At 51.9% G+C, this 142,294-nt stretch overlaps 2 protein-coding genes across 2 annotated transcripts; one reads left to right on the top strand and one right to left on the bottom strand.

Moving 5' to 3' along the window:
* The first annotated feature begins 26,941 nt into the window (after positions 1-26,941).
* CCN4 (cellular communication network factor 4) lies at positions 26,942-62,923 on the top strand. Its single transcript, XM_045992881.1, has 5 exons — positions 26,942-27,204; positions 47,070-47,349; positions 53,612-53,872; positions 56,994-57,187; positions 58,819-62,923. The coding sequence occupies exons 1-5, from the start codon at positions 27,136-27,138 to the stop codon at positions 59,116-59,118; spliced, it is 1,104 nt and encodes a 367-aa protein (XP_045848837.1). The 5' UTR covers positions 26,942-27,135; the 3' UTR covers positions 59,119-62,923.
* A 5,260-nt stretch (positions 62,924-68,183) lies between these two features.
* On the bottom strand, positions 68,184-121,584 carry NDRG1 (N-myc downstream regulated 1). The gene is made up of 16 exons (XM_045979334.1): positions 121,451-121,584; positions 109,046-109,126; positions 106,276-106,311; positions 95,712-95,817; positions 93,609-93,729; positions 89,701-89,763; positions 88,915-88,975; positions 87,831-87,917; positions 85,477-85,533; positions 83,318-83,421; positions 81,905-81,961; positions 81,053-81,104; positions 79,925-79,972; positions 77,589-77,624; positions 73,495-73,546; positions 68,184-70,082 (listed from the first exon to the last, which is right to left on the bottom strand). Exons 2-16 carry the CDS (start codon positions 109,106-109,108, stop codon positions 69,871-69,873), a joined length of 1,155 nt encoding a protein of 384 aa, XP_045835290.1. The 5' UTR covers positions 109,109-109,126; positions 121,451-121,584; the 3' UTR covers positions 68,184-69,870.
* Between the last annotated feature and the right edge of the window lie 20,710 nt (positions 121,585-142,294).

Below are 142,294 nucleotides of genomic sequence, written 5' to 3'. Positions count from 1 at the left end.
CTGCTCTGCGGAGGAGCCTGCTTCTCCCTCTCCTTCTGCCTGCTGTTCCCCCTTGTGCGTGTGCTCTCTCTCTCTGTCAAATAAATAAAATCTTAAAATTAAAAAAAAAAAAAAACAACCAAAGGCAGTGTGATAAGGGTAGAATGAAAGAAGGGAAAGATGAGACAGGAGGAGATGATACAGATGTTTTAACATTTATAAAAATGGAATACAGGCACTTTATTTAATGTTATGGGATTATTTACCATAAGGACTGTGAACAAAGAAGTCAAGATAGTAATTTCCAATGTACAGGCTTCGTATGCTCTATGAATTTTTGTTTCCCTGTGAACTCATGGCCCTCATGACTTTTTTTTTAAATGAAAGTGTTAAGTGGACAGAGCAACACACCAGGGAGAGAATAAGTGAAAAATGAAGACTCTCGTTGATAGCCAAGTAAGTACGTAGGTTATCTTCTACAACTGATTCCAAAAGCTTCATCCAGGTTAGCTCACTCCTCCACCACCTACCACCATAGTCAAGGAACAGCCAGGCAAATCCACGTTCAGAAGCATCATCCTGAAATCCTTACGGAACAGTATGCCCCAGGGTATGTGAATGCTCAGTCTATTCTATGATTTTATAAAATAATTTTAAATTGTTTTATTTTGTGACTACAAAAGAAATAGAAGTTTATTATAGAAATTTTTGAAATAAAAAATTAAATGAGAATACTGAGCCATGATGTCGTCGACTATCTGGTCTCTGTTAACTAGGATATGTTTCTCTTTCTAGGCTTTTCTCTGTAGTAGAGATCATGTGACATAAATAAACTATCGTCCACTTTTTTCTTTTCTTTCTTTCTTTCTTTCTTTTTATGCTTAAAGTTATAGCATTGATTTTCTAGTTTCTTAAAGAGAACGAGTGAGAGAGATCATCTAAGGGATGATGAATGCCATACCTCTTAATTAACCAGAATTTTAAAATGACTAGAATATGCCATTTTCCCAATATTCTGGAACTGTAAAGTTCATCACTCAAACTGTGTACATTTAGAGATTCACTTAAAATCTTACTTCACTTGAAATTCACTTAACAGATATACAATTCCGTAAATCAAATGTATCTCCGGTCAAAATAAACTTCAAAGGAGCTTTCTATCGTTCTAACCAAGTCCCAGCAAATTCTCAAGTGCTAATTCTACTCTGTCCTTCTTTCAGACAATCAGTTAGCAGGTTGCTCCCACCATCCAGGGACATGTGCAGAAGCTTGGACAAGAGCAATGGCAATGAGGAAGGCAGGAGTCCCTAGATTTGAGATCCACTTAAGAGGTGAAGTCGGGGGGCGCCTGGGTGGCTCAGTGGGTTAAAGCCTCTGCCTTCGGCTCAGGTCATGATCCCAGGGCCCTGGGATGGAGCCCCGCATCGGGCTCTCTGCTCAGCAGGGAGCCTTCTTCCTCCTCTCTCTCTGCCTGCCCCTCTTCCTACGTGTGATCTCTGTCTGTCAAATCAATAAATAAATAAAATATTTAAAAAAAAAGAGGTGAAGTCAAGAGGATTTATTAGGAGGCTAGTCAAGGAAACATCCCCATTTTTCTGACATTAACAAATGAATGGATGTGGTGACTTTGACCAATACGGAAAGAGTGTGGGAGGAAAATTTTGGAGGTCCCACAAAAGCTTGGTTCAGGATGTGCTGTCCTTGGGATGTCTATGACATAGCCGTCGGACATTTGAGTCTGGGTTCTGAGGAGAAGACATTGCTGGGGGTGTACATCTGGGGGTTCTTGGGATGTGGTTGGCACTTCAAGGCACTGGAACAGATGACGTCACCAATGAAACAGAGAAGAGGTCCTTAAAAAATTCAAAAACCAACTCAGTTATTTCCAAACAAAACACCCATATCCTTGAAGATTTTTAGAATAAATGATACTTGGAAGGATTTCCTCCATGGAGCTGGGTTCCACTAGTCATCTTTGGCTGCAGGTTTGATGTTGCTGGCCCCAGTCCTTGGCTGATCCACACAGTGCAAAGCCGGCTTGGAGAGCATGTGTCCTCCGGTACTCCTGGTGCCAGGTCCTGTGATCCCACTTCCTCCCTCTCCCCCTTCTTCCACTCTCTCTCTGCTCCAAAGTAATGAGACTTTGGTCTCAGAGTTCTGGAAAAGTTATAAGGATTTTACAACAAGGTTTTGCCTTCTTTCTCATATGCTACAGCTTCAGTTTGGATTAGTCATACATGTCTAGAACGGATATGAGAAAGCCAGGTCTGTAGGATTCAGTCTGGGGAAAGCCTCAGCACCAGAATAAATGGGTCCAGTGAGGTGGACCTAGAATTTGGGGTGGCTCTGGTATCAGGGCAGACAGAGGTCATTGCAGAGGGAGGAAAGCAGTGTGAGCCTCCTTCTCACGGGCTTCTCACTTACTATAGCCAAAACAAAATCCCTGATGCTTTCTTCTCCAAAGCAAACCCTCATTCAGTCTTGCTAATTTCTTTTAATGATGTCGTTATTCAACAAATCATTTGACCTAAAAGGTAAAGATAAACAACAAAGATTCTTTCCCTTTCCACATTGCCCAGTCAACGAGTCTCCCAATTTAGTGGACTCTGCCTCCTTGAGGTGTTGCTCACGAGTCTTCTGTCCTCTCCACATCCACTCCAGCAATCCTTGCTTGGGAATACTATCTGGGAGACTCACCACCTAATTCTCCCCCAACCACCACCATCTCTCTTCTGAATGCTGCCCGATATAATCCACAAATCTCATTCTGGTTCCATAACATAAAACCCTGCCAGGGTTCTCCTAGTCCCTCAGGATGAGTTCCGAGGTCCTTAGCTATCATGGCCACTGCCTACCTTCCCATCTACCTCCCCAGTTTCCTCTCATATTTTTCACCTCAATCTTAGTGAAGTACATGCACCTAATGCTCACTGCCTTCCTGTACCTCCATTTCCACCTGCATGTCGATCCTCTTGCTTTATGCCCATCCCCCCAGCTATATCCTTCTCATCCTTCCCTGGCTTCCCCCTGAAACTGCACCTCATCTGACTGAGATGCCACTTCCTCTGTGGTCCCGTTATTATGCTGTTTTGACACCCGACACTGTGCTGTGTTCTTGACATTCATTAGCTTCCTTCCTGGCAGGTCTGCATGTTCTGTGAAGATGGAAGCCAGACCTTAGCAGATTTTATGTTTCCAGTGATGGCCACAGGACCTGCCACAGTGCCTGCCACAGAGGAGGCATCAACAAATGCTTATTAACCTAGAGAATCGATGATCAAGATACACCCTCAATCAGTCTAACTCCCTGTAGGACATACTAAACACATCCATGGGGGACTTGAAGCTGGAGGGACACTTGGTTGAGTTGTAAAGAAGGGATGTCGAACTACAGGGACCAAGCAATAGCAGACATCATTACCACACCTATGATAGAGGAGCCAGTAGAGGACCGTTTTACTGGGATGGAGTGAGAGCCAAGTCCAGGAAGATGGGCCACCTGGAGAGAGCTTTAGGACAAGCTGATAGAAACAAGGAGTTTCTGTTGGTTTCAGTCATTTCTATTGGTTTCCTTGTCTGTCCTCCTCACGAAATTGTAGGCTCCTTAATAAGTCACATATTATTCATCACCAGGTCTCCAGAATTAAAAACCAGGCCTGTCATTGAGGAAGCATAAGTTAAATTAATTTATTAATTAACAAGCCCTCTTATTTCCTAAGACCGCTAATGCCAGAAGGTGACCTCCATAACCTACCATGCACTTCTCCCAAAAAAAAACAGCAGACCAGCTGTGCCAGAAAATGGTCTCAAAAAGCAGCATTCAGTTTCCCCTATATGTGCACCTCTCCACTTGTGGTACCAGCTTCTGGATCCTGCCTGATAAACCCAAAGAACATATTATACTGACTGTACACTTGGCCAAGCCAGCTAAGCTACATCCGAAGATCCCAAGCTTCCAGTATAAAAGTCAGAGAATTCCAGAGAATCTGAAATGACTGGGGCAGTCAGAGAAAATCTCCTGCAAAGCCCAATCTGTTCCTTCTGGTGTTAATGTGAAAAATGGGGAGCGAAGACTCAGGTTCTAGAATCTTCAGGTCAGTTGCTAAAGAGGAAGGTTATGCCAGTTCTCTTTATTTTGTTCCTAACCAACTTTGAATCTTCTCCTCTATGATTTTCCCTTCCCATAATCACAGTTATGTTCACTTATTCATTCATTCATTCATTCATTCATTCAGTTACTCATTCAATATGTACTAAACACCCACTCTATGTCAGGTACAGTTCTGAGTGCTTAGGTTCCTTTTTTAGAAACAAAAAAGCCATATTCCAGCCTAATGGGAGGGAGACAATGATGAATAATCAAATTAATAAATAAGATAATTATAGGAAATTTTACAATGTGAGAGGTTTTATGATAAAAAAAAATAAGTTGAGCAAGAAAAAGAAGATTGGGAGTGAGCAGGGAGAAGGGGCAACTAGAATAAGCAGCAAGAGCAACAAAGTCCCCATCAGCAATTTTTAAAATTATTTTAGTCATCATAGAGTACATCATTAGTATTTGATGCAGTGTTCCATGATTTGTTATTTTCGATAACACCCAGTGCCCTCCTTAATACTGACCACCAGGTTACCCCATTGGCATTTAAACTTTTACTCTCTTCCTTAACTTTGGGTTACTCTTTTCTATTGCCCTATTTTTCTCCTCTCCGTGACAGCAAAATTCCAAAAGAGGATTACATTGTCCCTCCATTCTCTCCTCCAATAGGGCGCCTATCCCCATTGTCTCATGAGTTGGCTCTGAACAAGGCCACCAGTGATGCCTGCTATTCTCATCTCAATCAGCCTCTCGACACTTCTGTTTCTTCTTGAAGCTTCTGCAGTACTTCTCACCTTGTTCTCCTCCTACCTCACTGGTGTCTCCTTCTCAGTTATCTTGCTGCTGCTTCTCCTTCCACGTATACCTATAAATGTTGAGGTAAATACCTTGGTTATCTATTACTATATAAAAGACACCCCAAAAACTTGGGGGTCCCAAAACAACTAATTATTATACTGCAATTCTCTAGTAGATCAAGATATTCTTCTGCTTCCTGTGGTGTCTCCTGGGAGTGCTGGGACACTTGAAAGATCCAGAATGGCCTCAGTTACATGGCTGGCAGTTGGTGCTGACTGCCAGCTGGGGGCCTTTCCTTGTGGCTCCTTGGGTTTCCTCACAGCATGGCAGCTAGTTTCCAAGGCTGAAGGTTCCAAAAGAGTAAACACCAAGGGCAAACACTTAAAAAGCCTTTACTTGCACCCTGCTTGGTAATATCCCATTAGCCAAAGCTAGTCACATGGATCAGCCCAGAGTCAACATGATAGAGAGGTACAAAGGAATGAGGAACAGGGACCATGGTTGACCAAGAGCCACCATTGTAATAGTTGTTCACAGAGTGTCCATAGGTTTTGGACCTCGCCTATCTTCTACCCTCTACCAACACTGTCTCCTCATGATCTCACCCAGTTTCATGGCTTCAAATACCTTCCAAAAGCTGAGGACATCCCATTTATTGGTAAACCAGGCATACTTTCTTACTCAGTATCTTTTTTTTTAAAGATTTTATTTATTTATTTGACAGACAGAGATCACAAGTAGGCAGAGGGGCAGGCAGAGAGAGAGGAGGAAGCAGACTCCCTGTTGAGCAAAACCTGATACGGGGCTCAATCCAAGGACCCTGGGATCATGACCTGAGCTGAAGGCAGAGGCTTAACCCACTGAGCCACCCAGGCGCCCCTCAACATCTTTTCTTTAGTATCCAAAACTGTCTCAAACGTAGCATACCCTTGACCCCTAGTCTCCTCTTCCCCCAACAATTGATCAAGCCCAAATCCAAGGACTCATCTATTATTTTCTCATTCTCTCTTACCCACACACAGACAACTCTGCCTTGAAAATATATCCCAAGTTCACCATGTCTCACCACCAGTGCCAATTTGCCCTGCACCAAGCCAATAACTGATTTGCCTGATTTCAATGTGTCCCTTTCCATAGCCCATCCTCCATCCAGCAGCCAAAATCTTCTTGCCACAGAGGAAGTTGGTCATGCTGTCCCTCATAGGGACCTTATGGGACCTAACCTTACACCCAAGCCCTAGGGTCAGAAAGACACTCTGTGGTCAGCTTCCAGCTACCTTTATATTATCCTCTCCCTCCATGCTCCCTCCCTTCGTTGTGCTTCTCCACACCCACCTCCCTTCCATCTTCAAACATCCCATGGTCCTCTTGAGGTCTTTGCATTCTCTGTTCCCTCTTCCCAGAGCACTCTTCCCCTAGACTGTCACATCTCTACCTCTTTCTTATCATTCAGGTCAAAACTTAAGTGACAGCTGCTCTCTTGTCTTCCCAGAACTTGGCAAAGGAATTTGATGCTTCTAAACCCTCTTTTCCAGATTCCCTGATTTCTTCTCCAACCAGCACTTAGTTTCTGACATTTTCTTATATTTACTTAGGTAGATATTCGTTACCTGCCTTTCCTTTCTGAAGGGTAGGACTCTGTCTGCCTCTGATACTTCTGCATCCTCAGTGTGAAGAGGAGAGCCTGGCACATAGGATGTGCTTAATAAATCTTTGTTGAATGTTTACTAATAGCAAAATGAGAGCTATGATTTAATAACTACTCACACATATGGAGATAGATAGCATTTTTGTAAGAATTAAAATTTTTGCAAGAATTTCAGTCCATGCTAGCTCTGTGGTTTGCCCATGCTGCTTAACCTCTCTAAGCACCATAAGATAATATCATCCCTTCTTTCCAGGAGGAGAGGATGGAAAGGTCACTGATGTTAAGAAAGTCAACAGCTTTTTGAAAGCTGCCTGTTCTCTCATTTCATCTTTCCAACAGTTACTAACTATGCAGTAAGTGTTTTTGTTCCATTTTACAGAAGGCTGAACCTCAGAGCTGCCGACTGACTGATTGGAGGTCACACATAAGAAGTAGCAGAGCAGGACATAGACTGTACCCAATTAGTGCTAACAACAGCACTCGGGCCTCGACTTCACCTTGGCTCAGTATTACATTCAGCCTGAGGGTCTGAGGACCTAAGACAGCTTTCTGAGTTAGTTTGATTTTACCTTCTCTTGGCCTTAGTTTTCCCATCTTTGAAACAAGTCGATGGTCTAGACGCTGCCCATGACCTGTGAGGATGCACAGGGTTGACACTCATTCTCCATTCCTGGAATGACTGGTTGTTCTTCCAGAGTTACTCATGGCAGGGAAACAAAATCAACAACTCTAGTACATGAGATTGTTGGGGGATTTGTCTGAGGTCAAACGCTGGCTTTGGGTGCCAGCAACCAACCACAAATCTACCCCAAGCTCAAGGCAGCCTTGTCTCAACCAACTCTCATGGCACTGGCATGGCTCACAAGTGAGCTCATGGCAGCTGAGCAATGGGGGGAAACCACGGGATTGGCTCAGATTGCTCCAGTACATTGTTCAACCATGAGAGAGAACTTCCATCTTCCAGAGCTGTGGAATGGCCTTAGACCACGGGTTTGCTGTAAAGATGCCAAAGCCTGGAGAATGTTAGCTGTGAAGCATTATCAGCCAAACCTCAGGCCTGGCCATGGTTGGGTTGAAAACAGTGAAGGCAGCAAGAGGGGAGAAAAGGGAGTCTCATCACAGAGCCGGGGTAGCAGTGGGAAAGGGTTAAGGGAAGAGTGGGTGCCATGGGCTACCCTGTTCCTCATTCGAGTTCCTTGCCCAGGCCAGATCTTGCCAATTCTGGTTGATTTTTCAGACCCAACCTGTGGGCACCCAGTTTCTAACAATGTTAGCCTCCAGATCATTAATTATGTAGCAGAATGCATTTTTTTAAAAAGATACCAATAGTGGAGTGGGTGGCACCTGGGTGGCTCAGTCAGTTAAGTGTCTGACTCTTGATCTCAACTCAGTTTTTGATCTCAAGATTGTGTGTTCAAGTCCCATGTTAGGGTCCATACTAGGCATGAGCCTACTTAATTTTTTTTTAAATAGTAAAAATAAAAAACCAAAGATACTAACAGTTGGCACCAGAGTCCCTTCAATTCATTCATTTACTTATACTCATACCTGCAAAAATATTTATGGAACCCTAGTGCTGTGCTTACATTCTTTAGGACTGAGAGAACAGGCAGCTTTCAAAGAGCTATTGACTTTCTTAACATCAGTGACCTTTCCATTCTCTCCTCCTGGAAGGAAGGGCTGATATTGTCTTATGTTACTCAGAGAGATTAAGCAACATGAGCAAACCACAGAGCTAGCATAGACTGAAATTCTTGCAAAATTTATCCCAACAGTAAAGATAACCAAGCCTCTAGTCTCTTTGAATTTATACTCTTATGGGAGAGAGACAACACAAATGCAAAATATGTAGAGTATTGGGTGGATGTTTGAATAAAATCAAGATGGGTAAAGTGGTAGAGGAGGGACCTTGGCCATTTCCAACAAGATGCTCCCAGAAGTCTGTCTCAGAAGGTGGCATTTTAGCACGGATGTTTGTTCAGGGAGTGACTTTAATCAGCAACTTGAGATTGGTTTGGGGGCCTTGTGGGCATAAATAAGTAGAGACAAGGAACCAGGAAGTATTAGATATAAAGATGAATTCAGGGTTAAGGAGAAAAGAGAAGAGAGAGGCCAAGCCATACAGCAGAGAAGCTCGTGACCCGGTAAGATGAAGGATGCGTGTCGTTTGAGGTTATTTTCTTAGTACTAAGGTGAATGAACTTCCTTGCCTGTCCTGTAAGATTTCTGATAAGTCTGTTACAGACAGATGCCCTGTGTGTTTGGGTGCATATATGTGTGTGCGTGCATGTGTTTCTGTGTGTGTGTGTGTGTGAGAGAGAGAGAGAGAGAGAGAGAAGACAAGGGCTGAGTCTGAGTTAGTCCATCCCAAGACTAGATACAGAATGGAGAGCAACCCTACAGAGGTGGCAGAAGGCAGTGGCAGCTGGAGGTTGCGCTCCCTGGCAGAAGAGCAGTCTTTCTGAGCTCCTGACTGCCTCCCAGGCAGAGGACGTTCTGCCAGCGTATTGCACCTCGTTCTCTCCGCCCCTTTGCACAACCTGCCCAGGTGAGGAGAATCAGTGGGGTCTTGCTCTCTTCCTCTGGGAGCATGGACCTTTCTCTGCTCATCGGAGTCTCCATCTCTCTGTATGAATTCCACGGATAATTCCACTCCCAGAGTCATGTAGAGCAACCCACTCAGATAGTGCCAGTAATTGTTAACACAGGTGCAAAGCATGTAGACCGAGTCTTGCGGGTGTGCACGGACCCAGCACGCAGAAGACCCACACATCCAAACCTTGAAAATTCAAGGAAGCTTCCTAGAGAAATATTTCAGTTATCTATTACTACATAACAAAGTACCCCAAACTCAGTGTCTTAAGACAACCATTTTATTTTGTTCACCATTTTATGATTCAGGAACACAAGAAGGACTCGGCTAGGTGGTTCATCTCTGACCCACACGCTGTCCACTGGGGCTGGGAACATCCACATCCAAGATGGCTGCTTGGTAGGGATGGCGGAAGGCTGGGCTTGGGTGGGAACCTCTGCTTCACATGTAGTCTCAGGCCCTCTCTGGTAGGCTGCAAGAGACCGCAAGAGAGGGTCTGTCCCTTTAAAGTTCAGGCCCCAGACTGAGTGAAAATATTGATGGAACCGAACCAGTCCAATCTCAAGGGGAGTAGGGATCGACTCTACCTTCCACTAAAAGATTGCCAAAGAATCCCAGCCATCTGTAATCTTCCAAAAGAGGGGATGCCTGAGCTTAAGGATACACTAACATTTCTTGAACCCATAGTTCAGGGCAGGCCCTTTGCTGAGCACATAACAACCCCCTAAATCTTCATCCCGACCCTCTGAGGAGGTAGAATTATCGGCCACATTTTAATTTGAAAAAAGTGGGACTCAGAGAGGTTCAGTCACTTGCCAAATACCACACAGGGCAGAACTAGGTTTAAAACCCAGACTGACTGACCTGGAGCTTACCCCACTGAGACCTCCCCTTAGGGGCTGGCCAGGTGAAGAGCTTTATGAAAACTTTATGAAAAGCTTTATGATCTTACTTTAAGATCAAAGTTGGGTCTTCTTAGCCAAGAGAGCAGAATGAGCAAGGTCCAGAACAAAAGAGAAAGACTGTGAGAGACTCTAGGTGCTTGCTTGGGTCAGATTCAGGAGGTGGGAAGGCATGGGGGTAGGTGGTCAGGAGAGGACCCATCCCAGAAGAGTCTGGGCCCCAGGTTTTTGAAGCTTGGTCTTACCTTGAGAGCAAAAACACCACTTGATGGATTTAAGGAAAGACAGGGCAATGGTCAGGTTTCTATTTTAGGCCAGTAGCTCTGGCACGTAGGACAGGAGGAAGTGGGGGAGGACAGCTGCAAGGAGATCTGAGGGGTGTTTGCTGCAAAGTGGGAGGTAGGATGTTCTGATGTCTTTGGGCCATCTCTCCTCCTGAGCTATGTTTTAGGAACGCGTGCATGCACAGGAGAAGTCAGGGGCCATGTCCAGCACGGACTGCTGTCTAGACCTTCCTCTCTTCCCAGCCCCTTGCAATGTGGTATTAACAAAGAGTAAACAGGCCCAGAAACACATGGTGCTGTGTTTCTTGCACTTAGGAAAACAAAAACAGATTTACAAGAGAAACTTCTGAAGTTGGGCTTTGAAGCTTTGGACCAAGCCCTAAAGGACAAAACAGAACAAAACAAAACAAAACAAAAAACCCCAAAACATAAAACCAAAACCATTCTCAGCAGATTCCACCCTTCCTGCCCATGTTTATTCAGCATGTCTCTTCACCCCTCTTCCCCCTAAATCTCTTAATCCCCCCACCTTCCCACCAGGCAGGCCATAAGGGAAGGGAATGGGTACAGGTTCTAACAAGGGCACATCTGTAGTTCCTTAGTGAGATGTGGGTGGCAATCAGGCTACTGGGTTTCTGGAGGGAGGAGCAGGGAGGAGCCAGGGGGAGTAAAGTTGGGCAGAGGTGGAGTTTGAAACTTCAGAGACTGGCAGAAATTGCAGCCTCAGCCCCCGGGAAGCCTCATGGGTCATGCAATCATCCTAGGCTTTGGTCTCAGGCAGACTTGGGTTCAAATCCTGAGCCTGCACAGCTAGAGTAGTACAAAGCTGGAAACAAGCTAAATGCCCGGTGATAGGGAATCGCTTGCCTAAATCTCAGTGGGCCCATATACAGGATGTCACTTATCCACTTCAAACCAGGCCCTCACAGAATGCTGAAGGCACAAAAATAATTTAGCTTAAAATATCAAATAAAAAGTGAATAAATACAAGTATCATGACTTCAGTTCCTAAATATATATGTAATATATACACATGTATAGAAAAAAACGTGGAAGTCACTCAAAATGGTAGCTTCACTTTAGGCGTAAAATTTCTATGTGTCTTTGGACTTTCTTCTTTAAGAAGTTTACTTGATTAAGCAAATATTATTTTAAAAATATATAAATTACACACACACGGGGATATACACACTTAGAAGTTGGGATGAAAATGGCCAGATTTCTTCACATGGCAGACATTTGGCCAGATTCTTTGTAAAGGTTCTATGCTAATTCTCGTAAAAGCCCTTCTGGTCAATTGTTAGTTAATTTTCACTTGCAGAAGAATAAATTGGAAGGTTAAGTAACTTATTCAAAGATATCCCACAAGTGAGCGGTGAGGGGTGTTTGCTGAGGGGCAAAGTCTGGTTTCATACTGATTCTTCTCCAGGGGGCCCTGAGCCTCATTGCCCTGCCTGTACCCCGGAAACCTGTCCCATCTGGGGTCAGGGTGAGTTGTTTTGGAAAGCAGTCCGGGCTGTTTTTCCTGTGGAAGATCACGTTGAGCTCACTTTTGACAAACACCAGGTTCCCACTGATCTGGCAGCTTTCTCTAGGGCAGAATTTGCTGAGACTCAAAGAAAATAAGGAGAAAGAAGAAAGCAGATGGTTTATCTAACCCAGATCTCGAAGAGAGAAGACAGGCAGCATTGTGCCCAGGCAAGGCATGTAGGCTGGGGACAATGGGGACCAGGCGCCCTCAGGGCAAGGCTACCCACGCAGAGCCAGAGATGTCCCTGTAGTCTGCAGGGTAAATGAATTGGGTGCCATCCCAGCCAGAGACTGCCAGCCAGCCAGGCGAGGGGGTTGTCCTCGATTCCCCTCAACTTGAGGAAGGTACTGAGGTTCTCTGGGTAACTCAGGGAGAGTCAGAGGGGGAGGTTTTCCTCAGATGGTCAGTCTGATCATTCATTTTATAGAATGAGAATCTGAGGCCCAGAAGGAGAAGGACCAGCCCGGGGACTTACAGTGAGATAGTGCCTGAGTGTGCTGCCCAAGCCAGCACCCTACACCTGGACGCAAAGGGAAGATGTACTAATTCTGCACCAGCAGTGGGTAAAGCACACAAATTCACCACTGCATGGAGGCCATACTCCAGTGATAAGCACTGTATACCCACTTAACAGAACGGGAAACTGAGTGCCAAGTGATTAACCAACTTGCCTCAAGACCACCCAAGCAGGAATATTTGAGGCTTGCCTACTACTTATACACACACAGATTCATAAGTTGCAACAGCCCTGAATTCAGAGCTGGGGGTCAGTTCTTTAGGTCCTGTTACTCCAATAACCATCCCAGAGAGATCTCCATTCTCTGAGACCACCAGGCTGCAGGCTGTAGGGCTGGCCTTGCCATCCCAATGGTTTGCAGAAAATCAAATTGATCTTCAGCTCTCCAGCATTCCTGTTTCTTCATTTATTTAATTATCTCTTTAATCCATCAGCTCATGTCTGTCTATCATCCATATAGCCATCCTTTCCATCCATTCTTCCATTCTTCCATCCGCCCGTCCGTCTATCAACTCATATACCCATCCATCCATCCATCCATCCATCCATCCATCCCTCCATCCATCCATTCTTTCACCCATCTCTTCATCTATCCATCCTTCTGTCAACCCATCATTCCATGCATCCATCCATCCTTCCATCCATTCTTCCATCAATCCTTCCATTCATCCTTCTGTTCTTCCACCCATCCATCTATCCATCCATTCATAAGCCCATCCATCCACCTTTCCTCCCAGCTATTTTTTTGTCCATCCATCCATCCATCCACCCACCCATATATTCATTTTCCCAACTCAGTCATCTTTTTGTCTATTGTTTTCACTTTTTATGCTTTCTTTTCCTGTTCTTCTTTGCTCTTTGGTCCCTCTCTTTCTCTTTCCATTCCTCCCCCCTTCCTGTAAACCCTTAACTGAACACAGGTCGAACACTATGCATAGACAGCTAAATGAAGACCCACTTCTGCCCCCAGGCATCTCAGAATCCTTTGAGAGAGTTCAAAGTATATCCAACTAATACTACCTGTAGGACACATATATTTTATGTGTAAAATCCATAGCTGTCATTTTAACTGTACAGGGAGAAACAAAATGTTACAGGAATGAGGATGAGAGAGAGAGAGAGAAGGAGGGAGCTAGAGAGAGAAACCTCTAGTTGAGGGTTCAGGGAAACCTGCAAAGAGGAGAACATCTGAAGTGGGAAGACCTAAGAGCATTCAGAGCAGCAAGAACGGTGGCTAAAGAGCCATCATCCGGTCTGCAAATCTGTCTCTGATTCCAGTAGAATCTCTGCCCTCCATCATTGCACATAGTCGGCTTGTCCCAAACCATGCCCAGTGCCCAGCATGCTGCTGGATGGTTGAATGAGCCATTCACCTTTCCTGTCACCCTTTCATACCTGCTTTAATCCAGAAGTGGAGACTGTGTGTGCTGGGCACTCAGATTCTAAAGTCAGCCCCTAGTGCCCCAGGAATATGGGTATGGCAAAGCACTCACACTTTTCTCTGCACCACTGCCATTAGCATCCCTCCCTTCCTTCCTTTGTCCATTCACCCATCCCTCATCATGTCAGCTGCACTCAGCAGCCCTGGGAGTGCTCCTTACCTAGAGGGTGAAGTCACTTCTGTCTGCTTCTGTGACTTGCCTCGTGTGGCCTGAGCCCAGCCACCTCTGCCACAATAGCCCCACAGCTCCTGAGGGGACTCTTTGCCTCCAACACTCTCTCCACCATGCTCCCACCCAGCACGGGCCATAGGAAACATTCTAGAAGATCTGACCACATCTGTCCTGTAATACTTTTTTAAGTGGTTCTCACAGCCCTTCAAAGGACATGCGGGGCTGTAGGTTTTGGGGTATCTGGCCCCTCTGCAGGTCTCCCAATCACTCTCCCAGAGTCTCCTACAGGCTGATCTCATAGCCCCACCAACATGCAGGGACCATTCCCATCCCTGGGTCACCTGCTCTTCCTTCTGCCCAGAAAGCCATGTTCCCTTCCTCTACCTCATGAAGTCTACGTTTCCCATCTCAGTTTCCTCCACTCACAAACTTCCACCCACCTCTGGCCCCACATCCCACACCCCTAGAGGATGAGTCACCCGTCTTCTCGGTATTTCCATAATTCCTTGCATTTGCTGCCAATGCCATCGTACTGCAGAGTATCGAACTATATTTTTGTCTATTGTCTTTGGGGCTGCAGCTGTGTTGACCACCATAACCCCAGCTCCTTCCAGGGTCTGGCACCAGAAAAATCACCATCGGTGCTATAGACCGCAAGACTGCAACAGTGTTAATCAGGAGCCACACTTAATAGCATCCCTGCCCCTTACTAGCTATGAACTTTGGAATGAGTGATTTAATTTATCCACACCTCTGTTTACTCACATATAAAACAGAGCTGAAAAGACAGTTAGGTTTTGTTTTGTAGTGAAGAGTAATGGATGAATGTGTGTCAATGATTTAAATGGCACAGATATCTCGGTAAATGTCAGCTTGCATTGCAAAGACGAGCCTTCCTTCCTGCACTTGAAATTTCAGTCCACCCACCCCCTTACCTAGTGACCAGACTCATACTCATCCTCACTGTGCCCTTTGTGACCCATCAGCAGCTTTCCCAGATTGGCTCTCCTTGTCCCTAGCACAGGTGACCTGAGTCCCCCTTATGAGGAAACTGCACGTGGACACACCATGATCCCTCACAGCCCTGCAGTGGCCAGGACCTCGGCTTGTCCTTTTTTTGCCCTTGGGGTACCCTCTGGGGGCCTAGGCCTGACTCACAGTTACATCTGCAGACACTTGACTCCCTTTACTCAGATGCTCATGAGAGACTTGGCCATCATGGGGTACAGCTGGGCTGGGGCAGAGCACAAGGGGGCATCACATCACTTTGCCACAGCGGTATCTGTGTCTCCACCTGTGGCTTGGAAGCTGGACCGGGAACTGGGAAGAATTTTGAGACCACGTAGCGCTCAACAACACCAGAGAGTAACAACACTCCACAGAGGCAGGAAACCACCACCAGCTCCAAACGTCCCAGACGGTCTTGGCAGGAAAAGGCACTAAGCGGGGGATACTGTCTGACTCCTAGAACCTCCCAGGCATTCAGAACTCCAGGGAACAGGGTCACATTCCAGCTGGCTGGCCTCTGCTTAAGCAAGCTGAGTGTCGTGCCCAGGGGACAGAGCCACAGCGCCGCTATTGGCCTCCGCGCTCTGTCGCAGGACAGCAAACCCAGTAGCGGCCGGCTTCCTCTAACCTCGGCCCACAGTCTGCCTGGCTGAGTCACCGCCTGGTGGCCCGGGGCCCTGCCTCTCACCACGTCCACTCACCCGTCCCTGGAGAATCTGCCCTGATAACTAGTCCTGCTCTGTTGATTACCAGCAGCGTGTTATGGACTGAATGGTGCTTCCCCCAAAATTCACATGTTGAAGTCCTTCACGCCAGAATGTCAGACTGTGGCTGCAATTGGAGACAGGGTCTTTAAAGAGGTGATCAAGGGAAAAGGAAAGCTTTAAGGTGGTTACTGATCTGATATGACTGGTGTCCTTAGAAGAAGAGGAGATTGGGGCACAGATGTGCCCAGAGGGAATGTGATGTGAAGACACGGAGAAGCAGGCTGTCTACAGGCTGGGGAGACAGACCTCAAAGAAACCAGCCCTGCTCACACCCTGTTCTCAGACTTCCCACTCCACACATATGAGAAAATCACTTTCCATTCCTTAGGCCACCCAGGCTGTGGGTCTTCTTAATGGCAGCCCAACATACTCCATGATCCCCCCGAGCCTCCCCTCCCTTAGCTGTGAAGTGGGCATTCTACTGTCTAGAGTCATGAGGTCAGGATAGAGCAAGCCTTGACCTTAAAAGTGCCTGGACCATGTCGTTTCTAACTGACACCCAGGACTCTCTGGCCTGCATTGTCAAGGGTTTAGCTCCCCATGTCCCCAAGGTGGAAGGAAGATTGCCCCCAGCTCCTTATCACCACGAGCAGAACCTGAATGAGTGTCTCCCCCTAGATCCCATGGATTGTCCCCAGGGAAATGTCTCAAAGCATGATCACAGGGCAGATGCCTGAGTATGTTTTATTACTAAGTGGTGTTAAATGGCTCTACAGAATTGCTGCCCCAGCTTATCCTGGGAGAGGTGAATGGCCATGCAGGCCTCATTGTCCATGCATCGTCTGCAGGAAGCAGGGGCAGTGTGTGGTTGTGCTTTCGGGCTGCAGTGACTCCCAGCCCTGGTCCCAAGCATCCAGTAGCTGAAGACCACCATGGCAGACACCTCCATTCCCAGCTGGAGCCTGGGAGAACAGATTGTAGCAGGACGCCGTGTGTCTAGAATGTTTTTCTCTCAACAGCCAGGATGTGTGAACCAATAGGGGTGTGTGTGTGTGTGTGTTTGTGTGTGTTTCCATTATGGTTCTGAAAGAAATCCTTATCTTTGGTAGTCAAGGGGTTGAGATTTCTGAAAACCAAACCCAACACAAAATCCTGGGGTGACTGAGTGATAATGCAAATTGTATCCACAACCTTGCAAGGAAGAAGGCATGGAGAGAGTGGTACCCTCAATACTGAGATGAAGACAGATGAACATTTTCAATGAATCCGAGGACCATGGACTCTAATTCTAAACTTCCTCTTCCAGGTGGAACAACCCTCCCTCCCCATCTAAGAAGATCATCTTCCCCTATGTGTAGCACCCACTTCCCCTATGTGTGCAGAATGTTCTGCATGTCAGGAAGGGCTGATCCTCCCCAGGACCCACTTCCACCACCTCTCCCTGCCCCCAGATTGACAGCCGCATGCAACTTCCAATGGCACTGGGGCCTAAGGTCCGAAACCTACAAAGTTTTGCTAGTTTCTATCAGCAGGCACTCGAGTCATATGCATTTGATATTGAATCAAGTCTTATTTATTGATACAAGCTCATGGTCCAGAAACCCGGGGTCCAGCATGGCAGCTCAAATGGCCAGGAGTGGTTCTAATGGTCAGTTTGGTGGAGACACCGAAACCTGGACCCAAAGGTGACCCATATGGAATGAAGTTGACATACCAGAACTTTTTTGGTGTTCCATGATGGACTTAGGGAAACTGGATTACGAGGATGGCTATTTTTTTAATACATCTGCTCACTTGCCCCGAGTTGTACCCCCAGGAGGGTCCCAGAGATGCCCATGTCTCCAAGCCCTTGGAAATAGTGGTGGGAAGGGCCCTGATCTGGACATCTTCAGCAGGCCACTGCTGACAGCAAAAGCTGCTCCAGCCAATGGGCTTTCTGAATTCAGCGAGGATGATGAAGATCCAGAGGGGAAACTGTCAGAGACCAGCGGACACGACTGTCATAACCGGCAGCAGGGTCAAAACCAAAACCTGGAGGACTTAGCAGGTATGATTCTCCGGCTCCCTCAACCTCCTTCCTCCCAAACCTGCACAGCCCTTTCCCGGACTCCTGTGTGTAAGTTCTAATGCCTGAAATTTCATTTAAAAAAAAAATCCCATGTGCAATCAGTGGAACCCATTATTTCCAGCCTGGCCTGAGATGAGGGAAGCGGAAAGCGTGTGGTGTGAGATGAGGCTGGACAGTAGTCAGGGGCTTTCCTGGGCACATGGTGAAGGACATTGGTCTTTCACATTTAGAAAACCCCAATTTCTAATCAGGCCCTTGATAATCTCCCTTCCCTCCAAACAAATGCAGCCTGTACAGCAGAGATGGGCACTAGGATACAGAGTTACGGAGACTCAAGGCTGCAGGCAGGAGCCTTCCTGGATGGGGATGAACGGGGAACTGGCCTGCCCACCACAACCACCCCAGGAAATGTCGAGCTGGGTTGATTCTGAAAGCCCCAGTTCTCCTGAGGGCCAGCCAAGGCACCCCTCCCCACTGCCTGAGTTCCAGAAAGGCCACTGCTCTGCACCCGTGGGTCCAGCTCCAGCCATCAGAGAGGCCCCCCAGCACTTCTCAGGACGGCCACTCTCCCGAGGGGACACTGTCCCTGGTGAGTCCAGGTCACAGGCCCTGCGGATGGCTATGGCAGTGGTGAGAAGTCAGGTTGCACCTTGTCTGGAAGGTGGAGATGATAGGATTTACCAAGAGAGAGAAGAAAGAGTGAGAGGAGAGAACCATGCTTTTGGAGCCCCTGTTACATCCCAAGAATCACTCCGTTTTCCTAAGTGTCACTGTGCTGGGTTGAAAGGGGACTCCCAAGAAGCCATGTCCACGTCCTAACCTCTGGAGCCTAGGGATGTGACCCTATTTGGGAAAGGGGTCTTTACAAATGGAAATAAACTAGAGATCCTGAGATGAGATCAGCCTGGACCCTCTGGGTGAGCCCTGATTCCAATGGCACATGTCTCTACAGAGACACACAGAGGACAGACCCACAGACAGAGGACAAACCAGGCAAGTGCCAAGACACACATGGAGGTTATGCAGCCAGAAGTCATGGGACGTCTGGGGCCTCCAGAAGCCAGAAGAAGGCGCCGAAGGATTCTCCCCTAGAAACTCTGGGGAGACTACAGGCTGGTCAACTCCTTAGTTTCTGGTTTCTGACCTCTGGAACTCTGAGAGGATAAGCGTCTGCAGTTTTCAGCCACCAGGCTACGGTCATTTGGGGAGTACCCCTAGCACGTTAACACAATGGTTATATGCCAGCCTCACAACTCCATCACAACACATCATCAGCCCATTTTACGGATGAGAAGTAAGAGGCTAAGAGAATATAAACAGCTCTTCCAAGACAAAACGCTGGCAGGAGCTGAATCCAATTCAGGCCTGCTTGCACCCAGGGCCCATGCTTGCTTACTCTGCCCTGTTTCTCAAAGCAGGCTCCAGGGAAACCCTCCCGCAGACTTACCAGGAAGCGTTCGTTTAAAAGCAAAGTTGAAACCTTTCCCAGACACACTGACTCAGAACCTCTGGGTCGCAGTCCTGGGAATCTGTATATTTTAAAAGTGAATTCCATGTCCAGTGACTTTTGAGAATGTCCAGGCCTCACTGGGCTGCATCTGGGGCTGGCCAGACACCCAGGAGCTCAAGACAGAAGACAGACAGGCCCATCACTGGCCCAACCTAGCCTCTTGCACGGCACAAAGGCTGGGGTGTCTCCAGTAGGCTGGCTTTGAACCTACTGCTCTGAGGTCCCCTTCACAGGGGTTTTGAGAAGCCTCACTGCCAAGGACAAGGGTGACATTAGCTCCTTTCTGCAACCAGACAGCTCACTGCTTCCAATCCTTCCTGCTGACTGCTGCCACACCCAACTTAGCCCCCACCAGTCAGTGAACACCAGCTTTCCCCACCAAGCCTGCCCAGGGCTCCAGACCACTCTCCTTTCCTCCTCAACCATGCATGAGCCTTGGAGCTTTGCATACCCCTCACTCAGAGAGGCATAAACATGGGTAAGGGCACCAACATTCTGGGGTCCAAGCCCCAGCTCCAACCTCCTCATGACTTTGACCCCTTTACTCCCCTCTATGAACCTGTTTCTGCTTCAGTTAAATGGGGATGATGTCTGCATCGGCTTCATCCAGTGGCTCTGAGATAACGAATTAATAAAACATGGGGAGATTTAAACAATAGTGTGAAACAGCTACCTACTTATGAGAACGGCCAAAATCCAGAACACTGACAATCCCAAGTGCAGACAAGGATATGGGGCAACAGGAGATCTCATTCACTGACAGTGGGCATGCAAAATGGAGCAGCCACTTTGGAAGACAATTTGGGTGCGTCTTATAAAAAAAAACGTACTCTTATGGTAGATTCAACTATTGTGCCCCTTCATGTTTCCCTGAAGGAGCTGAGAACTTATGTCCACACAAAAACCTGCATGCGGATGTTTACTCCAACTAGATTCATCGCTGCCAGACTTGGAAAGAGCCCAGCCATCCTGCAGGAGGTACACGGAGAAACGTGTGGTGTATGCAGAAAACGGAATATTATTCCATGCTAACGATATGCGAGCTATCAAGGCATAAAGAGACCTGGAGGAATCTTCAGAACATATCAGCACGTGGGAGACGCCAATCTGAAAAGCCTAGGTGGCTAGATGCTGCATGATTCTGATTATGTAATGCTCTGAAAAAGGCAAAACTATGCACACAGGAAAAAGCTCAGCCGTTGCCACGGGTTGGTGTGAAGGGACCTGAGCGGACGGAGCACAGAGGATTTTCAGGGCTGTGAAAATACTCGAGGGTATGTTAATGGATGCATGTCATTGTGTGTCTTGTCACACCCGTGGTGCGCGCAACATCAAGAATGAGCCCTAACGTGCCTGTGGACTTGGGGTGATGATCGTGAGTCAGTGCCGGTTCATCCCTGGTAGAAAACGGGCATGGTGGTGGATGACGGTGATCGTGGGGAGGTTGTGTCCCTGTACGGGCAGTGGGTATACGGGAAATCTCTATACCTTTCTCTCAACTTTATTTTAAACCTAAAACTAAGAAACTAAAGTCTTTACAAAAAAAGCAGGGAGGGCTTGGGTGAGTGGCCAACACAGAGCAGTAACACATGTCACCAACTCTCACAGGGATCACAGACACAGAGCGTCACTCATTTTCTTTGATTAAGACTCACTAAAATCCCAGGTGGTAGATAGCATTGTCCTTTGGGAAGACGGTGAAGGTTTCTTTTTTATAACAACTCTCTCTGGAGTCACTGTTGCAAACAAGGCATGGGGTCAGCTCAGAGGGGCAGAGACGGAAAGAGTGTCCCTGCTCCCCCCCACAGCTGCTGCCTCCCAGCCAGGTGGGAATCCCAGGTGGGAAATGGCGCAGATGCTCCAGGACAGGGGCTCCCAGAGACCTTGTGGATCCGGGCAGGAAGGGGTCTCGGGGTGGACAAGTTCAGGGCACATTTGCATTTGTATTCAAGGAGTTTCAGGCAAAGGACCTTACCACCCCTTTAGGAGAAAGCCCTGAAATGCCACAAAGGATTCAAGAAGCAGTCAGTCTAGGCGGCTGCCAGGACAGGCTGTCCCTGTCCCACTGTTTCCATTTGTCTTTCCTCATCTGCACCTGTGCCCTGCACCCGCCCCCCCCCCCCCCCCGCTCATTTTCATCAAAGAGCCCAGCAGATACCCACGCACCACTGGGAGGACTATGGGATTTTACTGGAGGAGGCAGGGACAGAGAAGAACTGGAGATATTAGGTCCCAGCCCGCAGCCATGCTGGGGACAGGAGACTCACGGTGAGCTAGGGGTGACCTGGGCAGGGACACAGGCAGAGTCTCTGTGATGCAGAGCCAAAAACATACTAACCATAACCACGTACTCAGCATCTACCATGGACTGAGCACTAATTTAATCTCCATCATGGCCTAGAAGAAGATATGATCATTACCCCCATTTTAGAGACAGGAAAACTGAGGCTCAGAGACTAGAATTGGCCTCCCCAAGATCTGCCACCTGACACATAACAAAGGGAGAGTTTGCTGTAGACTTGGCTCACCCCAATGTCCTTGCTTTTCCTCGCTACCTTCCCAGCTGAAACATGAGGAGTCCTGGGGATCCACACCTCAGGCCAAGGCTGACTCTAGAGGTGTTCTCCTGCCCAATTCTATCGTCCTTCTAGAACCAAGGAGTAAGCAGGGGAGCCATCCAGGGATGCCTGTGACTCCAGCCTCCTGGAGCAGACCTAGCTCTTCTGGCTGAGCATGAGGGAGGTTTACCTTGACCCCTTGGGATCTAGGCAGTCCTGGAGCCAGGGGTCCCCCCTTCCAGGGTTCTGCCATTCTTGCTTGGGGCCCAGGAGGGGAGCGGAGCCCGGCCTGGGCACCAAGCAAGCATGGCAGGGAGGCCCAGCAGAACCACCTCCGCCTCTGCAGCAGCCAGGTTGGGTCAGGACAGCTGGCCTCTGTCTCCCAGGCAGGGGTGTGTCGTATGGGTCTGAGGAGCCCCAGGAACTGGCATTGTATGGCCTACACAGTGTGGGCTCCATGCTCATTCATGGGACAAACACATGACAAATGGACTGTGAGCAGATCTGGGGCTTCCTGGGCGTCTGGTGCTGAGCGTCTGGAATCTTCTGTGCATCTGGTTCTGGTCAAAGTGGCCTTACTGTTTGGCCTCGGAATTCTCTCCGAAGGCCTCTGTTCTTGAACCCCCTCCTCCAGCCCCTCTTTGGAATGTATTTACAGCTCTGGGAGCTCTGCTGGAGGAGGCCCCTCGAAGCTGTGCTCAGGCTGAGAGAGAACACGCAAACAGCTAGAGACAGGGACACTGGGAGAAGCGGAAGCAGAGGCTTCTGGTAACGGGTCTCCAGCCAAAGCCTGCCCCACGCAGCCTCCCCTGTCCTTCGCCACACACGTCTGCAGTGCTGCTGTGTGTCAGGCCTGGGGGCAGGTCACAGAGCTGACCTTGTCCAGACCCTGCGCTGTGCTCCAGCAGAGGCCGAGTGAGAGCATTCATTAAGACGAGGGGTGTTATGGAGCCCTGACGAAGTGCTCAGCTTGTTCAACACACGCTCACACAGCCCTGACTCCAGGCCAGAGATCAGCACTTCCCTCATCCCACGGTACAGGCAGAGAAGCCAGCAGGCCAACCAGCGAAACCACACATGGCAGATGAACAGCAGGAGGCAGGATCCCACCCAGGCCTGTGCATTAGCTACACAGGAACGGCAACAGCTACAGTGACAACTAACCGTGAGGGCCAAGTCACACAGAAACCCCCCACTGGGCCTGCTGGGCGGGAGCTGGAGGTCACGTGATGGCCCCTCACGGGGGAGATGGGATGAAGCAGAACCTGAAGATTGCACCTTGGGGAAACTGAGGAACGGCAGAAGCCACACACCAGGAAGGAGTGGAGGGATCGGAAAACCACAGAAGTGAGTGGGAAACAGGAACTGGAAGGTTCCAGGAGGCCACGTTCCACCCTTCTGCAGGAAGAGCTCACAAGTGCCCCCCACACATAACCCACGCTCTGCTCTTGACTCTGCACTGTGACTTACTTGCTGACCCTTCAGCTGTCTGTGCCTCAACTTCCCCAAATATAAAGAGAGATGAAATCAGCACCTTCCTCCCTGTAAGGTGCTCAGAGCAGAACTTAGCACATAGTTCATGCTTCATACGTGACTATTTAATCAAAACCCTCACTAAGTATTTTACAAAGATACATTGGGATGGCATGAGTTCAAGGACACTGGTCCTTGCTGTTGGAGGTGGGGGGTGGGGAGAGGCATGGAGACAGGGGAAATTGGGAGTGAGGAGACAATGTTACGTGCGGATGGGGCCCTGTGTAACCCTCCTTCCTTCCCTCCTTCTCTCCTTTCCTCTTTCCCTCCTTCCTCCTCTTCCCCTTCTTTCTTTCCTTCCTTCCTTCCCACCCTCTTTCTTTCTTATCTCCTTCCTTCTCCCCTTCTCTGCTTCCTTCCTTCCTTTCTTCCCTTCTTCCCTCCCTCCTTCCTTCCCTCTCTCTCTTCTTTCCTTCCTTCCCTCCTTCCCTCCCTCCCTCCCACCTACCTTCTTTCCCACCCACTTTTCCTACTTCCTTCCCACCTGCCCTCCTCCCCTCTCCCTTCTCTCCTTCCTTCCCTCCCCGCACCTCTTCACGTGCTCCACTCATGCACCTGGCTGCTCACTCACTGTGTGTCTTGGACCCACACTCTGCCAGGTTCTGTGCGTCTGCTGGGATACAGAGAGAAAGACGTGGGGCTGGTCTCACCCTCGGACCTCACCGTCTATGAGACCCACCAGGACCTGCCTTGGCAGAGCGGTCAGGGAAAGGAGACATGGATGCAGAAAACAAAGATGTGGAGCCCAGCCTGGGAAGGCCTGGGAACTGGACATTCCAGACAGCGGACTCATCTCTGCATGCATTCCTCTATCTGCCCATCCGTCTGTCCATCTACTGCATTCATTCATTCCTGCATTGACTCATTTGTTTGTTCCACATGTGGTCTTCTTGTCGAAAGCCTTGTTTGGAAGCTGCTCGGGTCTGAGTTCCGATCACGATTCCGCTGCCACGTGGTACTTGATCTCCCCAGGCCTCAGTTTCCTCATCTGTAGGACGGGCTGTGCCAGAGCAGGAACTGAGAGGAGGACTCGGTGGGACAGCGAGCATTCCTGGAATGTGGTGAATGTCCCATAAATGGCAGCTAGCATCCCAGTCACCACCAGCCGGTCGCTTACAGTTTGTCCAGCTCAAGGGAGGGGAGTGCCTGGCCCCGGACCCCTCCCCTCCACTGCCAAGGGAGACCCCAGCCACACACCCAGGCTGCTCCATGAGCTCGTTCAAGACGTCGGACCCCTGAAACAGGATGTGCATAGGGTGATCCGATCATACTGGTCCGTTCTGACACCGCCCTTCACAAATGCCGAGACACACCTCCCTGTCTCGGGCAGGCCTCCTGATGACCCCGTAGGCACTAACACTGTTCTATTTCTTTATGCAAAGGCGACTGAAGTACAGAGAGACCGTTGGTTGTCCAAGGCCCTCCAGTAAGTGGCACCACTTTGCCTGAGTCACAAGGTCACCTTTCTCAAGGTGTCATTGGTGCTGAAGGATGGCAGCTTCCAGCAGGACCAGCTGGCCATCTGAGGCTTCCCCCGCAGGGGCAAGCGGTCAGCACTGTTGCCATGCTTTGCAGTATCTGTTCCGACTGCCCGTGGCCATCAGATTTCCCAAAACAACCCGGCATTCTCTGGGTTCCGCATGGCTCCTGGCAGAGAATATCCAGAGTCTTTGGTAGGTCAAGCTCACTTGCTTGGAAGTATTGGATCCTGACTCGGCCTTAACAGAGTTCAGAGTCTTGGGTTCTTGGCCCAGGCCTGGCACTAACTTAGTGTATGCCCAGAATCAGCCAGCATCTCTGAGTTTCCACTGTCTGCCTTATGGTTATCAGATATCTCGTAGCAAGGGACAGGTCTGTACTTGGTGCTCATCAAAGGGTCACCGAACGTGGATTAGCACCTAACAGCTTGCGTGACTCCTTTAATGACACCTGTTGATGCTTGCTTCGTGGGACTTATTTTGAAGACCAACAAGTAAGTTCACGAGAAGGAAGCAAGGATTCACATTTACTAAGCAGTGTCCGTGTACCATAGCCCCCCTCCTTGGCCACTTGACATGCATGATTTTTATAAAGTGCCATATAGCAGTTAGGAAGTATTTGACACCAAGGAATAAGATACCTAATTTCAGTGTGCTCAGTAAGTCACTGAGTTAATTCATGTAACAGAAAGTCTGGAGGTCGTTGTTCCAGGTTTGGTTTAGTAACACCACAAAATCCCAAAGCGCCAGCCTCTTTTCCTCTTTCTGCTCTACCATCCTCAGCACGCTGTCTTTTCCGCCTCAAGCTTGTGCCTCATGTACTCAATAGGACTGCCGCAGCTCCAGCCATCAACTCTGCACACAAGGGAAAAACCGATTGATACGGAATTATCTCCTTCTAAGGGATTCAGTCGTTCTAGGAGCCCCCAGCAGATCTCTCTTTCTGTCTCACTGGCCAGAATCAGGAGAGAAGCCATCAATCAACAAATGGAGAGACCGCCAGAGTCACCTCTTGAGGGGTCATGTCTATGGTCACAAACCTACACCACACTGAGCAGCCATGCATGCTCCACATCCCCTTGTAGAGGCTGCAGGAAAAGAGAAGAGAGGGAGTGACTGCTCTGGGAAACACAGGGATGGGACCTTGCTGGGGTGTTGAGTGGGAACAGCGAGGCGGCCAGCATGGTCAAGGGTAGCACAGGGAGAGTGGACAGAGAAGTGTGCGGGGAGGTCTCAGATGCCTCGCCAGGACTGGGGATTCTGCATAAATCAGTGGGCAGGCTCAGGGAAGCTGTAGCCTGGAGAGACCTTGGCTCAGTTTTCCAGGGTTCGCTCTGATGGCTCTGGGAAGCCATAGAGGACATAGAGGATGGGCTTCGGGAGGGGAGGCTGGAGGCCAGTCAGGAGGCAGTTGCTGAGATCCCCACGAGGATGAGGGTCTGGACAAGGGTCGACAGGGTCCCAGAGGAGACCCCTCACCTGTGTGGCAATGTCCAGCAGGGACCAGGCGAGGCCCCCAAAACTGACAGTGATAACAAGCGCCCAGATGTGGGGAGACAGCTGCCAGCACCAAAAGGGCCTCTTGAGCTGGTGGTAGGGAGAGGCGATGCTGTAAATTGGCCATCACGGCTTCAGTTGGTTGTGGAGGGCTGATGAGAACCCAAGGCCCAGAGCTGAGTTCATTTGAAAATTCCTATCATTTCTAGATGGCTGCTCTCAAAGCCATCCTCCTTCGCTTGCAGCCGGGGAGGGAAGAGTGAATGATGGCAAATGAAAACCAGAAGTAGGAGCAGCCTGAAGAAATGGGAGGGAGTTCATTTCCCTCTGCTGGGAGTGCTTTCAGAGCCCCCCACACCCCCCGCCTGCCTGGGGTAACAGTATCCCCACCTCCACCTTGCGCCCTCCCCGACTTCCCCCTCTCCACCTTTATGGGGTGGGGATGACCCCAGCTCCTTCCCTGAGAATTTACTGCCCCGGTGTGAAATCACAGCCCTGCAACTTTCCCTTTAAGAGCTGTCAGAGCTGGAGAGGCTGGCCGAGCTTGGGCTGGAGGTGGGGACAGAGGGAAGAAAGGGAAAGAAAAAAAAAAAAAAAAGGAGAGAGGCAGGAAAAGTTTTTTCAGAGGAAAATGCAGGGTTTGTCCTTAACTCTGACGTCAGATCTTGCTTTAATAAAATCCCCCAGGGCTGTGGGCAGAGGCATATCTGCGGCTCCTGATGGGCCGGGCCAGTCTCTCTGTCCAGCTCCCCGGAGAGGCGGCCGGGTCCCTGGAGAGGCTGCTTGGTAGATGCCTTTGCCGCTGACTTCCAGGCATGAGGTGGTTCCTGCCCTGGATGCTGGCAGCAGTGACAGCAGCAGCCGCGGGCAGCGTCCCGGCCACGGTGAGTCCTGCCGGCAGGGGCTTACAGAGGGGACCCAGATCCCTCTCTCCAGCCGGTTCCGCCACATGGGTGGGCAGATCAAGAGGGGCTGGAAGTGTGGGGGCATGCGAAGGCCAGGATGGGAGGAGGGGGACTGTGCGGGGTCGGCTGATCCTGGAGGAATGGGGGGAGGGATAAGCTCCCCGTGGGGGGACCAAGCAAACAGGTGGTCCACGCCCTTCTTTCCCCCCTGAAACTCAGAGGAAAGGGACACTTGTTGGAGCAGGGAGTCAGGGCCCTGGACTCCAGTCCCAGCTCTGCCCAGGCTGGCCGTGTGACCTTGGGCCAGTCACTCCTCCCCACGCAGCACTAATCGAGGACATTGGCAGGAAACTTGTGAAGTCTTAGGTCTGGAACTTGAGTCTCCAAGTGCTAGGGATACTACAGAGAGAGGAGTCAGAAAACACCCAGAGAGCCTGGGAAGGCAAATGCCAGCTTTCAACACAAATGTCTCTCTTAAGCAAACATTGCCTGGGCGTGCTTTCCATCCCCAGCTGCTGGTGTCTCGGGCTGGCACAGCCCTCTACAGCTTACGAAGCGTGTGCCTTGGGGCCCTGCACGTGATACCTGCTGCTTCGGGGGATCCCAAGGGTTCTCTCTCTCTCCTCTCTCTAGCCCAGGGCACTCCAAAGGGAAAGGGGAAGGGTCTGCACCTCCAAGAGGCCTGGGGAGCAAGAAGCGTGGCGGCACACAGCCAGCCTGCTGGCGTGGGGATGGGGCAGACCCAGGGTGCAAGGCCCTATGGCCCGGGCCAATGACTACTGCCTGTAGTAGTGCCCAGAGACAGAGGGAAGGCAGCGAGAAGCTTTCATCACCCACTCCCCATGACGGTTTCCTTGGGGATCCATGCGCCCCATTTGTGGATGAGGGAGCTGAGGCTCAGGGGTAAAGTGACTCACCCATGGGCTCAAAGACGTGGGTTCTGATTCAACCAGATCTGGGGCTGAGAGCTGGCAGCGGACCGCAGCCCAGTTGCCTCTGGACGTGGAGGTGAGGTGCGGTAGAGGTTCTTCCAAGCACCGTAGTAAGATTAAGGAAGGTGGGGAGTGTATCTGTGATTTGTTGTGAAATCCTTGGAACCTTGTGTGGTCCCCGCCCAGGGTGGGTGCCAAGCCGTGCTACAAAAAGAGATACTAACTTCATTTTATTTTTTTTATTTTTTTTAAAGATTTTATTTATTTATTTGACAGAGATCACAAGTAGGCAGAGAGGCAGGCAGAGAGAGAGGGGAAAGCAGGCTCCCTGCTGAGCAGAGAGCCCGATGCGGGACTCGATCCCAGGACCCTGAGATCATGACCTGAGCCGAAGGCAGAGGCTTAAACCACTGAGCCACCCAGGCGCCCCCAAAAAGAGATACTAAATTCATTTTATAAAAGAAAGAAATGGAAGCTTGGAAGCTCAGGGCAAGGAAGGGACTTGCCCAGGGTCTCACAATGAGTAAGTGACCAGGGTCCAATTTAGATCTTCTCCTGCCAAATCCCACTCTTCCTTCTAGAACTTTCCTAGCTGAGGGGAAACTGAGCATTTCCTACAGACTAGAGCAACCACGAGGAGCCATAGCAGCCTTTCTCGGAGGTTGATGTGGCTGGGAGGACAAGGGATGGATGGAGAAGAAGGAAAGACGGGTAGGGTAGCAGGAGTGAGAGTGAGAAGAAGGAAAGAAGCTGTCGGCAGAGCCAAGTACCCTGGAGCCCATTACCTCCCAGAGCAGGTAGAGCCAGGGAATAGAGGGGTCCAGATCCACGGGCCCAGCCATGGGGCCATGCAGCCAGGGAGCCATGAGCCCAGACAGATCTGGACAGCAGGCTGGAGGGGAGGCTCCTGGGAGGAGACCAAGCACCTCTCTTCTGTGTAGCCAACCCCCACCCCCGAGAAAATTCTCTGGGACCCCAGCACGACCCACCCTATGCTGCATCCAGATTCAGGCGCTCCCAGACAAAGCCCAGCATGAGAGCTCTTGGAGCATCCTAACGTCCCCAGCAAGGTCTGGGAGACAGATGGCGACCAGGGCTTTGCTTTCTAGCCAAACTCCATACGTAGCTGTCCTCTGCTCACTAGTATATAATAGGAATGCAAGTTCCCTTAGGGGCCCAGTGGGGTTTTAATGGAAAAATGATTATAGAGGTTCATTTGGAAGACAAGGTTTGTGGGAATTGCCAAGAAAACTTGAGGAAGTAGCGTTCTGAGGGAAGACTTGCCCTATTGGAGATTGAATCTGTAATTGAAGGAGCGAGATGCGACCAGGAAGAGAAACGTCAAGGAGGACAGGGCAGTGTGCTCAGAAACTCAGCCGAGTCCACTTGAGAACGTGATATCTGTGATAAAGGTGACTACAGATACGACCGGTTTTCCCATCTCTTTGTTCCTTTCTTCCTCCTACGTGGAAAGTATCCACCCTGCGCCACGAGAATGGGGGTTCCTTTAGTGGGTGATCTCACGTGCCCTGCCAGGTGCTCCAGACCTTCCTCGGATCATCCAACAGTCACGAGCATTTACTGAACACCTCCTGAAGTCCTCATAGCAAAACCCTGGAGTGGATGTGATGATCCCTCTTTGTAGATGCCCAAACTGAAGGCCAGAGAGGTTCAGTTATTTGCCCAAGGTCACACAGCTGGTGATCAGCAGAGCTGACTTGGAACCTAGGTTCCGCGCTTTGCCATATTGCCGGCTGCCTTCCTGGTCCAGGTACTTGCAGAGAAATGAAAGAGTTTCTGCCCCTACAGAGTTTCTGCCCCTAAAGAGGGTATGGGCTAGAGATGGATGCGGAGTCATCCAGGAGGGAGAGGCTGGGTGCAGATTCGGTCCCTGGCTGTGCCAGCTTCAGCAGGACCCTTAACTACTCCAGGCCTCTCTGTCTTCTCCTGTTAATCTGGGCTCACGACCTGGGTCCTACCCAGCTCCCCGCTGGGGCTGAGGAATGACCACAGGACTGAGTCAGGTAAGCTGCTCAGAAGCCTATGACTGGGCAAGCAAATTATATGTCAGGAATTCCTAGGCACACATTGGGTCTGTGATAGTCAGGGTGCAGGGCAGACCCACGCCCCGTCTCCCGTGTGAATGTACGTGGGGATGGGCACAGGTGTGCACGCACACGCATGTCTGAGATCACGGCTTGTCTGAGTGTACAAACCGGCCTGGTGTGTGTGAGTACATATGGATGCACGTGTGGGGTATGGAACGCACGCTCATGTTCCACTCCTAGGACCAACCACCGGGCACTGCGGCCCAGGATGCGGCTTGTGCCTTTTAAAAATGTGAGAACAGAAGTGACACGCCTTCTTTACAATGCCTGTCCATATCTTTGGACCCGAGCCAGCATTTCAAATCGGCACCCCCCCACCCCGGCCCTGCTTGGAGCCTCTTCCTGCAGCTTAGCTGTTCTGCTCACACGGCAGCCCCTCCCACTCGCCGCTTGTCCGGGATGCTGGAGTGAGTGCAGCACGGGCAGGCATTTTCCACCTGGCACGGCGCTTGGCAGAGCCTCAGCATCTGGAATGGGCATGGGAGCAGTGCTCCTTGGAGAACCAGATCCTGGCCAGGGTCGGGGCAGTACCTCCCGGCCTGTCAGCAGACTCACCACCCCCAGCGTTTAGAAAAGGCTCCTGCCCCATGCCAACAAAGCAGCCAAATGCCAGGAGGCAGCCTTTGGCTTTGTACAAGGATTTGTGCCTGGGGATCCTCCCAGGAGCCTCAGCCATCTCTCTGGGCAGCTGGGAGGGGCTGCTACACACACGGGTTTCCATATGGGAGCAAGGAAAGTAAGACAGGAATGGCCGAGGTGGGGGTCCCAACAGGGGCTGGGAGCCTTGCCAGCAACAGCCAGAAAAGCAAAGCAGGAAGGAAGTTTTGAGCAAGAACCACAGAATGCTACAAATGTCTGAGAGCAAGGCGTCAGCACATGGTACATTCAGTCAACACCTCTGGAGCTCCCCAGGTCTCAGAAACACTGATGATAATGAAGGCAATCACCGTGTAAATGCTCACAGTGTCCTACGCACCTGTGCCTATCAGCTCACTTGAAAACCACACCCAAGAAGCAGGCAGCATCCTTCTCCGGCCACTGTCCAGCGTGGCCATTCACTGAGTGAGGCCACCAAGTGCCAGAAATGTGGCTCATCCCGTGTGAGATGGAGAGATTGCACCAGATTTCAGACTCAGTATGAGCACAAGAACATCACATGCTCACTGTAAATGTTTCTATTGGCTCCATGTTGAAATAAGAATATTTTCAATACTTTGGGTTAAACAAATAGAATATTAAACTTCCACTAGCTTCTTATGGTTTTCAGTGCAGCTGCTAGAAAACATAAAATTCCTTATATGGTTCATATTGTGTTTTACTAGATACTGTTGGCCTGGGAAGACGCAATTGTTCATAGATGGGTTTTAATAGGTGGAGAGAGAAAGATATAAAGTGTTCTAATCCCACCTCCTCCACTGAGCCAGTCCCTTCATCTGTGAAAAGGCGTAATATTAGTACTCGTTTCCTTGGGTTACAAGATTAAAGAATGAAACAGATAAAGCACACGAACCCCCAGCACACGCAAGGGGAGGTGGGGACATGATTCACATCCCTGCTTGAGAGGAAGCATTGGCTGCCGACAAGTGCCAGGTCTGAACAAATGAGCAGAGGTTCAGAAAGACCCAGACTCAGAAGCAGGTGGGTGACAGGAGGGGCAGACTTACCTGTGGGCTGTATAGGGCTCAGGGCTGAGTTGGTCTCCTGAAGCTCCCAAGATTTCCCCATCCTGGCTGGCTTCCCAGTACATTTCGAGGGAGTCAAGGAACATATTTGGATTATCATGTAGGAGAGAGAAATACTAATGGTGGCTGTGATGAGGAGGATGGAGCTGATTGATGGTGGTGCTGTGATGAAGATGATGATGATGAAGTTGGGGATAATTATGGTGGGGATGGTGATGGTGATGATGGTGATGATGGTGATGATGGTGACGGTGATGATGTTGGTGATGGTGGTGGGGATGGTGGTGGGGATGAAGGTGGTGGTGATGGTGGTGGTGGGGACGGAGATGGTCATGGTGGGCAAGGTGCTGAAGATGGAGATGATGGTGATGGTCGTGGTGGGGTGAAGTTGGTAAAGATGATGGTGGTCATGATGACGGTGCTGATGGTGGTGGTGCTGATGAATTATGGTGTTTGTAGTTGAGGCTTGTGTCTTACAACCTTGAACCCTTGATGCTGATAGCCCATCCACTGACTCACTCCATGGATGCTCACAGCCTCGCTGTGCACTCAGCCCCTTCCTATTTCTAGAGACATGGTGATAAGTGGTCATCTCTGTCCCACTCTCAAGAATGGCTCATGTGTTGGAGATAGACTTTTACACTAGCAGAGAGGAGCATGTTGAGGAATCCAAAAGGAAGCTCGGAGGGCTTCAGGAGAGAAACACCAATTCTGGGGTTCTGAACCTGATTTCCTGGGAAGAGACCCCAGGTACATGCACATTAACTGGCAACTTTGTGATTCTTAACACACACCTGAATTCAAAAATCACCCCTGTCTCTCCTCTAGTCTTGATGTTCTGCTCATCTGCCAACTGTCTTCCTGCGCTTCTCTGTGAAAGGGGGAGGTGGAGGCGGGAGGAGAGACAGACTCGGAGAAGGAACTGTGCCTCTCAAAGCATGAATAATGGACATTCCAGGGGATGTGATATCATCTGTGCCCACCCACCCTAAGGCCCTCAGCCTGGAGGGAAGTCCAGGCTTGGGACATCAACTGTGGAACTGCTAAGGCCCAGGAGGAGTGGGCAGGAGGAGTGAGAGGAAATGAGAATCTGGGTCCCAAAGAAGAGGAAGGGAGGGGTCCAGCCTTGCCCTTCTAGGAATCCTGCATTTAGCCTTGGAGGTGAGAGAGGAGGCATGTTCTGTGAGCCTGCCCAGGTCAGAGTGGGCCTGGGGGTGAAGGGTGGAGGAATATTCTGAGAGAGCAAGGATGTGTCCCTCTGTCATTTGGGCAGATGGTGGACTGGCCTGGTTGCTCACCTTCTCAGTGCTTGTTACCTGGTTTTAAAACTGAGGAGACTAGACTTGACTCCTAAGCTTGCTTCCAACTGGAGCCACCAGAGTCCTGGGGTCCATTCACAGATTCACTGGGCAGCTGATCATCGCACCAGCAACAGAGATCATGGGCTGGGATTCTCATGCTGTTGCTCTAGGACAGGACCCTGAAAGGAGTGTCCCATGCTCTGGGATGACCCTCCAGACATGCCTCTTCCCCTTAAGGTGTCCAGAGATGATTTCCTGTTTGCCTACATCTCGTCTTTCAACCCTCAGAGTGTTTCTCTGGTCTCATAAAGCTGGAAAGCACAACCCCAGCTTAATCTCCATAGGGTCCCACCCCAGTCAGGCCCAGTCTTGAGGATCCCCAAGTACTACTTACAAAAAGCAATCCCCCCCCCCCCAGGCCACCTGAGTCAGGCTGGGCAGGGGTCCAGGACTCCAGAGGTTTAACACTTCCCACCACGGATGAACCTTGAGGCCTTGAAAGTTCGGGAGGCACCCTGATGGTAACCTTGCCCTTGGAGGACTTCAGTCCCTACCTAGCTGCCTCCCCATCTTGGTGAGGAAGGCTCCATCTGCCCCTGAGGCCACCCTTGTCTCCAGGTCCCCCACTCCTCAGCTGCCAGTGGGAGCACTGTGACCTTCAGCTGGCCCTCCTTCTGGGCCCTCCAGGGGTTTCCTCTGACCTAGAGGTTCAAGCGCACACACGGAAATTGGAGGGAAGAGAGTGAACTCTGCAAACAGGATGATCGAGAGTAAACCATGGAGGCTGAATTTAGAAAGGGGCTCATCTTGAGCACCTCACTTAGCCTTTTTCAGTCTCAGTGTCCTGTGACACAAGGATCTGCTCCTGAATGTCACTGTGCCAGGGGAAGAACTGAGTCGAACACAGAGCCCAGAGCAGGTGGAGCGCCCTGAACACCGCTGTGCTCCCCACTCTGAGTCTGGCCAAGCCTGCCTTCCACCCTCATCCTCTGGGACTGCCTTCGTTCACCTTCTTCCCTATTTCAAAGACCATTGTCCCAAATACTTAAGTGTCCTCTCTCCTGGTCATAGGCCCCTGCTGTCCCTTCTGCCTGAAATGCTTTCCCTCTCTTCTCTGTTGCTGAAATTGATACTGTTGGAATTGGCACCCTCTAGGAAGTGTCCTTTGGTTTCTTCCCAGGTGGAGCAGCCAGTGGGCACCCACGGGTCCTTGTTCTCACCCATGTAGAAGGAAACATGTCACCGTGCCGGAGCCCTCGGCCGGCCCCACCCCATGTACGAACCGTCCTCCCTCATGCCCCTACCTCCAGCAAGGATACACACCCGTGACCTTGGCACAAGCTGTGCTCCACCCCCCGGTCTTGAGCACACTTTCCCCTTCTGGACCTGACACTTTCTGTGGATAGCAGTGTGGCTGAATATGGGAAATGCCCAATACGTACTTGTTGGTTGGTTGAATAAATGAGTGAATGAATGAATAAACAAAGCCCGAAAGGCTGGGCAGGATGGGTATAGAGGGGAAGGGAGGGAGGGAAGCTATGGCACTGACCTTTACGGTAGAGGCTTTGCGTTAGGGAAGGGGACAGGGAATCTGACAAGGCCTGGGCCTGAATGCTAAGAGGGCTGAATGGGGAGCAGGAACTTATGGACTGACTTCCTGAGCCCAGAACCAGGAGTCCAAAGGCGTGGTCCTAGTCAGGCTCTGATTTAGTCTCTGAGCCCCCGTTTCTCCATCTGAAATGCAGACAAGAAACCTGGGCTGCCTGTGCTGGATGGCGTGCTGGTTGAGGGCAGGCAGTGGCACACAGCCCGGGGTGAGACCCCGTTCTGCCATTTCCCAGCACAGCATCAGCTTTTCATTCATAAAATGGTCTTTAAAAGCCCGGCTGATGTCTGTCCTCCCAGCCTGCGTTGGACCAGATCCAGGATGGGGGAAAGGAGCTGAGGTCAGGCTCTGGATGCTGGAGGGAGGAACTACCTTTATCAGAGGCCGAGTTCAGGCAGCCAAGAGTGCTGGAAGGTGCCAGAAGATTGCCTCACCCCAGCCTGCCCTGCGAGGGGGAGCAAAGGGTGGTCCAAGGCCACAAGTCTCAGCCTTGGGGCTGGAGCTCAGGGCCCCCCACCTCCAGGTGTGGGCTTGAGAGCTGAAGAACTTTCTCTTGGCTCCTTCGGGCAGCTGCTCCTTCCTCCCCTATATGAAGAACAGGCCTAACCTCTGTCTATGGCAATTTTTTCCACCCTTATCGGTATCGGCTATTTCTCCTGGGCTAGCCCTGTCCCTGGTCACCCCATGGCCACCGCCATTTCCAGGCCTGGGACAGGGAATCCTCCTAGTTCCTTTTGGTGAATTGCAGGAACTGGTAATTGGGCAAGAGAAGGGTCGCTTAGAGGTCACTGGAGGATTATGAGATCCAGAGTCAGAAGAGCAGAGTGTGTAATTTTCCTGCTATGTTTTAACCTCTGTGGGCCTCGGTTTCCCCATCTGTCAAATTGAGACCAGGAGGGCTGAGCTCACAGGGCTGTTTTGATCATCACCTGGCACAATGGGTTGTCTAAGTCACGAAAGACTTAGTCATGAAAGACTATTTCCCCCAGGGATGAACATATCCCAGGCATGGCTCTTAAGGTCCTCTGACCATGACCCCAGCCTACCATCTCCATGTCCCTGAACCCTAAGCCCCAACCTTGACCACCGGTCATTCCCGTGCCACATTGCTTCACTGCTACCAGCTCACCCTGCTCCTGCTGTTCCTCTCCCTGCCCTTCTGGTCAGTTCTCAGTCATCCTTCAGGACACAGTGCACAGGACGCCTCCTCCAAGAAGCACTCCCCGCTCCTATGCCCCCGCCCCTTACCTTCTTATCTTGCTCTCAAAGCCCTTATTTAGACTCTACTGAGACATTGTGTGGTGTGGCCATTGGAATTAAAATCCCACCTCTGCCATTTGCGACTGGCCTTGGGTAAATTATCTGACCTTTCTGGGGCTCAGTTTATGCATCTGTACATTGGGAAATGGTTGCAAAAGCTGCACGCCTCTTGGGGTTGTCATGAGTTATACAGAATGAAAACAATTAGCAGGCACAAAAGGCAACAGGCAGAACCCCGGGTAGGCCTGGCATTGATCTTGATTGAGAGAAACCATCCCATTAAAAAAAAAAAGAAAGAAAGAAATCTTGGAGACACATCCATGAAATTTGAATAAGGACTAAGGTCTGGGTACAAACCAGAGAAAATCACGACACTGTAACTGATTTTATTGGTGTGACCATTGTATGGGGGTTACATTTTTAAAAAATTTTTCGTACTTTCACGCACCCAGGTAACACACACCAGGTAAAATCACGCGGTGTCTGGGATTTGCTTTGAAATCCTCAGGGAAGGAACGCATGTGAGTAGCCAGGAGTAACAGGTCGAGAAAGATCCACAGAGCGTTGATAATCGTTGATAATCGCTGAAGCTGGTGAAAGGACCAGAGGTTGTATTATTCTCCTGACTTTGGTGAATATCCACACCTGTCTCTAACAAAGAATGACGAGCAAACACTGCCTATAAAAGATTGAACGGTGAATAGTCTAGGCTGTGGACTAGAAGGTCTCTGCGGAATATTCTTCTTTGTTTTGGTTGTTTTTCAAAATTTTTTTTTTGAAAATGGGAAATCCATCCTCCCCCTTACAAAATGCAATGGGCCAGATGTGGTTGGTGGGCTGCAATTTCCAATCCTTGTTCTGGACGCAGTTACCCCTTTTAGAGTCCTGTCTCCTCAGAAGGCAGGGTGCTCCCTGAGGCTTTGTACTGGGAACCCAGAAGATGCTTCATGTGCTTAGTGAATGAATGAATGAAAGAACGAATGAACGGACACACAAAGGCTTGTTATTTGGAAGAAGTCTGGCTTCCTGAGCCTTCAGCCCCTATCCTATAAAGTCGAGTCCCCCACCCCTTCCAAAAGCTCACAAGACTGCATGTTTATAAAACCAATTAGCAGAAAAATCCCCCAAACTCTTCCACACCCTGTGACTTGCAGCCTGGCCAGTACTGAGTCATCTGCGCGGCGTTCAGTTCCTGCCATGGGAGCCAGAGCCGGGCCTGGAAGCGTCCAGGCAGTGCTGGGTCCTCCCCACACTCAGGCATGGTGACATTAGGGATGGGGAACTAAGATCTTTCCGAGACAGTGCCCACCTGAAGCCAGCCCCACCAGGAACACGGCTTACAGACCCCTAGGGATGCTCTCCTACAAGGAGCTCAGGAAATAGGGGTCCTCCCCCTTACACTGTGAGTGCTCCTGTCCCTCGAACCAGACATGAGAACAAAGTGGTAGAGAAGACAGGTGGGCCATGGGGGTCCCCACAGCTCTGCGCCCAGGCCAGAGGGGTCACAGTCTTCCACTGCTCCCAGGGCCCTCTTTTCTGTAAAGAGGTGAACAGAAACTGCTTCCAGGCAGGGCAGCCCTTTCCTGAGGCCCCAAGATCACCGCGGGGAGCTGCTCAGACCATTTCTGTCTAAAGGCTGCCCCCTTGAGGCCTCCCAAAAGCAGAGAAGCCAGGCTCCAGGACCACCCCCTCCGGGAACGGAGCACTCCCCTCTCCCCCCAGCCAGGCACCTTCCTGGGCACTGAGCAGGCGGGAAAGACAGCCCTGCCTCGAAAACCCTCTGGTGAGAGGTCCCCATCTTCTCTCCTGGGGTCCTTGGCAACTTGGGCTCAACCCCATTAGAATCCTCACCACCTGGTGGAGGAGTCTTGATGCTGTGCCCTTTCCTCTCCCGCGAGTGCTCCTGTCCCTGATGAACTACACCCACACACTCAGAAGACGATGGTGTCCATCTCTGTCGTCAGGCAGAACGTTTCAGTCCCCGGGTGCCTACCCCATCCCGGCCGGCTTCCCACTTTCCGCTCCCTTGACTGCCACCATGCGTTCTTGGAGAACGGATAATGCAAGTCAAACTGTAGACTCACTTGTTCTCCGGTCCATTTTCAGAGGCTGGAAAACACCATAAAATCCACAGTTACTGCTCATGGTTAAACAGCATCTCCAAGCCCCATTTGCAGCATTTCCTACAGGGGTTTTAATTTTTTTTGCCCCCAATTTTCATTTGCTTAAGTTTGTCTAGTAAGTTCCATCGAAGGGATCAACTCCTCTCTTTAACCCTGCCTGGCGATCGCCCTCCCTGTCCAGAGGGACAAGTGTCTGACACTGTCTTAATCCATCAGGCAGCTGTAAGAAAACGCCACAGACCGGGGGCCTTATGAACCACAGAAATGTGTTCTCACAATTCCTTAGCCTGGAAGACCAAGTTCAAGGTGCCCACGTGGCCATGTTCTGATGAGGACCCTGTTCCTGGGCCATAGCTGGTGTCTTATCACTGTGTCCTCATGCAGAGGAAGGGGTGAGGGGGTTCTCTGAAGTCTCCTTCAGGAGGGCACTAACCTCACCGCCAAGGGCTAGACCTCATGGGCCTATAGGGCGTGTGCAGGTACAGAGAGGAAAGCATCCCAGAGCCCCCACACTTTCGAGTGCTACACACTCGAAGACACGGTTCCCATTCCCATGAGACTCCCCAGAGGTGCAGGCCAGAATGCAGAGTCTCGGCCCAGCCTCCAGGAACTGAGGCCGAGTATTCGATGTGGGGGTCAGGGGTCTGTATTCTAACAGGGTCCATAGGTCACAGCTGTTCTCCCCCTCTGCTGGGCTCAGAACCACCTGGAAAAGTGCCAGCGCCCCAACCCCGGCCCGAAGCATTTAAGTCGGGATATCTGGGGACAGTGGCCCCACTTCAGAGTTTACTAAAACTTCCATATGGTTCTGAGGCTCGGCGAAGTTTGGGAGTCCCCGTGGGAAGTGATTCTACTTGTAATGTTCGCCCTGGCTGGCAGGAGGGGTGGCTGGGTCAGGGCACAGTTGGGGAGGCTGAGCAGATGGAACCTGCCAGAAGCAGGCTGTGACCAAGGGAGCACTGAGCACCCACCTGGAGGAAGCAAAGCAAAGATTGTTTTGTTTTCCCCTCTTGGCTTCTGATGTTAGAAAATCCGATGAAGGCCCCATATGGTAGCGACTTGGCAAAGATCAGTTTCCCCACCTGCAGAATGGGCACAGCCATGCTGGCTCAGTGGGGTGGAAGGATAGCAGCAGGGCTTGGGGAAGGAGGCAGGAGGAAGGAAGGCAGGGCACGGGACCAGCTCCTGTCTGGGCTGGGAAGGCAGGGGGAGGCTCCAAAACCAAAAGAAAGTGGGAGCCTGATAAGAGCCTCGGAGTGTCCCAGGGGTCCAGCCAAGCATCCTGGGGTTCCAGAAGGAAAGCCCCATTCCGGACAACCTAGAGAGATCTCTGGGCAGACACAAGGGCCCCCTCCTGGTCGATTGCTCCAGGCTACACAGAACTTCCTCCAAACCTTCCTCTTTCGCCAGTTGCCTGAATTACTCTCTGCGTTCTGTGGGTTTTGCCTGAGGACCCACTGCTTGAAACGGGCTGAAAAATAGAATGACAAGGTTTTGGTTTAAAAACAGAGCATCACAAAAGTCCTGTGCTCATCGTCCATGGAGACAAGGGCCCATGGCGGAGCGGCCCACCCTGGCCAGTTCCGGGACTCTGCCCATCCGTTCAAGTTCGGTACAAGTACCTGCTACCACTGCATCCCGAACCCCCTACGGGGAGGACAGCGTTACAGTGTGGAGGGCTCGTCCCCGGTCATGGGAAGGGTGAGGGGGCCATGCCCTGGCATTGGCTGACTTCCCAAGGAAGCCAGTGAAGAGAAGGTCTGGGGAACCGCGTCTGCCCGTTCTCCGGCTGAGGCGCCTCCCTCGTGTTTACGTTTCAGATGGAGAAAGAGAGCCCATGTCTTTATGACAACGGGCCATGCATCATGGCCAAGGGCAGGTGGACATGCCATGCTAATCTGGACATTCAAGGTGGCTGATAGTCTATGTGTGTGTGTGTGTGTGTGTGTGTAAGAGGAAAAAAGTGCCTGTGAGACAGACAGACAGACAGACACTGCCTTGTCTGGCATCTCAGGGAGCTGGTGCACCTGAGAGGAACCTCAGGGAGATGCCCACAGCTGGGCTGGTTCAGCCCCGTGGGAGCACGGGAGGCTGCAGGTGGATGGACACAGGTTCAGGGGACTTACTGGACCAGAGGCCCCCAATACTAACTGGACCCCCTAGGAAGTCCCCATCCCCACCCGCACACCCCAGCTGCTGCCTGGGACTTCACAGACAGGCATTTTACTAGAACCTGATGTCATCAAGTATCCCCTGCCTGGGAAGGGGCCGCAGCAAAAGCGGTCATCAGGACTGCACACCTCAAGGGATGGCTTTGAATGGAGCAGGACGACAGAGGCTTTGGTGGTGACTCAAAGGAAAACCAGAGGCTTCAAGCCCAGAGCTTGGAGTCAGACCCTGCAGGCTCAGTCCTTCTGCTAGTCGCTGCCTGGGCATCTGGGCAGCTGCCTAGACTCCCCGAGGCTCAGTTTCCCCACTGGCTAAGTTATTCCCCCAAGGGATGGTGGCAGGATTCATTAACTGAATGCACTGTCTCTAGCACATTTCATGACTTTCATGACCAAGTTCGTCTGCCTGGGCCAGGGTCAGCTGTAGGAGCTCCTGGAAAGGAAGTCGAAACTCTTGCAATCAGGAGCCTGGAAAGGCAGTGCAGTGAGTGAGCTCTGTAAGGACAGTGAGCCTTCTGGGTCTGCTGCTCCAACCCCATCCCCCACAGGTCCTGCCCCGCTGCCGAGGTTCAATAAATACTCTGCAGACAGGAAACCACGGGCTCCACATTCTCCTTCAAGCGGGCAGGTTGGTCAGAGAGGAGTTTAAGACGCCCCACGCTGGAATCCTCTAGGACCCTTGAGAACAAGGCTGGTCCTAAGCCCTTCCCGACTCCTCGCTCGGCAGCAGGCACCCGCTCCTGTTCTCTCCAGCCCGCCCAACCCCAGGACCGTAGCTCAGGCCAGAGTTTCTGGAGGAAACAGGACTTTGAAACAGGGCTCTGGGCCACTGGGCCTCAGCTTTGGCAGTGACATGAACACCTGAGGTCTCCACGTGTCACGAAATGCGATCCTGAAGGGATGGACACGTCACACAAGGATCCCCACAGCCTCTCCGGGAGCGCCCAGCCTCTGGGTATTCGCTGTGATGGGAGTGTTCCCAGGGACCGCAGGAGCGCAGTCTTCCCTGGGAGGGTGACCGCAGACAGAAGAGCGAGGCGTTCAAGATCCTCGGGCAAGGCGACTTGGCTGCGTCCTGGCTGTGCCCCCAACCCCGGCCGTGACTAGCTGTGTGGCTTCAGACTGTCCCTCAACCCCTCTGAGCCCGTTTCCTCTGCTCTGGGAAAATTAGTAGGTCTGCTTCGTGTTTCGTTGGGGGCACTGTGTAAGATAGGCATAAAATGCTTCCCCATATACAGTTGGTTAAGCGTCCAACTCTCTTTTGTTTTTTAATTTTATTTTTTTATTTTACAGAAAGCATGCGTTCATAAGCAGGGGGAGCTGCAGAGGAAGAGGGAGAAGCAGGCTCCCCATAGAGCAGAGAGCCCTATGCAGGGCTCGATCCCAGGTCTCTGGGATCATGCATGACCTGAGCAGAAGGCAGAGGCTTAACCAACTGAACCATCTAGGTGTCCCAAGTGTCTGACTCTTGATTTTGGCTCAGGTCATGACCTCAGCGTCATGAGATCGGGCTCTGTGCTGAGCTGAGCATGGAGCCTGCTTGACATTCTTTCTCTCTCTCCCTCTGCCCTTCTCCCCCCACCCTCTCTCCTTCGCTCTCAAAAATAAAGAAAACAATTTTTTTAAAGTTCTCCATATACAACAAACACTGGTAGATATTAGCTATGATGTAAGGGCCTGTGTGTGTGCACACTCAAGGAAATGGATGGCATATGGTTTCTGCCTCAAGGGAGGACAGCATCAGGGGAAAATGTACATTGACTCATTCATTCTATTGGCAGATGCTTGTTGACACCTACTATGTGACAGACTTTGTGAGACCTGACACTCCTCTACAGCCCGCAGCCCAGATGATGCTCCTTCTTGATTACCTCCACTGATGATGTGCTCACTACCCCACCACTGATTTCTTCCATTAGAAAATTCTCCTTCATGTACAATAGTGGGAAAAGCATAAAGCCAGCAGATTTTAGTTAATCCCAAATTCTGTCACTTACTACCTGTTGGCCATGAACAAGTCACTTTGCTGATCTGTACACTGGAGCTCATGATACCAACCACTATAGGGAAGACAAATATCAGCCACAGAAACTGAAATCTAGCTCAAGATTGGCCCCTAGTGGTCACCGGAGCTACGGTCTGCAATGGAATGGACTGGCTAGGACGAGTTGGAAGCCATAGCCATGATCTCATTTGGTGCTTGCTCCCAGAACCTTGGTGGGTGTATTTAGCAGGAACAGCCAAGAAAACCAAGGCTCAGAAAGTGAACTCCCAGAGTCACTTGGACAGAACATTGCAAAGACTAGGCTTGACACAGTGTGATGTTTCTAAAACACAAAACTGTCCTGATCATTCTGCTAAAATTCTTCAACGAAGGATGGCGGCAGAATCCAGCCAAAGGCCTGAGACCTTAGCAGGGCATTTAGGGCCCTCCTTGATCTATTTGACGATGACCTCACTGTGATCTAGTCCAGCCTCCATCTCCTTGTACCTCTTGTCTGCCCCAGCTCACCGCAATTCTGCCCCATCCCAGACGCATGCCCTGCACTTGGCCTTTGCGTCTGCTTCAGTGTCCTTCCTTGCTGCAATGTTCCTGCTTGCCCTTCACTATTCTTCACACACACACACACACCCCAAGAAGCCCCCTCTAGTCCCAGCAGACATGGCCAACCCTCCTATGTGCTCACACAGGCAGGTCGACTTTGTCTCCCTGTGGTATCCCCCACTGTCTGCCCAGCACCGAGAGCAGCAGTTGGACAAAAGGAGAGCTGACCAGAGGGGTGTTGGTGACCCAGTGAATGGAGCGGGTGTGCAGGGGTCCATGGCGCCATCATTATAGCGTTGATCACACTGAATTACAATTACCGTGCTCACATCTCTTGGCCTCAAGGGGTGGTCGACTAGTAAGCAGATGGGTTGCGTCCCATGCAGCCTTGCTTCCTCCAAGCCTTGCACAAAGCCGGGCACGTGATTGGTGTTCACTAAGTATCTGTCCATAGAATGCATGTAAGGGTCGATGCACATTTCCCCAACGAAACTGTCTACCCTTGAGGGCAGGAAGCCCATGGCACCCCTCGGCTTCCCTGTGTGCACACACACACAGAAAATTCGTCATCAGGAAGAATTTGCAACCATACTTTTGTGGTGTCAAGGCTGGAGAAGACAGCAAGGATTCAAGGGTCTCACATCAAACCCAGGAGTTCTCAGTACCCCCCCCACACCCATGCTCTCTCCCTACCTTCTCCCCTGGACAGAGGTCAAGGAGGTTTCCCACCAGCAGATGGCGCCAACAGCTAGAGCCCGGCTAAGCTGAAGGCCCAGCGCCCATCCCTCAATGTCTCAGCTCCCCTAAGCTGCTTCCCCTAAGGAGTTGTGTGCTCTAGGGCTCAGACAGGTATTGGAAAGGAGGCTTCCTTCTGGGGAGCTTTAACTTGGAGACCCTGGGATGGACGGTGGCCATGTGGAGAGGGGTATCTGCCAGATGACCCCTCATCCCAGCTCAGTTCAAAGGATCCAACACCGCAAGCCCCACGCTAAGTAAGCCCTATTGGGGTGCGGGAGGACCCCCAGCAAAGAAATGCAAGGGAGATGTCATGCTTTTGAGTGCCTGCCATGTGCCAGGCCGTGCTAGTCTTCCGCATACACAGGACTGCACCCCCTCCCCATAGCTCCCGGAGGGGGACATTATTGTGGCCCGATCACAGATGGGGATGTCAAGGCCCAAAAAGGTTAGGAAGCTTGTCCGAGGCCACACAGAAGGAACACACTCAGGTCCCATGTTCTTTTTTAGACACTCAAATGTAATCCAAGCTGAGGTTCCAGGACTGGAGGTCCTGAGTATGAAAGGACACCAAAGCCCCTTGTAATCAACAATCGCCCATGGCCCATTCCACTAGGCACCACTTCCACAGTCCTGCTGTGGGCTGTGGGCCATGGGCCGTGGGCCATGTTTCAGGCCCACAGACAGCAGGAAGGCCTTTACAGTTCACTATCTAGTGGGAAGGGACCCTCTCTAACGCCACCTGGGGAAGGCATGGAAGGCTTCCTGGAGGAAAGGGCTTTTTAAAATTTCCTCTGCCAAGAGTATATATATATATCCCATGGGCCTGGGGACTGGTCAGAGACAGTTCATGGGTCCGCACGAACCTCTGAGCCTTCTAGTGTCACAGAATGACGAGGAAAATTCTTTCTCCACAGATTCAGAAAGAGAAGGGTGTGTGTGGGTGTGTGTGTGTGTGTGTGTGTGTGCACGTGCGTGCATGCATGCGTGCACATCTGGCTGGTTTATTGATGAGGGGGGTTGAGGTTTTGTTGTGTCTCGCATTTCTAAGGACTAGCAGGGGCAGGGAAATGGATCGCCCTTGTGAACGGGAACCAGCACTGCCGACCTCCTAGAGTTCTTGGACCCCAGCCAGCAAGGCCTTGCCAAGCCACATCACCCACGGATGATGGAAGTGGCTGCAGGCATGATTCTCCTGGCTGTCCTGGGTCTCTGTCTCTGGCCTAGCCGAGAAGCCCCCAGTAAAGAGAAGATAATGAGGGAAGGAAGGGAGAGGCTCCATGGCATCTAGAGAAATGGATGGCAGACAGCCCCAGCCTCCCTGCGGTGCCTTGCCGTGGGCCAGGTCCCCTGTGGAGGGCCCCGCTCTGCCCTCCTCCCCATGGGCTGGCTTAGTCTCCCGAACACACACAAGTCTGACTACCAAGTGCGGTCAGCAGGCCAGGAGCGTGCTCTCCACGGGAGGCCCTTAAGGCGGGGCCTGAGTGCCAGTTCCCGGGTGAAGGGAAGTGGGAAGGATATTCTGTTCACGGGGAACTCAGGGCTGAGGCCCCCTGGTGGGAAAGGAGTGGGCACCACTGGACCCGGAGACCAAGCCTGGAGGTGACAGAAGCCTCAAATCAAGGTTTGCCTGTGGGATTATCAAAAGTTCAGTCCATATTTGAGAAAAGGCTTACATGCAAAGCCCCTAACCAAGAGCCCAGTGAATCCAACCTCTTGACCTGGATCCTCGCTCCTGGCCAAGTGTGCAAGGGTGGGCTTCACTTCCCTGGACAGAGCGACTCCTACCCCGACCTTCAGGAAGCTCCCAGGGATCCTCTTGGGATGCCCAGCACTCTGCGTACAGCTTTCTGCTGTAATAAACCACCTCACGTGTCCGTCTCTCCCAAAAGCTGTGGGTTCTCCAAACTGCGAGAATTTTTAAATTCATCTTCAAACACCTAGAGCTCTCGAGAGGCTATGGGCTAGCTCAGCAAACATCTGCTGTGCGACTCTGAGAACCCAGAAGGCAAAGGCAAAGGGTGTAGAAATGAGAGTTACAAGGGTCATTTGTGCCTAGGTCCTGATGCACGCAGTGTCATCCTGGCCGTGTCCCTACGCCTCTCTGGGTCTCAGTTTCCTCCTCGGGAAAGGGAAGAAGAATCTGTATATGTCAGCATGTGTCATTCCAAGGATGGAAGGCAGATCTCTAAGCTCCACTGAGCAGGGTTTCTCGGGTTCGAGGTGGGGGTGGGGAGGGTGCTGTGGCTCTAGCAGAAACCCTGGTCCCTACCCCTGCTGACCTTGGAATTCCGGAGCACATCTGAGAAGGCCTGCATGGGATGCTCCCTGGCAGGGACCATACTGGCCTGGGAAGGAGAGAATGGCAGGGACCCAGCTGCACACTCTGTCCTCAGACAATTTCCTTTCTCCTGGGGCTTCTGCTTCCTCCAGTGGAAAGAGCAAGGGGCAGGACGGGGGTTCAGGGCAGCACCCAGAGGGCATGGAAAGGTGACTGGCTCCCAGAGATACAGCGGCTTGAAACTCCTAAACTCAAAGACACCCCAGAGCAGCCTCGCATTCTATCTACTCGTTCCTCCATGCAGGGACGGCTCTATGGGCCAATCTCCCCTCCTCCCAGCTTCCCAGTGTTGTGTCCATCATATTTTCAGGATGACGACAAAGCTGTGGGCTGGGGGATAGGAATGGGGCCATGGGAGGTGTGGGCTGGTGGACTCCTGTCTGCAGACCTGGCACAAGCAACAGGGGCCGAACTCCCCTCTAGAGGGGCTGAGAGGGCCAGCCGCAGGGGTCACTGGTCGCCACCCACCCACAGCCTTTCATGGGACTCAGAAGGCAACTAATTACAATAATAATAGGTCATCTGGCTACAACCTGCTGTCAAGTATGAGTCACCTGGTCTGCAAGTTCCCGAGGACCCACAGTGGCATCGAGAGGGTGGCTCTTTGGGCCGTGGAGGAAAGGCAATGGGTACGGGAACAGGTCACAACGTGACTCATGAGGAGGCATTTGCTGCTCAAAGCCTCAACTCCCTCATCTGTGAAATGAGACCAGTTCAACACCAACCCAGGTTGTGGGATGCTTGAGGATGGAAGGAAACACACATGAGGCTTACTGTGGCCAGAGTTCTGACATAAAATTGGGGCCCCACCACCTCCAGTAGGGGGATGGGGGGAAATTGGTTTGACTTCTCCAACCTCCTGGCTCCTTGCTCCTATTTGTTTTACTGAAGAGAAAGGAGATGTCTGGCTATTAAAAACATGGTAGAAGAAACATAATTGTATATAAACCTTTTAACACCAGGAAGATGAGAAGATGATTGTTGGTCCTTTAGGCTTTGCTACCCCTGCCTGGCAGCCCTTTATCTCTGCTGTTCCCCCACAGGCCTTCTCTCCAGCCTCCACGGCCATGGCTCTCACCCCAGTGCCACTGGAGGACACAACTTCACGCCCCCAATTCTGCAAGTGGCCATGTGAATGCCCGCCATCGCCCCCCCGCTGCCCGCTGGGGGTAAGCCTCATCACAGATGGTTGTGAATGCTGTAAAATGTGTGCTCAGCAGCTTGGGGACAACTGCACAGAGGCAGCCATCTGTGACCCCCACCGGGGCCTCTACTGCGATTACAGTGGGGACCGCCCGAGGTACGCAATAGGAGTGTGTGCACGTAAGTGAGACCCTCCCTACCTTCTGGCCAGCCCACAGCACCCCAGCTCTATTCCTCCTTTGTAGCCCTTCCCCTGGCCAGTCTCCTGCCCCCCTCCTACTCCAGTCCATGATGAGAGGTCAGAAGTTGTGCCCTTCCCGAAGAAGAGGGAGGGATGCCTGCATTCCTCTTGTCTCCAGAGCCTGGTTTCCCACTCTCTTCTTGGTCCTGGAGGTACATCCATGGCTGACTCGGGAAAAGGGAGCCACCAGGAAAGACCTAAGCATGGTTTCATTCTCTTTTGGTTTTCATTTCTTCTGGTAGTTATCACCATATAATGTATGTCTTCTGTTATAACTCAGTTGGCTTAAAACACCAATTTTAGATAACATATCAATGTTCCTATATGACACCTGATGACTTGACCCCTCAATACCACCTGACACATTGCCTGTCTTGCAGTATTATTTTCATAATTTTTGGTTATACAAAAATCAGTATTTATGATATTATGAATGTATAAATAATGTTGCTGAAGGATGAGGTATTGTATTTGTTTGAATTTTCTTCCTCATGAAGCTTTTTGTTTTTCCTGGGGTTCTAATTGCTTTTGTTTTTTCTTTACTCTTGCTCTTTATAATATCCTCATGCTGGGGGAACAAGTGTTGCTGTTGTTTAGCAGTCTTCAAGTGCTCTATCATGTCCTTTTTTGTTCCAAGAGACTTCCCTTCAGGGACTTTTTGATCTCATGCTTCTATCTGGAATGGTAGTCATTTGGCTTGAATCGTCTAAGCATTTATCCAAAATACATGACCCAGCATGATAAAGAGAGGTAACTAGGTATCATGACACAATAGCCTAACTTCTGAAAAAACACACAAAGCCTCATAAACCCAAGAATGCCTTTCTTCCCTTCGTGCTGAGTCAAGACTTCTCCCTAACTATGACACCATATGCACCCAATTATATGTTCACACATAGCATAGTCTCTCATCCTCAGGTAACCTATCATATCTCCTGAGGTGGGCGGTTGCTGAGGGTTATGACCATAATTTCAAGTCAGACAATCCTGAGTGTTTACAGTTAATTAAATGCACTTTCTGCTCTTTTATCATTGATTCATGCTTCAACTTTCATGCAAAGTCATCTGTCTTTAGCTTCCCAAGTAACCATGCTTGACCCTCCCATCCTTTACTTTCCCCCTTTTATTCAGACTCACTATTAGCCCCACAAAATGGTGTGCTCAGACAGAACTTGCACCACCGCTGCACACAATCCTCTGATGTGTTGGTGGAAAATGTTATCCTGGAGCCCCACCCCTGACTAACCAAAAAAAATTCTCTTGAAGTGAAGATGGGCACCTACACCCTTAACAGGATGCCCAGATGATTCTCATTTACACACAAGTTTGAGACTAACTGCTTATATATAGAGAAAGTCATATAGTCTCTCCTCATACCCAGGTGAAGAAATCTGGCTGAGCCTTCCTGTACTCAAATCCCTTTGTTATAGGAGATAGTCTCATCATTTCTTTCCCTCTTTACAGCTGTTCTTCAAGGTCATTAAAAAGGTAACTAAGTTCACTGTGATCTTCCTAATCTCAAAAGCTGTACCGATGTCTGATTATGTGCCTAGCGCCATGTCTTCATAGACATTCTCTCATGGACCCAGAGATTGTGCAGGCCTTGGAACTGCCTCTCGCACCTGCCCTTCTCCACCAGAGGCTTAGAGAACCACCTTCCCAATCCATCCATAACACGTATCTCCTTGTATCTTGGGTATTGCTTTCACTCACTACAGCCTCTTAGTTTCCCCTCACCATGACCCCCCGTGTATTCCCTTTCCTTTTACCTGGAAAGAAAACTGGTCCTCAGATTTTAATAGGTATTAGATTTGCCAATGGTTCCCTGGTCATATAAGTTTGCAGACACTGGAATAAACAAAGTTACACAATTTCTGAGAGGTTTTAAATGTTCACGTCCACTGTGAAATCCCAAAATAGGGAGATATAAGAAGCCCTTTTTTTTGAAACTTATTTGCACAGGGAATTGTTTTGTCCAGGTAGATTTTTACCACTCATCCAGCCCACCACACATGTGCACACTCACAGATACACACATTGCATGCCTGTATGTGTGCACACATACACACAAACACACAACTTGCTAGTGATCTATGAAACATCTTCCTAGAAATGGCGGCCACGGTGTCTGAATTCATGAGACCCTAAGGCAAGACAGAGGAGCAGGCAGGGTCTGAGGGGGAAAGAGAAAGAAGAGTCCCACAGATCATCTTGTGGCAAATGGTCAACTCAACCACTGGATGGTCCCCAAGACAGGTTAAACCTATCCTTGGAGCTGTGCATGTAACTGGGCTGAGAAAAGACAGGTCATAAGAATGAGCTGTCACAGCACGGACACATGTAACTCAGAGAAAGGTGAATCATGGCAACTTGGTGAACGCAGGCTTTGGTTACCAGGGGTCCCTGCTCCTGGGCACCAGACATAGTGGCCAGGCAGAAAAGTGAGCTTGGTCCTGTCTAGTCCACTCAGTTTTCAAGAGAATCCAAAAGTTCGGATTCGTGTATGTTTTGTAAATGTTGGCAACATGTTCCAAAAAAAAAAAAATTTTTTTTTTCAAAACATCCTGTGGGCCAAACTAAATACTTCTGTGGGCAAAGAGTGACCTCTGAATTACACTCTTCGTCTATTTTTGTTGTACAAACATTACTCTGCATTTAATACAGCTGGGCCAGGCCTGAAAGCAGTGTGGTTTGCTGGAAGGATCATGCAGTTTACAGGCAGACAGAACTGGGTTTTGAATCCTGGCTCTGCCATTTGCCAGCTACGTGACCTTGAGCACATCATGTAAGGAGCTCGATCAAACCAACCTCATGCAATTGTTGAGAATAAACAAGGGACCGCATTAAAACCTCAGATGTGACTGGCTGTTCTGGGTCATTGCTTTACTTGCTTTGTTTTAACCTTCCCTTGTAGACATTATCTCAGCTTTGCCCATGGTCATCCTCAGAGGAGGAGGCAGTCTCCTTCCAGAGCAAAGGAGTAGACAGCTCATGCATGGTCTTTAGCAATAGACAATCTAAGTTTGAATCCCAGCACCATAACTGATATGGTGACCTTGGGCAAGCTGCTTAACCTTTTAAGTGTTAGTTTTGTCATCAAGGAAATGTGACAAATAATACTTCTTTGTGTGGTTGGGATGTCAAGAACCTGATACATGGTGGCCCAATACAGATGAGGGCTCGGCCCAATACAGATGAGGGCTCACCCCACCTCCCTTCCATCCAACCATCCATCCATCCATCCATCCATCCATCCATCCATCCATCCCTCCATCCACTGATTCATTCACAGTTATGAGTAGTGGATGATAATGCAACAGTTGGGTTACAACATGGCATGACCCCCTGTCCTTGCTCCCACGCAGCTGACAGTCCATTAGGGAAGGGAGGAAAGTGAAGACCTTAATGGTGGAACCAGGGATTTGAGTTCCAACAGGTCCTTCAGTAAGAGGAAGGTTCACCACACTACGACAGTACTTGCAAGCCTGGGATTAGATAGGACACGGTGTTTCACCAGGAGCCAGTCCTTCCATTAGTTCAAAAGTAAGCGATGTGGGGGCATTAGAGTCTGCTGTGGGCCCAGCCACATACATGTCGTGCACCCTACTCTCACTCTAGCCAACGGTGCACAGGCTGCTCAGGGCCACCAGCACCACCACTGTCCCCACCTGCCCCAAATTCCCAGGAGACTGGAAGCAGCTTTTGGAAGCAGTGGTTCCCAATCTTTGCTACAAACTGAATTCACCTGGAGATCTTTAAAAAAGTATCAAAGGCCAGGGATGCCTGGGTGGCTCAGTTGGTTGAGCGTCCACCTTGAGCTCAGGTCATTATCCCAGGGTCCTGAGATCGAGTCCCGCATAGGGCTCCTTGCTCAGAGGAGAGCCTGCTTCTCTCTCTGCCTGCTGCTCCCTCTGCTTGTGTGCGCGTGCTCTCTCTCTGATAAATAAATAATAAAACCTTAAAAAAATTGAAGTCGAAAAAATTACAAAAATATCAAGTCCCGGGTTCACCCCCACATTCTGGGGCATGGTGTGGGCGTCAGAATTTTTGGAAATCTCCCCAGGTGGTGTCACTGTGTTAAGGGCTCCCGGGCACCCGGTACTGCCTTGCCCACTCAAATTTCCCCCCGACAGGGGCAGAGACCAGGCTTCCGCACACTCCCTTTTCCCCATCCACCAGCGTGCTCACACATGCGCACACACACGCGTGCTCACACCTTCCCAGAGCAAGGGCGTGGTCGGCGTGTGACTCAGAACAAAAGGATGAGTGATTCACCCAGTGTTTCCTCTGCTTTGTTTTGTTTTGCCTTGGTTTGGGTTTTTTTCCCAATTTCCCCTCCTTTCCTGGTGTCTGGTGGAAGGAAATGGGCTGTGGAGCCAGATCCCCGGGGACCGAGGTGCAGCTCCGTCATCACCAGCTGGGTGACCTTGAGCTGATGAATCATTTAACCTCCCTGTCCATCAAATGGGGAAAAGAAAACTCTCCTGGTGAAGTCACTGGGAGAACTGAATGAGATAACATATCATGGTGCCTGGCACAAGATCAGATGGCCTGCAAGCCGTAGTGCCTTTCCTTCTGTGCCTCCTGCCTGCACGATCACCTCCCAGGACAAACAGCCATCATGTCAGCACCCGCACAGGCTGAGACTCTGCGTCTAGCTGTATCGTCTTCGGCGCGTGACTCAACTTCACTGAGACTCAGTTTTGCTGTATGTGAAAATGGGGTGGTGTTTCCTTACAGGACGAAATCAGCAACGCATGGAGGTCTGACACACAGCAGGTCAGGTGGCCAAGAACAGAGACAGAGCTTAGGAACACTTCACTCCTGTTAGATACTGGCTGGGATTATTACTATCAACGACTGCCTGCCAGCAAATCCAGGAGATACAGCGGAGCTTTGGGCAGACTTCGGATTCCAAACTAGCCCTCCTTGGGTGGATACCCTTGCTGCCTAGGAGCCCTCTGCTTGCATTTCCAGATACTGTCCTCAAGGCTACATGGCATCCAGGGGGCAGCGCTGGCCGGGCCCAGCAGCCCCAGATCCCTCCTGCCCTCTAGGCTTCTGTAACCAGACCTCATGTCTAAGGAAGAACTCTTGAGGTCACTCACCCCGAAACCAGCTCCTCCAAGGACAGAGCATCCATCCTTCCCCTGCCAGGGCTCAGGTTATAGGATGAAGAGTGTCTCCCGATTCATGTCCTCTGTTCCTCACCTCTCATCCAGCGACAATTCCTTCCAAACACACCCAGAAGCTGAGCTCCTGGTTCCTCCAGGGTGTGAGCACGGCCACCCGCCAGCCTGGATTATAGGGGTGGCCTCCTGACTGTCTGTACTCCCTGTTCTGTTCAGCAGCTCCTGGGCTCTTGTGAAGCACGAGTTGATTCAACAGTTCCTTACGGAGCACACACAGCACGTCTAGCTGCTGATGGCTCTGAGCCACCAAGGAAGCCCTCTCTAATCTCATCTCTGGCTACCCCCTAACCTCCCAGGTCTCTTCCCTCCCTCCCTAAAAGATCCCCCCACCAACACCGTGCCAGCGAACTTCCTTACCTCCTTCCCCCTTTGCTGAAGCAGCATCACACAGGCGGGGGGCCTGCCTGAATCGGCCACTGTCCCCCCGCCCCAGCTGCCCTTCCTTCTCGCTGTTCTCCCTGGTACTGGTAGCCTTCAGTTCTCTGTATGATCTCTTCATCTTTCCTGAGTGGCACCCACTGCACAGGAAGCTCTGTGAGGGCATGGATTTGTCCATTTTGTTCACTGTATCTCCGGAGCCCAGAACCTTCCATAAATGCCTGCCTTGAATGAGTGGGATCTTTGTTCCCAAGTGTTATGATAGGTTTTACACTTGGCCCCTCAGAACCCTGGCCCCAGAGGTCTTCATCAGTGCTCAGCTCTGTGCCACGTGCTGGGACAGGATTGGGGGGACAGGACAGGTGCCACAGGTTCCAGTCCCGATCAGACTCTGTCGTCTCACCACGGCCTGGCCCCGGGGTCACTTGATGGCTGGTGGCTGAGTCGCACCCCACACTCTGGGAGGGAGAAGGGGGGCTGGCTGGGCCCTGCCTGCCTTGCCAGCCTGCCAGCCCCCAGGGTGGGCAACCCCCAGGGTCGGGGCTAGGTCCAGGTCCAGGGGCGGGTGCTGTTCCCGCCCGTGGGGTACGATGCCCAGCGGACCTGACCCGAGCGGCGCATGTGTTTGCAGAGGTGGTCGGCGTGGGCTGCGTCCTGGACGGGGTGCGCTACACCAACGGCCAGTCCTTCCAGCCCAACTGCAAGTACAACTGCACGTGCGTGGATGGCGCGGTGGGCTGCACACCCCTGTGCCTGCGCGCACGCCCCCCGCGCCTCTGGTGCCATCGTCCCCGGCGGGTCAGCATCCCCGGTCGTTGCTGCCAGCAGTGGGTGTGCGACCACGACGCCAGGAGGCCGCGCAAGACATCACAGCGCCACACCGGAGCTCTAGGTGGGTGGGAGGAGTCAGAGGACAGGATGCAGGAGGGGGTGGTGATGGGAGGGGGGAGGGGAGGGCGAGGAGAGGGCTGGGCCCTGACTCCCTATGATTGGGACGCAAGTGCAGTGACTCCCAGTCCGCAGACCTCTGCCTAGGAGCTGTGTGACCTTGGCAAAGCCACCTGTCCTCTGCGACCCTATTTCTCTATGTCCCAACTGTTCTGTGAGGTCCTCCCAACACAAAACGAGGAAGAGCTTCATAAAGGACAAAGCCAGATCCATGGGATTTATTGTTATCCTACTTAAGAGATTAGACTGGAGCGTGTGCAGCACCCGAGGAGGAGAACCAGGGATACAAGGTGTAAGAGTGGGGGGGGGGGGCAGGTGGCTTCCCTCACGATGGAGGATAGGTGGACAGGTGAGGCTGTAGCCAGGTACACGGGCCAGAGGGAAGTCCTGAAAAGGGAGGACAGGGACAAGCCCACTGGTTTTACCACTGCTTACTGCAGTAGCCCAATGCCAGCCTCTTAGCAGGTACCAAATCCATGGTTGTCTTAGGGATGGATGGACGGGTGGATGGATGGATGATGGATGGGTGGATGGATGGGTGGATGGATGGGTGGATGGATGGATGACAGATGGATGGATGGATGGGTGGATGGATGGATGATGGATGGGTGGATGGATGGGTGGATGGATGGATGATGGATGGATGGTTGGGCCAATGAGGATCTGAGCTAGGGCAATGGGAGTGCAGGTGGCAAGGAAGGGACAGAGGTGAGAGGCACTGCGTGAGAAGTAAGACTGAGGCCATGGCCTCAACCCACTACGTGGAATGAAGGAAAGAGAGGCGTAGACAGTGACTCTCGGGGAGCATCCTGACCTGGGAGAGAAAATGAGAGGGACACACTGGGGATGAAGAATCGCACTGTTTGAAACAGCTTGAGTTTGAGGCTGGCATGGCCCAGAGGAGTTCTGAGGGTGCTGGTAATTTTTTAAAAAGCTATTAAATAAGTATGTGAGATTGCTCAAGGAGGCTGTGCTGAGCAGCGTTTCTCAGCCTGGGTTCGGACATCTCGAACCTGAGACTTGGTGGGGAGGGCTGCCTGTGTACTATGTGATGTTTAGCAGCACTTCTGGCCTCTCCCTGCGCCCTCCCCCAAGTAGCAACAACCCCCAATACCTCCAGACATGGCTGTTTGTACCCTGGGGCACCCAGTCGTCTGGGGGAGAACCACACGTGTGGCCCTGGAGATGCCACCGTTTAAGGCGAGGGAGAGAAGAGAGCTGAGAAGGACAAATCCAAGAGGCAGGATGAAAACAGGAGAAAGAGGTTTTGCAGGAGCAAAGTGAAGAAGGTGTTTCAGAGAACACCCTGGAAAGCTGGGGTACGAGGGGACCAGCCCAGGTGATGGAGACTGGCCTCCAGGACAATCCTGCCCTCTCCGCCCTTCAGGGGTGCTCAGCCTCTCTGGAGGGGTTTGGGGTGGCTCCCAGGGTCTGAGCCAGCCCCATGAAGAGGCCGTCCCGTGTCCGTGGAGGAGGTGGCAGGGGAGGCTGTCCTAGCAGGCCCACCACACTCCCCAACTGGGTCACTGGGGGCGGGGCAGTGGCTGTCTGCCCATTGTATGTGGCCCAGTGACCCCGTTCTGACCCAGTACGAGCAGGGCCTCCGCCTGCTTGTGGGTGACCCAGAAACCAAAGCCCTTTTATCCTCCCAGGCAAATCCTTCCCTCCACCTCCCTCCTCTGCACACCGTGCTCATCCCAGCCCCCCTCTCCTCTGTCCTCAAATGCTTCTCCTTGATTTCTTCCATCTCTCAAGTCTCTCAAAGCTCCCCTCTCTCACGGGTTCACTCCTGCCTTCACCCAGCCCTACTCCCTGCGCACCTGCTACCCTGGTGGGGGTGGGAATCAGGCACTGCCCCTTCCCTTCCTCCCTCCTTCAGATTCCATTCGGTGTCTCTTCTTCCTTACAGTTCCCTTTCCCGCTCTCTGCCCCTCCCCCATTCTTTTATTCCTTTCCTCCCCCTCCTGCCTGTTCTCCCCTTGCAAACCACGCAAACCATGCTGTCTCCCTCTCCTTCCACCACTTCCTCCCCGTCTCCTGTACCCGCCCCCCACGTCTGCCTCTCCTCCTCTCCCCCTCTGCCTGTCCCTTTCTCGGCTTCCCTTGCGTGCCCACCTGCCTGTGTCGGGGCTGGACTGACGTCCTCTTCAGAACCTCCTCTCGTGTATCTCATGGTCTTTCTGTGGGATCCGTCTTTTGGTCTTTTCTCTCCCTGGCTTTTCACCTGCCTCCGTCTTGAGCTCCGTCCATTTTTCCATTACTCAGAGACTACTCCCCGCGTTCAAAATGCTGCAACTCACACGTTAATAGAGCCACACAAGACTTTTGTAGTTAACAGTCAAGAAACCACATGAGCTCCCATTTACTGAGCCAGGGATGGCTCCCGGCTTTCACAGGTGTGAATGTGTCTTTCGATCCACAGCCCTGGGAGGAAGGTGCTGTTGCCAACCCCCGCTTGCAGGTGGGGAGACTGAGGCAGGAGGTGGGCGCTATGGAATTTTCCCAGCTACTAAGTGGCTTTGCTCAGAGTTGAACCCAGGCGACGTGGCTGTGTGAGTCCTTATCCACTCTGCCCTCAGCATCACCCGGGTTAGATATCAGGCACCAGCGTATAGATGCTCCCTCTGATTTTCTCCATCTAAACTTGACCTCTGTAGGGGCAGGGCCAGTACCCTCCATTCTTCAAATCCCAGCGCCTTGCAGATGCCTGATGTACACTCAGTCAACAGGTCCTTTCATTGTCACACCAGCCGTGGAAGGCTGTTCCAGTGAGGACACTGAGACCCGGAGGGAATTATCTGGAACCAGATAGCTTCTAGGTAGTTGACTAGGATAGTAGGATTTGCATTCGGGTCCACCTGTCTGTAAAGATGGTCTTTCGTCCGGAGAAGTACAGGAGCTCAGAACAGGTCCTCCTTTGCCAGGGGACCCATGCTGGTTAGAAGCGGACTTGCCCTTTCGGGGCTGGGGGTCGACAGCCCGCCCCCCTCCCCTTGGAGGTTCAGGTGGGAGGGAGGGGCTGCCAGCGGCTGGAAATTCATGGGCAGTCTGGTCCCTATCCTCAGCGGCCACGGGTGAGATGGAGTCATGGCACAGGAACTGCCTCACCTACACGAGCCCCTGGAGCCCCTGCTCCACCACCTGCGGCCTGGGGGTCTCTACCCGCATCTCCAATGTCAACAGCCGCTGCTGGCCGCAGCAAGAGAGCCGCCTGTGCAGCCTGCGGCCCTGTGACGTGGACATCCTACCGCACATCAAGGTCAGTCCACCTCCCCCGGGCAGGGAGTGGGGAGGCATGTTGGACTCGCAGACAGTCGAGCCTGCTTCAAGCCTGGCCCCTGAACTTCCTCGTGGGGGCCCTTTGTGAAATGGGAAGATGTGTGGTGACGGGAAGGGACCCTCGCTGACTGCCGCTCCCCCTCTGCTCCTGTCCCAGCCCACACGGCCCCCGGCACAGGCATGAGAGCCACGCTGGGCAGCCAGGGAGCTGAAAACAGGGCTCAGGACAGCGGGGGCTCAGTGCCCCGTCTATTGCTCGCTGCACGTGACGGGGGCCGCTCTCTACATCTTGGAGCCCCAGGCCCCTCATCAATAAAACATGGGGTTGGTCTCAGCCATCTCCTCCAGCTTGCAGAGTCTAAGATCCTTAAAACAAAGGATCTGGGATAGAGTAGGTCACGGCAGTTAGAAATGAGTCTGACTGGCCTCTCTCGAGGTCTCCTCACTTCTGTCTTAGGACTGGTCATCCGCCTTACACGGAAAAGAAAAAAAAAGAAAAGAAAAGAAAAACTCAGCACTGACTCCATTTTTGGAGCACTGATGCTGTCTTGGGGTTGCTGAGGAGAGAGGGGCCCGGTAGACAAGGCAACTCAACACCCCCGGATCCTCCTCGCTGGCTGTCCCCCGCCCCTGCTCCCACGATCTCCGTGCCGGCCAACGGGATCCTTCCACCTCGTCCTTCTCCTTCTCCCCTTCTCTCTTCTTCTCCCTGTCTGATCCGTGACCTTGGCCATGCTGGCCTTCCTGTACGTGGGCCTCGGTACACAGTCGGCACTCAGCCGATGCGGCTTTGCTGAGAGCATGGATGGAAAGGCTACCGGCAGCAGGAGAAACATGAGGAAAGATCCTAAGCTGGTGACTGCCTGGGGCTCTCTAGGGTCTACCCCAGTGCCTCAAGTCCTCGCTGCTGGTTCACGCTTCCCACCCAATTTCGGTTTTACAATTAGGAACCTCAGATGGTTTCTCGAACCGTATATGCCTCAGCCCCCACGGAGCCTGGCTCTGCGCCACCACTTGTCCATAGTAGAGCCATTCCTGCAATGAGCTTAGTGAGTGCCTACTGTGTACCAAGCACGGACTTGGACGGTAGAGTCATAGAAAGGGCCCTGCTCTTGATTGGCCCACATCCCAGCGGAGAGACAGAACACACTCTGGTTGGACAAGTTAGGTGAGGAGGGTGTGTGCGAGAGGCTGGAGGTCGAGTGGAGGAGGAACAGGTTGGGGGAAAGTGCATCTCCCCAGTCATGGAGCCCCGGGATCGGTCTGCTACTCACTAGCTGGGGCGTTGGGTGGACGGGAAAAGCGATAAGGGCATTCTCTGTTGGTGACAGAGTCTCGGGCATCGGCGAGGAAATGTAGGCAAGAGGACACTGGGGTTGTGGGGAACACCCCGTGACACAATGCCCTGAGAGGTCCGCAGTTAGTCCTGCATGGTGTGGCTGGGCCTTGCTGGGTTTGGGGAGGTCCTTCCCAGCTTGAAGGAGCTCCAGACCTAAAGGAAAGGTGGAGTGGTCCCACATGGTGAGTGCAAAAGGAGAATTGAGGGCTTTGTGGGGAGGATGGTGGCCGTTCATCCTCTGAGCCACCCAGCTGGAGCCACCTTTCCTGCAGGAAGGGAAGAAGTGTTTGGCCGTGTACCAGCCAGAGGCACCCATGAACTTCACCCTCGCCGGCTGCATCAGCACACGCTCCTATCGGCCGAAGTACTGTGGGGTCTGCACGGACAGCAGGTGCTGCATCCCCTACAAGTCCAAGACCATCGATGTCACCTTCCAATGTCCCGATGGGCCCGGCTTCTCCCGCCAGGTCCTATGGATTAATGCTTGCTTCTGCAACCTGAGTTGTAGGAATCCCAACGATATCTTTGCTGACTTAGAGTCCTACCCTGACTTCTCAGAAATTGCCGATTAGGCAGACACAAAACACGGGGCTCGGGGCCTGGCCCAGTGTTTACAAACCAGTAGCCCTCTGAGGCCCACACTTGAGCCTTCTTCATCCACTTCCACTGACTTCTAACTATCCTGATCCAGATCCTTGGCCCCCTGTCCTGTCTCCATCTACCCGAATATCCCACGCTGCATACACTCCAGACAAAGTGCCCATCTCCAAAGATTCTGGACAAAACCCAAGCCTGTCCAAGTCACCAGAAGTCTTGCCGGATCTCGCCAGAGTCCCGAGGAACAGAACCAGCTAGGCACTTAATATCACTAATTCCCATTCTTGATCCTGAGCCATGAGACTCTTTGGGTCTATGCAGAAGGACAGATGGGATGGAGGACCCTGGACCAGTCTATCATCTGAGCCCTGCCAAGGGGCACCCTAACAGACAGTTCTGACCATAGCCCACCCACGGAGCTCTGATTCCAAAGATATGTGCACCCTAAAGTCACCAAATATTTGCCAAGTGTTTGGTTGTTTGGTTTTGAAATTTAATGGAAAATTGTGTTCATTAACCTAGGCTTTGTGGAGGTTAAGTCTGTCTTCATCCCTGCCCAGTAAAGAGTAAAAAATTGGATTCATTTTGGTTAGAAATGCAATTTGATAACTTTCACTCTTTTTCATGGGAATAGTCTCTGATCAATACTCCAGGGTCAGAGCAGGGTCAGCCCATTTTCAGAAGAAGTGTCAGTCCCTAGCAATGAATCTGATGTTTATCTGCAGGACAGGGGGCAGCTGGCCAGCTCGGCCTCCTCCACACCCTCTCTCTGCTTGGGGGCTCTTGGAAGTTGGTAGAGCCCCTAGGATGGCCCCTGGGGACCCTGGGAGTGACATCCGAGGACATTTCTGCTCTTGTGGAACCCTGGGAGACCCCGTCGTTGTCCGGGCCAGCCCAACTTGAAATAACCGACACGGTTACAGGCTGGATGTGAGTCAAACCAAGAATTGGAGCCACTCAGCATGAGCCTGGGTCGGCAGAGTCGGGTCACACCCTTGGCGCAGGACACCTCTCTTTCTGCCACAGGGACCCCTTCCACAGACTTCGGGTCTGTCGACCCAAACAACCCAGTTCTGGTGTGAAGACAGAGGTATACCAGCTGTTTAGAAACAGAAATATATTTAACAGGAATCAAAAGCCAAAAAGGGGTTGGAGCTTAAACAGAACAGAAAGTTGTTAGGAGTGGAAACGAGGTTATTATTTATGTTTTTAGTAGAATATAAATATTTACTGTTCTCATTCTTTTATTTAGTACCTGTTGGGTCCCAGACCTAGTTCTCAGTGCTCTCTGTGCATTAGCTCATGGAGAAGCTTTGCAATCATGCTGAAAAGTGCCCAGTATTATTTCTATTCTTACAAATGTGAAATGGAAGCCCAGAGAGGTATGGAGCCTTGACCAAAGTCGCGGGGCTGGTGAGTAGGGAGCGGGGACTCTAATCCAAGCCGAGCTGACTTTCTAAGCCCCGTCGCTGTCCCTGCACTTACAGCTTCCAGACGTGTCGAGGGGAAAATATGTCGGCATCACCGACTTCACGTTCTCCTTTTTTATTCTTTTTACTGTCTCTCTGGCTCCTTTCCCAAGAGAAGAGTCTCTGACTTTCCGATATTTTAGGTGCCTGAGCATCCAAAAATATATGGGCTAGACAAACCCCACGAATTCCCTGCCGATCCCACCCAGCCCCCCAAAATCAGAACCAGCGTTCATCGTGCATTTAAAAGATGATTTTGTCTACCCAGTGCTGCTGATGAGGGATGTGTGAGCTGTTCCTCAGGGAATTCTGTGTGGTGTGCGGAGGGATTCTGGAGGAGGACAAAGGTGGGAATGGGCCCGCCTGACTGTATCTCCCACATGCCTGGTCCAGTACAAGGCATACAGTGATGCTTAACACGTATTTGATGAATAAAAAAAAAAAAACCTGTGTGTTTTCCTACTTTTACTCAGAGGCTTTCTTCTTCCAAAGGTACATGCCAATCTAATTTTCATCAGTCAAATCTTATTTTAAGCTCCATAGGGAAAGAGGCATTTAATATTAAGAAAGGTATATTTCTATTGAAAAAAAAAAAAGAATTCTTGTGTGAAGAGCTTTCACCCCACAAATAGATTCTCCTATGAGCCTGTGTGTGTCAGATTTTCTCAGAGTGAGATCTGTAAATGGCAAGGACTGGGTGACAGCTAACCGCATTTGAAATTCAGCAGAAACCCAAGAGCTAGGTTCTTAATGAGTTTGCATCCCAATTTGGGAAAATGAGCATAGCTTCCAAGATCCTGGGAAGCCGGGCTGGAGGAATCTGGGATTATCCTGGCACTGAGTGGGCCAGCGTGTTTTGAGAAACAGACCCGTCCAGCGCAGGGAACACCTCGGCCCCATGTTATGAAGTCACCAGGAAGGAGGTTTGGGGCAAATGTAAGTAAGGAAGATCTCTCTAGCGGCCACGGTCACTCTGCCCTGGTGCAACATACTTCAGTCAAAGTTAGATAATAATCCCAATGCAAAAATGTCCCTTTATTGAAAGATTACATGGCGCCACCCACTTTCTAGCTTTTAAATTCTCTTACTCATGATCACAACAATTGTAAGCAAGCCTCTCGTCCCCATCTTATCCATGAAAAGTTTGAGACTCAAAGAGGCTGAGAATTCAGCCAAAACACGTTAGAGCCCAAATTCCAGCTTATTCCACTGGGTCTTGCTCTCCGGGAGGTCTCCAGGCAGAGCGTGAATGACCCCCAACCGAGTGTTCATTGGCTGGGTCATCCAGTGGGTGAGATAAATGAGCTCTCTAGTCCTTTGTAACTCCAGTCCCATGTTCCGGGACGAGGGAAAGAAAGGATTTGTTAGTTAACCTTTGTTGAAGAAATTCGCATTCGTGCTTAGAGTGAATTTCTTGGCGTGCTCAGGCGGGTGGAGAGAGGAAACCTGCCTTCACCAAACCACTGCTTCTTGCTAAACCTTCATCCTCAACATTTGGGGAGCACCCCTGAGGGCCAGGCCTGGGCTAGGTGCTTCACTGCAATAACTTATTTAATCCTCATAGCAAACCTACGAGGTGTAACATTATAATCATTTCCCCATTTTAGAGGTAGGATGCTGGGGCTCACAGGGGTTATTTGCTCAGTGTCTTACCAGCTAGTGAACTGTGGACCAGGATTGCAAACCAGGGTCAGTCTGACATCTGAGTCATCTTTCCTGTCACTAAGCCCAGTTAGCATGCCCCCCAGTTAAAAGATACAAGAGATGCTTTATCGACAACATGATAATAACTACAATGTTAATTTCAAAGTGATTCAGGGAGTGAATAAAGAAAGTAGATTGGAATGATATGATCCAACTGATATAATTTCATTAACATTGTACTGTGTTAGAGATAATGGGGAAGCAATGTAGCCCCCGACTAATCTATTGAATTAGGTCACTGCCTTTTTAAGGACTTATCTTGATCCAAAGTAACTGCAGTAAGCCTGCGCAGCTGGGACTCGTGAACGGTCAGAATGGTTACCTGTGTATCTCTACACATACACATGTGTGTGTCTGTGTGTATGTATGCCTATATCGTATTCAGACTGTGACTTTGTATTTAAGTATTCCTACTGCCATTTTTGCAAGGGACTAAAAAATACAAAAGAAGGAATGTCTCAGAATTTCCCAATAGAGGAAAAAACAGCACTTGGGCAATCTGTCATGTTTTACAACATTCCTCATTTTCTCATCTGTGTAGCACAGAACGTGTTTGTTCAATGTGAAGGATTTTCATTGCTCAAATTCCCCGTTTATGTTTTTCTCCTTAAAGCAATAAATCATCAGCAAAATCACCTCCTGGATTTGGTGGATTTTCTTGTACATTCAGTTATGACGCGCAAAGACGGAGCATTGAGTACATTTGATAAATGTGCCGATGGTGGAAAGTTAGGTCCCAGATAGTTTACGTATGGTAATAAAAATAGCTAGACGTTTGGAGATGGGCTCAGAAGGATGGATTCTGGAATTCACAAAAGGTCGGCACTACAAATGGGTGCGGGCTGGAAGACACCTCCCATAAATACAAAAGAGAAACTGCAGCATTCATGTGTTTTTTCGTTCATTCACTGACTCAGTTATTCAATGCCCTTCTACATCTCCAACTAGACTGTGGGTGCCTTGAGCTCAAGGACTATGACTGCATCCTCTTGGCCTCGCACAGTGTGCGGCATGTGTCAGGGGCTGGGTAAGCAGGGGTTGGACCCATGGAGAGACGGAGAGGGTGGGGATCTATTGCCAGCTGCCTTAGGAACTGGTGGGAGTAGAGAGACATATAAGGAAGGTTGCGGGATGAAATGGAAACGGCTCTGACCTTGGGAGTCAAGTGGATCTTTTCATACCTATTCCTTCCTGGAATTGCTTCCTGCACCCACCTGAGCCTCAGTTTCCCCAGCTGTGAAATGCAGGAAATGGGGATGCCTGGGTGGCTCAGTTGGTTGGACGACAGCCTTCGGCTCAGGTCATGATCCCGGAGTCCCGGGATCGAGTTCCGCATTGGGCTCCCAGATCCACGGGGAGTCTGCCTCTCCCTCTGACCTTCTCCACGCTCATGCTCTCTCACTGCCTCTCTCTCTCAAAATAAATAAATAAAATCTTTAAAAAAAAAAAAAGAAATGCAGGAAATGACTGCACCTGCTTCGTGGGGGTGATGACGTGGTGAATAAAATGCAAATCGCATGCGAAGTTTTGGAACAGAGCTTGGCAGACCATAAGCGCTTAACAAAACCTGTTATTATTGGCTGATGTTTCCGTGCCCTTGTGTCCTTGTCCGTGTCCGTGTCCTTGGGAATGGGGGATGGTCAGCAAACGTATAGTAAAAATTCGAGTCAGTGTTTGTGTCTGTATATTTTTCTTTTTTAGATCGCTGTTTCACAGCAGCGAATATAAAGAGAAAGGGTTGGCAATGTTCAGTTGAGTGTTTTTCTACTTTCATCATATGCTGCTTGCTCCCTCACCTTTTCTATGTGATGTTTTCATTAGATGTTATAATTTGATCAAACACTGGTTCTTTAAGGCAGGGAAGGTGCCATTCTTGTCTGTCTCCCAAACCCAGCGCAGTACATAGCACGCGCCCTGCTGTGTGAACAGATGTGCGTACGGCTGAGTGCACAGGGTGAAAGACACGCGTGATGCCTTCTGGCCAAATCCCCCTCCTCCACGACCTCCAAAACATGTTCTGCTACTACAATAAAGTCAGAGGAGAGTCAATTCCAAGAAAAGAATAATTGCCTCATGAATTCTTTCCAAGAACATTTCGATCCTGAAGCAAAACTTTCTCAAAACCAGAACTTAGATCATGGAGTCCTACGGATGCTCCAGATTAAGATAAATGTGCAGATTTGGGGAGAAATTTCTGATGACTTGCCAGGTGGGTGAAGTCTGGGGAACACAGGATTTGGAGGAAATGGCCAGAGCATTTTATCGCGAAGGTAAAAAAGCACACGGCAGAGATGTCAGTGTTCTCGATCCCCTCCCCGACGAAAGGAAAATGCCAAAGCATCCTACGTATTGAGAAGTCTGGGTTCCAGCTGAATCGGGGTTCTTTCCCAGTGTAGAACTGAGCAAAAATGTCTTCTAAGGATTTGACAAAGCTGGCACCATGCCCCTGTATGTTTTCATGTAGTATCTTCTATAAAGAATGTTTCCAGATTTCCATGCTAAACCGGATTGCCCTCATTTTTCACACAATACGAACAAAGAGGATTTCTTAGTCCATCACATACAGAGGCAGAGGCAGCTACTCAAAGGAGGCTTATTGAGAGCCTTGAGAAAATGTCAGCCTGCCAGCAGAGGAGACAGAAGAATTGAGAGGCAGGTAGAAGAAACGGTAAAACACAGGTCACCAGAGCCTGGGTGGGACTATTTACCAGAGGGACAAACACCTCCACAAGCAACACAAGCCTTAAGGGCATCTGTAGGTTCAGCCCAGGGAACTCAGCCGATGTTCTGCGATCCAGACACATCAATCGCTGGTTATATTCGTCATGTGCTCAGTGAACCGTTTTTAAAGGCAGCGAGGGACGTGGTCCATTTTAGAAATGCCTGGACAAGCCATCTAATCTCTCTGAACCTTGGCTGTCTTATCTGTGAAACAAGGATCACTCATCCTGAGAGAGAAAGAATAAAAAGGGGAAAGAAAAATAATACTTGCTAAATATTACACTTATTAGAGGAAGTGTTTCTCCATTTAACAAAAACCTGCTGGAATGCGCGGGGCATTTTGTGCTGGTCCTAGGGACACAGAAGAAATGCCGTTGCCGGAGAAAAGGACACCCAAGGTAACCCACAGTTGAAATACGGCATGTACTACTGGGTCTGGCTCTGCAGGGCACCCTTGTCACATGGCGGTGCTTCCTGCAGAGGGCAGGTAATTAGGAAAATACTTCTCCGAGCAGGGGTGAGGAAGGCTCTGTGTCGCAACAGTGAGTTTGGCTGTCAATGAATTTAACCATGAAGAGCGCATAGCTGTTCACCTGTTACGACATCCATTACTTAGAACCCCTGATGCACTTATGTGGGGGGGTGGGGTGGGAGGAGGGTGAACCCAGTCCTCGTTGACTGGACCGCAAGCGCACACCTAAGTCACGCTGAATCAGTGGTTTTCTTTCCCTTAGGAGACACAAAGACCTGACTGGCTCCATGTCCAAGAACCTGAAGGTCAGAGCCCTTGGGTTAAGACTACCGTTTTAGGCTTAGGAGATACAGAGAAATCTGATCTTGGGAAGCACAAAGAATGAGGCTGATGGGCTCCCCAAGGCCCCTCCCTCATCTGGTCTCCAACCTCACAAGGCCAGGTTTTACCCTTTGCCCGTAGATTCCATGTGGGACACACCTGAAGGGTTTCCACGCAGCCCAGCCAGCCCAAGACAAGTATGTAACCAGAAGATCAGGGTTACATCAAGGGACCAATCCCATGACCAACAGTGAGGCTCCGTCTGAGAAGGGACAATGAAGAAGGTGGCAGATCAAGTCCCCAGTGTCCCTACAGATCCTGCACATGGTTCATCTCCGCGCACACTTGCTCTGCCGGCTACTACTGAAACCTGAAGGTTGGGGGATAGAAACCAAAACGGGCAGCTAGGAAAACAGAAATAGGTCCCCCAGCAGGCAGAAATCCTCTGAGTGTAGTGTCTCTCAATAGCCACCCGGTGCACCCAAGCACCTGCAACAGCTCGTCCCCCTGGGGAAGCCCGAGGCGGGTCCAGCCATGGCTGCACCACGCCCTCACTCCCAAAGCCAACCTAGGCACCCACCGCTGGCTTCCCGGCTCTTCCACTAACCGCCCTCTCTGTTCTGACTCCTGCGCAGGACCTGGTGCAGAAAGGGGCTTCCTAGTGAGTGTGGGAAAAGCTCCTCCTCCTGAGTGTAAAGTAGGCTTCCCTAACACGGGGTGCTCCGACCCGTGGTCCGTGTCTAGAATCCAGGGGCCGTGTACTGGGATGAGGGTAAAATGCATCTCTGTGTTGACTGATCTGATTGCGGTTTAGCGTACCCCCCCCCCATTTAAGCGTAGGCAACACACCCCACTATCACCAACTGACATCACACCATGGCAGGTATCTGCCTGGTCACCCGCCCCCCTCTAAACTGCAGGCTCCTCACACAGGCCCACATCATCCCTCCTCTGCACCGGGGTCCACACAGTCCTCGTGGCTAGGAAAGCCTTCTTACCCTTCTGTGCTGCGCTAACAACTCTGTCAGCCCAAATTCATTTCTGAAACGACAGCATATCCCCTCCCTGTACCAGAACGCAGATATCAAGTTTTATAGGGAATTTATAGCGAATTACACTTGAAGAAACTCACCCACGTACGTGAAGAACATCCCGCATAAATAACAGCAGGATAGCTATTTAAAAGGGAAGGCAGGCTTGAGTGGGGTCTGTCTTCTGCAATTTAGTGACCTCCTTCCAAAGAACAAGTGTGGGAGAGCAGGAAAGTGAACAGGGCTGTGGAGGGCCCTGGCCAACCCTGCCTCAGCCAGGTGCTCAAGGTCAACGGCGTGAATGGGGACCCCCGATGACTCACCACGCTGTTGGCATGGCACTCTGTCTCTATGATCTTCCTTCCAAAAACCCAGTGGAGCCATGAGAATAGTACCATAGAAACCTTCACTGAGGGACATTCTACAAAATGCCTAATGAGTGCTTCTCAAAACTATCAAGGTCCTCTAAAGCAGGGAAAGTTGGAGATACCGTTACAGACCGGAAGTTGGGGAGCCATAAGGACACATACAATGCAGCATCCTGGATGGAATCCGGGGACAGAAGAAGAACAGGGATAAGGTAGTGACATTCCAATGAAGTATGGAGCTTAGTTAACAGTGATTATCAAGGCTGATTTCTTAGTTGTGACCAGTGCACCATAGCAAAGTGAGGTCTTACTAACAGAGGACACTCCGTGTGGGGTATATGCGAACTCTGTACCATCTTTCCAATTGTTCTACAAATTTCAAACTAATCCCAAGAAGCCTAAATAACAGGAGATCATATTAAAACCTGTTGTTTAAATTTTTTTTAGTATAGTAGAAACAAGTATAGCGGTTGTCATTGGGTGTGAGAAAGGGAGTGGTTTCACCACATGCTTTGCTCGAATAAAAATCAAACGTAGAAGACGCTTCCTTCTAAATACAGGTTGAAAACCCTTAACCCGTTGTCGCTGTGCCGTCTGAGCTACGGGGCCCCTGAAATAGGGCTGGTCTGAACTGAGAGGTGCCGCAGTGTGAATTACTGATTTTCTTAGCATAAAGGTGAATTATCTTAATCATTGTCGTACTGATTCTATGTTGAAATGGTTGATATTCTGGATATGCTGGGTTAAAGCAAACATATTAGAATTCACTTGTTTCTACCTTTTTAAATACGGCTATTGGAGAAGGTCAACTTAAATCGGTGGCTCGCATTGTAGTCTTAGGGGACAGCGATGTCCTAAGGCAGGCATTGGGAGGCCCCAGGTAAGGACGGACCCTACCGCCACTGTGGGGCTGGCTACACACACACTCTCTCAGAGGAAGAAGACACAAGCCACTGCAAAGTTACAAATTTATTGGTCTGGAAATAAATACAAATATCTCATTAAGAAACTCCTTTGGAAAGACATGTACAGAACAGTTCCCCGTCTCGATTCAGCCACTCCTGCCCTAACCCCTGACCTTTCTGCACAAGTCGGGGGGCGGGGAAGCCTCTGGGTGGTAGGGGCAAGAAACTGAGTCACTGCCCCTCCAGCTACCTAGAAGTCTTGACTACTTCCTTCTACTAACTGTAGGGTCCTGGAAAGCACAGACCCCAGTGGCTGATTCGCACGGATTCATCCCACTCGGATCGAACCTCCTCTAAGATCACCCATGGTTAGCCTAAATGAACATCAAAAGCCAGTAGTACAGAAACTTGACAGCGACGCTGACGTTGCCCAGAAATGTCAGTGGTGCCGCTGCATTCAGCAAAAGGTTAGAGGGGCAGGGAAGAGGGGAAGGCAGGAGAGGGAAGGCGATCCCATGGAATATTCCAGAATCCTTTCATCTTCTCAGCCAACACTCCCTGTGTGAATCCCCACCCCCTGCAAGGGCAAACGGTTCCCCCCGAAGACCCAGTGATGCTACCAAGCCAGAGACATTCGGCTGTTACACTCAGGTTCAACCCCACTTGTCAGAGATTGGAAGCTGGAGTTAACTCAATCGCCCAAGATTCCTGGGAACCGGGGAGGGATCGACTGAAATCGCGACTGCCCTGGATCCCATCACAACCACAGAAATCTCTTATATCTAATAAACCAGATACCACCCCAACCCTAACCCCCCCTCCCTACCCCACCCCCCGCCCCACTGCGTGGAGACTCATCACAGCCACGCAAGGCTTTTAGGAAATGTTTCCTCCATATCAAAGAAAGCAAGTACAAACCTAAGTCATCTTCCCCATGAACGAAATCATCACTCACGTATTCGGGGTGGGAAGTTGGGGCTGCGGAGGAGGAGGCAGACAGCAGAGCCAAGGGCACCAATGTTTGCCAAGACCATTTCTTTGGAAAGCCCAGAGATTTTGCTGCCCACTTTCACTGTCCCTTGAAAGGATGCCAGAAGAACAAGCTTGTACGTTTTGGCATGAAAAAGTGGATATATACACTGGATTTGAAAATCTATGTCTTCACATCAACTGCGTAGATTTGTTTTTCTGAGCATTCTAGCCTCCACGTAAATTCCACCTCTCTCCCGCTTCCTGTCTGGTGGAGTTCAAAAGAGCTACCTACAATCCGCTGCTCTCCCCCTCCCCAAATCAGAACCAGAAACTGGGTCAGTTTGTCTTTAGTTGGAGAAGGAAGAGGAAGGAGAGGGGGCTGGCTTCCGACAAAGTGCCCTTTAGAACCAGGATGCTCGGGTCAGCCTAGGCCTGGATTTAGAAGTGTTTAGGGTGTTGTGTCTTGTTTTTGGCAGTTCGGCGTCTCTGAGGGAGGGTGGGGGCGTGGCCATCAGGCCAGCCCGGCCATGAGCACAGACACTGAGATCCTTTTTTTCCTTCGGTCCGCCCACCCTGCCCCTGCTGGGAAAGGCGCCCTTGGCGAACCCAGTCTAACTGTGTGCCCCCCCCACCCCGAGCTCTCTTACACCATAAGCTTTGGGTTAATACAAGTTACGTGTGGTGTGGCAGGCGGGGGCGGGAAGGGCCAGAGAAAGGGCAGCTGCGCAAGCCCAGAGTCCAGGGGCAGCCGTGGTGCAGGCCGCCTAGCAGGACACCTCCATGGATTTGGGCCCGGTGTTGTTGCCAGTGGCCCCGGAGTTGGGGGTGATGTCCAGGCGAGCACCCTCGCTGGTGTGGGAGCGGCTGCGGGCGCCCTCGCTGGTGTGCGAGCGGCTGCGGGCGCCCTCCAGGGACGTGACGCTGGAGCCCGAGGCCGTGCGGGAGCGCATCAGGCGGGTCATGCTGGCCGAGGGCACTGGGGAGAGAGACAGAAGAGGCGCCCGGTTAGGGACCCGGTTAGAGAACACGAAGGGCACCTGCATGCTAGCAACGGTGCCTCCTCCTGCCTGACCTGTCCATCCCTGTATCCATCCAGCCACCGGACTCCCTGTCCTCTCTGCATCTGCTCACAGTGGTGGAGAGCAAGTCCCCAGTGGAGCTAAGAACGTGCGATCACACGGTGGCTTGAACCTAGAGGTGGGTCTGAATCCAAGTCTGCCACTTGCTTAACAGCTGTGTGACTCTGGGAATGTCCCTCTCGGAGCCCTCCAACCCCGTCAGTAAAATGGAAACACCGATCCCCTAGCATCAGCACCCCCGTGGGTGCCCATGTCCCACAACCCTCCACTGTCAGGACATCCCTGGATGGCACCAGCTGGGCTAATCCCCACATGCCACATGTGGGGAAACCGAGGTCCCCCCCCCCCCCCCCAGCAAATCTGCAGCCCGGCTGTGACTTGTCATCTCTTCCAGAGAGCTCGTGAGCTCCCAGGAACTATCAACGGCGATGTCTATCCTTTAGCACTTGTAATAGCCTTGCACAGAGCAGACGGCTGAGAAAGTGAAATGAAGATAAAGCGATCCCCCTACCTGCACTGGGCTGAACCCTGCCCTCTACTCCCCCCAAACTCATAACCACCAGCCCCAAATTCATAGGCACCAGAATTGAAGAACAGAAATATGGTCCTGGCCAGTACATTTTAAGATGAGGTCATACTAGATTAGGCTGGTTGTTCAAGAGACAGAACATCCCGACACACACACACAGACACACACACACACACACGGCCATGTGAACCCAGGGCAGAGATGGGAGTCATGTGGCTACAAGCCATGGAAAAGCAAGGGCTGCCAGCTCCCTCCAGGAGCTGAGATGAGGCAAGGAAAGATCTTTCCAGAGTCTCCAAGGGGAGGCATGACCTTGCATACATCTTGATTTTGGACTTCTGGCTTCTAGAGCTGCAGTAGAGTGAAAGCACATTTCTCGGTGTTCTTAAGCCATCTGGTTTGTGGAGCTCTGTTACAGCAGCTCTAGGAAGCTAGCACACCACCCAAACAAAGCATCACTGTGAAAGCCACACTGAGCAATCGGTCACAATCCAAGGAACCTGATACATACACAAGACTGGTGGTGATTCCACGGGCGCAGGGGCTGGCCTGCTGGGACACGTGTCCACAAACAAATCAAATCCTTGCTGCACTGAATCCCCTTCTCCAAGAGCGAGTGTTTACAACCAGGGAGAATCGGGATCGCTCCCGCATCTGTCGCTCACATTTTTTTCTGAACCCCTATTTCTCAACACCCCAATCTGAGAGTTTTTCTGACGTCACAGGGCTCAAGGCTGACCAGTGAATGGTGTCACGGATGCAAAGAGCAAGTCCTGCCTGGCCCAGCTTGAGCAGGCGCTTAGTAGATGACTACTTGCTTTCTCTGTGGTTCGTGCCCCTGGGACGAGAGCTCTTCCTGCTTTCTTCCCCTGTAACCTGCCGGATGCTTCAGCTTCCTGGAAACAGAAGCTGGTGTGTGTGTGTGTGTGTGTCAGAGGGAACAAGGCCTGCCTTTCACTTCCTTTCTCCTCAGAATACACTGTCGGGGCAGAAATCCAAAGCCAGGGCAGGTCCAAGGCAAACGAGTCATGAGGTACGCCCTGCCAGGTAAACCAAGTCCACCCAGCGGCGTTCTCCGGGCACTGCGTCTGCCTGCTCGCTTTCCCATTGGGCAGGTAGCTGAGAAGGCAGCAGACCCCAAGACAGATGTTTTCTGTTGGAATAGGGCATCTAGGGACACGGGCCCTGCCTGCAGCATGTAAATGAGACTCACTGGCTCTTGGCCTCTCTAGAAACTAAACGTGACTGTGGCCAATCTTAAAGAGTGTGGTCGGCTTACCAAAGATACCATTACTATTTTAAATGAACAAAAAGTTTCAGTCTCCGGTGGGGGCGGGGATGAATAGATTAGAAATTCAGACATCCTTGTTAAGATGGGCACATAAATTATAATTCAAAGCCGTCGGCACTAAGAGCCAAAAGAATCACGTCACTGCTCACACCTCAACTGGTACCATCTGTGGCCGCTACCCACCAGAGTGCTTACACTTGGCAGTGGTCTGTCCTGGTCATGGGACTGCACTGCTGAAGAAGGCTGGGAAGTGGGGCGCCTGGGTGGCTCAGTGGATTAAGCCGCTGCCTTCGGCTCAGGTCATGATCTCAGGGTCCTGGGATCGAGCCCCGCATCGGGCTCTCTGCTCCGCGGGGAGACTGCTTCCTCCTCTCTCTCTCTCTGCCTACTTGTGATCTCTCTCTGTCAGATAAATAAATAAAATCTTAAAAAAAAAAAAAAAAAGAAGGCTGGGAAGTGTCTAACAACTAAACTATAACCATCACGTGAGAAACAGCACGTTCCTGAATTATGCTTCTATTTCTCCTTCAATTCCCAAATCCAAGGACTTGGCAAAAAGGCACGGTCTTGAATACGGGTTTACTTGATCACCCGCGTACAGAGCTTTACAGTTTTCAAAGAACTTTCAGAGATCCCTACTCTGCTCCTTGCTTAATCTCTCCAAACATCAGTTCCATTATTTGTGAGATGAGGGTAAGAGGACTTCATAGGATGGGGCATCTGGGGGGCTCAGTCAGTTAAGCATCCAACTTTGGATTTCGGCTCAGCTCATGATCTCAGGGTTGTGAGATGGAGCCTTTCAGTGGGCTCTGCACAGAGTGTGGAGCCCAAGATTGTGTCCCCCTCCCACTGTTCCGCACCCCATTTGTATGCACACTCATTCTTTCCCTCTCTCTCTCAAAAAAAGGGGGAAAAAAGTATCACATAGGCTTACTATGACGGTTAAATGAGGAAAAAAAATGAAGGATTTACTAATAATCTTTCATCATGACCATCATCACCAGCATCACAACTGGAAGTCTCTGAAGCAAGCACATAATCGTATACACATAACTTGAGGAATCACTAAGTTTTACCTCTGAAGCTAGTAATACACTACATGTCAATTAAACTGAAATTAAAATTTAAAAAAAAAAGCAAGCAAGCACGTAACCAAAATGTGGAACATTTTCAGGGTTCCACTGTTTTCTTTTTGGTGCTTAGAGGGTGGGTCCTCACCTAAATCTAAAGAAAATTCCATTTGAAACCACACCTGGTAATTAGCGGAGGGAGATGAAGCCACCGTGGTATGAAGAAGATACTAGAACCTCCGCACTACCGCCCATCCACCACACACCTAAACGTTTCCTCCTCTGACCTTCCTAGTTTGCAAAAAGCTGAGGCTAGCCGAGAATACTGAGAGTTCTTATAAGCCCGTTCCAGGCCACTGCATTTTCAATTCCCATGCCTGCCCCTCACCCCACCACCCACCCAGAAAGGCCACACTTACTGTATCCCATGCCCTGCACGAAGTACTTGAAGGCCTCAGCAAGCTTGGCTGGCTGCAAGAGGAAAAGAGACAGTATGGTCAGTCGCCGGAGGTCCCCATCCTGAAGGGCCACGTGGAGCTGTGCCCACAGTCACCTTTATTAAAGAGCTGGGCCCGAGAGGGAGGGCCACCCTGTGCTGAGTGGACAGGGAACAAAAGGAAAGGAAAGACTATGGGTTTAGTCATGGGGAGCAGAATTCACGTTGGCTAGGGAGAAAAAAACTGTAAATTCACTTCATAGCTGGGGGAGTTTGGTCACGTTATATGACCTCTCCTGTGAAACACAGACAGATGGCCACACTAACTGCTGAGGGTTTCCATGAAGAAGATTACACTGAGAGTGATGTGTCCAACTCAGCATCTAGAATGTAACAGCACCAACAGCCTGCAGCATTCCATCCTCTCTTGACAATAACCTTCTGAAGTTGGTGCCATTTCAACGTATGTTTCACTGCCGAGCAGTCATGGAGAGCTAAATAATCCACCCACGGTCTAACAGTCAATTCATGCGTGGTCCTACAGATTCATCTGGGGCTCTCCAAACTCTGTGCTTTCTAGGCAATTCACGCTCAGCTTCAAGAGAAGGCTGGCTGACTGGCTGGATGGTGGACAGGTAGATAAAAATAAGATGGATGGATAGAAGTAAGGAGGATGGACAGATGACGGAAAGAAATTAAAGAACAGAAGAGGGATCGACGGATGAATGGATGGATGGATGGATAGATGGACAGCTGGGTAAACCAACTAACCAAATCTATGGGCTACTTTAAGTGAAATGAGTTGGGAATGCTGAGAATATACCCAGTTCCATCAATTAATCTCTCCAAATTTAAATTCATCTGAACTGGGAGGTGAAATGTTCTCAAGGCCATACCCACAGTCCCATTAACCGCCAGTTCTCCCAAGCAACATCCTGGGTCTGCACTCCTTAGCGTCTTTCTGCCCCAGTGAGAAGTCATCAGCAGACACAGTGTTCCTGCCCACCCCCACCAACACCTGCCACTATTCTACAAAGAGCCACGTGATGTTTAATTAAAGGAGAGGCTGTAGGGTGGCTGGGTGGCTCAGTCGGTTGAGTGTCTGCCTTGAGCTTGGGTCATGATCTCAGGGTCCTGGGATCGAACTCCTCACCGGGCTCTCTGCTCAGCAGTGAGTCAGCTCCTCCCTCTGCCTCTGTGATCTCTCCCGCTTTCGCTCTCTCTCAAATAAATAAAATCTTTTAAAAAAATAAATCATCAATAAATAAGAGAGAGGCTGTGTTCAAGCTGTCCTCTGGGGTTTGTGCGACAACAGCAAGTGACAAGAATTGCGATCGGGACTGCAGAGAGCCACAGGCGTCAGTGCCCAGCACAAAACAATCCTTCAGCCTCCCTTCCCCTTGTGTGACACTGCAACAAACGCCTGTTCCTCTCATCTCTAAGGACTGCAGGCCTTGCAAATGGAATGAGGGATGGGGATGCCCTCTATAAACAGACGCCCAATTCTCGTAAGGGCAGGAGGAAGAGGAATGACAGTGAACGGGGTCTCCCTGGACTGGCTCCCGAAGCCTGGGCTGGTTCAACCCCTGCCAGACTTTTACAACGTGTTTCCATATGGTTAGGATTGGAGCTGTTCTCATTTCCAATACAGAAAAGGAAGAAGGGAAAGGGGGGAAGGACAGAGGGAGGGAGGGAGGGAGGGCAGATCGAAGGAACGTTGGGGCCCCTCTCCCCCAGCCAGCCTGAGAACCTCGGGCCCTAGAGAAGTAGTTTCACTCGAAGTCCAGCAGCGAGCTGGATGGCTGAAGGATGCACCACTCAAGTGCAGGTACTAACCCCACTTCTGTCTAAGCTGAGCTCTACGGGGAGGAGCCCATCTGTTCCCTCTGGAGGCGGGGCCAGCCCACCCTTCTCTGGTTTCTCCCAGCTGTAAAGAGGCATAACACAACAGCAGATAAAACACTGCAAGGATTTTGTCCTTTTCTAGTGGAAGCAGAGGGAGCCACTGCCAAGAGGCCAGTCGAGCTGCCAAAGGCCACTTGTGCCTACAATTGTTCCCAATTCTGCAGGGACTGGCTACGGTGAGAGACGATGCAGAGAAACGAGTCAAGTCCAGGATGCACCTGTTGCAGAAATCTGCTTCTCCTCTTCAGAGCCTCCAGTGAGATACCCCATGACCCCAGAGAAAAGACCGTTCTCTGTTGGGACAGCTCTGGCTGGTACGAAGATTATATTGCCCCCAGATGGACCTGTCAGCCGTTGCCCACTCCCTGGGGACTCCAAGCCAAGACTCGCCCTTTTCCATCACAATCCTTGAAACTGGCAGGGCCGCATGAAATTAACCAAGAGCTGGTCCTTCCCGCAGCACCGAGAGGCTCTCCAGAGCACCACAATGAACAGTGAGAAAACTGGAAACTATAAGTGTTCAGCAGTAGTGCGTCAAGAAAACCAATCACAGTTTCTCTGTGATGGCATTCAGTCCTGCCACTACAAACAAGGTACAGAGCATTTTTTAACCAAAGGAAGAGAGCTTGGAGATGTCAAGTTATGTGGACTAGTAAAAAATATAGACGCAATATGATCCTAATCTTGCTTAGAGTAACAAAAAATAAAATGTACACAAGTATATAGAGAAGAAGCCTCGATGTAAGTAAATTTAAAGTCTGTAACAACCGTAACCTGAAGTTGGGGAACTATGGATGTGGTTTTTTTCTTTTAATTATTTATTCACCTGTATCTTTAATTTTTTTATTGATGTGCCTACACTTCTGTGCCGAGTTCTGCAGGGACTGGCTACAGTGAGAGACGATGCAGAGAAACGAGTCAAGTCCAGGATGCACCTGTTGCAGAAATCTGCTTCTCAGGGGTCTCCTCTTCAGGACGAGACCCCTTATTACCTTGTAACTAGAAAATTAGAAGTACTAAATAGCATTGATTAAAAAAAAAACCCTCAAACTCATAAAGTACACATTTCAGGTCCTGGTTCGTTACTGAGGAGGGCACACAGCCCTTCTCCCCTCTGAGAATCTAAGTTTTGTTTGTCTGATCTCCCCAGCCTGGGGTCATTGCCCGGAAGACGGGCTCATGGATAAGGCGGCCCTCAGGGCACGCGTGAGTCTGGGGCGTGGGTGCACCTGCTAGGGAGAGTCAGTGGGAAGACCTAGGGGGACATGATCTTAACCCTCTGGTGCTCGTTGCCTTCATCCCTGTCTCTCCCAACACCCTGGCAGGTGAAACGGACCCCGAGTGCAGGCTCACTGCTGCATGGGAGGCTCCTGCGGTGGGGGAGCAGGGGAAAGAAGGATACGTGTATCTAGAAAAAGATCCAGATTCTACTGATGTTCATCAGGAAAGTGCTGGATTGCAGAAGGCATGAAGTCCCTTTCAGGAGGGCAGGGAACAGAAGAAAGAAAAGGCATCATTCCATCCTTTCCCACAGTTCAGTGGCAAAGGCGACCGGCGATTCACATCATGTTCCACGTTAGGATAGAGAAGAAAACTATGATGATGAAAACTCAAGGATAGAGATTCCAAAGTTCCTTCCCTTGGTAGGTCAGTGGGGTTATTTACGGGTGGGGATGGGAGGGGCGAGTGGCTGCAGCAGACACACTGCACTGACATCCGTACGCACACGCACACACGTGCACACGCGTATGAGTTCACCTGCACACTCGCACACGTGCTCAAACACATGCACGTGTTCACATGCACAGTCACGCACGTTTCACATGCACACACTTTGGCTTCCTCTCCCCACTGCCCCGCTCTGCTCCGCCTTGAGCTCCGGCAGAACCCTGTGGTCTCTGAGGGCGAACACCAGACACAGTCAGACTCGGTCTGCAGCTGCCAAGCCGTGTCCGTGCATCAAACCCCCTCCACCATGAAACCCGGTGTCACCCACCCCGCTGGAGTTCCTAGGATGTGCAAGCAATTTCTGTAAACGGTGACCTGTCTGAGGTGTCGTCAGATGTCACAGCGAGCTGGGGGACAAGATGACAGCGGGGGAATGGGTGCTAACAGGACACAGAGGCACCCACCCTCCAGCTGGGGGGCAGGGACAGGACGGGTGGGACTCACCTGGGAGATCTGTGGGAGGCCACCGCAATCTGCCATCTAGGAGAGAGGGAAGCTGGTCAGTGCCAAACGCCGCAGCAGAGGCGTCCCTCCCCCTGGGGCCCTCCTGCCACTGCCCGGCCCCTGTCTGGCCCCATTCGGGGGACACTGGGCACCTGACAGGTGGAGAGACACCCAACCCGACCCAGCAGGGCGGCTCGTTTCCGTCCATCTCGGCACGGGTCTGTGTCTTATTGACTGAGATGCAGATGCCCTGCTGGGTCCCGGAAATTTCCCTCGGTTCCCTGAGAACCGGACGGTGCAAACAGCCCACAGCAGAGGCACACGCTGGGCCTGAGAGAGCTCTAGGAACCAGCAGGCCTGAGGCCAGGGTCCATCTGACCAGAAAGCCTCAGTGCAGGAGGCCCTGTACACACACGTTCTCATCAAACGTTCCCTTAGACAGAAACTGCTCCGCCTGAGACAGCTGGCCTTGGAGTCTCCCCACTGGCTACACCGGCCCAAACACCATAGCTTCCAAAGTTCCTACGGAATCATCAAACCCCCAGGGCTCCGTCAAGACCGCTGCAGGCACGTGGGACCATGACCCAGACCCAGGGCTCGGGAGACTGGGGCAGCAGGGCGGGGACAGCAGGGGGGACAGGGTGAGGACGGCTGGGAGAGAGGTGGGACTGGCAGGCCTGGTGAGTGACAGCAGCTGGCACCGGGCCAGGCCAAGGCCCAGCGTCTCGCCTGAGGGTCAGGCTAACTGGGGCACCCAGGGGCACCCACACAGTGATAGGACACCAGAACTGACCCCAGGGGCCAGGCTGTCTGGACTCAGATCCCATCACCGCCAAATCGGCCACTGACTGTAGGCCGTCACCTTCCCTCCACAGATGTGCTGAGCTAAGATGAGGTCGTACTGGAAGAGGGTGGACCTGAAATCCAATGACTGGGGGTGTCCTTAAAACCAGAGGGAAATCTGGACCCAGGGCTACCCAGAGAGAAGGTTGGGTGGCATGGAGGCAGAGACAGGAGGAATGCGGATGCCAGCTGGGAAACTGAGGCCCGTCGGCAATGGCCACAAAAGGGAAGAACATGAAAGGGGCCTCCTTAGAGCCCTTGGAGGGGGCATGGCCCTGCCCACACCTGGACCTGGGACTTGCAGATTCCAGACAGCAAGAGAACAGACTCCTGTGCCTTTCAGCACCGCACCCCGCCCCCAGGTTTGGGTGCTTATAATGGAGACGAGGAGACTAAACCCCCCTTCTCGAATGTTCCTTCCTCCTCTCCCTATCAGCAGTAACTGTGACCTCTCCGTCTTTCTCCTGGGATAGCGGCCCAGTGCTGCCAGAATCCAGACACAGTCTGCTGGGACATTAAGACAATAGGCCTCCTGGATCAGGCAATCAGCAGCCCCCCGGGGCCCAAAGCCCAGCATCTTCCAGACCTACAATTTCCTTGTGAGGGGATCTTGATAGAAAACTTATGTGAAGTCGGGGCGCCTGGATGGCTCAGTGGGTTAAGCCTCTGCCTTTGGCTCAGGTCATGATCTCAGTGTCCTGGGATCGAGCCCCACATCGGGCTCTCTGCTTGGCAGGAAGCCTGCTTCCCCCTCTCTCTCTGCCTACTTGTGATCTCACTCTCTCTGTCAAATAAATAAATAAAATCTTAAAAAAAAAAAAAGAAAGAAAGAAAGAAAATGTATGTTTTCTTTTGGGTTTTCCCCCGGCTCCGGGGACCAGATCCCTCCTCAGAATGAGATGCCTCCCAGTGCCTTTCACAAGGCCACTGAGGGCATAGCGCCCCATAGACCCTCAACTCATTTCATGAAGGCCCTTCTTGGGTCGCCTACCCTCCTGGGGGTACAACCAGAAAGGGTCCTCATCTTGTGTGGTGCCTTTGGGCAAGTCACAAACAATATGGTGGCTGGACTGGGAGGTCAGGGAGGGAACAGACCCTCAGTCCAGTCTCAGGGACAGCGAGCACCTCAACTGCCCACAGAAGCTGCCAGACAAGAGTCCTGTCCTCCCATAGCAGAGCCAACATCCAGCCTGACCCCTAGGAGAGCCCCTGCTTGCACAACTCCTAACCCATCCCTCATCGGCGCACCAAGTCCAGTAGCCCATAGACTCTAGGGCTCCCTCCACGGGTCTAGACAGTTCCTTTCATCTCTAAAGCCTAGGGTGTCCAGCCAGGGGCACAACAGATAGATGTCTGCGAATGCACACATTAAATCATAATTTCTATGGTCTCTGACCCCCAGCTGTGCCTCGATTAGGCACTACTCCATTCTGTAGCGAGCAAGAGGGTCTCTGAGAAAGAACAAAGATGAACTCGCATCATTCTGCCTGTACCTTGAGGAGAGTAGTCTTTGTTGGATCCAATTTCGAGTTGCACTCCACCTGGACCAGGAAAGGGAGAACAGATCTGTTAATTTCCCATCCAGAGCCAAGGTCATCAGCCTTCCCTCTTTGCTGCCCCCAGCAGCAGCTCAACTCCAGTCTTCCCACTAGCATGGAGGAAAGAATGTGGGCTTCAAGACGAAGCGATGTAACCATAAGTTCCAGCCCCGTCATTACTAGCGACCTTCGACAAGTTACTTCATTTCTTTGAGCCTCGGTTTCTTCATCCATAAAATGGGGATAATACCTTTTTTTTCATAGGATTGTTACAATGATGAGCTGAAATCCAGCAGACGCTCCAGAAACAGCTGCTACATGAATGGACTGACTTAACCCGGTGCTGCCCAGAGATTCGACAAGCGAATCAACATCTGCAGTCCTGACAACTGGTCTTCGTACGAGATTAACATCCACTAGCTTTAATTCTAACATCTCAGAAGCGCATCCAAACTGGACAAAATACCCACAGGTAACCCGTGATGTTCCAAGTGCCTACCGTAAGATTATCACCTCCCTTCATATGAACAGTATCTCTCTACTGATATATCCTATGATTATGCCCGGTGGGTCAGATCACAGGAAACTCTTGGTCCCTTTGCAAGTCCCAGTCTGTAGCCACACACAAGTGTCACCACGCTAGCACTCTGCTGGGTAACCCCTAAGGTTCCCTGTCTCCAGCTCTGGGGCTGTCAGAGGGTCAAGTCTGCGCTTTGCCTCCCCAACATCACAGGTGGGAATTCAGGGATGAAATGACTCAGAAAGCCTTGTCTAAGCCCCACTCCCCAGGGCCCTCTCTGCCCTTCCAGACAATCAGGCACCAAGCAGGTCTGAAAACTCTACCAGATTCCCGAACGAGAGGAGAGTCTGTTGGCCGGGAAGCCAAACAGCAGACATGCCCATCTAAGCAAACCAATGGGAGGTGAACGGCAGGCGTTGGGCCTGGAAATAAAAGGACCCGGTACCAAGCAAACAGGGCTGGCAGTCGCCAGGGAAAGCTGATGTCGGGGCCTTCTGCCCAAAGGCCAACCAGATTTGGACTGTCGAATTAAGCACAGAAACAAGTGGATGATTCCTACATACCACAGCATCCACAGCGGGAGAACTGTCCCCAACCACCAACAAAGCAGGACACCTGGGGACAGGGAGAGAAGAGTGAGTTAACATGAAATTTAACTTATTAAAGATTCCCATGCTCTCAGGCCTCCCAGGCTGAGACCAGAGTTCTAAAAATACTTGTTTTGGTCTCCCCAGGACCCTTTAATCTTTGAACTTTCTTCTTCCATCCTCTGCTTTCTTCTTAAGATAAACTGAGATGGTAGTCATTTACACCTTAGTATGAATTTCAGCCAGAGAATTTCTGGGCCCTGATGGTTTTAGTTTCAAGCATCCTCTCCTCAAGGAAGGATGAGTAGGGCTCTGCCAATAATGAAGACCAGAGACCACGAGGACGTGCCTGACAAAGGGAATGGCATGTGCCAAGTTCAGGTGTCAAATAACACGGCTCACTTACGGAACTACAAATGACAGATGATACTGGCAGAATGCAGTCAGCTGTACCCGTGACTAGCTTATAGGGTACTTTAGGGTGGGACTCATGTCTTTGTCATCTCCAGGTCCTGTGAAAGTAAAGCCTAATGCAATATTCAACATAGAGCAGGTGCTTAATAAGTTTTATCCAAAGTACACTCAGCGCTCCTTCTCTGAGACCCTAGGCTCCCACCCAAGTCTCAGGGACACCCCCGGGAACTAAACCCCTGCATATCAAGTAGGTGAGAGAGACTGGCTCGTGCCTGCCTCCTGGGAAGCACACACCCAGGGCTTGCCAGTGACGGATGTCCTGGCACCGAGCACCACTCCTGCCAAACACAGAAAGAGGACCCTGCCAGGGGCTGAGCAAGGCGACAAGATGGTGAGAGGAGAAAGGCCACTCACTGCAGGGTGACTGTGTGGGTTCCGGGCATCGGCCGCTCAATCTCCAGGTCCCGCCGGCTGCAGACAACAAACGCGCGGTTACATGGTTACCTGGACAGCCCCTCCCATCTCCCCAATCCCAGGAGGTCCTGCCACTGGCTGTCCTGGCAAAACACTCGTGTCCCAACCCGCATGGCTCTCGGAGACAGCACAGCCTCTCGGGGCCCACGAAAGTGGTTTCAGGGACAGCGGCACTCACTCATATCCCATGGAACCCACCTCCTTGTCCCCAACCCGAGTCCTCTAATAATCTCTTTTACATTGCAGACCTGACCCTTTCCCTCCCTCGTTTCTAAGCCTCCCACAGTTTCCCACTGTGCCGTGTCATGCCCAGCGTGGGCCCGGCCAGCCCCATGGCTCGCCCCTGCAGACGTCTATCCAGCCTCTCGCCTCCTGGAGGCTCCTACCAGCAGACACCCTTTTCCAGAGCATGGCCTGGAGCCAGAGAGACTGGATTCAAATCACACCCTTCTACTTCCTCGCTGTGTGACTTTGGGCAGAATGCTGAACCTCTCTGTGCATGTGCTTCCTTGGCAGGAAATGATGACAGTAACAGTGTCCCAGGATTTTTAAGAGGATTTACTTGATTCCTATGGGGGTTTGTTCTGGTCTCTGCGGGTCTGCTGCCTAGCCAACAGCCTGATTGCCCCAGCTCTCGGGAAGTATTTGCTTAAGAAATGCTCTGCAGGGCCCCACGTCTTCAGCTGCCCACTGGGGACAGGACCTTTCCCTCCCGCACTGAGAGGTGGGATGCTGGGAGGATGGTCAGAGGAGATGGACACTGAACTTTGTTACAGACACTAGCGCCTTTCCTGAGGTAAGCTACTGACCCGAGGCTCCTTCCTGTCCCCTTCATGGAACGCGACAGACGGCGTTCCCTGGAGTTTTCAAAACTCCGGGCTGACACCAGTGTCCCTGAGCTGTCCCCTCCCTTAGCTGAGGTCCAGACCAGCCCCTCATTATCATGAAGAGAGCTAAGCTAACCCCTTGCCAAAGGCTGGAGGGATGTGCTCCTTGTTCTTGGCTTGACTCATCTTCCAGCAGCTTCTCTGGACAACTCCCTCCCCTTCGTTCCCGCCGCTCACTCTCTTCACCTTCCTCACACCTGGCCTCTCTGCAGGGTCAGCCGGGGCATGGGCACTTATTCCAAACCCCGGAGGACGTGACTGTGTCTCCGTCATGCCTGCGCCATCCCTGGTGTGGAGTGCAGAACTCCAGGAAGCACCTGTCTCCCTCTCCCAGCCATCTCTTTGTTCAAATTCAGGGGCTGGATCCTCTACTAATTTCGTAAGCCCCTCTGCCTTACACCACATTCCAGAGCGACAAAAGGAACTTGACTGATGGCCACTTGGTGGCCGAGCCGCGTCCTAATACCTGTTGTAGGCATTGATGAACAGGTGCAGGTTGCCGGGGTTCAGGTCATTCACAATGTGCTGGCGGTAGGTGTGGACCACCTCTACATTGTTCTGCATTTCCTCCTGCATCGAGAGAGGGAAGGGAGCCTTCGCTGGGACCAGGGCCCTGGGCCACGCCCGAATACCTCCATTCTTCGGGTTACGTGGGTACAGAGATAATAAAGCATAATTTATGCACTTGACTCCCAGGGAGTCTGAGCAGACAGCGGGAAATGCAGCTGATAACAGGAAGGAATGCAAACCCACAAAGAGAAAAGAACGCCCTTCTGGATTCTTTACTTCTTCAGGACTTTTTATTTCAGGTCAGTCCTCCCTAATCTGGAGCTTGGCTCCGTTACTGTCCGTTTTGGGGGGCAAGTGTCTTAACCTCTCGGAGCCTTAGTCCCCTCAAAAATAAACGGGGGGATGACTATTCCTGGTATCATCAAGCTGTGGGATTAAGCGAGGTGGTGCACACAAAAGCCCTTTGTAAGGAGTAAAAATTGCTGCAACTGTTAGAAGTTAATGTTTTTACAGGGGCTGGAAACACAAAACCAAGGCGTGCAACTCCTGTGAAGCTTCTGGAAAGAAGGGCCATCTCAGCTCCCCTGGGGGCGAGCCAGAGACCTGCAGAAGCCTCAGCTTTCCCTCTCGCTGGTTCCTTTCTGAACGGGATCTGGGACAGACAAACAAGTTACGGGCTTGATCTTGCTCTGTTTCTCACTTGTAAAAGAGCAGATGTGGCGGTCCACGAAATGGCCTGATGTCATCAGTGGCCACAGAGCAGGACAGGGAGGGAGCAAAGGAGGCCCCATGTCCAGCCCGAGCTATTGTCTAAACAGTCCATGATCAGTGAAGCAACAAAGAGGCCAACATGCCGTTAGAACATAATCAGGGAAAAACCATTGTAAATTGTGCTGCGGTTTCAGATAAAAAAAAAAACAAAACCCAAAACAACAACAACAAGACAACAAAACAAACTATAGAAACCTGGGGGTTCCTCAAGTAATGTGGGGTACAAGCAGGTCAGACTCTCACCCTACACTGGACACCCCCTCCTGCAAGGAAATACAGACACTGAGTTTAATTTTTCCCATGGTCCCCTCAGGCTCCAATGATACATACTCAGGGGTGGAGAAAACGTATCCCAGACTGAATGGAGCACAGACAAGGGGAAGACAGCTACAGTGGGCTGGCTGCAGGCTGGCCCCAGAGGCCACGTCCACGTCAAACCCCTGGGCATCGTGAATGCTAACTTATTCGGAAGAGAAGTCTTTGTAGACATCATTAAGAGAAGGATCCTGAAATGAGATCATTTGAGATCATCCCAGTAGGTCCTAAGTCTAATGGCCAGTGTCCTTATAAGAGAAAGGCAGAGGGAGGTTTTTTTGTTTTTTTTTTTAAGATTTTATTTATTTATTTGCGATAGAGTGAGAGACGTGAGCCAGTGGGAGTTGCAGAGGGCAAGGGATAAGCAGACTCCATGCTGAGCACGGAGCCTGACGCCGGGTTCCATCTCACAACCCAGAGATCATGCCCGGAGCTGAAATCTAGAGTTGGGCGCTCCACTGAGGCGCCCCCATGGGAAGGCCACCAGAGACAGAGACAGAGCCTGGAGGGCTGAGGCACAAGCCAGGGAATTCAGAAGCCACCAGAAGCTGGAAAAGCAAAGGAGCAGCGGCAGAGACGGATCTCAAAGCAACTGCGTCCAGTGCACGAGGATACGTACCGTGCGGTGCCACTTATGTAAAACCCTAGGAAATACGACCTCATCTCTAGCAAGGGTCAGCAGATCAGAGGCTATCGGAGGGGCAGGGAGGAAAGGCTTTAGCAAGGGGCACGGGGGGCTTTCGGGGGTGATGGATATGGTCATCATCTCGATCAGTGCGGCTTTATGGGTGTGCGTGTGTGTCAGCATGGTGCGATTTCGTACTTCTAATACCAAAGTGCCTTTAAAAAGCCTCATGTTAGAAAGAGTGAGCCGGACCTGACTGGAAAGTAGTCACAGGCGCTGTGGGTGAGGCGGATGTCAGCAACGGCCTCAGGGGTTTGTGTCTGGCGGTCTCTGTGCCTGCCTGATGCCCAAGCAGCACACGGTCGCTCGGCATGAACGACAGGATGTGAGGCCACGCTACTCACCTTCCCGAAGAGGTGGGACACCACCATGTCTGGAAGGGCTTGGGTCCATCCGGAGATCTGGGCAGGGCAAGAACAGGTGTGATGAGAACAGGTGTTTGTGGTGGTGGGTCAGCAAAGCCTTCAGTGCTGGGCTCCCCACACTTAGGTCTGAAGACAGCCCCCTCATGGGCACTTGGTTACCTGTTCCAGTTGCCTAAAGGACCTGGGTCCTCCCTGAAGGCAGCACCCGAGTCTCCACCAATCGCTCGTTCTCAGAGCCCCACGCACAGTGCAAAGATGCACAGAAAACAGGAGCTGAACAGAGACCCAGCCTGCTCCTAGCCTTCCCTGTGCCGTAGCACACTGAGTTCTCCCAAGGAGGGCCTCCTCCCTTTCTTCTATATATATACACCAAGCTCTTCTAGTCTCTACCCCAGGACCTGCTTACCTTGAACCAGCCTTCCTGTATCATCCTCTAAATGTCCCCCCTCGAGCCAGTATCTTCTCTTGGAATATACGGAGGTCACTAAAGACATGGCCAACTTTCTCCCCCATCTCTCTCCCCCCAACACAATGCCAGGTATACAGCAGGAGCCCCATAAATGCTAGGTATGTAACAGGAGCTCCATAAATGCTCAAGATACAGCAGGAGCTCCATATATGTGTGCTGACCAATTTCAGTGTCAGGCAAGGATGGGCAGGATAGGGAAGCTCCAGACCAGGGGCCTCTCCAGACTGGGGATCCTGCCATATGCTCGCTTTGTGGGTCTGGGTGGGTCGCAGAGCCTCTGAAGCTCAAGCCTCTCATCTATAAGCAGCCGTGCCAGGAGCTTCAAAGACACAAGGTCAAGGTGAGGATAACATGAGGTGACCACACGTGTCATAGGATCTGACGTCAGTCCCTGACACATAATAGACCACTCCCGATATAGGGCTTTTCTCTCTTGGGGTTGGAAAGGAAGGATATGGTGCAGATACTAAAGCCACACAGACATTCCTCAGGCCCTATTCTGGCCAATGGTCAGTGTCCCCAGCCCTCCATGTCTGGCTCAGAACAGTTACCCAGGAGCCAAACTGGCTGCCGGTAATATCGCTTCCTTTCCTGGAAAATAAAATAAAAACAGGGAGTGTGCTCTGCTTCTGAGTATCACGCAGATGAGACGGATGGGCTCCTCCATTTTGGCAGAAGGTTCCAGAAAGAAATGCCGTATCAGAGTGGCCAAGACGGGTGGGAGGTAGCAGGGAGGGGCACGGCCCCTTCAAACCTCGGTCTGCGACAGTCACCCAACACTTGGCAAAAACATACTTTCAAAATGAAAGGCCAGGATCACCCCAGCTTGAAAGGTTCTGTCCTGTTTCAATTGGAACGGCTAGCCTCTTTCCTTGGCAAATACTGGCGCCTTTATGAAAAAACACAATAAACATTTTTAAAAGATAAACAAGGAATGCTAGGACACCAGCCAGAGCAGAGCCTCCCAAAACAGCATGGGTCCTGCCCCCTCTGTATTCCCAGACCTGCAGTGCTTGGGTCGAGGGGCCATTCCACACCTGCTGGATGAGACGGGGGATGGAGGCAGGAGGTGAGGCCCAAGGACTACAGAGTCCATGGGATCTGGATTCAGCCTTAGTTTCCCCCACTGACTAGCTTTGTGGGATCCTGGACAGCTTCCTTCACTTCTGAGCCTCACTTTCCTCCTCCAGAACCTGGTTTTAACAAGTCCACCTCCTGGAGTCACTGGGAGGATTCAGTGTGGTCAGACAGTACGAACAGCGCCTGGGAAGTACTCAGGACACACTAGCTAGTTACTGTCGTCATCAAATGAGTAGCAGTGCTGGTCCTAAACACACCCTCCTTTTCCATCAATATGTGGGTTCCTGACATCAGAGGCCTTTGTCTTGTTCCTCTTTTGATTTCCAGTGTCTCGACCGAAGCCCAGTATGTCAGGTTCTCAGCAAACACTTCTTCACCCGAGCTATGCTTATCAAAGCTGGCTTGAGGACTCACGTCCCCATGGGATGTCTAGTTTAGATCCCAGTGTCCTACTGAAATCTTACGAATGGCAAATGGCTGAGGTCATGTTCTCTATCCCAAGCAAAGCAAACTGTTTTCTTTAAAGGGGTGGGGAATAGGAGGCTATAAGGGGTTTGTGTGGGCACAACTATTCCACCTGCTTGACCCTGACCCTAGACCTTACCCTGACCCTATCCCAGACCCTGACGCTACTCCAGACCCTGACCCCGACCCAGACCCTGACTCTGGCCCTGACCCTGGCCCTGGCCCTGGCCCTAGCCCTGGCCCTGGCCCTAGCCCTGGCCCTGGCCCTAGCCCTGACTCTGATACTGACCTTGGCCTTGGCCCTGACCCCCAGCCTCACCTTGGATGCAGCCCAATCCATCCAGCCTTCTGCACAAGGGTTCACGTTGATAAGGACGAGTCCCTCCACCATCTCGGGGTTGTTCAGCTGCAATTCAAGACACGAGGTGAGTGGCAATGCCGTGATCTCAGATACCCTGCACTTCCAAGGTGAAGCAGAATATGGAGAAAAGTACCAGGAAAGGGCCCATGCGCATCCCCAGAGTAGTCTGCTGCCCTCAAGACCCTTCAGCCCCACCTCCCATGCCAAAGAGAGGCTCCAGTTCAACAGACGCAGGACTGAGCCCCTGAGACATGGGGCGGGGAAGCAGGAGGAGGACACGTGTTTGGGCAAGTCACTTCCCCTTCCTGCACCTCCTCTCCCCCCACTGCCCGATGGGTCTACCGGAGCACCAGTTTCAAGGTCAGGCAGGGCATGTCACAGCTCCTTAGCAACCACTCCTGGAAGACACATCTGTGTCCATCTCGTATCGAACACGGATCTTCCTTTATCAGCTCAGAGCCCCGTCAGTCAGGGCTCTGTCTGTTTTTTTTTAATTTATACCAGCATTTCTGAGTTCTGACAACGTCCAGCAAATGACAGGCAGTCGGAATACCTTCCAGTCCATTCATCAAACGAGCAGGGCTGCATTTTAACCAGCCGCTCGGTGAGGACGCAAGGGCTCCAGGAGCACCTGGCTTGGGCCCACAGTCACGTGAACCTATGTGTCTCTGATTCTAGCGGAGAATCAGTCAGAATCTGGAAGCTGTGGGGTTTTCATGAAGCAGCAGAAGGTATGGTGACATGAGGACCTGCCCACAACCAACCAAGAAGGGAGCAAAACCAGTGATCGAAGAGTCTGTCTGCTGCAGGAAAGGCAAGGCTGTCAGCACACACGTGAGCACACTCGCGCGCACACACCCACACACCCACGACTCTGGACCACACACCACCACGTGGACTGTGCTTCTTCCTTCAGAAACGAAATTACGGGTCATTTCTCTCTTCATTCTGGGATTTTTGATGCTTTTGCAGTTGTCTTCCTTAATCCTGACTCGGTTGCATTTAACACATAATTTAAAAAAAAAAATGCCCAAGAACTCACAGCAAAGCGAGTGAGGATGTAGGCACCTGCTCCCGTTCCCACGCCGATAATGCTTTTCAGCCTGGAAGCAGAAGTAAAAAGGCGCGTCACACAAGGATGAGCAATGCGAGCCCTAATGACCCTCTGAAAACCTCCCCCACTCCTGGTCCCTAAGGAACGCCACCGCCCCCAGCGTCTGTCCCGCTCATCACAGAGCGTGGCTGGCAAGCCACAACACGCTGCCTCGAGGACCCGACGTGCATCATGCTTTACGGCTTGACAGAACACTGTGACCTTGGAGAGACGCATGCCTTTTCTCAGGCAGCCTCTGAGAGACTGTCTGACTTTTATGGGAAGGCCCGTTACGGTACCACTTCTCCCCTCTTCAGCTTTATTTTAGACCCTGAAACTGGGAAGGGAAATAAATGGGCAAGAACTCTGAGGTATGATCCTCACACAAAAGGCTCAAGTGAAAGGCAAATGAGCACTGGAGAAATAGGGCACGGAGGGAGAAATGGAGGGCAGGCCACCCTCTTCCAGAACATTCCATCAATAAGGAAGAGCAATGGAAGAAGAGGGGGCAGGGAAAGGATGGGGGGGAGGGGCGGGCTTCAGGTGATGTATTTGCTGGTGGAGAAAAGCCCAGCGGGAGGGAGGCAGACGGTGGAGTAGAGAAAATGTGATAGCTCCTTTCTTTCCTGACCATTCACCCTCCATTTCAGTGGCCAGGCCAGATCAAGGCCAAAGGAGAGGCTAGAGGCCACCTTTCTCTGCAGGATGGTGGGGCCATCGTTCCCTCGCTCTTACCCAAACTGGTGGAGCACTCCAGGAAGCATTTCGGCCAGCTGGTCCATGGAGGGGTACATGTACCTTGGGAGAAGCCATGCAGAGGCCATTAGTGGGGGCCTGGCCCTCGGTGGAAATGAATCATTCAAGCAGGAACGCGCCTGAAGGGCAGGACTCATGCACAGCCTGACCCGTGTGCCCAAGCCCCTGCTCAGCCCCCTGCCGAGCCCTCTGCGGCCCTCCTGCCCGGCATCGAGCCACACGCACCAGCCTCAGCCCCTGTGCGAGGCCGCGCCCCACCCCAATCCTCCCCTCTTGTAAACTGACCCTTGAAGGATTGCTTCCTAGGCTCCAGGTCCCACAGCAAGCATCAGAGGCGGCTTAGCAGCTCATCTAATACTTACGGCAACTCTGTGAGGTTCCCGTGATTTCCCCCAGTATACAGATTACAAATAGCAGTGAAGCTGGGATAAGCCACTTGGCTTCACGGCCAGGCTGGCCCTTGGAATGGCATCTTCCGTGGGCTCTGGGATTTCTCACTCACCTCCCAGAAGGAGACCTGCCAGAAGCTCTCCCACAGAACATTCCTGGCCATGGGGAAGTCCCTCCCCTCTCTCCCCCTTGACCCCGAGAGATGCTCTGGAGCTTGGACAGAGTATAGAGAAACAGTCCATGCTGATGAGCTGGACACAGTGGGCTTTGGGAGACAGAACACCCAGCAGGATTTTAAGGCACTGGGATGCTTCGATTCACCCATTTTCTGGAACCATGGCTCCTGCGTTGAGTGTGGAGTCTGCAGGCTGCCCTAAGCCTATGCATTACGGCGGATGCTTCCCCGTCCCAGAGTGCAGGGAACAACCATCGCCTGTCACCAAGTCCTTAGGCCAGGCCCGCACAGGGCTCCTTGTTCCCACTGTGGCCCCCTCTCCCGTGGGCGTACCACATGCCAACCCTCCGCACAGTGAGGAGCCACATCCCAGGCTGGTCCCTTCCTCTCAGCCAAGAATAGCGCTGCCCCGGTATCTCGTGGAGCATTTCCACGCCTGCTCTCTTTCTGGCCTTCGCATCGGCTGTTCCCTCTGCCTCCTCACACCGTGTGTGCTCCCCTCCCTGGGATCTCCAGAAAGGCCAGAGAGCTCTGCCCCTGCAGAAGCCAACAACCCTGGCCAGAGTTCCTGCACGTTTTCTTTCCTGACTTGCCTGGAAGAACTCCAGGAATCATCCCTTTCGCCAAGGCCCTGGGTGCCATGAGCGAGCCCAGCCCTTTTTATCAGAAGCAGATGCACACGGCACGCTGTGTCAGGGCCAGCTCCTCTGGACATCCCATGCGTCTCTGGACGGGTCCTTTCGGGAGGCCGAAAAACTCCGCCCAAGAGCAGCGGATAGGCCACGGTATCGGGGAGGCCAGGAGCAACCTGGGCTCGGAGGCATCCCACAAGGCTGGTCTCCGGGAGGACGACTCCGGGAAGAGGCCCTTCCACAAAGGAGTTACGGGTGCTCACTCTTCCCCAGGGAGACCACATGAGCACAGCAGGCCCGGTCCCACACAGGGGCCAGGCGAAACAAGGGAACGTAACGACAAAGGATTAGTAACAGTGAGGGAAGTGGGGTGTTCAGAAGGGAAACTGAGACAGGGATCCCTGTTCTGTTGGATCGGGTGGTTAGGGAGGGCTTCTTGGAAGAAGTGACATGGAAGGAGGCGTTGGGGTTTGATGAGTGTAGAGTACAGGAAACATATTCCAGGAGGGGAACCCAGCAGGTGCAAAAGCTCTGGAAAGAGCCAGAAAGAGCCTGGCTGGTTTGTCTACAAGTAAATGGGGCCAGTTTCCTTCTGGAATGGCCGTGGCTCAGGTTACAGCCAGCAGCCCCCAAAAGGGGATTCTGGGGAAGTCACTTACCCCCAATGGCTTCTTTCCTTGCTGTTCCTGGGGTTGGATACAGAGTCAGGAGGCAAAGGGATTCTACACAAGCCGCCCATAGGGAGGAAGCTGACTCCAGAGTTGGGGTCCCCATCCCTGCTTTGCTGCCTCAGCCTTGGGACAGAGGGAGCATACCCTAGAGGGCGCAGGAGACCCCCAACTACAGGAGGCAAAAATAAAGCAGGGCCTGTTCAGGCCGTGACTGCCCCCAGCCACACACTAAAATCACCCGCTGACCCGGGGGATGGGGGGCAAACACCCTGAACCTTGGCTTCCAGGTCAACTTCATAAAAACTCCACGGGGTAGGGACGTTTTTTAAATCCTCCTGCGGGGAGCTAAGTCACTGCGTCACCTCAAGTCTTTTCAAACACTTGCTCCCAACAGGGATGGATTTGCTGACAGACCTTTGGCTTAATCTGCTAGTGAACAGGTAACAGGGTCCCACTGTATTAGGAATTTTTGGTCGTGGCCCCATGTGCTGGTGTCCTTCCCGGTCTCTGACAAAGGTCAATTATTAAGGATAATACTGAACACCAATTAGAAAGGAAAAGGAAGGAGAGGAGAGGAGAAGGGGGGGGGAGGGGGAGGAGAAGGGAGGAGAGGAAGCTCTCTGTGAATGTCAAGAAGGCCCCTTCTGGGAGACTTGAAACCCCCGAGCCTCCTGCACCCTGGTTTTGTTTTTGTTTTTGTTTTTGTTTAGATTTTTTATTATTTATTTGACAGAGAGAGAGAAAGAGAGAGATCACAAGTAGCCAGAGAGGCAGGCAGAGAGGAAGGAGGAAGCAGGCTCCCTGCTGAGCAGAGAGCCCGATGTGGGGCTCGATCCCAGGACACTGAGATCATGACCTGAGCTGAAGGCAGAGGCTTTAACCCACTGAGCCACCCAGGCATCCCATGCACCCTGGTTTAATCACAGCCTCCAAGAGGTCTGCCTCCCTCCAGGGGACACTGATGGTCCCGGTCCCAGGCACTCAGGAAGCCCGTCTCAGCCTCGCAGCAGAAACCGGAAGGCCATGTTGGCTGCACGCTCGGGAGACGCAGGCAGCCAAATCCCTGGGATGAGAGACCCTGAGGTTCTAAAGAGAACATGATCCTTCAAGTCAGCAGACTCTCCGATTCCCCCAGTTAAACGAGCTGTATGACTCTGAGCAAGGCACTTAGCCTTTTCACTCCTCAGTTTCTTCATCCAGGAAATGGAGCTATAACAGCAGGCACATATATCCTAGCCACGGAACAAAGTACAAGTGACCCGTGTGAATAAAAACTAACCTGGGGGGTGGGGGGCACCAGGGTGGCTCAGTAGGTTAAGCATCTGACGCTCGATCTCAGCTCAGGTCATATCTCAGGGTCACGGGACTGAGCCTGTGTTGGGCTCTGTGCTAGGCTGGGAGTCCGCTTGGGATTGTCTCTCCCTCTCCGTCTGCCCCTTCCCCTGCCCTTGGGCACTCTCTCTCTCTCTCTCAAATAAATCTTAAAAAAGAAAAAAAAAAAAAAAAAAAAACCCTAAGCCCGGACCACAGAACTACTTCATCAAGAGTATTTCCTATTGTTCCCTCTCTTTTTCTTCCCACCTTTCTAGAACTCTCCGAACTATTTTTCTAGTGAAAGTCGTCTCCGCTCCATCCTGTGCCTGTCATGCGCACCTGTTAAAAAGCTCGCTCCCTGGGTGGGTGGGCAGGGGGGGGGGGGCAAGGAGTTAGTGTTTATCAGGGACAGTGTTTCAGTTTAGGAGGCTGAAAAAGTCATGGGGACGGTTGCCCTACACTGCGGATGCACGTGACACTACTGAACTCCACGCTCAAGGGAATCAAGTGGATCTAATGGATCCATTAATCAAATGGATCTAATGGATCTCTAATGGATCCAAGGGCGGGCACGCAGAGGAAGAGGAATCTTGGGTTATATATACTTTACCGCCATAAAACAGAGACCCAGTGTGATGCCCGCCCCCCCCCCCCCAGGCTCAGCTTTCCTGGGCCCCTTCGGGGGCACGGGGTTCCAGGTCTTACCCCGCAGGGAAGGAGGCAGCGCCGTCCTGCTGGCCAGGGGCGTCCACGTGGCAGACGGCAAAGTGATGTGTGATCTCCTGCATGTCCTCAGAGTTGAACAGGGGGTTGTAGCACGTTTTGTCTGGAGCACAGGCAGGGCGAGAGAAGAGGAAGGAGTAAGGAGAGAATACATCTGGGTGCTTGGTGGTACATAATGGCCTGTCGTCGGTCTCACTCCCATTCAGGGGAGGAATGAACACAGAAGAAAGAATGCCGACCTTCTTGCCCCCTCCCACTTGCCTCTGGTGCTAAAAGGCAAGCAAGCGGGCCTGGCGGTGCAAAGGGTGGGTAAGTAAGCTCCAACTGCATATGCCAGCGGCTGAAACCCAAACATGGATGGAGCTGGTGCTGCGAGGAGACTCCCGTCCTGGCTCCAGCATCACTCCCCATCAGCTGGGCTGCGATGGACCTTGCTGCATTCATGCCCTCTGTCTGTCTGGGTTTCTGGAACCCCCACATTGGAAGTAATGGCCAGGGCACATGATTCTCAACCAAGAAGGGCACAGGAGATAAAGCAGGGACCCTCTCACTTCTTACGTGGCCTTGGAGGAGTCTCCCAACTGCTCAGTGCTGGAGGCAAAGAGGGCCAGCTGTTCACCCATCCACCCACTTTTCCTCCTGGACACACAGTGGGACTACATTTCCCAGACTCCTTTGCAATGAGAGGCAGCCATGTGACCGGGTTCTAGCCAACAGCTTGTGAAGCTCGTTGTTTCTTGTTAATAGCTGCCACTCATTCTTCTAGGTTTCTCTCCCAGCTACCATCTGCCAAATGCAGAAGGCTCTGAGGCCCCAGGGGATGGAGAAGTCACAGCTGGCAGGAGCCTGTGTTCTGGAATCACCATGCAAAAGGTGTCCCACAGAATGCCCAGAGGCATTCCTGGAGGGAGAGATGAACGTGTATTGTGTACAGCCACAGAGATCCTGGGGGCTTCTGTTTCTGCAGTTGGATTACTAAAACAGTGAGCCTCCACCACAGGGGTAACAGACACAGGCAATTCCACCCCACCAGAGCCTGGAAAAATAAAGTAACAGATATCCAAGGACCTAGCATGGGAGCTGGTAGCTGATGGATCCAAGGGCGGGCACACAGAGGAAGAGGGATATAGGAGAAGGGATGAAGGAGAAAATGGTTTTCAGTGACTGACATCACTGCCTCAAGGTACTAAGAAGCTGGAGGAAAAACATGCAAGCCAGGCAGGCTGTCAATCACCGATCACACAATCACCCAGCTTGCGATACTCAGGATTACATAGGTGCCTGGACGTGAAGGCCAGTCAGTGCCTTCTCAATCGCCACGGAAAGATTCGCTTCTACCCTGCGCGATTTTAACATTCAGCAGATCTTACTCCTTTACCGTCTGTGAAAAATGGGGAACCCACATATGGTAACACTTCCTGGGAATCTCAAGAACACCGCGTAAACATTCACGGCAGCCTCATTTGGAATAGCCAAAAAGCAAAACCATCCAAGTGTTCATCGACGGAAGGACGGAAATATGAAATGTGGTCTATGCACACAACGGAATATCATTCAGGAACAAGGAAGGAAGGACGTAACACAGGGGACTATGTGGATGGACGGAAACCATTATGAAAGAAGCCAGCCACAGAAGACCCCGTGTGGTAGGATTCCTTTTATAACGAATGTCCCGGATACACATGCCCTTAGAGATAGAAACAGACCAGAGGTGGCCGGGGGCTGGGGGTTCGGGAGATTGGGGGAACAAAGTTTTCAGAGTGATAAAAAAATGTTCTTAAATGGCCTGCGCTGATGGTCGTACAAGTCGGTCAAAATCATCAAAACAACTGTACACACTGATCAAAAGAAGTCACTGTCACCCACGAGAGTGGAGGGCCCCGAGTTCCCAGAACACCCAGGCACAAAGACAACGTTGTGCCCTGCGTTGTGCATTCCAGGCTCTTCCAGACTGTGGCAAGTTCTCCTCTCACAAGCGCTCCAGGAAGGGTCAGCAAAAGAGGAACAGCTGGTCCTCTCACCACCGGCCCTTCCTAGCTGTCCTCCTCCCCACCCCCAGCAGAACTGAGGCTCCCGGGAACTTACGGTTCATGCCAATGTCATGGTACGTGAGGATGACGGGCCGGTTTCCCTTGGGGGTCCCGCACAGCGTGACGTGAATGGAGCCATGCACCGTCTCTATGTCCTGCTCCTGAGGAAAGACAGAGACAGAGGGGGTCTGTGATGTGGGCTTCTCAGCGTTGCCGCGGCGGGGACGGCTGACTGCATGCAACCAGTTTCCAACTGTGTTTTGAGGAAGCTCCAAGTATGTTTCTCATTTGGTCAGCAGATCTCTCCGGCCAGAGAAACCGCTCCAAGAGCCAGGGAAGGAAGGGGAAGGAACTAAGCTGGGAGACAGAGGAAAGAGTCCTGGTTCAGACAGTGACATTAACTGCCCAAAACGTGGGAAAGGCACCAGCCCCAGGCCCTCTCTGCACAGGACCTGGTTTTCTCCACCTGGGAAACGGGGGTCATCAAAGTCTGAGCTTCCTTGACTATCTGCTCCCACGGTGGACGGTGACCGTCTGGATCAGGGAACCCAAGGCAGCTGCCCAGAATCACATTCAGGACCCACCACAGGGTCACCCTCAATATTCCCCACAGGCTTCTTACGCCCTCACACTCTGAGAAGCCTGAAGAGTCAAACCATGTTCGTGCCTCAGGAGGCCACCTTATGCCGGCACTTGACATTTATTCACCAAGAAGAGAACATTCCAGGTGCCATCTAACCTACTCCCCAAACCAACCTAAACATGAACCATCTCGACCGCTGATGAATGGCGGGAAAGAGCAGGTCAGGGTCCACCCGCATGGACAAGAAGATAAACGGGCCAGATGCCCCATCAGGAGCCTCACGGAGCTGGGCAAGCTGCCCTTCCCCCAGCCTGTACCCTGCGAGCAGACCTAGGACCTGGGAGCTGCCAGGAGGCCCGCAGGACAGGACAGAGCAGGAGGGACTGTGCACACAGCCCCTCCATCCCAGACCGGTGAGAAACTGGCTCACAAATCAAGAAATACACCCCAGTTCTCAGGCTCTCCCTCCAGAACAGGGCATCGTGTTATCCATGCGTGTATCAAGAAGCCGCTCCCCTCCCCACCCCAAGCAAGCGATGCAGGCGCTTCCAGCCCTCGCTCCGAGGACCCCTAAGGCAAGCCGGGGGATTCTGGGTACTGAAAGGGGCCTTCCCAGGCTGCCCTCACACCTGTGACATAGGGAGAACGCTGGAACCTCACCAAGTGTGAGCACTCACCAGGTGACGCTGATGGGCCCACACAGACCCCGGCAAGGAGGGGACCCCTGCTCCCTGTCAGTCCCAGGCCCATCCCCATCCTCCTGAGCCACCTCCCTCATCACCCCAACAACGGGAGTCAGTCCCCCGAACACAGAGTCCACGGTCTCTCTTCCCATCGGTGCCCGGCACTCCGCTCTTGCCTCTACAAGCACTGGAAAAATCCAGACGAGGGAGCAACAGCCCGGCCCCCAGTGGGGGCCACGGTCATCTGCTGGGCCCGTCCCTGGCCCTGAAGCCAATCGGGGACAATAGTTCATTGAGAGGGTCACATTCTCCATTGTCTCCCCAGCTGACCCACACGGCGCCCTCTAAAAATAGGCCAGGCCAGGCAGCATCCCCGCCAGCCTGAGGTCATCAGGGTTCAAATCCGAGCCCTGCCCTTCCCTGATGCTTCTGAGCCCTGGGTCCCTAGCCAGAGGACAGGAGCAAACCACCTCACCCCGGGATCATCAAGGGAGGAGGTCACCTTGGGGTTGGAAACGGTGCCAGGAGGAAAGGGGGTCCTTGGGACACGGTCACGAGGTGTTTAATGCGGTGCCTGGGTACCACTTGGTGGCAGATACAGGATGCCCAGCCCTGGCAGGCACCAAGGATGTCCCTGAGCCCCCTGGGGTGGGGATGCATGGCTGATGCTGACTCATCTCAGTGGAGGCCTTAAAATCATACCGCCCTGGAACCAGAACTAAAGGTGTCCAAGAAGCGAGGGGCAGCCCTGCCTGGCTTACAGGCAGCCCTGTTCTGTCCCCAGGCCTGGCACACAGTCCACGCCCCAGCAGACAGTCGGGAAATGCTGCATAAAGACCTGAGAATAAATGATCGTTCTCTAGAAAGTCCACTAACTACTTTGGGTTCAGGCTCCCCTCTGCCCCTTAATTGGCTCTGAGCTTCTTGGAGAGCTCCTGCTCCCGCTCGAGGAACTCCAGGATTGGCATGAAATCTCCCAGGAAAGGTGCAGAACCTCCCAGGACTGCATGAGCCCCATGGAGCGTTAAGGTTTCATCCTCGAGAGGAACCACCCAAGGATGGTGGCCGTGACCCATGCCGTCTCACCACTGGCCCGGACCTCTGCGCAGCCAGAAGCATTCTCCATGGCTCGCCTCATCTGGAAGGATAAGGCAGCCAGTCTCAGATAGTGGAAGCAATACAGCAAGGCACTCAGGCAGCAGGAGGAGAAAAGACAGTTGTGATCTTTCTTGTGCGAGTCCCATTCCTTAAGTCACAGAAGCGCGCGCACACGCGCACACACATACACACACACACACACACACACACACACACACACACACGAGCCCACGCATGCACATGATTCTAAGCCAGCCCTGGTGCTCTCTCTGCACTGGCCAAAACCAAGACTGCACCTGAGATGGATGGAGGAATGAAAACACAAACACATGCTTTGTTCTCTTTAGACCCAAAGAACATTCTGTCCCTCTGTCTGCAGGGGGATGAATCACTATGCAGTATCCTGTAGGAAGGGGCCTACCTCACACCCCCACATTCTCCACAGAGAGGGCACCAAGAAACGCAGCGTCCCCTGCACTTCATGTCCCCTTGCCTGAGAGAGGACGTCGCCTGTTCTGGGACTTGCCAAGGGTCCTCTCTCTGGCTAGGACGCTGGCTGGAATTCCTCCACCAGCCAGATCTCCAACCTCCGCCCTTCTCTGGTTCAGAGCCAGACCTTCGAAATGCCTCTGCATAGGGGTCTGACCCAGTCAAAAAAGCAAGCTACAGAGAAAAACCCAAGCTGTACAGTTTTCCTCTCACCTCCTCTGGAAAAGCCTAGAAAGCCACTCTCTCAAGGTACAGAGGAGGTGGCGATATGGCGGAAATACTCACAAAATCAGGCCTCCTACTCGACTCCTGCCCTGCCCCGGGGCATCTGTTCCAAGTCTTCTCCCCAAATGCACGCAGCCCCACCGGGTAACAGCTGTCCTCTTTTACAGAACAGGAGACAGGCCAAGAGAGGGCAAGTGATCTACCCGAGGTCACACAACTGGGACGGAATCCGAGGCTGTTCCAAGTCCAAAACCCAGAGAGCACACTCTGTGTGCTCTCTGACACCTGTTGACTCTCTGTGCCAGATGGTACATGAAGAAAAGAAAGCTTTAAGACAGAAGGTGCACTGTGACTCTAAGTCAGCCCCTCTCCCATGTGGCCGTGGACGGCCTTCTATGGCCCCAGCATCTCCAGGGACGTGCCATCCACAGACAAGGCGCTGGGGGTGCACTGGCACGTGAACAGAGGCATGACATTGGCTCCACCCATCTTTCCCAGGACGTGCACCTGCCTCCACACTGTCGTGGGCTGGCAGGTGTCCCACTCGGAAGGGCCTCAGCACGAACATCACTGCCCTGGGCTGGCCCCTTCGCCGCGCACTGCTTCTTTTATTTGCAGTGCCCGCCACGGGGCACATACCTGTTTGATCACCACCTCCCACCTGACAGCCAACTCCCGAGACAGAGGCCGGCTCTGCCACAGACCAGGCCTGGCCCCAAAAGGGCACCAAGAGTCAGAGTCCATACCGCCTGTAAGCTGGTAAGTGGCAAAAGGGCACCTGTCCTATTCCTACTGTCTGCACGGCTTACAAGACGGCAGGTGGTGAAACAGCACTTACCACTAAGTATTCCTTCAAGATTTCATTTCAGCTGCCAATCCTGGCTTCGGAGCTTTATAAACTATGGCTGACTCTGTGGGCTGGCCTCTCACACATCTGTTATTCCCCCTTTAGGGCAGAATTCCCAACAACGTGCCTGATAAAATTCTCCGTTCCCCCATCTGCCTTGTAGCCGGGGTGTTGCAGGGCGGAGGGTGTCCAGAGTCTCATTTCTGGCTCATGAGATGTCAGCAGAGTTTTGAGAAGAGTATTTTTTTTTTTTTTAAGGGTCAAACTTGGCCTTTTGATTTTTTTTTTCCTCTCACTCCTCTGCCTGCTTCCTTCCTGGAATATGAATGAGATGGTTGGAGGTTCAGCAGCCATCTTACGAGCATGAGGACAAAAGTGTATGCTAGAGAAGACAGAGCGGGAAGCTGGGAGGAGTCTGGGACTGGATGACTTCACAAGTCTTCCGACTCAGCAGAATAGCAAACATTTCCTTACTGAGAGCAGTGTGTGTTGAGGAATACTAATCTTAATGATACATCCATGTGCCCTTGGGCAAGTTACCAGACTAGTGTGGGAATTCCTTCAGCTGTCAACCGAGGGCAGTAAGGAGTCCACCTGCTCTTGGGGCTGCTCCCAAGATTAAAACCGTGGGGTGCACTGCGAAGTGTTCTAGAAAAGGCAGTCTTTAGCTCCATGCTGGCTGTTACAGATGCCTGTCCCAGAGATAATCAGTGTGAACCCACAAGGGGGTCCCAATGGCTTAAGTCAACTGGTTGAGTGATCCAGGGGAGCTCTGAGACCATCTGCTGCCACCTTCCTCCCTAATCCCCTCCTTCCCAGCAGGCCCCGGGGAGACACAGAATCATCTGGACTCTAAGGGATGACACACTTAGCCAGATGCTAAGTCAGCTGGTGCACTGGGCTGCCCCTCCCTGCAGTCTAGCAATCCTTGGTCAAGGCACAGCCAAGGGCGGAGGGCACTCTCTGGAACAATAAACAGGCAAAGAAAACCGAATTTGGGCGAGTCAGACGAAGCATGAAGTCAAGCCTTGTTGAGGCAAGAAAAGGCAAATCATGACCACAGAGGCTCAAGAGGAAATGGCAAGGAACTGCCCTCCCCCCATCCTCCTGGTTCATCTCCAGTGCCCACAGCGGGGAAGGGCACACCTGGCTAGGCCACTGACCTCCTTCCCATTAAGTAAGAAGCAGGTGAAGAGTGAGAGATGCTGGGGAGGGGCGCGTGTGTGCAAGAAACAGAGATGATCCGCCTATAAGGACAGTCATCTGTTTACTGAGCAAACACGGTAACAGCTATTTCACAGATGGAAAAAGCCAGCATCTGTGAACCCCAGCACATGCTCCTGCAGGCAGCAGGGGGGCCCCCCATGTCCTGACTGCCAGTCAAGTCCCAGGTTGCAGGAGGCAAGCTAGGCCCCCTTGAAGATATGACCTCCAGGAGGCCCAGCTGAACGCTGTCAGCACATCAGGGAAAAGAAAAGCTACAGAGTCAGGAAACCAGCTGCTGCGGGCAGACGGGTGTCAGCCTGGGAATACAGAGTGAAGCCGGAGCCCACACCAAAGACCGCAATTCTCCTGGGAAGAGAGAGTTAGGAGGGAAGTCTTGTCAGATCGGAGAAAAGAGAAGGAGGAGCGCCAGCCATCCGTCCACCCACGGAGCAGAAGAGGGAGGCTTGTGTGCTGCATCCCACGCTGTGTTTATCACGTTCACGACACCCCTGGGAGTTAGTGATCCTCCCCCAGATTACAGATCAGAAGACTAAGCCCCTGGGAGGTCAGGCCACCGGCCAAGGACACACAGCTAGCAAAGACAACCGGCTTCTGTCCACTGGACCTGCCCTGTGACTCTAGGACATGGATGTCTATACTGTGGGCCTAGACCCAGGGAGAGCCGAGCCCCACCGTGGGGGAGGCTTAGTGGGTGCGGCACCCCTCTCCTGGCCCACCACTCCCCTCCCCACAAAGGGCACTCCCAGGAAACCCACAGAGGAGAGAAAAAGCCAGCCATCTCAGAGACCCAGAGGAGCACTTCTGCCATCTGTCACTCGGGCTTGGCTCTAAACTCCAGTGGCCTGGCTGGGAGGTGGGGCTGAGGGAAGGCCGGGAAGGGAAATGGTGGGTTGAGGATTTCCAAGCCTCTCAGTTCTGCCCACCTTCAGTCAGGGAGCGTGAAAACAAGAAGCAACTGTGTGCAAAGAAAGAAATTAGTAAAAGGTCACTGTTTCCATTTTCCCTAGAAGCTGATCTGCTTCCAAGAAATGGGGGGAAAAAATCACCTCTCCCAACACCCTCACCCTCTGCCAGGCTCAGACCGAGCTGAGAAGTGGGAGCCAGACCCCAGGAGACGCTGCCCACTGCCTCCTGTGCCATGGCCCCTGCTGCTCCACACCCAGAGGCCCATGCCCAGGGAGCCTGATGAACACGCAGATTCCCACGGACACCAAATCAGATCAAACCACCTGAGTAACTGAAGATCCAGGCGGAGGGAATTAGAAACAACAAATCTAACAGGAGAGGCCATTTGGGGCCAGAGCAAGTGTCCCGCCTCTGGAGTGTTGGAAGGAGAGGCAGTGGTCGCAACCTGCCACCCCCTCCCCCCACTGGTTATAGGGACTTTGACTTTGGCTCCAGACATAGGCACTGGGTCAGGCTTGGTCATCTATCTCATCATGGGGCAACACAGGGCAAATCCCTTCAACCTTCTCTGGGCCTTGTCTCAACTATAAACCATGGGTGCCCTAAGCCATCTCCTGGAGGCCTGCTGTGAGGGTTAAGGACACCACCCAGAAGAGGCCAGAACAATTTCCGGGGTTTGGTTAGTGCTCAGGACATCAGTTATCAGGACTCCCGTGATTATCTCCTATCTCAGAGTCACTTGGGTCACTGAGGGTTAGCTTGACAGCACCCTTTGGTGCATTTCTTTACATCTCCAGACTGATTTCTCATCTGCAAAAGAGGGTAACATTCCCACCTGGCACAGAAGGGCTCAGACAGTAAGCAGGCATGCAAATAATGCATTTGCTCCCTTCTCCCCTCCCCTCCCATTAGTAGACTTCCAGGAAGCCTCCCCACCTGGACCAGAGAGGGAAGGGCTAGCTCATAAAGCATCTGCCAGGTCTGATATTCTTGGATTCTAGGAGTCTAGCCAAAGAAAGTAAGCTGGAACCCAAAATATTCCCACCTACCCTACTCATCCAATTTGCAAACACAACAGCCTAGCTCCTGATACCAAAACCTTCTCTGCAAAATCAAATCAAACTGCACCCATCCTGCGGCCAAGGCACCTCAGCCCAGGAGCCCACCCAGCCCCGTACTCTGAGGATCCCAGAGGGTCGCCAGGAAAGGCATGCAAAGAAAGGTCCCCAAGAGCACGTCACAACCTTCCAAGGCTGGGAACCAATCAATTTGCCCCAAAACATCAGCCAGGCCCCAAACTAAGTGCCCAGCCTAAGGTGATGTCAGCCAGGAAGAGACAAGGCCACAAAGCCTGTGTCCTCGCAGGGAGCTCTCTCCGAAGGCAGGCAGCCCTGCGGCTCGTGCAGCAGACCCTCCAGAGGCTTCTGACTGCGGAGCTCTGGGCTACGGTGTGTTTTGATTCAGGGGGAAAAAAAATCTTGACTACTCCGAGAAAAGAACAAAGAGTCTGCCTGAGTTAGTCAAAATGCTGAAGCACCAAATATTTTCCAAGAAATAACATGGGCTGCTGTGGGATCCATGCAGTGAGGCTGCTCGGGCTCCTTAAATTTGACCCCCGAGGAACTGCCCAGCCGGGGTCCCCCCGTTTTCATGAGCAGCAAGGAACCAACTAAATGAACAGATGAAAGCAGTTTGCCACGAGGGCACACCCGCTGTGAGTCCTGCATGGGCTCACCCTTGGGGGGGTTAAACGTTCGCCCCCTGCGAAGAGCTGTCCAGAGTATTTGCCCAGCCATGTTGGTTTACAACTGGAGCTGCCAAGATACGCTGGGTTCTAGCCCCCACCGGCCCTCCCAGGCCCATCACCACTGTAACGCTTCACGGCAGAGAGAAAGGTTCAGGGTCAGACCAGGTTCGGCGGGGCCCCTTCACACCTGCTGGAAAGCCTCAGTTTCCCGATCTGCCAAGGAGGGCTGATAGAACAAGTCCCAGAGGTTCAGCAAGAGTGCCTGGGAAGCCCTGGGCCCTGGCCTGGCTCATCTGAGCCCGAAAAGGTCCGCAGCAGGCAGGAGACACTTTGCCAGAGCCCCGTGTGAAGTCTGAGGTCAGGGTGGGCTGGCAAGTCCCTACCTGGGGCACAGAACCACGGCTCTGTCCTTCTCCACCTCTGGCCTGTGGTCCGTAACTCTGCAGGATACGGAGAGCCTACAGGGCCGTGCAGCTTTGGAGGGAACGTCCTACAGCAACCCACACCCACGATTTCGGAGACTGCTGGAAATCTGACGGAAACTTTCATAAACACCATGAGTCAACCAGGTCTAGGAGCCAAATCCGTATTAGTATAGTTTTATACAAAGAGATACTTTTGTAAACAACCTTGACAGAGTATTACTCAGCACCCAGATTCAGCTCCGATAACGATTCACTGGGAATATCGCGCCTATTCGTTCAGAGACATCAGGGGACCCTCAGAAGGCTCGGGGGCCCCTGTGTGGGTTGATGGGTCCCTAAGCTTCTCCTGGTCACATGACTGGCTCCATCTATCATGCCTGTCTCAGCTCAATGTCACCACCTCCGACAGCCTTCCTAGACTGCACCCCGCCATGGCAGGGAGAGCTGTTGTCCTCAAAGCCCTTCCAGGAGCTGTCGTCGGCATGTTAGACTGGTTCCCCCGACTTGCAGCAAACTCAGAAGGAATGGTTTCCAACAGGCGCTCCGGAAATGCACCAGCTGAGTTCAGACCCTTTTCCACCCCTGAGGCTTCAGGCAAGCTACTCAATCTCTCTGTGCTTTGGGCTCTCCCTCCGCACCACGAAGAGAGGCACCATTGTGAGCGTGCCCCTCCGCGCTCTGAGCCATGCCTGGCATGTGTTCCCGGCTCGGCAGTGCTGAGCTATGAGTTCGGAATTTAAGTTCCTGAAAACAAGGATCACCGCCTGTCACGCTCCCCACTGTGTCCCCAGCACCTAAGACAATGCCAGGCATAAAGCAGGCATTTGTGAAAGGAACAAAGGGAGGCACAATCAGAAAAATGCTCCCACCTCGCAGGACAGCTCCGGGATTAACTGCGAGGGCCCAACCCAGCCTGGTGCATGATGGGTTGGGGGTCCTCACCCTCTCTCTCCCAGCCCCCAGCCCGGGCTTCCCTTTGCTGATGTCCTGAATGTGCACCGCCCCACCCACCCCAGCCTGGGCGACCTTAAAGTCAGGTGGTAACCTGGGCTGGCAGGTGGGGCCGGAGGTTCTGTTCTCTGTTCTACTGCCTACCAGTGCCTAGAAAACCACAGCATCTAACAGCGGTCTGCACTACCAAGAGAGACACAAACACGAGGAATTAGCTTCCCGGGAAACAAATAAGCGATGCTTTCAAGGTTTCTCCAAATCCAGAACCAAGCTTTTAAAAATCTTTAATAATCACATGATCCGGCCATTCTCCTTCTGCGGGTGCACCCCAAAGAACGGAAAGCAGGGTTCCCGAACAGACATTTGCACGCCCATGCTCCCGACGGCATTCCACATTCCAACGGGATAGTATTCAGCCTTAGAAGAAAAGGGAATCCTGACACCTGCCACAGCACAGACAAATCCTGAGGCCATGGCGTGAAGCAGAATAAGCTAATGGCAAGACAACAAAACACAGCAGGATACCCCTTACGTGAGCCATAGAGTTGCCAGACACAGAGAGAAGCAGAACAGCGGTGACCCGGGGCTGCAGGGAGGAGACAGTGGGGAATCTGCGTCTACTGGGGTGAGAGTTTCAGTTTTGCAAGATGAAGAGTTCTGGAGCTGGACAGCTGTGATGGTTGCACAACATCAGAAACGTAGTTAGTGCCCCTGGAGCTCACACTTAAAAATGGTTAGGGGGGTACATTTCATGTGTATTTCACTACGAGGGTGGGGGCGGGGAGACACGACAAAAGGACGACTCACAGAAGAGTTAGTAGATAGGGTGTGCTACTGACCCAACACTGCCCAGGACACCTCCCATCAGGGATCCCGCCACCCCCCCCATCCCTGCCCCCGCTGAGGCCCATGCCAGCTTTGAGATAATGAGTCCAGGGCTTCCAGTTCCTGAGGTTCTGACCCTTCCCTCTGCCAACACCAGCCAGCCTTCTCTCCTGAAAACTTATTCTTGGAAAAAGCTCCAGACACACCCCCCTCGCCCATGCCAACCCTGAGCAGGGATGGAGCCAGGAGACCACAGAGCAGGGCTCACTTTCCCAAGCAGAGCCAAGAACATCAAGCCTTGCTCGGCTTCCTCCCATCACCGGGTCCCAAGCCCACCGAACTTCTCTCCCATGTCCCTCCCACATATGCCCCACAGCCCAACATCCCCATCCTGCCTTCCTAGGGAGTGACGGGCTCTTGATTCCTCGGCCAGAGCTCAAACCAGTTTCTTTCAGGGGGGAAGGAGCTGAGTGTGGAGAACCCGGTGATGCAACTTCCTCCCCTCCCCTTGCCCCCAGTGTCCGAACAACGGATCTTCAACCAACAGAAAGAAGAAGGAAAGAGAGAAAACAGAACAGGGGAGGGGGAAGGGCAGTCACACCCTCTCACTTGCCTGAACATCAAACTCTTGCAGGAGGCCGGTGATGGTCTGTGGAGAGAAAGAGAGATGAGATGAGTCAGTTCTGTCAGTTTCCTGGGGAAAAAAAAAAAATGTTGGAACACCCGGGTCTCTCCAAGCCCTGAGTCTATGCTGACCCTTCCTCCTTCGTGGGGCCTCTCCAGTTTCTTACAAAGAGAGACTTTCCTTTTCATCTCAGAGAAGAGCAGTCCAGCAGAAAAGTAGACACATTAGCCAGATCCTTTTTGAGAACACACTTGATCAAAAAAGATCTGAAGGTCTAAGCTGGCCACAAGCTTGAGAGATACAGGGATGTAACAGGCTATTTAGTTATTTCCCTGCCTCTACCCACATGTTACACTTTTAAACTCAAATCTGACCATGTCACTGTCCTTCAGTATCTTCCATAGTTACCCCCATCATCAAGGGGTCCCAGTCCCCTGGGGAGCAGGGAGAATGTGGCTCTGAGAAGGGACTGCAACTTTCCCAGGAGATGTTGCTGGCATGTTTTCTTTCCGGTCTAGAGATGGGAGTCCAAAACCCTCTGAAAACGATGCCCCAGCCAGACCCTATCACCAAACACTACGGAGGAAGACAGCTCAGCAGAGCAAAATGCAAATGAGGGGAAGGAAATACAGAGGGAAACCCCTTGGGAGAGCCAGGGCTGGAAGACCCGATTGGAACAGATGCTCCGCTGCTGGAGATTAAAATGGCTTCACACACCCTGGGCAGGGTTAAGGGAGCAGCAGATGTGGCCAATGCCCACTCTGTGAATGTGCGTGTCGGTGGGAGGGGGCTGGAAAGCCATTCTGTACAACCCCCCCAAGTGTCAAAAAGAGCACCGTGGCCATCCGGATTGAGAAGAGGTGTCAGAAAGAGCTTCCCCAAGCAAGTCTAATTAAAAACACCGTGCTGAGTCAGTCAAAGGAACTAGAAGGTTTCCTTCCATCAAAACCTTGGAAGAGGGGTGCCTGGGTGGCTCAGTGGGTTAAATCCTCTGCCTTCGGCTCAGGTCATGATCTCAGGGTCCTGGGATCGAGCCCCGCAACGGGCTCTCTGCTCAGCAGGGAGCATGCTTCTTCCTCCTCTCTCTCTGCCTGCCTCTCTGCCTACTTGAGATCTCTGTCAAATAAATAAATAAAATCTTAAAAAAAAAAAAACTTGGAAGAAAAGGCAAATATTCACTTTGAGACAGACGTGCCACCTGCAAGTGATAACCTCCTAGATGTCGGTTTCAAAAATAAAATGTTCCCAAGATCCCAGTCGGCTTCCTGGAAAGTATAAAGACTGTGTGTAGAAATGCAGTTAGCCTTGGACCCAGAGATGCCACCGCTGAGAATTTATCCTAGTGTTGCACCTGCACGTATACGAATGACACAGGTCCAAGGTCCAAATGATGCAAGTACCCCACAGAGTTGCTGCGAACAGCAAAAGGCTGGGAAGACCCACATGTCCACAGAAAAGGCACTGGTCCAACCAACTCTGGGGGACGCTGGGAAACTGGAAGGGAAAAGTGTCCTGTGGACCGTCGCTGGAAAGGTCTCCAAGAGCGTTTGTTACATGAGTAAAGCAAGGTGTGCTCTATACTATTTCATATGGCTTCTTAAAAGGGAAAAATGAGACCATGTTGATATGTCTCTGTATGACCAAGGGTTGGTTGGTTGGTTTGTTTGCTTTTAAAGCCTCTGATGAAGAGGAAATGGATTTGGAGCATGTGCAGAGAACGGTAGGGATCAGCAAATGACAGCCCTCCTCTATTTTTGTAAATAAAGTTTTATTGGAACACAACAAGTCCATTTGCTCACATACTGAGTATGGCTGCTTTCATGCTGTAACAGTAGAGCTCAGTTGTTCCCAAAGACTGAACGGTGTGCAAAGCATGAGCTATTTACTGTTTGGCTCTTTACAGAAACCATCTGCAGACCCCCGGGGCAGAATGGTAACAAGGAGTCTGCAGCTTCCCCTGGGCCTGGCTTCTCCTCCTCCTTCTGCATGATCTTGGGTGATTCTCTTCCCAATACAGACCAGTGACTGTCTCTGCAAAACGGGGAGAGAGGCGATGGCCTCACACTTTCATAACAAAGAGTCTACAAAATAATGGACCTAAGACACAGCAGCCATATGCAAAGTCATGAAAATAGCAAAGGCACAGGCCCCACGCTCTGTAACTATGGGATGGAGGACAAATGAACTTTCCGAGACTCCCCTTTCCCTTCTGTAAGATGGGAACGACCATAGAACTTAGCATCAACTAATCATAGTCTATCCTGTCGGTCAGCCCAAGATAACCATGAAATACAGGCCAGGAACCAGCATGCAAGACGTGTCTGGTGCGTGTTACTTATTATTTTTGAAATCCTTTACTTGGCCTTAGCATAACTTCACTTTTGAGCCTGAGCCTTGTATCCTTAAAAAGATTTATCATCACAGGCAGTTACAGAGCTTGGTAGGAAAAGGGAGACGAATGTAAATTAGAACACAGCGTCAACTGTGCAAATGGAAACGCTTTTCTGGCCCAGGATGGACCGTGCCAGCCCAAGCTGGAGGACATGGGCTTCTATCTCCAACAGGGAGGCCCCCTTGATGTGAAACGTCAAGGCACCTCTTGTCCTTCTGCAGTTCTGGACACTAAGAAGCAGGGGACAGACGCAAGTGCGTATGCATGCGGGCACGCACACACACGTGTCTGTCCTGGACGCCCACCAATGTCCGCGTACGAGCGTGCATAATAGGAGCGGATGTGGCCAGGAGCGTCTCCACTCACCTCCCCTTTTTCCACCAAAGGCTTCACCTCAGCGAGGTCCACGTCCTGCAGCTCCCGAGACATGTCCCTGCTGTCGCCTGCCTGCAAAGAAACGAAGGCCACGGGTCAGCCTTTCCTGCTCACAGACGTTGCCCAAAGGAAGCAAATCCGAGGCCACGGAAGGAGCCCCCGTCTACCCAGTGGCTCGCATCACACACCCAGCACATCACAGTCACAAGCAACCCCCACCCCCCGCCTCGTGCCACCACTCCTGCATCAGGGGGGCGGGGGCAGGCAGGGAAACCAAGGCTTGAGGACACAACCACCTTTCTAGTGCACGGGATGGACTGACACACCAAGCCGGGTCCTCGCACACAGCCCCCAGGGCCCAACTGCCTCACCCAGGGCATTTCTCACGGCGTTCTTTTCATTAAATTATAGCTGGCATGCGGTATGACGTTCGTTTCCAGGGACACTCGTTTCACGAGGGTGACCGGTATTTTTATCCATTACGAAATGATCACCACGGCAGGTCTCGCCGCTGTACAAATTGATGACAACGGTTTTGACTACAGGGCCTATGTTGCCACTGAAAGAGCAGGCAGTGAGCTCTCAGACGTTGGTCTAAGCACTATTTCGGGGTGTCTCCTCAGGCAAGGGCAACAAAAGCAAAAATCGGACAATATCTTGCTGCATTTGGGGGGGGACCCACATCACTGATCCGGAAGTCAGGCAGCCCCAGGCTGACAACCAAAGGGGATGGAGAGTCAGGCGAGGATCCCCATATGAAGGCTGGGCACGAGCTCCGTCCCCTTTCATTCTCTAACTAGCCCTCATAGTGGGCTGGGCCTCCCGGACACCTCCGTGCCCGCCGGCGTGCAGGGCTCTCTGCTACGTGCTGGTGAGGACGGGGCCAGGCCAGGGAACACCTCCAGCTCCAGGGGTCTACAGGACTTGACATTCAGAGGGATTTTGAAGGAGAAAAGGCTTTCAAGGCAGCAGGGAGTGGGAAGGAGGGTGTGGGAGAATAAAGTGGGAGAGGCAGAGGGTGAGTGGATGGAAGGTCAGAGTGGGGTTGGGAAGCAGGATGGGGAGCTGGGCTGCGGGAGCAGAGTGGGCCAGAGAAGGTCCTGTTTGGTTCTAACACGGGAGGCACAGAAGGATCAGGAAGGGACCCCCACAGAGCTCATCAGGAGAGTTCTGGACACATCAGCTGTCTCTGGAGCAAGCTCTGGGCAGTGACGCGTTGCCCAGCACTCCAGAGACACAAGGGGACCGAGGAACGAAAGCTATTGTAACTAGGGCTCCTCTGAAGACCCACTCTTAGACCCGTGAGAATCCTCGCTGTGGGGCACCTCTCAGAGGTCACCCTGCACCCACCCCCTGGGCCAACACATGGCATTCCGTGGGCAGATCCCCTGGGGTGCTCTGGTCTGGGGCCCCAGCACGATTTTCCCCGGCAGATAACCAGCCCCACAAGAATGCCTTTATGCAACCTCTGGAGTCTCTGCTCGAGAACATTCCAAAAACAAAGTCGGTTTTATGTTTGTGAGCATTCCTGGGCAGCCGCCAGTTCGGAGGCAGGAGGCATGAAAGGGAGAGGTCTGTCGGCCTCGCTAACTCAGCGTGTTCGTGGTCCCGAGACCCTGGCCCGTGGGACACCTTCGCCTACACAGCCTAAGGAGCCTTCCAGAAGCTCAGGGTTCTGGCAATGCCACCCTTCACACGGAGTATAAGGGCTTCCCATTCCACAGGCTCCTACACGCAGGGCAGCCCCACCTGCGAGCTCCCCAGGACTGGCAGCTACCTACCTTGTCCCCAAAGTCGGACCACATCTTGCTTCTTGAATACGTACATGAACAGGTCTGATGCAGTTTAACAGCCACGTCTATGTTTAAATTCAGTCTTAAATCATCACTGCACCACAAGACTGAAAGAACTTGAAACAGTCCCCATGCACTGGGACTCAAGCACACGCCCGCGTTCAGTCCAGCGTGGTTTGTGGCTTTCTGATGCTGGGATCTCATCAGAACCTCAGCCTCCACCGGACCGGCTCCCTCATTCTCCTTTAGAACAGGAAAGAGCTTCAGCCCAGCCTTCCCGGGTTCCTAAATGTGCTAAATGTGTTCCCAGGGAAGCCTCCTTACCCCACTCCCTCCTTTTCCTTCCTACAACTCAGCTTCCCAGCTCACACCAGGCAGCAGGTCCAAGAACTGGCCAGTCTCTCTTGAAGATCAAATACTCAAGAATCACTGCTTCCCTGGAGCCCTTGGGGGCCACGGAGAGGCTCCGGTGAGGCCCCGAGAACCGCCCCAGTGATTCTCCAGACAAACAAGTGATTCGGTTCCCCCAGAGGACATTAGCAATGTCTGGAGATGTTTTTGACGGTCACAGCCGGGATACGCTGCTGGTTATCTCGTAGGTGGGGGTCAGACACGCTGCTCAGCACCCCCTTATTGCACAGGACGGCCCCCGCAGTACGACTGTCTGGCCTCAGCTGTTAACAGCATCCAGGCTGAGACACCCAGGTCTAGACGGAGAAACATCCATAGCACCCTGGGGACTCTGAGGTCTGTGGGGAGATGGGATAAAGCAGAGGAAGCTTCCGTCCTACGTGTCCCCGGGGAGGGTGGGTTTGGTGCGGGTCCCCGGCCGCCTGTGCTTATGCATGTGAGCTTCCCGGCAGGGCCGCGCCAGGACCTCCATGTGGGTCACTGTCCAGCACCAACCACGACTGCCCAAACCCGGGCTGCTGAGGTGCTCTCTGCCCCTGGGGCAACCCCCCCTCCACAGCTCCCGACCGCAGGTGGTCAGTCTGCCAGGGGCAGGAAGACAGGTGACTGCTTCCAACCCAATTCTGCTGACTTAGGCCAGCCCAAGGCCGGCCCTCACCCCGTTCTCCTTTGCCTGAATCAGAACACCTTGCAAACTTTTATTTTGGAACATGTTTACCTAAAGAAATCGTATAAGGAGGGGGCACCTGGGTGGCTCAGTGGGCTAAGGCCTCTGCCTTCGGCTCAGATCATGATCCCAGGGTCCTGGGATCGAGCCCCCACATCGGGCTTTCTGCTCAGCCGGGAGCCTGCTTCCCTTCCTCTCTCTGCCTGCCTCTCTGCCTTCTTGTGATCCTCTCTGTCAAATAAATAAATAAAATCTTAAAAAAAAAAAAAAAGAAATCGTATAAGGAAGCTCAAGACAGAAAAACAGATTTACAAAAAGACAAAAAAAAAAAAAAAAAAAAAAAAGCTGGCGTGTACTGGGTGACGAGGAAAGGACCCAACGCCCCCTGGCAGCCCCCCAACCACCATGGGCCCCTACAGCCCCGTGCCTCCGTGCCCACCCTCAAACACCCTCTGAGTCCCAGGAGAGTGGGCTTTGAAACAGTGATTCGTTCAGAAATTGTTTCCTGTACTCGCTTCTCCCGTGCCCCGGACCAAGCGAAATGGGACAGGTCCCACAAGTTTTGCTGACAAGGCCCTACTGTGTGATGGGTCAGGGGCAATGTCATGAGCACAGCCAGCCCTGCCCCACCGAGCTCGCAGTCCGGCTCACCGCCGCCCACCCCCGACCCCGTCATGGCTGCCCGTCTCCCCCCGAGGCCACACTCTCCCAGACTCACAGAGTCCCACACGTCCCCCCACCACCGCCAGCACCGCCGTCACTTCGCCTGCAGCCCTGGGGGCGGAGGGACGGCCTGGAACGGCACAGGGCCGGTGCGGACAGACGGACTGGCCGGGATGCGGAGGCCTCTGCGGCGCAGTTACTTCTTCGCCCCACTTTTCCTTAAAAAGCGTCTTCTACGGTTTCAAACCCACAGTAGCGAGACCCGATGGCCCGTTCAAGGAAGCAGGTCCAGCTCCTCACGCCACTTTGTAGGCGACTCTGATTTCCCTCACCAGGAGGGACGGACGCCTGCGGGGTCACCTGGTTTGGGGTGCTCTGCCCGGCGCTCCCATCCCCACCAGGCGCCACTGGGCTTGCAGGGCCCACAGTCCGGAGGTCACTCCTCTCAGGCCATCCGAGGCTCCGCCTGGCTCAGCAGGGTCTATGCCCGGGCTTAAGGCCCAGTACTGCACGCCGCTGTCTGCCCCTCTGCCACCTCCTGGAAAGTCCCAACACAGAACGTAAGGTCCCAAAAGGCCAAGGTGATCTTTTCGAGAAGAGGGTGACAGGGCAAGGACATACAGGGCACAAGGTGGGAGCCCAGGTGTCCGACCTCCAGCCCTCTGGCCCCACACAGCATGATGATGCGTGGGCAGTGTCTGCCCACTGTGTCCCCAAGAAGCACAGACACGGAATCAGATCAGGACAGGTGTCCGGCCAAGACCCAACATCGGGGCCGAAAACCAGCTCTGGGGCAGCACACCAGCTGCCAGACTGGTTCACAGCACCACGTCCTCCTTTCCCACATGTTCTCCCCAGAACGAATTCAGGGGAAACCCATGGTGGACAAGGGGACAAGGGGACGGTCACCAGGAGCTGGAGGAAGACTGGAAGGTCAGCCTGAGCATCGTCATTTATTAGCTCTGCAATCCCTACCAAGTTCTCCAGCCTCATGGCCTCAGTTTGCCCATCTATGAAACGGGTACAATTCCTGCTCCCAGCAAGCAGAAGCATGGCTTAAAAGACTAGAACAGAGTCTCCCTGCCTTAGCCACTGGGGATACATCCCAAGACCCCCCAGGGGACGCACTGAACACTAACGCACACCATTCTCCTGTATACGCACGCCCGCATCAAAGGCACAGTATGAACAATACCTCCTAATAAAACAGAGTGATTAACAATATACTGTTACAAAAGCTATGTGACTGCGGGCTCCCTGTCTCGAAGGATCTCGCTGTGCCGAGCTCACCCTTCCTGGAAGGCTGTGAGGGGATGTGCCCACAGGACCAGATGGAGTGAGGGGAACGATGCAGGCATGTGTCATGGTGGTAGGCTACTGTCAACCTTCTGAGGACATGTCAGAGGGAGGGTCATTTGCTTCTGACCTTGGTTGACCTCGGGGAGCCGAAACCGTGGATAAGGGGGTGGCTGCTCGACTCATCAGTGCACTCCCCCTTCCTGGTGGCCTCAGAGATCCAGGGACATCTGTGAGGGCACAGCCTGGGTTTTATATGCTATGAGTCCCCGAATTAACCCAGCAAGGAGGGGGCGCTCACGGAAGTTCAGCAACCACCACGTGGGTTTCCCGCGCACCACCATGGGGGTCTTGCTTCCATTAGCAACGTCGGTGAATGAGTAACGATGGGCACCTTTCCAGTTCAGCAGACTCAGGAGACAGTTAGCAATTAGCTGGACCTCCTGGGTTGCAAGGGAAGCCAAGACTCGCATTTGCCCAGAGAAGGGAAGACCATGACCCTGGGGAACTGGGAGGGCAGAGGGCTGAGGTACGCTGGGTCATGTGAGGCCCAGAAAATGGTTAACCAGTCACGGGGACTGGCAAGGGACATTCAGAGCCTGTGACTCTCAAAAACCTTGATGCAGCAGCAGCAGCCCTGGCCGAGGAGTCAGCAGGGCACGGAAAGCCTGCCACTCTGCTGTCGTGTGACCTTGGTCAAGTCATTCAGACCCTCTCTGGGGGCCTCGGCTTCCCCACCTGCAAAACAGGTTCTGTATGCTCCGGGGACATCACATGGTCCATGAGAAACGTGGGGCCAAGGGCTGCTGAGATGGGAACGTGCTTTTCCCAAAGGCAACAAGGGTCCTGCCCAGATCCACCCAGCCTGGCCCAAGTGGTCACAGACACGCCATGACAAACAGGTGCCCCAAGTCACCTAGCCTCAAGCTAGCCCAGGTTCAAGCAATCTTTCAGGAGAAAGCTGACTGTGCAAGGGTTTGGTCTATACATACACACATACTGGGCGCCCACCCTTCGTCCAGGTGGGACGTTCTAAGGACAAGCTGCCTGTGACCAGGAGGCTTTTCCTGTGGGGGTCAGTTCAGGGAGTCACGTGCTTCCTCTCCACCTGGCACAGTCCCGCAGGGCCCCCACGCATAGGCTCAGGCTCTGGACAGAGTCCCCATCCTAGACTTTCCTACTCTCCCTCATAATGCCCAGAAAGACTTTGTTTTTAGCTCTCTTCCACGTTTTTTGTTTTTTGGGGTTTTTCTGAGTAGGCTCCACGCCCAACGTGGCACCAATTGTGGGCCTCGAACTCACCACCGTGAGATCAAGACTGAGCCGAGGTCAAGAGTCAGACACTTGGGCGCCTGGGTGGCTCAGTGGATTAGGCCGCTGCCTTCGGCTCAGGTCATGGTCTCAGGGTCCTGGGATCGAGCCCCACATCGGGCTCTCTGCTCCGCAGGGAGCCTGCTTCCTCCTCTCTCTCTGCCTGCCTGTCTGTCTACTTGTGATCTCTCTCTCTGTCAAATAAATAAATAAAATCTTAAAAAAAAAAAAAAAGAGTCAGACACTTAACGGAGCCACCCAGGCGCCCTCAAGGTGCCTTCAGCAGTTTCAACACTTGGAGAAAGTGTTCATCGCCTTGTTCTAGTTGTGCCTCGTGGAGGTCCCCGGTAGAAGGTGGGCATCATCAGCCCAGCTTCCAGACGGGTAACCCGAGGCACAAAAGCAAAGGCCCAAATGACTTCCGAAAGGCTGAGACCCACTCCTTCAACGTGGATGTGCGTGTGGAGAGCAAGGGCGGACGGACGGCATCCTCCTGGTCACCTCTAGCGCAGCAGAGGGAAAGGCAGACCAGGAGGCTTTGTTGACAAGCTTTTGCATCGATTGTGATGGTCAGCGACTGGCCCAGATTTTGTCCCCTCCATAACACGCCCGGTTTCAAAGCCACATGAAAGTGGTGTTCTTTCCAGCACACTGGGCTCTTTATGGAACAGAACTAAAAAGGGGGGAGCAGGGGGTGGGGTGGAAATCAATGTGTGCAGCTGCTGTTTGACATAGCAACTTTCCCGGATACTGCAATCCCCGAAGGTTCCAGAACAGCCCCACATCCGTACGGACCTCAAGGAAAGCAGCCTTGGGGTATGCCTTGGCTACCCCTGCCTTACTGTAGACACATGCTGTGTTTTCTTTTTTGGCCAAGGAGACTGTGATGTCAAGCTGTAAGACAGTTCATGGTTCTCTCTAGATCTTTTGAAACTCAAGGCTCTGGGGAGAGTGAAGAAGTTGGTGGTCTTAAATGGCGCTGTTTTTCTTAGGTAATCGAGCTAGTAAACAATACGGAAGAACCTAGAAGAACTGGACTTTCAAGAAAGTTCCCCAGTTAGGGGAACGGAAGTCGAGAACAGGGTTCTCAAAGTCAGTAAAATGGTACAAATGCCATGCAGAGGGGGACATCAGATTAGAAATTCCTGGAGGGTCCCCTTCCTGCTTTGCATGGGGACTGCTCGGCAGCATCCAAGGCACTGCTTGATGCCAAAAGAAAGAAAAAGGCATTTTCCAAAAGAAGGCTAACCCCAGCTTACAGGACCGGAGCTAAAATGGGACGGCCTGTGTTCAACCAGAGCACAGAACTAGCCAGGGGGTCCGGGACACAGAGCAGGCAGACGGAAGGGTTGGCAATCCGTCACCACCCACTCCCTCTCTGTAACACGACCCGGGGATCTTCCTGAAGCTTCTCACTGGAGTCTTGGCAGCCCGATCCACTGTTTGGCAGAGAGAAGACCATCCGAGAGGACAAGCAGAATAATGGAAGTCTGAAGGAGGACACTGGTGGGATTCAAGGCTTCGTCTGCGAATCTGCAGCACAAGCATGAGCTACCCTAGCTGGTCTGGGCGATATCAAAAGCCCACAAACAGAGCCAGTGTTGGCACAGGACACGGAAATAGATTCCTCCTAGAAAACCCTTTGTCCCAGAGATGGGATGGTTGCCACATTGACAGGATCCTTACTCAAAATCTTCTCGCTGTTTCCACACTCTGGATGGTCTTCCAATCTTCCCTACACAGGATGGCCCGTTAGTTGCTTCATAAACAGAGGGTTTCTTCTGACCAACACTAACTGAGTGCTGACTGAGTGCCAGGCCCTCAGGGTCTACAGGAACGGGGTAAATAGAGACTCGGTCCAGAATGATCCAAGGAGGGCACACACGCCAGCATGCCAGCCTGGAAGGGAAAGCCGGGGAGAGCTTCCTGGAGAAAGGTGGCCAGTTCAATGCTTGGAAAGGAGAGAGGAGAGGAGGCCAGGGTTCCCAGCTGGGGAACTGTGGACCTTTGGGCGGTACCCAAAGAGCTGTAGAGAATCTTCTCAAAGCCAAGGAGTGGAGCTGGGATTGAGATGGGAACAGCCTAAAGCTACAGCTAGAGCCTAGAGCTCTGGTCCCCATCTTCAAGGAAGGCTGCACATGGGTTAAGATTCACACTTGTATTGAGGTTTCCACAGATTTAAGAGAAGAAAAGCTATAAAATAAAAGATGGAACTCCTGAACAGGCCATTCAAGGCCCGCAGACACTAACGAGCCTCATCTCCCACCACCTCAGCTGGACTGGAAAAGCCCAGACACAGAGCCTGCATAGACCTTCCGCAAGGGGAGCACATCCCATCCCTCAGAACACCCACTTCCAACAAGCCTGGCTGGCATGGCAGTATCAGAGAACTCACCTCCACCTCTGCAGCACACACTGCCTTCCGTCCATCTCTTGTGTCCAAATGGAAGGACAAAGAAAAGTAGAAAGGCAAGGCCTGGGATCAGGGAGGCAGGAACTGCCATGCAGGAAATGGGCTCATGAAATGAATCCAGGAAACCAAGTTCACGCTTCAAAGACAGGTCCAGAAGGGTCTGGAGGACCTTGACACTGGAGGGGAAGGTCCAGGGTGGTCCACCTAGAACAGGACCCCACTCCCTTGATTATAGACAAGCAAGTCATCTGCCCATGCCTCAGTTTGCTGACCTGAGAAATGGCAAGAATGTCACCTATCTCAGCTGAATGAGGTGATGAGCTGAAACCACAAGGCTCCTTGGCCAGGTAAGAGGGGCTTACGGAGCACCAGGGTGTGGAAGCACAGAAGTATCGGCTGCTCTGGCCTCTCCTCTCCCTCTCCCCAGTCATTCTGGAGCAGATGGCCTCAACTCCAACAGCCTTCAGGACACCCCACCCCTCATCCAGCCCAGGCAGCTTTGAAATGGTGAAGATTCCTGGCCCCTCCCAGGCTTACGGGGCCTGGAAATCTGCATTTCAGACAACGTTCTCATTACATTTTTATGCAGTCTGCATCAGCTTAGCTCTTTTGGAAGAACTTCAAGAAGCAAAACATGAGTTCAGCCCCTGAAGGCACTTTCACTGGCAAGGGTAAGCTTAGGACAAAAGTCCCTGAAACTGATCGCCAAGGAAATGCCTTGAGAAATGTAATCCGTGGGAATCATTGACAGCCAACACCTACATGGTGTTCCCATGTGCCAGGCACTGTTCTCTGCCCTTTCGACGGATTAATTCATTAATATTTACATGTACCCATGAGACAGTGTCTGTTATTCGCATTTTACTGGAAAGGAAACTGAGGCACAGCACTCCTCATCACATCTCTGGACTTTTCTTTCATTCCGTGTTTTTTCCCGGCCATCCCAACATGCTGTCAGGAAAAGGAACAAAGGCTTGGGTGTCTGCCTCTCTGGGTTCAAAGCCTGCCTGTCCCACCTTTAGCCACGTGGCCACTGGCCAATCTCTCAAACTCTCTCAGCCTCATTTTTCCCATCTACTCAATGGAACCAATACAGATCAGGCAGCGCTCTGGCCAGGATGACAGGGGATGGAGGGATGCAGCAGCTGACTAGGAAGAAGAGCGTCCTGCCCCTCCCTGCCCTCTCCCAGCCAGAGTCTTAGATGCTGACTCATCACCCTGGCTTTCTTTCTGAGGCACAGGGACTTTGAGTCACGCCTTGGATGGGATTCTCCGGAGCTGCGTCCCAAGGAAGAATGGCAGCTTCAGGCCACTAAAAACACACAACACAACTTTTCTTCCCCATCCATGCCAAGGCCAAGCTCAGGCCAGGAGCTTTCTGTGAGCCTTGGTGGAGGGAGCCCCCAGCTCTGTTCAGATCTAAGTCCAACCTGGAGGGGGCAGCCAGAATCCAGTCAACCATCCCTCAGCAGGGCTACAGCTCCTCCTGCTCACTGGACCGATTCTGCTAAGTTCTCAAGAACATGTGATTGACACTAAATAAATAAATAACCACCACATTCCGCCTGGAAAGTTTCCTCACCAAGAAATGCAGTAAAGACCCAATGTCTGCTATGGGAGGGGCAATGATCAAGACCAAGAACCCTTTTCACCACCTTCAACAGCAACGAGAGGGGTCTGGAGGGCCAAGTTCCAGCTCTGGCTCAGCCTTCGCAAGTCAAACCCTGTCTCTGGGCCTCAGTTTCCCTCTGTAAAATGGGAAGACGCAGGACCAGGAACATGTGTGAGTTCCTGATTCCATCCCATATTATCAGACCAACTGTTGGTAGTCTTGGATTTGCTTCTTGCTCCAGGGGATGCCCCCTCTGGGGAGGGAGGATCCCAACAGGTGCTGGAAGGTCTCCCTGGAAAGCCAAGTCAAACAACACCACCCTGAAGGTCAACTGCCTGCTTGGGACTCCACCCAAGAGATTACAGGGGAATGGGACAGAGGGAAGGAGCCATTCAATTCATTCAACGCGTGTATTTGAACTCCTGGGCCAGGTACCAGGTTACGGGGCAGGGCTAGGGAAGCCTTCCAACTCACCCTCTTGTGGGGGATGAGGTCCCACAAAACGAAGAGGTCACAGGTCAGGGGACACCCCAGATTTCACTGCTTACACCAGGGCACTGTCCCTCTGACAGTTCCCCGTCACTTCCTGATCACCTCTACCTCCCCGTACCTTGGACCCCCCACCCCGGGACACACCAGCACTCACCCTCTTCGCCCGCATTTCTCCCCCTGAACGGGTGAGCCCCTTGAAGGCAGGGACTGGAACTTGCACTCTCTTTACCTTGCTTATTTCAATTCACATCTGTGAAAGTCAATAAAACCCCAGCATTTTCCGTACAGGAGGAGGGGCTGGTGGGCTTGTCTTCCAACTGCATTTTCACAGCAAGAGCAGTTTGTATTTCGGTATTTGGTTCATTTGAGGTGGCTGAGAACGTTAAGTATGGCCGATGGACATCACAAAGAGAATAATGCCCTCCCGTGCAGCCAAGGGCTGGGCTCTCCTTGAATCTTCAACCTTTTCCCAGTAACTTAAAGGAAGCAAAGAACGGAAGGGCCTGAAACACGTGAAGATCTGAGCCTGAATCTCCCTCCCCCACTGGCTGCCAGGCACCTCCCCCTTCCAGCCACATATTGGTGCTGCCCCTGACCCACAGGGACGTCTGACAATGCAGGCGACAGAGTGGCTGGGGGGAGGCGGGGGCTGTCGGGGGACGGTGAAGGGAAAGACTCACTAAATCCCAGCTTCAGCCACCAAAGTGACAGAGGTGGTGGCCGCGCCTTTCCCCCCAGGCCACCACTCTCCACAGGCCCTGCCCTCCCCGCCCCAGGCTGAATCAGAGACCGCGGATCTCCCAGGAACGGAGTAATTCCAGCTGTTCTTCCCTCAGGAGGGCAGGAGAGGCGGGTCCCCGGAGGCAGGGGGACCCAGCCAGGGAGGTGGGCAGAGGCGAAAATGACGCCACTCGCAGCCTTGGCCAGCGCTGGGCCGTCCCTTGCCCACACGACCCCTTTGGACCAGGCCACCTCTTCGGTGCCACCACAGAGCCAACCCCGGGCCACCACGGGGGACGCACCCTGCCCAGCGGTACTGGTCGACACTCGCTCCCGCGCGTCTGGCACGCACTGTGACACACTCAGACCCTCCCTCCCAACACCCCCAGCACACACGCACGCACACACACGCCCCACCCTGGCTTCGAGGCTGCATCCGCCCCCGCCCCTCAGATGCACGTCGGTCCAGAGCTCAGTCTGGAAACCGGACACACCCACGCCCCTTTCTCCAGCCTCAGCTCGCCGCTCTCCCCTACTCACCTCCTTTCCACACACGCGCGCGGAAACCCTCCTTCCCCAGACACCCCACTCCGAGAATACACCCCACCCAACACGCGGGCGCGCGCACACACGCACTCTCCCAGGCCCTCCTCCGGCTCCCACTTCCAGTGCGCTCTCAGGCCTGCGGCGCCAGCTGTGCCTCTGGGTGGCGCTGGGAAGCGCGACGAAGGTGTGCCCCGGCCGGCTCTCCACCCCTCCCCGGAACCCAAGATCCCACTTTCCCAGCCGGGAAAGGCAAGCGGGCACCTGGTTTTTTCTTTCCTTCTCTTCGCTCATCGAAACCCACCCCCCCATTCCGGCGGCGGCCCCGCCCCAAAGCCCCTCCGCGCGCCCGCACCGCAGGGTCGCCACGCACTTGGGAAGCTCTGGGGGCCACAAAGGGCGGTCCAGAAGCCGCAGCTGCACGCGCGGGCCATCGATCCCTCCCTGCCCCGCACGAGGAGGGTGTCGGGCTTACCTAAGGTACAGAGAGAAAGGCAAAAGGAGCCGGAGCGGGGCTGGAGGCGCGGCGGCCAGCGAGCTCAGAGCAAAGCGGCGAGGACCGGCGTGCGCTCCGCACTCCAAGCTGGGAGCCCGACGGGGTTTGTTTATGCCCGGGCGGCTGGCGACTTTATAGGCGCCGCGGCCCCGCCCCGCGCTCGCCCCGCCCCGGCCTTCCGGAACCCGCACACCGCGGGGACACACCCCTTGCCGCTCTCCCTCCTCCCCGGCGCTCTTCCCGCTCCCGCCAGCTCGCGGGGCCCGGCCGGGCGGGGCGGAGGCAGAGCGCGGCGGGCCCCCGCCCGAGCCGCCGCCTGTTGCGCAAGCCTTTGTAGGGGCGCGGCGGGCAGGGGCCTCCGAGCTCCCGCTGCGGTTCGGCTGCGCGGTCGCCTTCCTCCCCCGGAAGGCCAAGGCCTCCGCGTGTGCAGTGGGCGTGTGCCCTGGGGATGAGTCCGTGTGCTCGCGCGTGAGCATGTGCTTTGTGTCTCTGTGTGACCCAAGGGCCCTCGGTCTCAGAGTTTCTTGAGTCCCGTCGCGCCACGCCCTGACATCCCTGGTGGGCGACTCCCTACTTCCTCCAAGTCTCAAGATCTTAGCTCCCCAACCCGCTTTAACTGCCTTCCCAGGGTGAGTCCTTGACATCCCAGCGAGCAGCTCCCAGCGACTCGCACTCCATGCCCCCGTCTTGTTGCATCATCTCTCCGCGGAAATCCTCGCTCCCACTGAATCTCCTTCATTTTGTTCACCGCATCTGCTCGCCCCTCCCCTCCCCAGCTCTAAGCCCACCCCTGCTAGTACTTTCCCTCCCTTGGCCTTCTGCCCTCCCCCAGGAGCCCTGGCTGGGAGGATCCTCACCCCCTGAGCCTTCTGCTTCCCAGAACTTGTCCAGAGCACCCTTTGCACTGTTAGCTGCCCTTCTCTGCGGCCTTGTTTTGTTCAAAGATTACCTCGTGTTCTCAACCCACACTGCGTATTGGAATTCCCAGAGGAATTTTTTTTTTAAAGGGTACTTACCAGGGGTCCTAGGATGGACCCTAGGCCAGTGGTATCAGAACCTCAGGGATTGCAGAGGAGGGATTGGGGTGTTTTAAAAGCTCTCTACGTGGCTCAAATGTGCAACCAGGTGAGAACCACTGCACTTGAGGTAGACCTTGTCACTGTCCCTCAGGCCCCTAAAGGCCTTGTACGGGCAGGCTCAGGGGGCCCTTCCCCCACCCTCCCTCTTCTGGCTAGTGACAAACCTGTTCCCTCCAGCAGCCCATGCTTTGCTCAAGACAAGGGACCTGACTCTCTGTGCAGCCCATTTATTTACCTCTATAGGCCCTGACATTTACTTTTCCTGTCATTCCACAAATATTTATTGATCCTCTGAGATGAGCCCCGGTCTGTGCTCAGCCACTGGGAAAAGGACTGAAGAGGCAAAGTCCTTCCCCTCAGGAGCACAGTGTAGAAGACTGAGTCTGTTTTCCCGTCCACACAACAAGAAGGCTACACCGAACTCATTCATTCCATACCTGGATTAAGTGCCTACCATGTCCAGGAACCAGCCTAGACACTAAGGACAAGTTCACATCTTCCAGAGCCAGCCTGCGATCTGAAGACCCTCCCAGATCTGGCGGTCCTTTACCCCTCAAGTAAATCCATTTTCCCTTACCTCATCTGTTTTCGAGCACCTCTGGTTTATTACCTGCCAGAGATAGAGTCAAGTTCAAAACTATGGAGGAAGCGGCCACCTCCTTCAACAACAAATTGAAATGCTAGTATGTGGGCCAAAGAAGGGCATTTTGCCAAGAGAGGGCATTTCGAGATCCTCCTTTGAGGAAGTCTTTGGGGCGGAGCACACAGAGCCGCCCAGACCTGCAGCCAGAGGCCTCAAAGTAGCTCTGTAGGAGCCCCAACTTTCCAGAAGACAGTGAGCAGAAAACATATTCTAGCACAGGGGAGGGAAGGTGCCCAAGGCATAGAGCGGAGAAAAAGAAGAATTGTGATCACAGAGGAGTAGAATTTCAGAGAGCAGCAGCGTTCTGAAACCAGGTTGCGATGAGATGGGTACAGGGTCCAAATCCACTTAGAGGTGTTCTGGGGAAAGTGCCACTAAATCCCACATCCCCTCTCCCGCAAGTCCAGAACAGCCGATTTCTCCTCCCGCTGCGCTCTGTTCTTTCTTCCACTGAGCCCCGGATGAAACCACGTTCTTGTACCCAAGGTGGCCACTCTCGAGGAAAGACCGGCTTTGGCACAGCTCCGGATGTACATGCCTGTAAAAGATGCCCGTCCTCCAGAGCCACCTGGGAGCTGAGAGCTGCCCACCCCATCCCCGCATCCCCCAGTCCAGACCTGCTGAGGCAGCAAAAGCGCCTAGAGCCAAATGTGGGTGCAATTGAATTGAGCTGTTTAAATTATTTTTTTCTCTCTGGTCAGCAATGGAATTAGATTTGCTTAGTAAATGAGCGTGCGTTGCAAATCCATCACGGGATGAGATCGGAGTTTCTGGACTCATGGCCTCTGGAAATTTCTATCTAGCAATACTTTAGATTTGATTATAGACTATCTTGACGGAAAAGACGATAGGATTCATCTAGTCCCAACCTTCTGGCTTAGAACGCATGGGTACTTGAGGTTGAGAGAGATCCAAGAGAAAGCTGGAGTTCTTCTCCTGATTCCAGCGCTGAGGAGCTGGTGGTAGCTGGGGAAGTTATCCCACCTCTCTGCACATCTGCCCCCCGCCCCTACATGCACCTGGAGCAAATGGGTGAGAGAGACCACTAGGCCTTCCCTCCACAACTCAGGAGCCTGAGGCTGCGGTCCCATATTTTCTTCCAGTTGAGATGAGACTGTGTCCCTGAAAAGCCAGCATCTCCCAGCTCCAATCCTGGGCCCCCCTCCGCCATCCTCCAGAATCCGCATCTACCTCCTTTCTGGATCATTCTAATCAAAAAATACACTTTCACTGCAATTCATGACCCGTCGTATGATCCCAGCTGGTGATGGTAGCCTTATTCCTCTCCCCCTCCTTCCTCCACCAAACTACGCTAACTAGGTGTCTCTACATATCTCTCCATGCTCTATGCTCCCTTCCTTTCATTTTTAAGTATTTAATTTATCAAGTTCCTGGACAAATAATTCTGCCAACCTTGTTAGGAAAAACAATTGCCTTCCTGACCCTCCCTACCTCATTTGCTCTGCACCCGAGGGCAAGTGCTTGGATTTCCTGTCTCAGCCTCATCATCAAAAACAAAAACAAGGGCGCCTAGGTGGCTCAGTTGGTTAAGCAACTGCCTTCGGCTCAGGTCATGATCCTGGAGTCCCAGGGTGGAATCCCACATAGGGCTCCCTGCTCAGTGGGGAGTCTGCTTCTCTCTCTGACCCTCCTCCTTCTCATGCTCTCTCTCTCTCATTCTCTCTCTCAAATAAATAAATAAAATCTTAAAAAAAAAAAACAAACAAGCAAAAAAACAAACAAAAACGAAAACAAAACACACAGTAATAGCGTTAACTCTCCCAGGGTCACTATGAGAAATACACAAGCTAACACATGTAAAGTGCCTAGAACAACGTGTGGCACATAAGGAACTCTTGTTCTTGATAAAATGTTAGCAGCCATCATCATCATTTTCGCATTCGTCATCCCAGTCCGTCTTCCCCAGCATCTCGCATGGTGCCCAATTCATACCGAAATCCAGTAAGCATTGGTTGAGTAAGTGAGTGGATCCAAGTGCTTCTCTTCCAGTTCTCCCTACCTTGTGCAGACTTGCTTGGAGTTTGTTGGGAGGGGAAAGAGCTTTCGCCTTGCTTTGGGAGTCCATGTGGGAGGACCTCCATGCGTGGACCTGTGTAAATTCTCCCAGGGCTCTGAGAGCAAGCCTACCCTATAAAATCCAGCTGCAAGCAATGGGAAAAGGTGCATAGGAACAATTCCACTGGAGGCTGGATGTTAGCCTATGCTCAGAGCTCATAATGATCCTTTACTTTGAATAGACAAAGAGATGTACAATTTTGGCCCCATAGAAGGTCAGTTTCAGTGCCGTGCTCCCCTGGAAGGCTCTTGGGAAGAATCCTTCCTTGTACCCCGCCTCTGGGGTGTGCTGGCAGTCCTTGATGTCTCTTGGTTTGTGGACGCGTCCCTCTGATCCCTGCCTCTGTCATGACACAGGCTTCTCCCTGGATGTTTCCATCTCTGGCTCTTCTCTTCTAATGAGAGCACCAGTGTGATTGAACCCTGATCGACCAAGACCTCATCTAACCCTAACTAATTACATCTGCAAAGACCTCATTGCCGAATAAGGTCTCAGTCGGAGGTTCCCGGTGGAAATGATATTCCGGGGGACGGGATTCACCCCAGTACTAGACTACTACGTGTTTTACAAATATCTGTGGTGTATTTGCAGAAAGACCTACTCAGTGCCTCCCCTCACATCCTCACCTCTGAACCTTTGCCCACACTGTTTCTCCTTCCAGAAAGCCCCCCACTCCTCCTCTCCCTGTGGGGATTTCATTCACTGGGGGAAATCACCAGGATTAGTCATTCTCCATTTCACCTCTCCTCCTTCCGGCCCCTCTCCCCCTGAAGTCCAGCATGTGGGGTTCCTGGCCTTGTCAATGACTGCGGAGTGGAAGGGACCTGTGTCACTTTGGATGGCAACGTGTTTGTTTTTGTTTTTGTTTTTGTTTTTTTAACATATTATGTATTTACCTTTCAGAGAGAGAGAGAATGCCCACGAGCAGGGGAAGTGGCAGGCAGAGGGAGAAGCAGGCTCCCCGCTGAGCAAAGAGCCACCCCAGGCATCCCCGGATGGCCATGTGATTCGCTTTGCTCTCCTACTACTGTGACAACCAATGCCCCAGATATTGTGGGCTCCATCCCTGAGGCCTAGCAGCAGGAGGCATGCATGGAACAGAGTACCCCCCCCCCCGGCTCCCACGGACCCAGAGTAGTTATGTGACATGGGGAAGAATTAAACTGTCACTAGGACTCTGAGCAGACCTGTTGCTCCAGCCCCCGCAGCCCATCCTGACTGGATCCGTGTCCTCCCAGGCCACGCGAAATGTCAACTCTTCCAGGAAAGCTCTCTTGTTCTTCTCCAACCAGATTCATTTTTCAAATTCGAGGCATAGCTGTCAAGCATTCACATGCCTTTCCAGCACAGTGTGAGGGGTGCTGGAACCAAGGGATGAAGCAAACAAGGGCAGGCCTGTGAGCTTACGGGTAGGTAGGTGTCTTCAGGTAAGCCCAGAGGGTCTTAGGAGACTCCATGACCTGAGAGTCTCGCCTACTCTGGAAGGTCTAGAAGAACCCTCCTGGAAAAGGGATATTTGCAGCAGGCTGCCAGGAAATGAGGCATGGGTCGGGGAGCGTGATCTCACCACCTTCTGTTCTCGGAACGTTGCATGTTTTCCTTTCTTTCTGCTAGTCAGAACCCCTCAGTGTATATGTGGCATACATACCATTTCAAATGTCTGAAGCAATCAACGGAGGGGAACGGCTGTGGGCTCCTGGAGCAGTGGAGTCCGGTGGAGGCTGGCTTCAGGCACAGCGGGAACCAGGGCCTGACTTCACCAGGCCCCTGCCTCCCTTCTTTAGCTCTCCGTATCTCTCAGATTCCTTTAGTCCAAGTTGGCTTTGTTCTCAGGCAGGTCTTTTCTAGATTCCATCAGAAGGTTATCAGGGATTTGCAGCTTAGCGAGCGAGAGAATTCCTCATCTCCGAGCAGGGCAGAGCCCTGGGAAATCTTTCCTCCCGTTCTCTGAGAGGCCATGGCAGCTGTGAGGAGTCCGATGTATGCTTGGCAGGCCCTCCTCCTAAAATTGTTGGCCCTTAACCCTCCTCCGCCCACCTTCCTGGCCTGACCATCTCCCTTCACCACCACCACCGCCTCCACCAACAAACTGCACCTTCCAGTCAGACCTGCCTGCCTGCCCAGGCCAGTCATGCCGGGCAGCTTCACACTTTGTGCCTTTGCAGAGCCCATGGCCAACAGGGGCAGCGGCTCCTCTCTCTTGGGAACACACCAACCTGCACGTAGCAGGCAAGACCTGAGTGATATTTGCTGATTGAATGTAAGGAAGGAGGGAGGGGAGAGGGGAAGGAGGAAAAGGCTTTGGGTGTACTAGGTACGGAAGATCAGCTTACAACTACTGCTACTGATTAGATTTCGTTCGCTCCTTGGTACTTTCAAAACTTCAATCTGCTCTTTTTTTCCTCTGAGGCTGCATTTCCGTTCCCCGTCCCCATAGAGGTGCTCCCTGATGTCCCGAGTGAAAGCTTGTCTTGGAGAAGTTAAACCTGAGCCTAAGTCTCCCCATTGGCTCCTGACCGACGGTCCCCGTCCACCATCACCTGGAACCTAGATCAAGAAATGCAAAAAGATGTTGTAGTAACCAACCAACTTGCCAACCAGATCCCCCAAGGAACATTACGTGACTTTGCGTGCCTTGTGTTGAAGCGAAGCTGGGTCAGCCCCCCCCCACCCCTGCTGGACCTAGTGGTGAATTCCATCTTGGTCAATAAATTATCCTGCCCCATGTTATTACCATTAGGAAGGCAAGTCCGTGGCTTTCCACCCCTCCCAATGGCTGTGCTTTCTGAAGCTAAACCAAAATGACTCAGGTTCACCCCTTGCTAGGAGCCTCCTAAGCCACAACTCAGTGGTAACATGGATTCTGCAATGCCTCTCACTCCTGCTTTCTGGACAGAAACTGACATTTTCATCCCACCCAGGCATTCTAGCAATGTGTGCCTTTGACCACTTCCAGGATCAAATCCAAGAGAAGGAGTCTTGGCAGTCAACCCCCCAGGCTGGGGAGCACAGTGCAAGCATTCACCCCGCAGTCTGCAAGGGATCAGATGATAGAGCTGTGAGGGTACAACGGAGGGGGGGGCCGGGGCAGAAGAAGTTAGTATTACTTTCAAGGTACAAGAAGACCAAGGCTCAGCTGTCCTGTTCCTAAAGAAGGGAGGACTGTGGAGGGGGAACCAGTATGCCCTTACTCAATCTGTTGAGGGTTGATGAGTTCACCTGAGCAGGTGGACAGGTCTGTACTCAATACTTTTTCTTAAAACGGTGGTGTACAGGGAGGTTTCAGAGGGAAGCCCCCCCCCCCCGCCCCTGTCCTGTGAGCAATGCGGGTGCCCATTTCCCAGATGAGGACACTGAGGCCCAGATTTGACCGATGACATGAAGCCATCCATCCTGGCCCAGGCCTGGGAAGGCAGCCCCAGTGGCTGACAGCCTGCACGATGGCTGGACCGGGAGCTGGGACCAGGAGCGGGTGGTCTCTAAGCAGGGCAAAACTCAGGGAAGGAGTGTCAGGAGAAGAGAAAACATGGCGGTCACAGTCCCACCAGCCAGCCAGGCGAAGCAGGGGACAGAGCCCCCAGAGCCACATCTGGGGCCGGGGTGAGTTCTGAGTCACCCAGTCTTCCTGAAACAGACAATCCCTGGTGTATAGTCAATGGAAATGTACACTTGCCCAAGCAGACAGTGATTTTTAGCACAGGGGCATTCAATGTCAGCAGACCATGATTTAATCTGAGCGTCTTATGTGCTAAGAGGTGCTATGGAAATGATTGCTGCCTTAACAACAAGAAAAATTCAAAAATAAATACTCCATGTGGAATTATTAGGAAATTCAGATAGGCGTGAAATACATACAACAAAAGTCACAAAAAAATTAAAGTAAGTCACCCTTTGTAATACTCTCTGTTAATATCTCAGGGCTCGTTGCTCCAGAAATTCTTCTACGAGCATGTATGTTTGGATGTGTGTGAAAATATATATTAAAAATTTATGATAGCATTTAATTATAAGCAGGTATTTTGACAACAGCCTATAAAAGGACAACTGACTTTGTTATAACCTGCTTTTTTCACATAACCAGATGTGATGAACATCTTTGCAGTTGAAAAAAAAAAATCTGCCCACACATTTCTTTTTACTGTCTTATCATAAAAGACAGCGTGTAGAAAACAGAACGGCATCAGATGTAAGCGCAGAGTATAATGGAATAATTACAAAATGAACACCCTAGAGTCTAGAGCAACTACCTGGGCCGAGACGGCGAACACAGCCTCCCCATGGGAACCCTTGCTGCTGCTAACACCACCGTCCACGAGGCAATGAGATTGTTCTTAACAACGCATAATATTTATTCCCTCACATGGATGGACCACGCTGCGTATAATGCTTCTAACAAGAGTAGCTAATACCCATTTTGCACAAAGGTCCTGGGAACTGTTGTAAAGCATTTGCATGTAATAATGATAATCTTCACCATGTCTCCAAGACCTAGGGGGCTATTTTTATGATCCCTACTTTATAAATGGAAAAACCAAGGCCGGAAAATATGTGAAGTGATTTTCCCAAGACGCCCAGCGGGTAAGTGGTAGGGCTAGAAATCAAATCCAGGCAGCCCAGCTCCCAAGTTTGTCCCTAACCTCTGTATCTGGATGGCCCCCAAACCCACATTCTTTCTCCTAAACCACCACGTGCCTTCTAAACCCAAGGGGCTCTGCAAACACTCTGTTCCGGGCTGTCAGTGGGCAGATGCTTGGGGTCAACATTCCGTCTGCAGGGCCCCCGCACAACCAGAGAGAAAGCACCTGGCCCTCCACCCTAATCTTGTGACTCTGAATCAGGTTAACTCCTATTGGTCTCCGCCCACCTCTGCTGAAAGGGAGAAAGGGCCTTGCTGATGATGTCATCTCCTCCCTAGCCACGCCCCTCCACCACAGAGGGCAGTGGGGCTGCTCTCCCAAGTGCTGATAATGGGCTTAAAATGAACCATTACGTGAATGACTGTGGGAGGTTTCCTGTGGCTGACTATTAATAGAAACTTAGGAAGGTGTGCGCCTTTGGGGACAGGCCGGAGGTTCGGGGTATGAGGCCAGCTTGGTCTCTTGGTTTCTGGAGTCATCTGGATGATTCAGACTCTGAGCTGTCTCCCTTGACTCATTCCCTGGCTGAGGGCTTGGTTTCTCACCTCTAGGGCACCCCATTCCCAAAGCAAATTGCTGTCTCACCTCCCTCCTTGCTCCTGATTTACATCCTCTGTTCTAGACGGTAGACACTGAAGCTTCTAGTCCGCGAGACCCGGCTTCGTATCCTGGTCTAGATTGTCTAACTCTTAGAACCTCATCTTTGAAATGGTCGGGGCACAGCTAAGGGGTTGTGAGGACAGGTGGAGAATCACATAGCGGCCATGCGGTGACCCAGCTCTAGGATCTGTCACTCTGAGGCTGCCACCATGCCATCTCGCTGCTACAGGGCTCGGCTGCCTCTGTGCCTTCACATCTGCCTCCCCTTGGACATGGAGGTCTTTCCCTGGTGTCTCATCCCTTCCTTCGCATGGGCGTGACAGTCCTGTGAGGAAGTACGTATGACGCACTGCAAAATGAAATAGTGGGCTTCTTCCCTTTATCTTTTTCTGAAGGGCTCTAGGAAGAAACCTGACCACTTGGAGCCCTCTCCACGCGGCTATAAGATTACCGGACCCAATGCACGACATGGACCTTGCTGGAGTTCTTTCAGTAATGGCTGAAGGAAGTGAGATTTTGTTCCAAGATTCCCAGAAGGGAAGAGAAACTTGAAGGTGAAAAAGGGAGACCCCTCTGCCTGGGGTCGGGGCAAGCCTAGGGTTCCTTTAGCAGCAAGGACCCTTGACCCTGGCCCTTGAGGAAGACAAGGAGCTACAGTATCCTCACCCACCTTCTCCCGAGGGTCCGGATGCCCGGGCAGCAACTTTGCCTGGGAGAAAGCCTGCGTTACCCCATTGCTGGCTTCTCCATCACACACCCTGGGACATCTTGGATGACACTTGTTGTGGGGGTGCTGGATGCCCCACTCTTGACTGAGGGGGAACTCCCCACAGGGCTGGCTGTTTGTTAATTAATTCCAATGAAATGAAATTTCGTTAGCCACCTTTCAGGTGGTTGATAGCCCCATGTGTCCCGCAGCCCCTGGGCAAGCCAGTACTTAGCTCCATTGTGGCAGAAAGTTCTGGTGGATGATGTTAATGACCACAGGACAGTTCCCCAGGGAGCATCAGGAAACCAACTTTCTCCACAGCGCCTGACAATGAGTGAAGACCTCCGTTGGGTTTTAGGGATGGCTTTAAGGATTTCCAAGGTTGGGTATGGAAGAAGAGGCTCAGAGAAAACATAGCAGAAAACACAGCTCTGTGCAGAGGAAGTGTGTGTGCAGGTGGTTTCCACCTGGCCTGCCTGGGGATTTTGTGGCCACTTTGTTCTTCGAGGCACACCCATGGGTCCCTCCTTCAAGGCCTTCTAGGATGCTCTTTTGAGGTGAAGTCTCCAGCGCTGTGTTCCCCTCTGGCACCCTGAGGCAGGCCGAAGGAGGTCTACTTCATGTCAAAGCCTCATTTTCTTTTCTTCCCCCTGCTCTTCGCCCCCCTGGCTCAGTCAGTAGCCCGTGCAACTGGATCTCAGGTTCATGAGTTCAAGCCCCACATTGGGCATAGAGATTACTTAATTTATATAAAAAAAAAAAAGCAAATTAAAGGAAAAGAAGCCTCACTTTCGATCACAGTTCTGTTTCTTCTCTTTGTGTCCTAGCTAGCTTTTCGAGAAAAATCTCTTGGTCCCAGTATGTCCCTGGCAATTAGAGCCTGGCCAGCATATAGTAGATGCTTAATAAATGTTGACAAGATGGATAGATGGATGGATGGATGGATGGATGCATTGCCAGATGGCAGGCTGGCTGGGGGTAGCTGATTTTGATCTCCAGCATAACTGGGTTCAAAGCTCATCACTTCCAGGAAATCTTTGCTGATTACAACCCCCAACTCTGGGCAGAATCCTATGTGTTTAAGAGCCAGAGAACTCTGCAGGGATCCAAGATTTCCTCCTTGCTTTCTTAGGTTCACAGAATAGGCTTTGGTGTTCCAGCTAGGAGAGAGGAGAGATCAGGGGCTAGAATCTGGGGAGGGGAGGAGGGTATAGGAGGGGAGGCTGAAACTCAGTAGATGCAAGAGGCAGAGACAGGCCAGGTCTGTGGTGCATTTGGGACAGATAAGCCCTTCTCTCCGCGCAGCATGGGTGCAGGTGTCAGGGGCGGCCCACTGGCCCCGCGACTCACTGCTTCTCCGACATCGGCACCCTGCCCACACCTGCCTGGGTGCTCTGTCACGTCTTCCTCGTCGGCTGCGTCCCCCACGCAGGCTGCATCTGTCTCCCGGGATGCAGGTAAGCTTCTGGCCCCAGGCCCAAGGTGTGCCTGGCAAGGCTCACCTGCTGGGCGTTGGTGAAGGCGGCCTCCCCCCCGCCTCCACCGACTGCAGGAATAAAGAAATCCCTTCTTTTCACACTTAGACACTCACTTTGTCTCTAAGCATTCCTCACTAGACGGTAGAGAGAGATCAACTGACAGCATCATTTTATGGCAGCTTAATCTTCTTCTGAGAAACACTGGAAACAGCGTTCACTCGCACATTCATCATTCCTGCACTCATCCGTTTGTCCAAAAGTATCCCCTACTCTGAGCAAAGTGTTCTTCTGTTTCAGGGAGACCTGGAGGTCCGGGACTGCAGGAGGAAGCTCTGCCCTTGAGCTCTAATGGGACAGGCTCACAGGCAGCAATCAGTGCAATTACAACTTACACTTAACTGAGCGCACATTCTGCCCAGGTCCTGCTCTCAGTGCTCTTTGTATGCGAAGCTTCAGAACATTCTTAGGAGGGAGCTACTGTTATCAGTCCAATTATATAGATGAGAAAGATGAGCACAGAGAGGTTAAGTGAAAAAATGTCATACAGCTTATAGGCGTTTGCAAGAGCTGCCATAGCAAAGTGCCACAGACTGGGGCTTTAACAACAGAAGTTGATTTCCTGACCGTTCTGGAAGCTGCAAGTCCTAGTTCAGGGTGTCAGCAGGGTTGGTTTCTTCTGCAGCCGCTCTCCTTGGCGTGTAAATGTGGTCTTCTCCCTGTGTCTTCCCATGGTCCCCCTGCTGTGTGGCCACGTCCTCATCTCCTCTTCTTATAAGGACACAGTCAGAGTGGATTAGGGCCCTCCCTAATGACCTCATTTTAACTTCATTAGCTCTTTAAACCCCTTGTCTCCAAGTAGTCACATTTTTAAGGTCCTGTGAGTGGGGACTTCGACATACGAATCTGGCGGGGGCAGTACAGTGAGAGTCAGGATTTGCACCCTGGCTCGTGGCCCAGGCTGCTGCGTCTCCCAGAGGATCGCCAGCGCGGATGACAGAGCCAGAGAGATCCCCTAACCTGTGTCTGGGCGATTGCCAGAGCAGGGGACTCCGGGAGGGGGTGAGAGGAAGTGATGGTTGGTGACTTCCAAGTCCCCTCCTGCCTCGCAGCTCTCCAAGCCCTGGACACCCCCACATTCCCTGGGAGCTCTCGAGCTCCAAAAGGACCTCCTCCCATGGTCAGGGAATCTTCCCTCCCCTGGAGCAGAGCAACAGGTACGTGAACAGAAGAAAAGATTCTCCTCTCCTGTAGGCACCTTGCTGGGTACTGCCCCCCAGGACCCATCCAACTCAGACAATAACCTTGCAAATTAGGGATTGTTACCCCTGAAAAGAGAAAATGGAAGCCAGGTTCTCTGTGGCCCTACCTTTCCCCTACATCTCAGAGACGCCTCATTAGAGAATATTTTAGTTGGGAGATCTGTATCAATTATGTGCTCTAAGAACACGATAGATGAAAACACTGAGGCTCTGAGAAGGGATATGGTTTACTGAAGTCACAAAATCTATTCTAATTGGAACTAGGACACCCAACTAGACTGTGAACTTCTTGGGGGATAGGGACTGTGTATGTCTTAATCACCCTGAATCCCCAGAATGGAGAAGCAGATGAGCACAAAGTAAGCCTTTCATACATATTTGTTTGAAGAATGAATGAATGAATGAGCAATGAATAAATTAATTCCCAGCCCAAGACCTTCTTTTAGCTCCAAATTATCTAAGAAAGAACGGATTCTATTCATTTTCCTCTTCATTCCACATAAGAGAACACCAGATTTTAGCACAAAACCAGCAAAAACATGATATTTTCCAGTTTCCCTTGTATGTGACTGAGGTTTTAGACAATAGTAAGTTTTAAGTAGAAGTAGTTAAAATCTAGGAAGTATGCTTAAGGAGAAGAAGCATGCACAAATAGATTTGCTTCCTTTTTAATGATGGCAAGAATGAAATGCAATGGCTGGGCCTCCAGCAGCCACATGGACCATGAGGTAACCTTTTGAATGAAATGTAACAGAACAGTGAGAGATGGAACCTGGGTTGTTGATACCACGGGGCAGAAATCTGACCCAGATAGGTTTAGTTTGGGGGTTTGTCTGGCCACATATCAGTTATTTCAACAGGGAAGAGATTCCTTCAATCAGTTTACCAGTTCTGGAATCTTGGGGAAGAAGCCATTTAAATAACCTCTGTTCCTTCCCATCCCTAGGGCCATGACAGTGAGCGCCTAGAGGATTTATGCCAGGTAAGCTTGATACACACAGCTTATTTCAAGAGCACAAATAGAGAAGGACATGCATTCGTCCACATAATCTCCTGTGTACAGGTGAACAGAGAGAAGTGGATCTCATGCCAGCTGATATCCTCTCCAGACGCAGCAAGACCTTGAAGGAAAGCTCTGCACCCTGCCTTGGTAGGGTAATCACACCAAAGAGAAACGTTTCAATGTCAGTGAAATGTTAAGTGACCTGAAAGCAGCAATATATTTCAGTGGTTTTTATAATTAAATATTAAAATTATTTTCTATTTAAATTTCTGATAGAACCTGAGAAATTGGTTAACAAGATTGTAATGGGACACTGAAGACCACTCTAGAGTGGATAAATGGCTTTCATCTCTCCTGCATGGCGGTGGATGAGAAATGGCATACTATATTGAAAATAGTTCTCCGTGTCATATCAACTAGTGATGTCTGTCCTTCATATCAACTAGTGATGTCTGTCCTTCATATCAACTAGTGATGTCTGTCCTGGCCAAAGAGGTGAGCATATATGCATAATTAGGGTATTTGTCACACCTGAGCTAGTTCTTTCCTATCTACTGGTTAAACCTAGTAAAGCTAGACCTGGCTTCCCTAGGTGCAGGTCTTCTCTAGGCAGAGCTGAAAACAAAAGATGTGTTGATATGGATCCTGTGTTAGTTTACCCAGAACTGAGTACAGAAGATGAAGATCTTTATACACATTATTTCTGAGCTCCCAACAATTGTGCAAGCTAGGCACGAGTATGCCCATTCTACAGATTGGGAAACATGATTTCCCTGGACTGCTAAGTGATTGTTAAGAGGCAGATCTGGAATCTTCCATTTGGCCCCACTGTATTCCAATAAGGCCAACAATTACAGAAGCTTTCGTTCTCCTCTGCTCTTGCTGAATTATCCAGGCAAACTTCTCCACCCCCATTTGGCTTTGAGTCTGGGGCAAAGCCTTGGCTTTCACCATGGACAGTTGTGTGGTTCCTCTTGGGGTTGGGAAACACTGTGTTTTGTCCCACACAGACCAGCTTAGAGTAAGAACACGATTTTCACGGACTCACCTTTAGACAGTCATTTCTCTGCAAGCAGAGACAAGGCTGGATGCTGACTCAGGAATGCTTGGAAGATCTGGGGTTGCTTGTTCCAGCAGAACTGAGAGTTTGAAAACATGCAGTTTCTTCACCAGCTCCTCACCTGGGGCCAAGAACTTGAGGGACTCAGCAGACTCATCATGAAGAGTCCCGAGACTTCTCTCCCCTCTCACTTGTATCCCATCTTCTTTGAATTGTTTTTGTGCTAATTTTGCCAATGTTTCAATGCTAAGCAAATTTGAATAGGGAATATATTCTAATAGCTTAACAAATAAACAATATAAAAATGTACATGTGAAAATTTCTTATTTCCTCTCCTGTCCCCCATCCATTGTGTTCCCTACCCTCCACCATAATAACCACTTCTATTACTTTTGTGTGTATCCGCTTTGAGTTTCCCAGAGAAAACACACGTGATAAACATATGTAATTATCACCCTACTTCTAGTATGTGAAAGTTAACACACTGAATACATTGTATAATACCTTGTGCCTTGTTTATTTCAAGTAACATTATATCCCAGAGCTCTTTTCTGATAACACATAAAGAATGTCCTGGTGAGTTGCTGTTTTGTGTGTATGTGTGTGTGTGTGTGTTTAACATTGCATAGATTCCATTGACTGGATTACTAGATTATTTGGTTAGTCTTCGCTTGATAGATATTAGTTATATTTCCAACATTTACTACAAACAACAAATAACATATACCACTTAGTAACTGAGCAAGATTATTGGTTAAATAAATTCCCAGAAGTGGGACTGACTGGTTCAAAGGACACATGCTTTTATAACTTTGCTAGTATTGCCAAATTGCCCTCCATAAACTTGCACCAGTTTACACTCTCACCAGCAATAAACCAGTTTCCACCCAACTTCACCAACAGAATTTGTAGTTAATATTTAATTTTTGAAATCTAATTGGTGAATAATGGTACTTTGGTATTGTCTTATTTGATTATCATTTGTCTGGTGTCAAGCTATACATCTTTTTTTTATATACTTTTAAAAGTCATTTATGTGTTTTACTATAAACTTTCTATTGATATCTTTTGCCCATTTGGGGGGGTTCCTAGTCTTTTTCTTATTCATTTCTGAGAGCTTTTGACTTATTAGGAATATCAAAAGATTGAAAGTGCCCTGTGCAGGGCATAGTATGCAGAACTGAGCTAGTGGTCCCAAAAGGAATGGAGAAGGGTGGACAGAATTGGCATGATTTGGTCGGCTGCCTGAGATGGACGAGGAAGAGGGTGAAGTTAGGATGATTCTTAGGTTTCCGGCTTGAGCAATTTTGAGCCTGGAGAAGCTATTCACAGAGAGCAGAAATACTAGGGAGGGTTGACAGGGAGATGCTGAGCCTGGTTTTATCCAGGTTGAGGTGTCTGAGGGACAAGGCCCTAGAGATGTCCAGTGGGTGATTAATGACATATTTCTAGAGCAGAAGAAAAGGTCTGAGGTGGTCTGGAGGGATCAGCTTGTTGTAGGGGGACATCTGAAGGTAGGCACATCTCTTCACCTTCCACAGATCAGAAATGTATTCTCCAAGACATGGTCAAGGAGGTTCTGGGCCAGTGGCGGTGAGTTGGGCTGGTTTTGCCTCCAGGAGACATCTGATAACATGTGAAGACCTTCTTAGTTTTCACAACAAAAGAGAGAGTGCGACTGTGCCTCAGTGTGGAAGTCGAGATCCTGTCAAACGTCCTACCTTGCATAGGGCCACCCGCACCACGAAGAATTATCTGGTTCAAACTGTCAATGGACTGAAGTGATCTCACAGGCAGAGCAAGAGTAAGACCTCAGAGACCAAGAACTCCGTGTGCCATCTCAGCGACTGCATTCAGATCCTGAATCCCACGTCCCGGCTGAGCAGCTTCTGGCAATTTGCTTGCTCACTGAAGCCTCAGTTCTTTCATCTTTACAATAGGCATAAGCCATCCTTACCTCATTAATGTCTTAGGAGGATTAAATATAATATTATATGTTAAAAGCCTGACACACAATACATACTCAACCAATGTTAATTTTTTCTCTTTCCCTGTGAATCCTCCTGCCTCTGCTCCTTTCCGGGGCACCTGGTTGGCTCGGTCAGTTAAGCATCTGCCTTCGTTCGGCCCAGGTCATGATCTCAGGGTCCAGGGATCAAGGCCCGCATTAGGCTCCCTGCTCTGTGGGGAGTCTGCTTCTTCCTCTCCCTCTGCCTCTCCCCTTGCTCTCGCACTCTCTTTCTCTCTAAAATAAATGAATAAAATATTTAAAATATTTTAAAAGGAAAAAAAAAAGAAAGCTCCTTTCCAGGGACAGCTTGGATATGCCTGCCTTCCTCAACCAGGACATGCCACTCAGATTTCAGTTCAACTCTGAGCCACATAGTGGGGCTCCCCAGATGGCCACTCTCCAAAGATGCCTCCCCCATCTCCTCCTTCTATCACATGAATCTGTTTTGTGTTTGCTTCATGGCAGTCATTGTTGATGGAAGATGGTGCTTCTGCCTGTCGGTTTGTCTATTGCTTGTTTTCCACAGAGACTGAGAGGTCTGGGGAGAAGGGCCCCAGCTGTCTTTGTCACCACTGTGTTCTTTGTGCACAAAACAGAGCCTGGAACATAGGGGCGCTCAATAAATATTTCGCATGTGAATGAATGCAAGCAAGAAGAATTGCTCCATAGTGAAAGGAAAGAAAACAGGGAGAGGGCACAAAGCTGTATGCACAGCCCTCCACTACTTAGAGCAAAGTGTCTTCAAAGACCTGTGGGATGGAGGGGGGGAGGTGGCCCAGGGAGGTGGGACAAGGGCAGGGGGAGGGATGGGCTCTGGTCCTGGGGGACTCAGCTCTGCTCTGGGCACTCATGGAAGCCGCAGCAGCCCCCCCAGCTCTCCAGCCTTCTGCAGAAGTCACAAAGGCCCACTGAGAGAGCCCAAGCTTAGATCAGGTCTGAGGCATCACCCCGCTCCCCAAGCACAGAGCCCCTGGGGCAGCAGGCAGGGCCTTTAAAGAAGCTGCAAAAGTCACATGTTCAGGCTTCACCTGTCTGTGAAAACTTCCTTGTGCAGAAGAACGGGTGATGTGGGCTTCTGCAGCCTAGAAACCAAATGGGCACGTTGTTGATGTTCTGAGTCCTTCCCTTGGTGTTCAGGAACATACCCACATCCAGACAGCGGACAGAACTTGCCCAGGGCACTTGGTAAGACAGTGGCAGGACTGGAACACCAGACGAGGCTCAAAATCAGATTGAATCATCAGGAGGTGATCTCCACGGGACTTTCTGTTCCTGTGTGTTACTTACATCGAAGCAGAATGCGTCAAAACAACCCTTGGATGCGAGTCTTGCACTCCATCGGGGCTCCTGAGATCTGCGGAAGTCTAAGCAGGCTGATGCGGCATTTGCTGGCTGTCTGGGAGCTCTCTCCTCTGCCTGAACCCCCCTAATGAGAATTCATTTGCTCCAGAATAATTTGCTGAGAAACTCTTCCAGCCTGGAAAGTAGGGAAACAGAGGGACAAAATGCCGCCTGCGACCCTGAGAAGTTCTCCGTCTGGTGATGGAGACAAATGTGCAGAGACAGCTTTCACCCTGATAGGCAGGGAGATGCTGACAGGGTTTCAAACAGCCTCAGAAAGCTCTATAGAGTCAGGGAAACTGAGGCAGCGCTCTAAAGAAGCTCGAGTAAAAGGCTCAAGTGAAAGTGAGAGGGGCAGACAGAATCACTGGAGGTTCTTCTCTAACTCGGAGGCTTTCACTGATGCCCTCGACCAAGCGTCCCCCTTCTCCTGCCAGGCTTGCTGGAGAAGTGGGCTACCCTGACCACGTGAAGCGAGGTGTGGCCACGTAACCAATCTGGGCCAGTGGGGTGGGAGCAGAAAGCGGGGGCTGGTGCTTTCAAGCTGGGGCTTTAAGAGTGAAGACACAGTTCTGCCAGCTTCTCCCTCTCCCCCTGTAAGGGGTCACACCCCTTCCTGCTGGGGCGGTCCCCTCAGTGCATAAAGGCAGTGAGTGTGTGAGCTCTCACCCAGGTTACCGGTCACATCGGGCAAGTAAGAAAGAAACCTTCATGGTTTAAAATCGCTGAGAGTTGGGGTTTTCCTGCCACGCAGTCTAGGGCAGTCTGAGCAATACAAACCAAACCCATATGACCTCACTCCCAAAGTCCGGGACTTCACCACGAGGAATTTCTTCTGCCTGAGTAAGCGTTGATGCATTCCACTGTCTTTGTCAGGCTTGGCCCGAGTATGCCGCAATGACAATAATCCCTGATGTCTCGGGAACTTCACGTAAGAATTGATTTCTTGCTCCAATCAGTCAGATCCAGGTCAGGCAGCCCTGCTCCATGTAGGACAGGGCCCTCGGGGGCATGTGGGCTGCAAGGCACAAGTCAAGAAGGGAAGGGAGGGAGCATCTGACTTGAAACGGACACCCAGTCACTTTTGCTCACAGCCTATCCACCAGAAATGAGATATTCGGTCCCAAACCTCCCTGAAAGGGACCACATAGCTAACCGCAGCTGCACGGTGTTACCATTACCACACGCTTCTTCCAACGCAGTAAAAGAAAGTACGAAATGCTGACCGCTCAGAGGGACTCATAAAAGCCATCTTATGAGACTTGTGTGCTGACTTTGTTAATCCTGCTGCAGCCCTCCGAGGTTGGTCAGCTCATGAGCCCATGGACAGCTGACAGAGCCAGGAAGACGGAAGCTGAAGAAACTTCTAGACCAGGATGCTCGCCAGGAAGGCTTGGGTTTGAGTGCAGGCAGCCTGGCCACGGGTGTTTGCTCCCTGGACCATTAACACGGATTGTAGGGACGGAGTGTGTTGATGACCTTGACGTAATGCCATTCTCCTTCCGCTGCAAGTGTGCATCCTGAAAGGGAAGAGAGGATTGCAGTCACAGCCCCTTTGATGAGAATTGTGCGAAAGTGAATCGCTGGTATTACGGCCTCTCCTGTGTGTTTCAGGGGGAGAAAGCTGAGAGGTGGGAGCCACCCGTCCTTCGAGGACTAGGACACTCTTTGAGGATGGTTGTGTTTTATGGAGCACTGAGTACGTGCCAGGCACACAGCAGCAGTCCTTCCCCAGGTACCACATAGGATGCCAAATGCTCTTGGAACAAGCTCGAAACAGAGGGCATAGCCTGGAATTGGAATCAGAAGACCTGGCTTTGAGATCGGAGAAGCTGTGTGTCCTAAAGCAAGCTACCTAACCTCTCTGTGTCTCTGTGCGTTTAAGCCTATAATAGCCATCGCATTGCCTTGTCCAGGGAGGTATAGAAGATCAAAGCGCTCTGCAAACAAAGTCTGGGCAAAACACACAGGGCCTGCTCCCTCTTCCCCCTTCCCTCCTCTTGCCTGCCTCTCAGCCCCATAGGGGTGGTCTTGGCTCTGGGAGTACTGAAGCCCTCTTCTCAAGCCCTGGACCATCAGGCTGCCTTCCTAAGATGAGGTAGAACACGGTTCAGGCTGGTTCCTTCCAGTGAGTAAAGAACAGCAGGATCTGTGTGTACAAACGTTCCTGTTTTTGGGAGAAATGCCAGGGTCTCACTAACGCAGGACAGACTTCTCCAATAAGGGAAGGGGGGCTGCTTTAGGCGGTTCTCTCCCGTGATCTCATAGCAATCCAGCGATGTGTCCAGGGATGCACACACTCTGGCCCATTCCATTTCTCAGGGAGGTAAGCTAAGGAAGTCCCTGGCTGGAGGAGGAATCCAGAGGCCATCTGATACCACACTCTCTGCCGGCTCACCTGTGCCGTCTCCCGGTTCCCTCCCCAGTTGAGGACTTCACCCTCCCCTCTGGCTTATGGGCATTTCCCTCTGGCCGGAATCTTAGCTAAAGAAACAGGGGCCCCCTGGTTTCAGGTCTCAGCCTTGCGAGGCACCACAGGGATTTAGCAGCTGGGTTCTCCCAGTGGGTGCCCTCATCCCTCATCGGGAGAGCTCAGCTCCAGGCCTCTCTTCTCCCAGGGCTGCTGCCCCGGTGCACTGGCCAGCCAGGCAGCCCCATGGCCCACGCACCTAGCAGCCTTCCTGTAACTTTCTCAATGTTTCATCAGCTTTCCTGGGGGTGAGTCAGGCCTGAGGAAGCTACTGTGAGAAGCTACTGTGAGAAGGACTCCAGGCCGGCATTCCCGGAGGCCTCCCCGCCTGGCTGCCACATGTGTGGAAGCCCTTGCTCCCATCTCCCGCCGGTGGACCCACCCAGAGACTGGACTTGGTCAGGGGCTGGTGACCGCAAGGTTATCTTGGCAGCTGCGGACTTGGTCTCAGCAGCT

This window comes from Meles meles, chromosome 1 (genome assembly GCF_922984935.1).
Source record: "Meles meles chromosome 1, mMelMel3.1 paternal haplotype, whole genome shotgun sequence".
Lineage (NCBI taxonomy): Eukaryota > Metazoa > Chordata > Mammalia > Carnivora > Mustelidae > Meles > Meles meles.
Note: the sequence above shows the minus strand (reverse complement) of the source record. Positions and strands in the feature narration are given on the sequence as shown.

Excerpts from the sequence above, each read along its gene's own strand:
- NDRG1 (XM_045979334.1), bottom strand. The coding sequence starts at position 109,108 with ATGTCTCGGGAGCTGCAGGACGTGGACCTCGCTGAGGTGAAGCCTTTG. Across the intron at positions 89,764-93,608 it reads GCTGCCTCCTTCCCTGCGGG|GTACATGTACCCCTCCATGG; the intron begins GTAAGACCTGGA and ends GCTTCTCCCAAG. Across the intron at positions 81,105-81,904 it reads ACCCACACAGTCACCCTGCA|GTGTCCTGCTTTGTTGGTGG; the intron begins GTGAGTGGCCTT and ends CCCTGTCCCCAG.
- CCN4 (XM_045992881.1), top strand. The coding sequence starts at position 27,136 with ATGAGGTGGTTCCTGCCCTGGATGCTGGCAGCAGTGACAGCAGCAGCC. Across the intron at positions 47,350-53,611 it reads CGCAATAGGAGTGTGTGCAC|AGGTGGTCGGCGTGGGCTGC; the intron begins GTAAGTGAGACC and ends ATGTGTTTGCAG. Across the intron at positions 53,873-56,993 it reads GCGCCACACCGGAGCTCTAG|CGGCCACGGGTGAGATGGAG; the intron begins GTGGGTGGGAGG and ends CCCTATCCTCAG.